Source organism: Vigna unguiculata, chromosome 7, assembly GCF_037176805.1.
Source record: "Vigna unguiculata cultivar grain cowpea cultivar isolate G323 ecotype 2 chromosome 7, ASM3717680v1, whole genome shotgun sequence".
In the NCBI taxonomy this organism is placed as follows: domain Eukaryota; kingdom Viridiplantae; phylum Streptophyta; class Magnoliopsida; order Fabales; family Fabaceae; genus Vigna; species Vigna unguiculata.
In genome coordinates, this window is record NC_140798.1 from 7,861,784 (window position 1) to 8,005,962 (window position 144,179).

The window sequence follows — 144,179 nt, forward strand, 5'->3', positions numbered from 1 at the left end:
AATGACTCTGCAAAAACAAAATTTTCTTATTTGACAATAAATTTCATGATGAATAACATTCAGAAATATATTGGTAGTTACAGTTGTAATCTCATTAATGTTTTAATGATATATGTTTGTTGGAGTTTTATTTCATTAATTTAATATTTAAAATTAATTTAATTAATTGAATACGTGACAAAGATAATAAGCAAAGAAAGTTTATAGTAATTTATATTAGTAAGAATGTTAGGATTAATTGACGAATTAATTCTATTAATGACTCATTTGAAATATTATGATGGACACAACTGTGATTTAATAATATAAAGACTTATTGGTTATTATTATGGGAAGTGATAATAAAATAAAATAAAGATAAAGATAAAATAAAACCAACTTGATGGACGTTGGTATAAAAGGATTTTGGGGTTCTGTCTCTGGCCATAAGGTTATTTTCACGGTAACCCATCAAGAACGTGTGAGAAGAGAAAGAAAGGCAAAGAGATAGATTGAGAAACGGTGGTTGAAGAGCACACAAGATTACAAATTTGAAGAACGCATATTCACAGGATCTCTCATGGATCAAGGTTAGTACTCTATTATGTTTTATGGAGTGAGAATCATAACTCTTAAAGATCCTTAATTATTTTACATGTGGTATCAGAGCAAGATTGTAGGATTTATGATTCTCCTGTTATGTGATCCCTTATGATGTTTTCCCCTAATGTTATAAACCCTAATTAAAGATTTAAGGGTTTAATTGTTTTCTGCTGCGTTCATGTAAATTATAATCGTTTCTCTTTTTGATGGGATAAAGCAGCGTGTTAAAACGTTGTCACTGTTTTTGGATCAAGCTTCTCCATTACGTGCGTATGTCAAAGGAGATTTATCTTTTTCCATGATTTGAATAGTGCATGCGTGGAGTCACATGATATGGTTTTTACGTGAATGCATCAGTTGTTTTTTCTTTTGGAATCAAATATAATAAATGGAATAATGTGTGAACGTGAATGGGTAATGTGTGAATGTGAATGGAATGAACTGCCAATGTGTGCATCGTGCATAAGTTAAGTTGCAATAATATTTATTTTAATTATTTTATTTATATAAATAATATTAATTATTTTATTTATATAAATAATTAATAATTTATTTTAATTTGCAATAATATTTATGTTTGTAATTAAAATTAATGAAGATGCTACATAAAGTTTATAGCAATTAAATGTGTATTTATTTATTTGAAATTAAGTATGATAAATTTTGTTAGTCACCAAAGTGGCCAAAATTTTAAAGTTTATATGATTTCAAATTATTAATGTTTTTTATTTTAATTACCCATAGTATGGATGCTAAATTATGAATAATTAAATTTATGGGTTAATTAAAATTCATTAATTATAAGACATTTAAGGATCGCCCAAAGGTTGATTAATTGTTCTCATAATTAATGAACATGATTGTAGATAATTTTGTATGTGTCACTAGTTTTATTTATATACCCAAAGGTAGTAGGTGATTCTAGTTGATGCATATTTTAATTATCAATAATGTTATAATGTGATTAACATCATTATGTTTATGTTTGTGTATTAGTGGATCTCCCAAAGGAGAACATTAGTATGCATAGAATGATTATTTATATCTGAATCTGTTTTTTTTACGTTTAGTTTTATGACTCAAAGCATTGATGTTAGGCATGTGTTAATTGCAGTCTCTGTTCCGGTATCTTTACACTCGCATGCTTCATCTGTTCCAGTCTTTAATGGGTTGAATTTCCCTGACTGGAGTGAGCAAGTCCAATTTCACTTAGGTGTGTTGGATCTTGATCTAGCTCTTCTAGTTGAAAAGTCGGCTGCTATCACGGATGCTAGTAGCAATGAAGAGAAAGCCCATTACAAAGCTTGGGCAAGATCAAACAGACTTAGCTTAATGTTTATGAGAATGAGCATAGCAAGCAATATAAAGTCAGCTCTTCCCAAAATTGATGACGCAAAAGAATTTATGAAATTTGTGGAAGAGCGCTCCCAAACTGCTGATAAGTCTCTCGTTGGGACACTGATGAGTACGTTGACCACTATGAAGTTTGACGGTTCGCGTACTATGCATGAGCATGTGATCGAGATGACAAATATCGCAGCAAAACTTAAGTCTTTAGGAATGGCAGTGGATGAAGGTTTTCTCGTGCAGTTCATTCTGAACTCATTACCGTATGAGTATGGTCCGTTCCAGATGAACTATAACACCATGAAAGACAAATGAAATGTGCATGAGTTGCACAGTATGCTAGTTCAGGAGGAGACCCGACTGAAGAACTTAGGAAGCCACTCTATTCAGTATGTGAAGAATCAAGGAGCTGTTGGAAAGAAAGTTGCTAAGAAACATGGAAAGGGTAAAGGACCATTGAAGATTGACGAGTCCTCAACCAAAATCCAGAAGAAAAATGACAAAGGTCATTTCTGCGGGAAGTCTGGACATTTCTAGAAGGACTGCATAAAGCGTAAGGCTTGGTTCGAAAAGAAAGGTGAGCATAATGCTTAAGTATGTTTTGAATCAAACTTAACTGAAGTTCCCCATAATACGTGGTGGATTGATTCTGGATGTACGACTCATGTTTCTAATGTGATGCAGGGATTTCTTACAACCCGAACCATAAACTTATGACTTTGCATCACAATGTTGGCACTAAACGTAGTTTAATGGATGAACGATCTGCTTACTTGTGGCATAAACCTTTGGGACATATTTCCAAAGAAAGAATGCAAAGATTAGTAAAGAATGAAATCCTTCCGGATTTAGATTTTACTGATCTGAATGTGTGTGTGGATTGTATTAAAGGCAAACAAACTAAACACACAAAGAAAGGAGTCACGAGAAGTACTCAGCTTCTTGAAATCATACACACCGATATATGTGGTCTGTTTGATATAAATTCTTTCAATAAAGAAAAGTACTTCATCACCTTTATTGATGATTTTTCGCGTTATGGATGTCTATCTACTGCATGAGAAATCTCAGTCAGTAAATGCCTTGGAAGTTTATATAAATGAAGTAGAAAGGTAATTAGACACAAAGGTGAAAATCATAAGGTCTGATAGAGGTGGTGAGTATTATGGAAGATATGATGAAAGTGGACAACACCCTGGTCCGTTCGCTAAGTTCCTTGAGAAACGTGGTATTTGTGCTCAATACACAATGTCAGGCACACCACAACAAAATGGTGTATCAGAAAGGCGTAATCGAACCTTAATGGATATGGTTAGGAGTATGTTAAGTAATTCATGTTTACCTGTATCATTGTGGATGTATGCTTTAAAAACTGCCATGTATTTGTTGAACAGAGTTCCTAGTAAAGCTGTTCAAAAGACTCCTTTTGAGTTATGGACGAATAGGAAACCCAGTTTGAGACACTTGCATGTTTGAGGTTGTTAGGCAGAAGTAAGAATATACAATCCGCAAGAAAAGAAACTGGATGAAAGAACAATTAGTGGATTTTTCATTGGTTATCCAGAAAAATCAAAAGGGTATATGTTTTACTGTCCTACCCATAGTACAAGAATCGTTGAAACTGGAAATGCTCGGTTCATTGAAAATGGTGAAACCAGTGGGAGTGAAGCTTCACGAAATGTGGAGATTAAGGAAGTTAGAGTACAAGTTCCTATAACTAGTACTTCTTTATCAAGAGTAATTGTTCCACATGTTGTAGAAACTCACAACAATCAAGAAGAACAACAAATTAATGATCCCGAGGTTAATAATGAACTGATAGTAGAACAACCACAAGAAATAGTATTAAGAAGATCTCACAGAGATAGAAAGTCTGCTATTTCAAATGACTATGTGGTTTATCTACAAGAGTCAGAAAATGACTTAAGCATTGATAATGATCCAATTTCTTTTTCAGAAGCCATTAATGGTGATAATTCTAATAAGTGGTTAGATGCCATGAAAGATGAGCTTAAATCAATGGCACATAATGACGTATGGGACCTTGTGGAATTGCCAGAAGGATGCAAGAGAGTTGGGTGTAAATGGGTCTTTAAGACTAAGCGTGACTCTCAAGGCAATATTGAACGTTACAAGGCCCGTCTTGTTGCCAAAGGTTTTACTCAGAAGGATGACATTGACTATAAGGAAACATTTTCGCCTGTTTCTAAGAAAGATTCTTTTAGAATTATCATGGCATTAGTAGCTCATTATGATCTTGAGTTGCATCAAATGGATGTTAAAACTGCTTTTCTGAATGGGGATTTAGAAGAGGATGTTTATATGGACCAACCGGTGGGGTTCGCTGAAGAAGGAAAGGAGCACATGGTGTGTAAACTTAAGAGATCGATATATGGACTTAAACAAGCTTCTCGGCAATGGTATCTTAAGTTCAATGATACTATTATGTCCTTTGGATTTAAGGAAAATACCGTTGATCGGTGTATATATCTGAAGGTCGGTGGGAGTAAGTTTATATTTCTGATTCTGTATGTTGATGATATCTTGCTTGCGACTAGTGATCTTGGTCTATTAATTGAGACTAAGGTTTCTCTCTAATAACTTTGAAATGAAAGATATGGGTGAGGCATACTATGTGATAGGAATAGAAATATTCCGTGACAGATCACAAGGACCGTTAGGTTTGTCTCAGAATGCATATATTAATAAAGTTTTAAAGAGATTCAGAATGGATAAATGTTTAGCATCTCCTGTTCCAATACAGAAAGGAGACAAGTTTAGTCTCATGCAATGTCCAAAGAATGATTTGGAACAAAAACAGATGGAAAATATCCCTTATGCATATGTTGTTGGGAGTTTGATGTATGCTCAAACCTGTACGAGGCCAGATATTAGCTTTGCAGTTGGTATGCTTGGTAGATACCAAAGTAATCCAGGTATGGAGCATTGGAAAGCTGCAAAGAAAGTTTTAAGATACTTACAAGGAACAAAGAATCACATGCTTACTTATATAAAATCTGATCACCTTGAGGTGATAGGTTATACAGATTCAGACTTTGCCGGCTGTGTGGATACAAGAAAGTCTACATTTGGTTATGTGTATCTTTTAGCCGGAGGAGCGATTTCATGGAAAAGTGCGAAGCAGTCTGTCATTGCTGCATCCACCATGGAAGTTGAATTTGTGGCATGCTTTGAGGCCACAGTTCAGGCTAATTGGTTGCGGAACTTTATTTCAGGACTTGGAGTAGTCGACAGTATTTCCAAGCCGCTGAAAATTTATTGTGATAATTCCGCAGCAGTCTTCTTTTCTAAAAACGACAAGTATTCTAAAGGTGCTAAACATATGGAGTTGAAATACTTCGCTGTTAAAGAAGAAGTTCAGAAACGTAAAGTGTCAATAGAACATATTAGCACAGATCTTATGATTGCTGACCCTTTAACAAAAGGGTTACCGCCCAAATTGTATGCTGGTCGTGTAAAGAATATGGGCATTATGTCTACTAGTGAATGTTAAATGTTGAATGTTAATGTTTTTTAATGTTTATGTGACACTCTGAGCTCCCTAATGTATGAATTTCTGAAATCTGTGTTTTCTTCTTTATGTTTATGCATGCAAATTATGATGAAGAAAACAAATTATGTTATGTTATTGCTTTGTAAAATGACATTATGTTTGAACCCATTATGGACTTCTCATTTTTTAAGGTCATGTTAAGGAGAAAGGGATGATATAGTAGTACATGGAAGGGATCATGTCGATCAAATGATGTGTGACCGCCATGACTCTTATTATTTCTGTATCTTTAATTATGAATAATGATGGAAGCAATTTATGCAAGGTCTTTTATTGCGCATTATGTTTATGTATTAAATCACATAATGTTATATGAGTCAAGTGGGAGAATATTAGAATTAATTGACGAATTAATTCTATTAGTGACTCATTTGAAATATTATGATGGACCCAACTATGATTTAATAAAAAAATATAAAGACTTATTGGTTATTATTATGGGAAGTGATAATAAAATAAAATAAAGATAAAGATAAAATAAAACCAACTTGATGGACGTTGGTATAAAAGGATTTTGGGGTTCTGTCTCTGGCCATAAGGTTCTTTTCACAGTAACCCATCAAGAACGTGTGAGAAGAGAAAGAAAGGCAAAGAGATAGATTGGGAAACGGTGGTTGAAGAGCACACAAGATTACAAATTTGAAGAACGCATATTCACAGGATCTCTCATGGATCAAGGTTAGTGCTCTATTATGTTTTATGGAGTGAGAATCATAACTCTTAAAGATCCTTAATTAATTTTACAAAAGCATCCTTCCATTGGAAACTGGTCACGTCACCAACATTCAAAATAGGCTTCCTCCGATTCCAAATAAAACTCACAGAATCATAAAAACATGTACCAACTAAAATCACATCCATCCAAAAACACCAAATTCGGACAATTATGAAACAAAATGGTAAGCAGCGAATCTGATAGAGACCAGACTATAAAGATAAAGGGATTAAAACAGGGGATAGAGAGCAAGGCCAGGAGAGGATCGGGCTTACCTGAGAACGGAGGCGGATTGTTCTCATCGACGCCGGAAATGGTAGAGGCAGGCCCGAGCTCCGACGCTTTATAGCGACACCGAGAGGAGAAGCGAACGGGCTAAGGCAAGGGTGACGCGCGGTGGCTTTCGTCGGGAAGTAGCCACTCCGGCAAGGGTTAGGTGGTGCGGAGAAGACGAACCTTGATGGTGGAGTGTATGAAGAGTGAAAATGGAGTGGATCTTGGATCTGTGTTCTGGTACGTTATAAGAAGAGAAAACTGAAAAGGCGTTAGAGTGTAATGATGAGAAGTTATGTATGGTCTCTGATTATGAGTGATGGTGCCCATGTGTTGTGCCCGTGACAAATTTCACAATTGCGGGAAGAAGAAAGAAAAAGTAAAAGAAAGATTGTTCTCCCAAAATTAGCTTATATCTCTTTCTTTTTTATTTTTTTCCCATGTAGCACACTTTTTCCAAAATATTCCCTGGATAGCATACTGTGCACAATATTTACATGCATAGCACAGTTTTATTTTCCGTTGAGAATTCGGTTTCCGGGCAACTGAATTCTAAATTCAATTTTGCAACTTTTTTTTCTTATACCAGTCTGAATTCGGTCCCTAGGGACCCGAATTCTATACTGGTTTTTTTTTTTAAATGATGAAAACATAAAGTTTTTTTAAAATAAATATAATTAATTTCTATTTTTGTTATTAATAAAATAGAAATAATTAAATATATTATTTAATATATAATGTTTTGTTCTTAAGGGAACGAGGTTTGTAGTCCACAAATCAGCCAAGGGTCTTGTACGTCTTCTCGGGGTTGGTCTTCTCTTGTCCAAAGGGGGGGGGCATGAGGACGGCGCAAGAGACCTGCAAAAGACACTCCGATGCCTAAGTCAGCACTGGTGATGTCAAGGTTTCAGAGAATAATTAATGCGTAATGAATGCATGGAATAGTGTGCTATTTATACCTTTTTACCTGTGGGTCCTACCTGGGATGGGCTTTCTGGCCCAATATTCCTTTTCTAGCCATTCTTGGATCCAGTGTAAAAGGGGAGAAGTTACCAAGGGGTCCTTCAAGTGTTGGCGGTCTCCGGTACTCGGCCATGAGATGCGTCGAGGGTGGCTTTCTTTGGAAAGGTACCTTTCGCGTGGTAATCGGCCATCGGGTTTTGGTTTGCTGGCCGTGTGGTTTAATAGGGGGGTGTGGAGTTAGGTGGGGGCCGTGTTCTCCATACGGAGGGGTTCTTGCGTGGTAGGCGGCTATTGTGCTCTCTAGGGGCCGCCTGGTTCTGTGCGAAGGCATCTCTGCGTGGTAGGCGGCCATTGTGCTCTCTGATGGCCGCCTACTTGGGTATGGTTGGGACATCAGCCTCCCAGTCTAGAGGCAAGAAGTGACGTGTAGACTATTTTGCAAATTTCATTTGTGGTCCTTGGCCGTGTATCATGTGAGCATACAAGCCTCCCAGTCTAGAGGCAAGAAGTGACGTGTAGACTATTTTGCAAATTTCATTTGTGGTCCCTGGCCGTGTATCGTGTGAGCATACCAGCCTCCCAGTCTAGAGGCAAGAAGTGACGTGTAGACTAAGTGGCTGCGTTGTTGTGATAATTGGGCTGGTATCTCTTACGAGGTGAGGGGAGTGGTACTGTTTGATCCGACATTTGGTCAGGGGTTAGGTGAGGTGAAAAGACGTGACTGTTGGTTAGCTTGGTTGGTGTCAGAGTTGGCTTTTCGAGGCGATTTTTGGTGGCTGGGCCTTGGGCTTTGAGGGGGTTTGGTGGGAGATGAAGGGTTTTGGCTAAGTGCTTTAAATAGGAGTGGATTCATTTGTCATTTTCGTCGCTCTTAGCTCCTGGTTTCGCTGTGCTTGTTGTGTTTGCTATTATTTGACGGACAATCCTGGTTACGACTTATGTGGTATGTTGTGATATTGTTGTCGGTTCTGTGTTGGGCTAATCTGAAAAATTTTGTTTGGTGCAGGTGTGATGGCTCACCATGCGAAAAAGGTTGGTGGAGAAGTGGACCTATTTGCCAAGATTAGAGACCAGATGGCGAATGCCGCGAAGGGGGAGGGGCAGTCGCAGGCTCCAAACCTCGTTGGCCCGGTTGTGGATACTTACCGACCTCCTGTTGCCAAGAGACCGGCTCCTTCTAAGATGAAGGGGGTTGGGAAGGATCGTAAGAGGCTGAGGGCTCTTGCGAAGACCGGGGGTGTTGGGTCAAGTGGGTCGAGCAACCCTGATCTTGGCGGCTTTGAGAAAGCGAAGATTCAAATGAGGAAGGGTGTGGAGCTCAAGTTGAGTGACGAGGTGGCCGTCGTGGAGGCTGCTGATCCGGGGCTGACTATGCGGGCCATGAGTGAGTATTTGGCGCGTGGTATGGTGATGCCTCATTAAAACCTTCCCAGCCAAAACCCTCCTTAGGGAAAAAATGTCGGGGTAGGAAAGAGTACATCGGATTACGAGTGTGGTTCTGCTAAAATAGAATTTGAGGTGGGAGATGTTCCAAGTGTTGGGAAGCGGCTCTCCGGATAGTTTTTCCAGGCGATAGGCTCCCTTGCCGATCTCTTTAAGTACTCGGAAAGGTCCTTCCCAGTTGGGCGAGAACTTGCCTTCGTGCTTGCGGGCTTTGCTAGCCATCCTCCACACGAGGTCGCCTTTGTGAAAAGAACGCGGTTTCAGCTTGGAGTTGTACCTTCTTGCTGCCCTCAACTTGGTCGCTAAGTCCCGGATTCGTGCCTTTTCCCTTGTCTCGTAAAGGAGATCGAGGTGTGTGGCCATGCAGTCGGCGTTTATCTGCGTGTCGTGGTGTTGTTGTCGGATTGAGGGTTCCCCGATTTCCACTGGTATGACGACGTCTGTTTCGTATACTAGAGTATATGGTGCTTCGTGGGTCGAAGATTGGGGGGTGCACCTATATGCCCACAGTACTTCGAGTAATTCTTCTGGCCATTTGCCTTTGGCTCCATCTAAGCGTTTCTTTAATTGCCCAAGGATGATCTTGTTGGCGGCCTCAGCTTGGCCGTTGGTTTGAGGGTGTTCGATAGAGCTCGTTATGTGGGTAATGTTCATGTTGCGGTAGAAACCAGCGAGGCCCTTGTCTATGAACTGGCGACCATTGTCAGTTATGATTGTGTAGGGGATTCCATAGCGGCAGATGATGTTCTTCCAAACGAAGCGCTGGACTTGGTTGGCCGTGATGGTGGCTAATGGCTCTGCTTCAATCCACTTGGAGAAGTAATCGACCGCGACAAGAAGGAACTTGACTTGGCCCTTCCCTGCTGCAAAAGGGTCGATTATGTCCATCCCCCATTTTGAGAATGGCCATGGTGAGGAGACGTGGTGCAATTCTTCCTGGTGCATGTGTGTTACCGGTCCGTGCTTTTGGCATTGGACGCATTTTTGGACGTACGTGGTGCAGTCTTCTTCCATTGTGGGCCAGTAATATCCGGCGCGTAGTATCCTGACGGCCATGGTTTTGGGTCCTGAGTGGTAGCCGTAGATGCCTTGGTGTATTTCTTGTATGACATAGTCGGCTTTTTCCCTAGTTCTGCACTTGAGTAGGGGCTTGCTGAAGCCTCTTCTGAATAGTTCACCCCCAATTAGGGTGTATCGCGCCGCTTTCTGGATCCATCCTTTTTCCTCGTTTGGCGGGATGACTCCTGCTTCTAAGTATCTGATGAAAGGCTCCATCCAGGTGTTGGTGGTAGTAATGTTTAAGCATTGGTTTTGTTGCTCAATGGAGGGTGTGGTTAGGGTGTGCTGGAGGAGTGACTTGTAACGACCTTTCTTTTTGGTACTAGCGAGCTTTGAGAGAATGTCTGCCCGTGTATTGTCGCTTCGTGGGACGTGTTGAATCTGGAAAGTGTCGAAGTGCTCGGTTTGGGATACTACTATGTGGTAGTATTGTGCGAGGGTGAGATCTTTGATTTGGTACTCACCGTTGAGGTGTCCTACGGTGAATTTTGAGTCTGTTTTGCACAGGAGTTTACGTGCGCCGACGTCTCGTGCTAAATTGAGGCCGGCGATGATGGCCTCGTACTCAGCTTGATTGTTGGATGTTTTGAAGGTGAAACGTAGAGATTGTTTTATGAGGACGTTGCCGGGTTCTTCTAGTACTATTTCGGCGCCGACTCCTAGCGGGTTTGAGGAGCCGTCTACGTGCATGGTCCACCAGGTGTCATAGGGGGCTTGCTCTTGAAGGTCATTGGCGAAGTCTGCCAGGCATTGTGCTCGGATGGGTCCATGCGGTTCGTAGTGGATAGTAAATTCTGACAGTTCGATGGCCCAGGAGGATAGTCGACCAGCTAAATCAGGTTTTTGCAGGATTTTTTGTATGGGATGATCCGTTCTGATGATGATCGTGTGTGATTAGAAGTATGGTCGTAGGCGACGCGCTGCTGTTATGATTGCAAGGGCTACTTTCTCTACCTTTTGATATCGCGTTTCTGGGTCTTGGAGGATGCGGCTTGTAAAGTATACTAGATGTTGGGTGTTGTCCCTTTCTTGGACGAGTGCGGAGCTGATGGCGTTTGTTGACGCAACTATGTACATAACAAGGGGGAGGGAAGGATCGGGTTTGGTCAGGACCGGGGGTATGGTGAGGAGTTGCTTCAGAGTGTTGAAATTTTGTTCGCAGGTGTCGTCCCAGGTAAACTTTGTCGACTTCTTCAGGAGTTGGATCATTGGTTTGGTTTTGTCCGCCAGCTTCGGGAGGAAGCGCGAGATGGCAGTTAGTCTGCCCACTAGTCGCTGCACCTCTTTGACATTCGCGGGGCTTCTCATGTCGATGATGGTTTGACATTTTTCGGGGTTGGCCTCGATTCCTCGCTGCGTGAGCATGAAGCCCAGGAATTTTCCGCCATCTACTCCGAATGTGCATTTTTCAGGGTTGAGTCTAATGTTGTACGTGCGCAGGGCTTTGAAGACTTGCGCTAGGTCCGAGGAGTGTTGTTGGGCGTTGGGGGACTTGACGATGATGTCGTCGACATATACCTCTACCGTCTTGCCCAAGAGTGGCTGGAAGACTCTATCCATCAAGCGTTGGTATGTAGCGCCAGCGTTTTTGAGACCAAAGGACATGACTCTGTAGTAAAGGTTGGCTTCCTCGGTTATGAACGCGGTTTTGATTTTGTCTTCGTCAGCCATGGGTATCTGGTTATAGCCGGAGTAAGCGTCTAAGAAGCTCAGTATGGCGTGTCCTGCGGCCCCATCAACGAGCCTGTCTATGCTAGGTAATGGGTAAGCGTCCCGGGGGCAGGCCTTGTTCAGGTCTGTGTAATCTACACACATGCGCCACTTCCCATTGGGTTTCTTGACTAGCACCACGTTGGCGATCCAGGTTGTGTATTGGGCATCATCGACAAAACCGGCCTGTTTTAGTTTTTCGGCCTCTGCTATAGCTGCTTGTCTTCTACTTTCTCCAAGCTTCCTTTTTTTCTAGGAGATGGGTTTTGCGTTAGGGAAAACAGATAGCCGGTGGGCGGCTATCCTAGGGTGAACGCTGGGGAGATCGGCTGCCGACCAGGCGAAGAGGTCAGCGTTCTGCCTGAGCACTTGCTCTATGTGGTCTAACTCTCCTTCAGGAAGGGAAGTTCCAACCTGGAGGAAGTGGCCTTGTTGTTCGAGTGGGAGTTGCCTTGTTTCGCCCACGGGTTCGAAGCGTGTTTCGGAGTTTATTCTGGGGTCCAAGTCATCGCCGCACAGAGTGGGGTGGGCTTGGGATTGTTCAATGTTGTGGGTTGTCAGGGGTGGGAGTGGGAGTTTCAGGCTTGCCATGTAGCATTCTCTGGCTGCGCGTTGGTCGCCATGTACTGTGATGATGTCGCCTTCCGGGGATGGAAACTTCATCGCAAGGTGCGGGGTGGATACTATGGCACCCAGCGCGTTGATGGATGGACGGCCAAGGAGGATGTTGTAGGACGTGTGGGCGTCGACGACCAAGTAGCGAATGGGAATGGTTTTGGTTTGCCTTCCCTCTCCGAACGTTGTGTGAAGGTCGATGTACCCTTTGGTGGAGACTCTCTCACCTGAGAATCCGTATATGGGCTCATTGTGAGGGGTTAGATCAGCAAGGGGTATTTGCATCTTGTTGAATGTTTTCCAATACAAGATGTCCACGGAGCTCCCTTGATCGATGAGAACCTTCTTTATCGCGAAGTTCTCGACTTCTACAGTTATGACCATGGGGTCGTCTTGGTTGGGGTCGGTACCCTGAAAGTCGGAGTCTGAGAAAGTGATGGGCGGCATTCTTCTTTGCGTTCGGCTGGATACTACGTGTATTTGTTGGACGGCTCTCAGGTGCCTCTTCCTCGATGAGGTGGACCTCCCTCCTCCTGCGAATTCCCCTGATATTGTATTGATCGTTCCTCGTAGGGGGGGTCTGTCATCTGCTCGTTGCGGTTGCGGCTGCGGTGGTTCCCTTTGTTCCGCGTTCTGTGCTCTGGCTGGCTCTCTCTTGGGCTCTCTGCGTTCGACTCTTTGGTCATTGCGTCGCTCGGTCCGCCTGTTATCGTTCCTGTCGTAGCAGGGTCTGGGTGGACCTGCTCCAACTTCTCTTATATAGTGCCTTAGATGTCCGGCTCGGATGAGTTCTTCTATCTTGTCTCGCAGAGTGTCGCATTCGTCGGTGGTGTGGCCATTGTTGCGGTGGTAGTGACAATACTTGCTCAAATCTGCGTTGGGCGGGTTTTGATACTTCCTGGGTGGGGGGAGGAGCTCCGCTTGTAGGACTTCATCGAGTATGCGGGACCGGGGTGCGTTGAGGGGGGCATAGTTCGAGAATTTTGCTGGTCTGCGTTTTGAGGAACGACTATGGTCCCGTGGAATGGGCTCTTTGTTGGTCCTTTTGGTCTCTGTCTGCGCTGGGGCGGGTTGGGCGTTGTTCTGGTAACGTCTCATGTCTTCAACCCTTATAAACATGGTCGCTCTCTTGCGAAGTTCCTGCATACTCAGGGGGGGCGCATTGCCAGCTTGTCGGCGAAAGGTCCCGGCCTGAGAGAGGTCATCATGTACATCAAGATGAGGTTAGGGGTGAGGTCCTTAATCTTCATGGCGATGGCCCCGAACCTATCAATGAAAACTCGTAGGGGTTCTCCTTCTTCTTGCCTGAGGTTCAGGAGGGCGATTGTGGTTAGATCGTGCCGTCTGCTTGTGTCAAACTGGGTGGTGAAGGTAGAGGTGAGCGTGGTGAAGGAGTCGATAGTGTAGGGGGGAGGCTCATGAACCACTCCAGAGCTGACCCCCTGAGGGCTACTGAGAATGATTTGCATAGCACTGCGTCATTAGTGGAGTACAAGCTTACTTGGTTGGTATAAATGGACACAAATTCGTCTGGGTCCGTGGTTCCGTCGTATGTAACTGTTGGTGCCTTCCATTTATGGGGTAAAGGTGTCTCCGTTATCCCGTCCACGAAGGGATGGCGGCGATTTCTTCTGGAGGCGAAGGAGCTGTAGTTGCCGCCCAAGGTTGGAGCGGTGGGCCTGTATTCGCTCTCGTCCTCAGTAGGATGGACGTCGAGTTTTGAATAGGGAGGGGGGTCATTTCTCGACTGAGGAGGGGCCTCCATCCTCGAATGGGGGAGGTTTGGCTCCCCAGCCACTTTGTCTGTCTCAATTCTCCGCCTAAGGCGGGAGTTTTCTTCCCTTAGTGCTTCCATCTCTTCTGCATTTCTCTTCTTGTATTTCGCGAACTCTTGCTGCATCCTGGCCGTGGCAAATTTCATTTGTGGTCCCTGGCCGTGTATCATGTGAGCATACCAGCCAGGCTGATGTCCCAACCATACCCAAGTAGGCGACCATCAGAGAGCACAATGGCCGCCTACCACGCAGAGACGCCTTCGCACAGAACCAAGCGGCCATCAGAGAGCACAATGGCCGCCTACCACGCAAGAACCCCTCCGTATGGAGAACACGGCCCCCACCTAACTCCACACCCCCTATTAAACCACACGGCCAGCAAACCAAAACCCGATGGCCGGTTACCATGCGAAAGGTACCTTTCCAAAGAAAGCCACCCTCGACGCATCTCATGGCCGAGTACCGGAGACCGCCAACACCTGAAGGACCCCTTGGTAACTTCTCCCCTTTTATACTGGATCCAAGAATGGCTAGAAAAGGAATATTGGGCTAGAAAGCCCATCCCAGGTAGGACCCACAGGTAAAAAGGTATAAATAGCACACTATTCCATGCATTCATTACGCATTAATTATTCTCTGAAACCCTGACATCACCAGTGCTGACTTAGGCATCGAAGTGTCTTTTGCAGGTCTCCTGCACCGTCCTCATGCCCCCCCCCCCCCCCCTTTGGACAAGAGAAGACCAACCCCGAGAAGACGTACAAGACCCTTGGCTGATTTGTGGACTACAGACCTCGGTCCCTTAAGAACATGTTTAATGTGGTGTTGTATTATTTATTTTTTAATGTTTATTAAATATTTTAAATTAAAAAATTTGTTTGAAGTACGAATTATTTTTTATTTATATATTTATATTTTGATTTGTTTATAAGAATTTTATTGATAAAATATTTATTTTTACACAAAAATAAATAATGTAAAATTTATTGTTAGAATTTATAGTAGGTATTAAGTTTAAGGAAAATGATATATTAACATCCATTTATTGAGAACTTCACTCACAACTTGATGTTTTATTGTCACTTTCTATTTTTTTTTAATTTTTTTCAATTTTCACGTTGGTTTTCTTTGGAAGCAAGCAAAAAGAGAAAAAACAAAAGGTGGAAATGCAAATTGGAAGGGAAAAAGCAGAAAGTGTGAAAGGATGTGTGAAACCACTGTGCAATATTTTTGGCTACCCATGGCTACATAAGTGCTAACCTATGGTATACATTTTGAACATGTGTGAAAGGATGTACAAAACTTATTTCAATCTTCACTCTCTTCATTATCAGTGGGGAGTATATGTTGGTGAGTCAAGGAATAAAATTTTTGTAATTTAATTAACAACATATGAATTCATTCCCTATGTGCCAACCCGTGACTTAATAAATGGTAACCCAGGTGCAATGTTTTGCACATGAATTTTTTCTTTCTTCAATAACTTCAATAGTGGCACTTTCATGCCTTGAGTTCATATGATAAAGTTAAATCTTCATACTCATATTCCTTCAAGTGAGTCTAGTTTGCCCCTATTTGTTGTTTGGAAAAGGAAAATAAAGGTGTATATATTTCTTCTTCACTACCAGTGTGTAGTATTTTTGGTTACCCATTGCTACATAAGTGCTAACTTGTGGTATACATTTTGAACATGTGTGAAAGGATGTACAAAACTTATTTCAATCTTCACTCTCGTCATTACCAGTGGGGAGTATATGTTGGTGAGTTAAGGAATAAAATTTTTGTAATTTAATTAACAACATATGAATTCATTCCCTATGTGTCAACCCGTGACTTAGTAAATGGTAACCCAAGTGCAATGTTTTGCACATGAACTTCAATAGTGGCACTTTCATGCCTTGAGAAGTGTGACAACTTTGTTCATATTTAGTTTTCTTTTATATGTTTTAACATTGTACTTTAAGATGGTTGAACTTGTTCACTTTATCTAAAGAAGTTGTTGTTCACTATTTAGCAATGAAGCATTTGGAATGATTAAGTTCTTGCATTACTAATATGCAAATTTGTGTTAAACATGGCAAACTCTTACAAACACATAAAGACGACCTAATACATATGTAATACAATATTAAAGTACATATTTGTCCTTTTAATCACCGTAGTGGTGTCTAGTTCCACACCGAGGTCGACGCCTGTTTCTGGTGGGGTTCCTCCTATGCACTTCAGGTCTAGGTTCTTCAACCAGTGAAGATTGTCGTTCATGTTCCTCATCAGGTTCATGATCATCATTTGCAGCAGATGATGATGCTTGTGTGTAAGGATTGTGGACGTAGTAAACTGAGTCTTGTTGTGGCTGATGCAGACCTTCAAAGAAATTTGGACTTTGGGAATATGTATGCAACCACGGTTGTGCAGAAGGTGGAGTTTCATCATAAGTTGCAAACATACTTGGTATGCCTAGTTCTGAGTTTGGTGAAACTGAATTCCTTGTTCCCTCCATACCTTGTGGTGGAGGAGGAGTGTTTAAGTCATGCGTAGTTTGTGGTGGTGGAGGGACATCTGTCGATGTTGATTGACGATGCATTCTAGGATCATTTAACATTTGTGGAACTGACAAATATAAAAATGAGTTTGAAGTATACCATGACATGTACTCCATTGTGTGTTGAAGTGGCCCAAGGGAACAATGGTGTCTTGCATATGATCAAGGAAGAAGGTGGGGTCACGTAACAACAAATTTGGCTAAAGCAATAAATTCTGTCTTGAAGAAGACAAGAAATTTGCCAATTTCATCCATAGTATGCGCCACGTACACCAGGTGCAACACATACTTTACCAAAAGAGGTAGACAAATAACTGCAATGCTTAGTGCTGGTCATGTGTATTCTGAATATGCGACAAACTTCCTACAAGATGCAGACTCCAAGTCCAACACGCACCACGTCCTTGAATTTGATAGAAATACCACAAGATTTAGAGTGGAGGAGATGGTCAATCCTAGAGAGGTTTGTCCGGTAGGAAAATTTGTAGTCAGGTTAGATGAAAGGTGGTGCGATTGTGGAAAGTTTCAAAAACTACATCTACCATGTTCACATGTTATTGCAGCTTGCAAGCATGCACATCACGACTTCAGCATGTACATAAGTCCATATTACAGGTTGGATGTCATCGTCAAAGTATATGGCAATTTATTTGGCGAGTTAAGACATGAAGAATATTGACCACCATACCAAGGGCCACAGGTTTGGCCTCATCCTGCCACAAAAAGGACTGAGAAGGGTCGTCCTAAATCAAGTAGAATTAGGACTGAGATGGACATTAGGGAAGGAAGACAATCAAGAAAGTGTTCCTATTGTAGAACTGAAGGACACACAAGAAATCATTGTCCTAATAACCCTGTACTTTCATGATCTGCATCAAACCACTTAGTTTATGTTGTACTTTGATTTGTTTTCAATAAATATAAACTTCATTCAATTCAATGACACATTTTTTCTTATTATCTTTTATTCTTACTTATTTTACATAAACCAAAAACATATAAAAAATTAATTTCATATACAATAATAAAATCGTTTTAAATTATTTTAATTATTTCCTTCATTTCTAAATTAATTTAGACAAATTTACAATCTTTAAAATATAAAATTTTTAACAATTATCCAAAATTAAAAGAAGCTTATAATTCCAATTTTTGTTAACACATATTAAAAAACAAAATTCATACTTCACAAATTATGAAACAAAATTTAAAATTAAATTGAATTTTATATTTTGAAATTACACATAAAATCACTTACTATACAATACAAATTCATTTTTCTAATTTACAAATTCATAAACACAATAAATTATTCTTTATTTTACTATTTTTTCAAATAACACCTCAAATAACTAATAAAACATTACTAATTCGATTTTTTTAATTTTTTTTTTACTCTTATCTATTTTAAAAAAAATAATTATATCAATTTTAAAATCAACAAATTCAAAAACAAATAAAATTATTTTTTTTCTAATAACTAATAACACATTTATAATTCTATTATTTAAAATAATTTATTTAATTATTTCTATTTTATTGATAAAAAAAATAAAAATTAATTATATTTATTTTAAAAAAACTTTATGTTTCCATCATTTTAAAAAAAAAAAAACCAGTACAAAATTCGGGTCCCTGGGACCGAATTCAGACTGGTATAAGAAAAAAAATTGCAAAATTGAATTTAGAATTCGGTTGCCCGGAAACCGAATTTTCAACGTAAAATAAAACTGTGCTATGAATGTAAATATTATGCACAGTATGCTATCCGGGGAATATTTTGGAAAAAGTGTGCTACATGGTAAAAAAAATCTCCCATTGTTCTCCCTGTTAAATAGTATTGTTTTTTTTTATTGAAGTTAATACTTTATTTAATTTTTATTTTCAGCACGAAAGAATTATAATTTTTAATTTAAAAGTTTAGATTTTTGGATAAATTTTATATAATTTTAGAAAATAAAATACTATTATTATTATTATTAAGTTTATAATACAAATCTACAATTACTACGCAAGAACTATGTTTGATATTTATTTTTTAAGCATTAAATGAAATTCCCTCTGTCAAATAAAGAAAAAATAATTAATATAATTTTATATTATTGTATAATTTAAAAAGTATATAAGCATAAAATAAAATTTTATTAAGCCTTTTAATTATTTATATTATTTATCCAATCATTTATATTTTAGTCGTTATGCAATATTAGGATAAAATGATGTGAATAATTTAAGTAAGTAAACTATATGTGTTATGTAGAAAATAAACTATGTGAATTAAAATTATTTTTATTTAAAGATTTAATTACTTCATAACTATTCATTTTACAATATTTTTTATACGTATTTAATTTATTTTTAAATTATCTTCATTAAAAAAATTAATTACTTTATAATTAATATCTTTAATTTAAGTTTATATTTCATCTTCTTAAAATATAAGCAGGAACATTTTGGTTGTTGATAATATAATTCAATTTAATTTAATTTTTCTCCTTTAAACATCAATTAAATATATCATAACTTTTTTATTAATTTTCACTTGTTCTATCTTAATCAAAACAACATTACCTTTCATTTATTTAATTTTCTCCTTTCTTTCCCCTTTCCTCCCCACTCTAATTCAAACAAGATATTTGGTTAAAAGAATAAAAATAGGTCAAAGAAAAAGTAAAGTGAAATTTCTACTTTTTTTTTTTCTTTTTCTTACAAAAGACTAACAAAATTAAGATGGGAGAGTAAGGACAAACGAATGGTCTAAGGATGTCAAGGGAAGAGAAGATTCATCGGTTAAGATAGAAGCAAAGGCACTGAACTAGCTTGCGAAGACAAAGGCACCTTCAATCAACCATGAAATGTACAACAACAACCAACGAACTAGGGGTTTTGTTGTATGTGAAATAAAGAGGAGAGAGTGGTTTGTTATGAAGTGAACGAAAGAGGGCAACGATGGTGGTAATACTAGGGTTAGAAAAGGAGTGTTTTCAATCTTACAAAATAAGATAGTTTAATGTTATGGGTCGAGTCGGGTTTTTCTATTTTTATTTTTCATATCCATACCTGATCGTTAATATCTATTTAACCCGCTTTTGTTTATCCATTTATACTCGCCTCCATAGAAACTTGACCGTCATCAAAAAAATTTATCGATTTATTCGAGGTCGATTTGGGACATTTTGCTCACCCATAGTTTTTATAAATTAGGTTCTTATCTAATCACATGTGTGAAAGTTATATAATGTAAGGATGGTTTGTTCTCATTTTTGCTAGAATAGTTATGCCAATATTTTACAACCAATATGGGTGAATTGGTTTCTCTAAAAATGTTGTTTGTTCTTTCACTTTAAAACAATTTTTAAAAGATATTTAATCAATTGACATGGTGTATACAAGAATGCATAGTTTTTAACCTTTTCAATTAACAAGATAGTAAAAGATGATGAAAGAAAAGCATAAGACACACCAAATTTTATACTGGTTTGATTCTAATGAATATATATTAAGTCTTTAGCAACCCTAGATAGAAAATCCACTAAAACATCAAGAGTTAGGAGTACAATATCCACCTATATAACACATACACTATAGATATACAAAACATTGAAAAACCCTTCAAGAAATTCAACCAAGGTAATGCTACATGCAAATACCTAATCTTGTCACTAACATAGTGACAAAAATACAGAAAAACAATACCAAAAAGATATGAAACGAATCCACCTGGACATTATGCAGAATTTTACATCACGATCTCAGGCCAAGCAAGGAAAACCTTAGAACCAATTCAGTCTTCTTTTAGTCTCGATGGAAACTTGAAAAACGGTGAAGAACAATGATGAACTCTCCAATAACCCTCTAGTTTATCTTTCTCTAATCGTTGATATAAAAAAAACGTTAATTGAGAATTGATGTAGAGGTTTAATTTGTATGCTAAATAGTTTTTTGACAAAATTAATATATTAGGTTATCTATCTAATCAATTAACCTGATTGTAGTGTTAATGTTTATTTCTAGACTTAATTTAATTGATTAGATTAACAACCTAATCAGTTAATGTGTTTGCAGAATCAGTGATCACTTCCAGAACTTAACATAATTGATTAGATTAATGGTCTAATCAATTAATATGAAAACAAAATTAATGATCACTCTCTAGACTTAGCCTAATTGATTAGATTAACAGCCTAATAAATTAATATGACAATTTTAACATCTTTAGCATCCATTACATTTGGAAATGATCTAGTTCATGTCATACTGTCTCTGCAAGGATTGTAGCTTGACCTTCTTGATCTTTTCATAATTCCCATACACATTCGTCAAAATGTCCCATGTCTCCTTCAATGTAGCGGCCTTGGATATTTTCTGGAAAATGGTCGCTGACACACTAATGCAGATGCACTTTGGCTTTACAATCCAATCGTCTTTTCTCCTTGTAAGCATTTTTCACCTCATCTGTTGCGTCCTTGGAAGGTTCTTGAAACCCTTTCTTTACAATTTCATCCACTTCTTGGAAGCCCAAATCCGTTTCCATTTTTACGCACCAATCATCATTATTCTTTCCATCAAACTTGGTAGATTTCCAGGAACCAATCCTCCAACAACCATGGAAGTAGCTTCACACGCAACAAGCTTCTCCTTGGTGGTTTCTTTCTAATACTAACCACAACACACGGTCCTCCTAAGAACCTGTCGTTCTCGATACCACTGTTAGTCTGGAAAGATTACACAGAGAAAGAGAGAAAGTAGGAATTGAGAAATAGAACAATTTCTCATTATTGACATAAAGGTGTTTTATACAAGAGTGTTAATGTAAACAACTCAGGGACAATTAACTAAATTAAGCTGACCATTGTAAACAATTATACAAAGTAACAAACATAACAAAACAATTGAATTTATACAACACATATAACCCATAGATTAAGCGAGATGAACTCGTTTTGATCCGTAATCAACAAAAAAAATTAAACTTTCAAAACCTGACCCAATTCAAATCCTGTAGTGAGCCAAATTAACTCACATATCTATCTCATTTTAATTTTAACTTCTCTACTCATAAACACTGAATGTTTACTCAAATAGAGAAATAAGCATATTATATATACATCATCACTTTACAAAACCAATACCATCTTACAGTTTATCGTACAATTTTATAGTCTTGATTGGTTGTCTAATACGGAGTTCTTAATGTTTTTAATGTCCTCATGTACTATAATTGCCGCTTTTACTTTTTTACATTTAATATTTTCACCTTGTTAAAGAGTTGAAGTAAATAACACTTTTCTTTTTAACTTTTTAAAACACTTATTAAATTTTAGATTTTGAAATATAATATTCATTAATAAAACCGATAAACTAAATACTAATTGATAAACTGTAAAAACACAACCAAAATACATATTCGTTAATAAAAGCGTGATAAAATAACATTATTAACTTGTTAATCTTATTTTTGTAATGATTTTAACCTTAGAAAAGAGTATTTTATAATTTATAAGGATTATAAACATTTTTTAGAATTTATGAAGATTATATATATTTTAATAGAAGAAGTAAAACTGAGAACAATAATTATTAAATGAATTAAAAATGTTTATTTATTTAGAAATATATTTAACTTTCGTACCAAACTTAAGAATTTGGCCCAAACAAAGATTTGGGTTGGATAAACATGGCCTGTCACCAGTTGATCCAAATTCCCCCCACTCCAGGACTAGTAAAAGTGCGTGTAATGCACTCGCTCTTGGCACTTAACGGGACCGTCACCCGCGTGACGGCAGATACCAGACCCACTCACGGAAGGCACGCTCCGTCAAACCCTCCCACACACACCTTCTCTCAACGCTCCATTCTCTTTCCCTAACGTCCCCGACGACGCCGTAACGTCCTCCCTCACCGTTATGGCCTCTTGCGACGACGACGACGACTTCTCTCTACTCCGTGACGATAACCACCACCTCCACCAACCTTACGCCCCGCACCACCACTTCTCCCCCTCCGCCGTCGCCGTCGCTCCTGTCCCACCCAAATCCGTTGCTGACGACGCCGACGACTATGGAAACCCCTTCGACGACGACGGTGGTAGCGAGAAGCGCAAGGACCGGGAGGAGATCGGCGAGGGAGCCACGTCGTACGGATTCAACAAGAGATCTAAGGCTCCGCAGTCGAGTGCAGGTAGCGCGGAGTACCGGAAGGACAGGGAGGAGTGGAGCGACACGGCCATCGTGTGCCTCCTCGAGGCGTACACGGAGAAGTTCACACAGCTGAATCGGGGAAACCTGAGAGGAAGGGATTGGGAGGAGGTTGCGTTTGTGGTGAGCGAACGGTGCGAGAACCAATCGAAAAGCGTGGAACAGTGTAAGAACAAGGTAGATAACCTAAAAAAGAGGTACAAATTGGAGCGACAAAGAATGAGCAGTGGCTGCATTTCTACCAGTCACTGGCCTTGGTTCAAACAATTGGAGCAGATCGTCGGGAATTCTCTTCCAGCCAAATTCTCAGATGAGGATAAAGCGGTTGTTTCTGCCGGAACTTCGCCCAGACAATCGAAGAGGTATTCTATTCAGCATGCAGCGCAGAAATATTTAATAGTTGTGTCACTGCTTTTGCTAACGAGTATTAGTAGTTCATGTTGATAGTTATTGCCTTATTATATTCACCATAGGATTTGTTTCTTTTTTTTTTGTTTGTTTTCTGATTTGGTTTGGTACTCTAGTGCCCGAATCTGTTTGTTGGCTGCATCATAAATACTTAGTTTAACCGAGATGCTTGAAGACTGGAATATTGTATAGCTTTATGATATTACTTTGCGGTACAACTATGCAGATGTTATAGTTAGTAGAATGTAGAATGCTTGCTTTTACATCAAGTAGTTTTTTTTTTTCATTTTTTTCGTGGACTAGACTTTAGAATTGGTTCTTGTAATAAATATGGGTGTGTTGTTTGAATTGAATCAGAACTTTGGAGGTATTGCTGCATTTTAACAAGTGTTACTGATACGCTTTTAGTTTAGAAATCACATGGAAACTTAAAATGGTCATGGCGTTACTTTAGTTACTGTATTGTGTTATTGTCTCGATGTAGTGTCCGTTGGTAACTCAAGTTTTGTTTGAAGTTATCTTCAGTGTTGTTGCAAATAAGCTAATGCTATCTTCACTCACACACTTCTGAATCAGAAATCATACGGGGATGACATTTCCAATTTATAATGCGGTGGTGTTACTATGATGGGATTTTTTCTGTTGAATCTCATTCAAAATGAATTGTTTTTCCCTTTTCTTTTCATTTTTTTTGTGATAATGACTAGTGAGTGTTGAGCTTTCCCCTGCTTTGTGTTAGATATGGAGTGGCAACACCCAGCACAGGTCAAGCGAATAGCATTAGGTCAAAAGCACTGACAAACCTTAGATGGCGGAGGGTAGTCTTCAAAATTAGTGGAGCAGCTCTCACTGGATCTGATACCTGCAACATGGACCCTAAGGTTTGTGGTTTGGTTACTCTATGTGGGAAGTTTTATAATATTATTTGACTCATGACCTAAGTTCTTTACTGTGTACTAATTCATATCTAGATCTTGTGACAATACTTATACATTTGTTTGTTCAAATTTAAATTAATTATCAGGTGGCTATGTTAGTTTCAAGAGAAGTTGCCATAGCTTCCCGCCTTGGTGTTGAGGTATCAGTTCTCTTCATTGTTCTCTGAAGTCTATCGTTCTGCTACCCTTTCAGTTTAGCTGAAGCAGCTTCTGATATTTCAGGTTGCGATTGTTGTTGGAGGATGTAATTTCTTCTCTGGAGATGCATGGGTAAATGCAACAGGTTTAGAAAGATGTACTGCATACCAAGTTGGGTAAGGTTAATCACCAAATTTTAATGCAAGTTCTATTTGCACCACTGTAATTTTACTAGAGTTCAATACCAAAGAAAATAAATTGAAAATAGATTTAGGTATCTGTGCAACCATCCATATCCTGATAAAAAATAGACAATCCCAACCAAAGAAAATATGTTTGTGAAGTGGTATAGAAAGTACCTTAGGGGTAGAGCTGGAGGAGAAGGCCACATCTGTGAACTGAACTTTGACTTACTAGTATCGGGTATTGGTTGTCAATGTAGGGCACATACCTTACCCAGGTCATAAGGCTACAAATGTTAGAGGACAAATATTTTTGTCATTATAGAAATCTAAATTGGAGATCTGATATTTGAAGATCTGAATGGGGCTAGGTTAGACTCACCATGAGAAATTTTTTATTCAGTTTCTTCTGTGATGATACTTATCATTCTTAACTGTATGTGCCTCTGCCGACTGTATAAACCCATTTCCCCCTTAGAGTTGCACTTCTGACCTTTCACATTTAGTCCCATATTCAAATATGAAGTTTTGATCTGCGATGAATGAATTTATATTGAAATATGCTTAACGATTATTTCTGTTGTAACAGTTTAAGCTTCCAACTTATGTTATTCTTATCTTTGATTTCTCTGTTTCTTTTTATTGAAAAACATGTCTTTTGATGCTTTAACTTTGAGACATTCCATTACGCTCTGGCAAGTATCTTATTGATGCCTTGCACCTGGGTAGTGGCCATCACTTTGTTGCTTAGGTACATACGCTGCCATGAGATATTTTTAATTGTTCTGGTTAATACATTAGCTTTAGAAGTGATTTACTGTTGTTTATACTTTTCTTAAAAATACTGACCTGAATAAGTACGGTTTTCTTGAACTTCAATTTGCCAGCATGATGGCAACAGTGATGAATTCAATATTGCTCCAATCGACTCTAGAGAAGATGGGTGTTCAGACTCGTGTACAAACTTCAATTGCCATGCAGGAGTTTGCTGAACTATACAATAGGCAGCGGGCTATAAGACATCTTGAGAAAGGAAGAGTTATTATATTTGGTGGCATCAGTTTTGGTGCTGGCAATCCACTTTTCTCAACTGACATAGCTGCAGCTCTTCGTGCTTCTGAGAGTATGCTGTTCTCCTTTGTTTTTAAATTAAATGTCTAATTACCTATTTTTCTGCGTTATCTGTAGTTTATGCAGAGGGACAACGCATGCACATTTGTTTTGGGTTTTTGGTTTTGCTATCATCAGCATATATCTCCTTCAACCTTGCAGTTAATGCTGAAGCAGTCCTCAAGGGTACCAATGTAGACGGTGTGTATGACTGCAACTCACGAGATAACAATTTCACTTTTGAGCACATATCCTTCAGAGAGCTGGGGTCAAGAGGAATCACTTCTATGGATGCGTCAGCGCTGAGTTTCTGCAAGGAAAATGCCATTCCTGGTTAGTAAGTTGTTGCATTTGATCTCTTTATGAACATGTTTCAGGTTTTAGTGCCTTTGGTTCTTGCACAGACAATGGGTTCCAAAATTGTACCTGTTGCATACTTAATCTCTACTAGATACTGTCTCTTCAAGAAAAACTGTTGTTCCTTTCGTGGTTTTCCTCCTATAGTTAATATATTTGCTTTTATGTTCAGGTTTATGAATATGCATTGAAGTTTTCTATAAAGTGGTCATTTTATTAACAGATTTTATTTGACAATTTTCTTTGGCCATTTTCTTATACAGTCGTGGTTTTTAATCTACTGGAGCCTGGGAACATCTCTAAAGCTTTATGTGGAGAACAAGTTGGCACACTAATTGATCAAACTGGAGCAGTAAGCTAACAGTTAATTCAGCTTATTCAATTATTGTTAGCCACACTGGCGCCATCAAGTTGAGTGGGATCTTTGCCATGGCTAAGATTTTTTAAGAAGAAAATATCAAATCCAGACAGATTCTGTGGCAAGATTGTAGAAATCGTACTTTGGAACTGTAATCACAAATTCCCTTTCACTAATTTTAGGTGGTGGTTGTAATTTTAATAAGCTTCTGTAAAAAAAAAAAAGAAAAAAAAGAGAGAATGTTTTTGTATATTATTCCTAGGTGAATTGTAGAATAGTAGTAATGAATTAGCAGTAGTCCCCCTTTATAGCCGATGTAAACAGATGCAGAGTAATTCAACTTTATTTATTATTGCAACAGTACTAATAATTTCCCCTTGTGTCAAAAGATGAAAAATAAAGAGAAGAGATATAAACAACTTTTATTTTGGTTCACGGAGCACCTATCCCTTGGGGATAAGCTCTTGAAAGAAGGATGTAGACTGCAAAATTTGAATTCACACGCTTCCTTAGCATGCCCAATAGCTTTATTTAGATAGAGCTATTTCATTTTATAATTAAAATGAGATTTTCAAGAAATAGTTCAAGGCTTTCGTTGCTTGAATACTATATATGATTTCACCATGAAACGTGGAATCTTGAGGTTTGAATTCGCATGTTTAATATTTTTAATTTTTAAGATGTACTCATTCATTATTTGTAAGCTGCAATCTTTATTTCTGGCACGCGGTTCATTCATCACGAGCTTCCTTCGAAACAGTGTGTCGCATGCGTGGCATTTGGCGCAATTTTATTCTCATTGGTTTCCTTAACACGATTCCATGATTTCAGGGTCGCATGAGATTTAATTCATGACAATACCATTCAAGTGTTACAAGATTAATAGTTGCGGATTCACGTTGCTTTCAAAAAATGCTATTGAACTGTACCAATATCCACTGATGCAAACTCCAGACGTACAACATTATACAATTCAACAAGACAATAGTTATTAAGAGCATCGATAATTCAGATTTGTGTCACGTTCAACAATGGAATTCCACAGAACTCACAAATTTTACAAAGAACACTTATAAAACAGCAAAAGGTAATGTGCACTGAGACAGTGCAACCAGAAAGAGGAGCTAATCACTGCAGTGAAAGTAAGTAGCATATGACATTAATCAATCTTGTATATACCGTACAATAAGATTTGAACATCACTCCTAAGCTAGACCATCTTCAGTGGTGGGAATGGAAGGTGAAAGCGAATTGCGCGATTCATCATAGTCCTCCCCAAGAGGCGATTGCTCCACCCTGATCTCCTCAACCATCTTCACAACTTCTTCCATAGTTGGCCTCTTCTCCGGCTGCGCCACCACACAGGCCAACCCCACATGCAGCATGGACACAAGCTCTTCCTCGATGTTCTTGTAGCGCAAAAGCTCCTGGTCAAACACCTCTGCGGTCCACTCTTCCTTCACGACGGAGCGAACCCATTTCGGAAGGTCCACCACCGCCTGTTCCTCTTCCTCCATTCTGGGACGAGCCGGTGAAGGGTACTGCGACGAAGGAGCTCTTCCTGTGAGAACTTCCAACAGCAACACCCCGAAGCTGTACACGTCAGCCTGCTGAGACAACCTCTTGTGCTGTTCCTGTTCGGGGGCCCTGTACCCTCCCAATCGTGCAATGGCGTGAACCGGGTTCAACAGGAGTGATAGCCCGAAGTCCGAGATGCAGGCCACGCCGTTCTTGTCCAGAAGCACGTTCGAAGATTTCACGTTCCCGTGAGGCACTTTGGCTGCACTGTACTCTGCGTGGATCTTCGCAAGACCTCTTGCTGCTCCCAACACCAGGCTTATTCTTGTAGTCCAATCCAATGGAATCCTCCCCGGACCACGGTTCCCTATCATCGGTATCCACAAAAACAAAATTTAAATCACCTTAAACTGTCAAATTTCATTTTCACCTAAATTACACTCGTATAAGTTTCTTTTGCTGCAACGCAGAGGTATCTGAAGTTTGTTTAGCTCAATCACTTTCCGTGATAAATGCAAAGAATAAAGATAAAGGAAGAAAGTGATTTTGCAAGAAGAGTGACTGACCATGAAGAAGAGCATTCAAGCTTCCATTAGAGAGATAGTCATAGACAAGAAGCTTTTCCTCCTTGGCATAGTAATAGGCTTTGAGTCTCACAACATTGGGGTGCTTAAGCTTCCCAATCACATCCATGTACTGCTCAAACTCATGCCTGGGGCAAGGGTTGGCATCCTTCAGCCTCTTCACCGCCACGGTGCACCCATCATCAAGCACCGCCCTATAAACCGTTCCCAAACTACCCTTCCCAAGCATCTCCGCCGAGGCTCGCAGCAGATCCTCCAACTCGAACTCACTCCTCCGATCAAAAAACACAAGCCTACTCCTATCAGTCCCAGTAGTCCCATCACTCTCACCACCACCACTTCCATACACCTTCTTCTCACTCCCATTGTAACTGCTCCCACTCTTCCTCTTCCCATAACTCTCCCCACTCCCCACCAAACTAGACCCTCTCCCCCTCGCGCAACAATGCGCCACGAGAAATGATGTCATCACAAGCAACGCCACACAATTCCCCACAACAATTGCCACAATGGCACCGGGGCTTAAACCCTTATGACGCTCCTTCCCCGGTCGAGCTATTATGCTGGTTTCCGGGAAGGAACTGGGGTTTGAAGGAACTGTCTGGGACGGTTCGTTTTCATTGTTATTCTCATTATCGTTAGGAGGGTTCGTGGTGAAGGAACACACAGGTAACGGCGTTGCACCACATAAACCCTCGTTACCCGAGAAGGCCGTGACACCGAATTTCTTCAGCATGGGGTTTGGTAAACGACCGTAGAAGGCATTGTTTGTCATGTTGACTTCTGTGAGGTTTTGCATGGAGGCAGATAGGTCAGGGATTTCACCGGAGAGAAGGTTGTTCTGGAGTCTCAGTGTGATTAGTTGTGTTAAGTTGGAGAGGAAGTCAACCTTGCCGCGAATGTTGTTGTCGGAGAGGTCGAGGCGGATAAGGGATTTGAGGGAGGATATCTCCGGCTGGATCTCGCCGGAGAAGTCGTTGCCGGCGAGGTAGAGCAGTTGGATGTTGGTGCAGTTGGAGAGGAGCGACGAAACGGTGCCGTTCAAGCGATTGTCGTGGAGGTCAAGGAGGCGTAGGTGGGTGAGGGGAGTGAGAGGGTCGAGGGTGCCGCGGAGGTTGAGGGAAGGCAGGGAGAGGGCGGTGACGCGGCCGTTCGGGGAGCAGAGGACGCCGCGCCAGGCGGCGGCGCAGGCGTCTCCGGCGGTCCAGTTGGAAAGAAGGTAGCCGTGAAGGTCGCTTTGGCGGCGGAAGAGGGTGAGTGCATGAGTATCATTGTGGTGGAGACTGAAGGTGAAAAACGGTAAGAAAAATAAAAAGAGCAGGAAGAAGACATGGTGATGCTTCATCATCATGGGATGAATCCTTGGACGCGGGAAGTGGAAACAAATTGAAACAACGTTAGTGTTTTAAAATTAGAATAAAGATTTTGATGGGACAAAATTTGAAGCATTTTGATGTGGCAATGGTATGATTAGGACAGAGGGAATATATATGATGATTAAAGGTAGGGAATGGTTATGTGAATGATTGCTGTTGTCGATTTCTCTAAAGAAAAAGATGAGACTTTTCTTTTCTCTTCTTTTTCTTTTTCTTGGTCTGTTCTGCAAAAGGGAAAAGAGAGTAATGTGTATGTTTTGTTGTGGTTCTTGATTCTTGAGATCTGAAATCATGGTCCCTGTTGCATCTTTATAGTACCATACAATCAAAGTGGAGGTGGAGTTCTACATATGTTAACACAACAACAAATAATCATTCATGCTATATATGAATGAGAATTTTTGTTTCTTATTTTTATTAATGACTCACTGCTACTTTATTATTACCTTTAGGAGTACAAAAATGATGTACTTTTGCTCTATTATTTTGGTCTAGATGAGCTTGGAGCCCAAACTACCAATTTCTTTCTCTCTTTAATGTAGCAACATTATTCAAGTAACTCAAGTGCTATTCATTCAAGGAATTAAAATTTAGTTTTCAAAGTAAAGTTTAAGGGTTAATTTGAAAAAAAAAATACCATTTAAATAACCATTTGAAAACTTTTATTATTTATTTGTGTGGCATTTGAAAATGATTTATGCTACTTCTATGTTGTATCCGACAGCATTACGTGTCTTCGCTCCTCAAACCCTATATTTCCACTTTGACTTTTAAATGAAGTATACATATGAATGAGGCAATAGCATGCGCAAGATTAATTTATATATAATATGCTAGGTGTGAGCAACTATAGCCATTATGTATATATCTCAATTTGATCTTGGAGGACGTTTGAATTTTGAAAACTCCAATTTTGAAGGACAAATAATGAAAACTAGAGTTTTTTTTTTTTCTTTTTATGGCCGACCAAGAAAGGATTTTTTTTTTCATAATCCATCATCAATGCAATAAACTATTTTTATTGATTTTGATATATTAATAACTTATTATAAATAAAATCATATCACTATAACATAGCCATTAGTTACACTTCTCAATTTTGATGCTACTTTAAGTAAACATGATGGAGCTAATACCATTAATATTTCTTAAGATAGTATGTACATATATGAAAATTATAAACCTTTATACTTTCTAGCACTTAATAAAATATTAATATTTTAATTTTCTACTTGATTCATCTTAATTTATTTTATATTTTAAAATAAAAATATCATTGTATTGATGTTAAATAGGTATAGAGTATGAACTATGTAATGTAAAACCAGTATACATTTACTTGCAATGATGCTTTTGACAATATTCTATTAATCTATTAAGTTTGAATATACTAACTCTTGGTGCCTAGCTACTCTCCTAAATGTCAATTTTTTGGTTATTAGGTACTGTAAAGTAGGTTGACTAAAATATCCCCTTCTCCAACTCTTTTTTTTTTCATTGATTAATATATTCATGTAAAATCAATCTTAAAGATTACCTTTATATCCACACATGATATAATTTTTTTAAACTTGTATGTTATTGGTATTATTGATACCAAGTTCCATGACTCTTTGTTAATAACTAATCTATATCTCCAAAATTTGACTGATTAACTTAAATGAGTCTCTTCTCTGAACCACTTTTTTTCTTTCCACAATGTTGGTATCCAATACATTTTTAGAGTTCAATTTCAGTACTACTCTGACCAGTGACATGTTATTCCACATGATATAATTTAAGTATTAATTTTTTTATTATATATTATGTAGAAATTTGCTGATATCAATATGTTAGTATTTTTTTTTTCATTGATTAATATATATATATATATATATATATATATATATATATATATATCACAACTAAAAATTCTCATATTATATGGGATTTTTGTGCAAATTTATTAAAAAAATTTGTCAGAAAAGACTTTTTTTGCTATTTTTTCTAAGAATCTTAATTGGCAGGTAATTCTTTCGTAGGTAATTATTTCCTACAAAATTATAAAATTTATAAATATTTTTTACAAAATTCGTTGTGAAAAGTGTTTTATACAAATTATTTTATAAATAAATTGGGAGCAATTTCCTACAATATTTTTTTCATAACAAAATTTATAAATTTTTACAAAAAAAATTTAAAAACAAAATTTACATGAAATATGAATTTTTTAATATATATATATATATTTCTGACAAGAGCAACAATTTTGGGTAAGAAATTAAAATGGTGTGCATGCAAAGTTTTAGTGGTTATGGTTCTTGTAGACATCTTTAATTAAATATAATTTTTTTTAAAACATTTTGAAATCCAATGGTCCACAATTTTCTGTGTGATGTTGAGCTGTGGAACACTAAGGCATGGAGTGTGTGAATTTAGTCTATATGTAACTTTTTGTGCTCATATATCTAACCCCCGAATGAAAAATGATTAATTTTAATTTGCAAACTTTTGAGGGTTTGATGAAAAGAGTGTGGTTCATTATTTGATTTCCTTGATGCTCCTCTTTTCTTGGTTGTGGAAGAAAAAAAGTTAAGCACTTTATGTCAAGAGGAAGCAAAGCTTTTTCTAGCACCAACCTGAAATTGAAGTGATTCATTTTAATATTTTAATGCATGTTGGTACAAACACTGAACATGACTTAATTTTAAATAGATAATAGCAATATTTTCATGGCTATTTAATTCAAACAACGGGGCTGTTTAAATCACGCTAAGTCAAACTAATATTTGAATGGCCTCAAAAGAATATTTATAATATTCTATAGTGCTATATTGTGTTTCCAAACGAAGGTTGAATATATGTTATTTTCGAATAAACATCAACATCTTGAAAATAATCACCGACGCCTATAATCTGGTCTTTGAAGAAAAACAGTGAATACATAATCTCTTAAAAATTTAGGGATTGTACTGTTTCTTCTGCTCTCATTACGGTTAATATCTGATAATTAAAGGCACACGAAAGATAACTAATTACAAATCCACAGAATACGTTATATACGAAAATGACAGACAAACTTATCAATTTAAGTTAATTAAACTAAAATTTAATGTAAAATCTTAGAAAATGGTATTTTAGGAGTGATAGTGGTTTAAAATAGAGATGACAAATAAATCTGTCCATGTGGGTATTGTCCGAACCTGTCTCTGTTTTGAGAGAGAATTCTCGATTTTTTCAATTAGGTATGTGGATGAATATGGGGATATACATATTCTCGCCATAATATCCGTCCTCGTTTAAATTATTAAAATATTCACAATTGAAAAATATATTGGAGATGCGAATGAGTTTCATGACAAACCAAATAATTAGAAGAAATAAAAAATATATATATATATATATATATATATATATTCTATTTTTTATTTCTTCTAATTATTTGGTTTGTCATGAAACTCATTCGCATCTTCAATATATTTTTCATCTTATCATAACCTTTATGTAATTATGTCAAAATGATGTATGTCAATTAAAATTTTTTTATGTCTTACATTTGAATATTTCTATTATTTTTTAATATTTTTATTTATTGTATATTTTTCTTTCACATGAAAATGTTTAATACTCTCAATTTAAGTGTTTAATAGTCTAAACCTTTCATTTACTAGGTAATAAAAAAAAAATCTTTACTTATTATTATTCATTTTTATTTCATTTAAAGAATTCTTTTATTTCGCTAAAACAATTTTCATTCTTTCTCAACCATATAGTTTATATGTTGATATTTGAAATGTTTGCTTACATCTCTAAGGTATTTTTTTTATCTTATCACACTCTTAATTATACATTTGCTTTTCTTTGTACGATTTCTTTCAATAGTCTCTCAAATTGTTTATAAGACACACATTTGTTAATTTTTTAATATTTTCATTTGTTGTTTATTTTCATCATGTAGAATACTATTTTGATATATTTTATCTAATTATTTTTTATTTTCTAACTCATTATTAATCATACTTTAATTTTCTTTTTCAGTATAATTGTATAAATAAATTTTATTTACTGCAATATAAAGATTTAATGTAATTGTCATGAATATTTTTTTATCACCATCCAACCTATATTGGAGATAGGGATGAATTTTTTTCTACGGGGATGGGTATGTGATAGCGAAACCCGTCCCGCCCTGTTGCCATCCCTAGTTTAAAATAGTGAGACTCGATTATTTTAATATTAAAAGGTTTTAGTATAAATAGAATTGTTATAAACGATTTTCATTATTTTAAAACACACAATCTCTCTAGAAACCACTTTTCTATAGCTCTCTGACTTCTCTCTAAGAGTTCTGTTTTTCTAGTCGTCTAATTGAAGAACTGAGATCGTAAGATTGATCCTCTCGGTGAGCTCTTCAATTTGGACCAACCAGTTTCTCCATTTGTGTAAGTTAAGTTTTCCCTCTATTTTTTGGTCTTTTTTGCTTTTTGTTGCATGTAAGTCCTCTAATGCTTGCATGTGTCATTTTATTTATCAGTATGAGTCTTTGCTGATTAGTGATCATAATGGTATGTCTTGATCGTTCTTGTGATGTTTCTATGTATAGATATAACATCCTGTGGAGTTAGAGACGTTTGACGTTTGACATTTATAGAGTTGTTTAAGCAAAATACCATGTAAGGGAAGCTAATATCTTGCTATTATATCATTTATGTTTGAAAATGATAAATACTTAGGTTTTATCTGTTGTTTGAGAATAACTATATGCTATAGGTGCAATTGGATGCAATTGGTGTGATAGAATTAATGTTCAATACTTGAATAGTCTTTGTAGAGGTTTTGGAGTTGTATGGATTGGTTGAATAAGTATAATTTTGCTTAAATCAGATTTTGTAGAATTGTTCAGATTTGCTTACTCGCTGGGCGAATGAGTTGATTTGCAGAATTATGTAGAACATTGATCTGCAGAATTATGCAGATTTGCAAACTCATTGGGCGAGTGCCACTCGCTAGGTGAGCATGGGCCAATGGCTGGGCTAATGCTACTCGCTAGGCGAATTTCCAAGTTAGGAATTTCCAGACCTGGGACTAGTGGTTGGGTGAGTGCTACTAGCTGGACGAGTAAGTATGGACCTGAAACTGGCATTCTTGAGTGATTTGAATGATATTTTTTTTTGTGGTTATAGAAGCTTTCTAATTATTATGAATGATGAGTATATGATATGAGATTGTTGATATGAGACTAAGTTGAGATTGGTTGATGCTAACCCAAGGAGGATTAGTAGTGATTGTGGTAGTGTATGCATTGAGGTAGGGATTGTCTTGGCAGTTATCCTGACGCTTTAATAACCATTCAAATTCACAAGTAGAGAGGAATGGGGTATGTGGTGAGAGGAGCAGGAGGTCCTAGCCTAGGGGTTTTTCCTTGACCATAGGTGTTAACAGACTGACCTTGTATGTGGTAGAGTTTTCACTCTTAATATGTCGCTCTTCAGAGCATGAGATGCCACTACAAGTGCATAACTGACTGGATCCGACCTCAATGCATGTATCCAGATTAGTTGAGTTGTAGTCTATAAATATATGTATGTGAATATCTGTTTGTTTGTAGTTGTTATATATATATATATATATATATATATATATATATATATATATATATATATATATATATATATATATATATATATATATATATATATATATATATATATATATATCAATATTATATCTTTGAGAAAATTCTTTAAAAGTCATTAGCTTACCCTTCTTCTGTGTTTCTGTCTTGTGTTGCATGTTTTCCTTTTGCGATGATCACCTATTCGGTGGGAGCAGTGGTGGTTACAGTTTCAGAGGCACCTCTGTATGTTGAGGAGCCATCTTTTAGGTCGGAAGGAGGTCTCTGTGGGAAGCTATTGTAAGTGGTTAGCTTGTGTTTAAAGTTAGAAATGTTTGGTTTGTATAATTGATATATTTATATAGTCTGATCATTTATAAGACTGTATTAATATACTTTATACATTTGTTTATCTGTTTTGAACACTAAGGTGGAACATCCTATTTTATTAGTTTTAAGCTGCTAAAACTGGGATGTTACACTTAAACTCATCATTCAAACCATATAATTATCTTAAACTTAAATTTAAGTTAATTTTGACATCAATTTACTTTTAAACAAAGTTGTGTTGATCAAATTGTTTAAATTCTCTAATTTTACTATACCATACAATATAATTCAACATATATTTATTCACAATAGTGATTAAAGATATAATACAAAATAAATAACATCATCTAGTTCAACAACCCAACAATCATCATATTCTTTCAACATTTTGAGTTAGGGTCAATTGTGCATTTTGAGAAAGAGAAATGGAGAGATTTTTAGGAATGAAACTTCTATTCATAACTTTGTCACGGCTAATATTAGAGAAAAATTCCTTCCAAGTATCATTTGCAATTTGGTCCTCACACCCAACACTATGTTTATTATTGAAAACTGGACTTAATAATGAGAGTTTTTGATGTTATGCAGATAGACATGTATAACACCCTAGAGAAGATTTGGGTATAATATAAATAATAATATTTGGATAATAAAATTTATATAAAGGAATATTTACGTAAGATAATATTTGTTATACATTGATGTTCCAAGTCAACGATATATAACATCTAAAAGATAATATACATAACTATACATATGAATTTACATAAGGAAGAAAAATACTAAAAATATATTTATGAAAGGATAACTAAGCAACTAACTAGTTGTACAAAACTCAAAAGACACTCCATGTCACATTGTATAATTTACTTTTGAACCTATACATTTGAAATATGTAAGACTAACTTAGCGAGTGGTAAAATACCATAAAATAAATGAACTTATGATTAAACACTTCATAAGTTATCTGGAAAGCAATAAAAGTAATCATATCTCAAATATATCTAAGTAACTATCAAGAAATAGTAATGTGTCTTGAATCTAAAAATCTCTTTAACTTTTTTTTTTCAATTAGCAAATATATCTAAGTGCACCGCCATCACAAACAATTCTTCATCAAACACTATTCTTTAGAAAATTTGCTTGATAGTGTGTCTGTCAAGCATAAACTTCATTTGTTTATGTTTATTAGATAAAAAATTTTCTAAATTTTTTGAAAAATATTAAATACAAAGTTCAACCTTCCATTCTTGTATATGTCACCTGTTTTCTATAAAGACTTCATTTGGTAATGATATGTATCTAGTGCTTTATCCAGTCTTCAAAGTCTTCAACTAAGCTACTTCAACAAAGTATATTACACTTCATAATACTTGTTTCACACTTATGAAATTATTAGACACATGAAAACATGTTATTTTGTTATTATCGATACATGAGTGTCTTAGATATGATATTTAGATTAAGACATGTATTTTATCATAAAATCTCGTATATGCCTACAGAGGATGCACCCATTAACAAATCATGAATCTAGCATGATGTCATATCTAATGGTTATATCTTATGTACATCACATTTCAATTTGTCTTACCATATTAAAACACATTATATTTTTATTCTGATAAATGATGTCTTACCTCCTGATTTATTAATTGTTTTATTGTTATAAAGTTTTCATGCAACTACAATCTAGTATACAAAACAAGAAAAATATTGTAATTATTTTAAAGAACAAAAAATATTGTGTTTGGAATGAAAATAAATTCAAAAGTTAAAAACTAACTCTTACGAGATATAGTTCACTGTAAAAAAATCGTGTATTACCAATGACAATTTCCATCTATAAATGATGATATTCGTCGGTAAATAATAATTTCTAACGGATTTTTAACGACCAAAATTTTATCGGTAAACAGCTTGTCTGTAAAATTTACCGACAGATCTTTCGTCCATCGGTAATTACCAATAGACGAAATATTCGTCGGTAAAGTGACTAAGACTATTACCAACAGATATATCTATTGGTAATGTCGTTGGTAAATAGTGAGCAGACTGTAAAGTCTGTTTTGCATGTTTGCTTACCACACACAACAAACCAAACCTGCAAACCATAAATATTCAGAAACAGACCTACCAATAATAAAATTTGATCCATTCTAAACAAATATATATCCAATTCAACTCCAACATTAAAAGTAAACATATATCACAATATTAATTAAACATAATATGTATGTAAACTTAAAGTGAAGTAATATCAAATTCTTATTATTCAATCAAACTAAAAGCTAGTCTTTAATAACTCTGATATATGGTCCTAATAGTCTACATAGTCATCAAAATTAGATTCCTCTCCCAGAGTTTGTGGTGGCTCTGGTAATGGATTAGGTTGGGTTGGGCTGGGTTGGACTACTGTAGGCTGAACTGGGCTGGACTGTGAGGGTTGCTGTTGGGACTATGTTAAGTTGGACTGAGGTTGTTGAAGGGCTTGGTGGTCAGGAGGCAACAATGTCAATACTAGATTGTGTAATGATTGAAATTGACCTTTCAATTCCTCATAAGCTTGATCAAGAGCTTCTAGTCTTTGTCTGAGGTACGTAACGTCCTCAACATTGGAAGTGGAAGAAAATGGTTAGTGCTTGAGGTTACCGCTTCCACCTGTGTTTGCAGCAAGTTGTGCTGCCCTATATATTCTTCCTTTATTATTTCCACCAACAACCTCAACCAAACACTAAGTCCTAACCGTGTCTTCTGTTGTAGGATCAACATTGGGATTTGATGGACCAAGAGAAGAGCCTTGCTTAGATCTGACCTGTGAAATTCTAATTTCAAATTCTTCATGTTAAGTAAAGAACGTATTAGTTAAATATGGTAAAAAATATACTTTTATGGGAAACACATGAAAATGTTTGCTTACATGTGTCCTCCAAGATCTTTCATCAACAAACTCACTAGATCCCTTGTGGAGTTGAGTTTGTTGAAATACCTATGCACATGTCGTCAAAGCTCATGTGCTTGTAAAACAAAATATGGTGTTACTTTTTAAGCAAAAAATTTAAAAGTTCCAAGTTATATCACAATATATGAATTACTTAAGAGATAAGGTTTTTACAGCTTATCGGGTAAAGGTCATACAACTTACTGATGACATTACTAATGGATAATTGGTCTCACCGAATTACCAATGAATACATCCGTCGGTAAATTCAACAATTATATCCGCTGGTAAATCCGTCGATAACAACAAATTTTCGAAGGCTTTTACTCTGTCGGTAAATATCCACTAGTAATGTTAATTTTTTTTGTAGGGGTTGTTGGCTAGGTTGAGTTAGAATTTTATATAAGGAATTATGTTATCCCAAACAATGAATCAAGTTTGCTAGGTTTTTTATAACTATAATCTTTTCATTCATTTCTCATCTCTTTTTCTTAATCCAAAAAACTTTACTTCTTCTCTTTTCCTTCATTTTTTCATTGTCCCACCAACAAATGTTTGAAAAATGTTTAGTGTTCCTACTACGCCCAATAATTTCACATCGCTTAGAAGCCGATGTCTAAGCGATTTAAATACCTCTTCCTCTTTCCACCATCAAAGGCATCTTTTAAGGACAAAACCATGACGAAGTCCACGCTCCAAAGCGAACAATACTTCAGATGTATGGTGATTGACAATAATTTTATCACCAGAGTTGAGATCGGAACATTGGCGTCCACCATGGACCGATAATGGAACCATTAGTCCTTTAAGACCACTTCATTGGGGATGATCCGTCATTCCCCATAGACCTTGATTGGGGGGCATATGTTCCTACCACGCCCAATAGTTTCACATTACTTTAAAGTCGAGGCCTAAGGCGGTTTAAATACTCCTTCCTCTTTCCACCTCCCAAGGTGCCTTTTAAGAACAAAATCGTGATGGAGCACAAGCTCCAAAGCGAATAATACCTTAGATGTATAGTGATTAACGACGATTCTATCATCAAACTTGAGATGGGAACATTGGCACCCACCGTGGGGTGGGGGCTTATGTTCCTATCACGCCTAATAGTCCCACATTGCTTAGAGGTCGAGGTCTAAGGCGATTTAAATACCTTAGAGTATGGTGATTAACATTGATTCTATCATCAAGCTTGATATCAGAACATTGGCGCCCACCGTGGAATGGGGGGCTTATGTTCCTACCGAGCCTAATAATCCCACATCCTTCGACTTAGAAGCCAAGGTCTAACGGTTTAAATAAAATTTAATAAATTAATAATTATTCATAATTTAATTAAATGTTATTTTCAAAATAATTTTATATTAATACTATTTTTTTCACATATTTTCCTTGTGTTAAAATGATATGATAAATCTTCTCAAACCAAAAGGGGAGGGAAGGAGGAATTGGCAATTTAGCTTGATTTGATATTTTTAAAACCAGTTTTTTTAAAAGAAAACTTGTTAACACAATGTAATAGGATGCTCAAATGTTGAATTGTTTATGCCATAACAAAGTAAGGTGAAGGAAAGATAAAATACACAAATACAAGGATTTTTATATTGGTTTGATTCCTTAGAATCTACATCTAATTTACCTTAGTAAACTTAGCTAGAATTTTTTTTTAGTATGTCTCAAAATAATTTAATGATTGACAGAACACCTAGTCAATCTTAACTATAATCAAGAAAAATTCTTATGCAAGGCTACACACACTTGTAGTAGCACAATCACAAACTTAGTGATTTTCATATAACAAATATGAAATTTAACAATAATAACCAGATTGAATACATCTCTTCAATCAGATCTCACACCAACTTGCTAAGCCAAGATCCATTTGATTCACTCTAATATAGAAGAATCTTGAGAAAATCCAATTGTTTCCTTCACTGTACTCCAAGAAAGCTTTCACATAATCTTTTCCAGAATGAGTTACACACCTTGTGAAGTCAGAGAAACCAATTTTTAATAATCAAAGTCCTATTTTGATACATTTAATCAATTCTATTATTAGCATAATAGATTAGCCTTCTAATCTATTAGATTATTTATCTAATGGATTAATTTGACATTTTTGAGATACTTTTAAAAATTTTGCGCCATATTTGTTCATAATGGATATTATGCACAAATTAAGTTGTTTTTAATGAATTTCAGCTTGACCTTATACTAGACTCAATTGGACTTCTATCCTATACTTTGAGAGACATACATGGCATATATACTTTGTCATTTTGGACATCTCAAAAATAAATTTCTACCCAATGTTTTTCTCTAGGATAAGATCTTGGAGGCTTAAAACATTGACTTTACATGCATGAACCTTAAGTTTTTTGTAGGTGTGTGGTAGATGTGTATGAAGTAGAAGTGAACATTGGTCAGGTTGGATTGGATTCAGATTTAATCTGACTAATCCAGTATAATTCGAATTTAATATTTTAAAATTTATATTCAATCATTTAATTTATTAGATTAATTGGATTCTGGTCATAGATTGGTTGAGTTTTACGGATTGCTGATTTATACTAAATTACTTTTTTAATAAAAAAAATTATTTTTCTTCTGAGTAAATAAATAACATGAATATAGTAAAAAAATTAATTAAAAGAAACTACACGTATAATTTTAATAATAATAATTATAATGAACTCTAATTTTATATAACTTAGTACTGATCGTAACAAAATGGTATCATATTAAAAATAAAATTTAAAAGAATCAAAAGAATTATCTAATCAAACTTGATTGTATGCTCAAATTTATTTCGGATTTTTTGAATTGAATCAGATAGGAATTTTTTGAGAGCAGGAAGGAGGATGAAGCTGTAAATTAAGATGTTGATCTGTATTTGAATGTGTTATGCAGTGTAATATAAGTAATAGGTAGGGTGAGTAATGAGACATTGGAAGGTGAAAAAGAAAATGTTTGATGGAGGTGTGCATGTGATAATGCTTCAAAAAGTGATGCTTATGTTTCAGCTTTTCTCTGTTTTAATCACTGCAAAAAAGCAAAACATCAGAGATAGAAGCCGAAATTGGCGCTCCAAACGCATGCACTGCCACTACGGAATCTTTCTTTCAATCGCTTTATCTCATTGGAAAATGGACCAACAACTTTTATTCTAACAACATTCTACTCACATAAAAGATACGTGTGAGATTAATGTAATTATTAATACAATTAAATATATTTTTAATTCTTAAATTTAAATATAAAACTTTACATGTTTTAATTCTTAAATTTAAAAAATATTTAATTAAAGTCTTGACTTTTTTTTAATGTGTCAAACATATTTTATATTAACTGACATTATTTATAACATCTTCTTATTTTAATAGGAAAATTTATATAATATATTAAAAATATTTAATGTAATTAAATTAAAAAAATTATATTTATTTATTTTTTAAATTTAAAGGTTAAAATATATTAAAAGTTTTTACAGAAACGAATTTTAATTTTATATCAAAATTGACTAACAAATACTTAATCTTTGTTAATAAGTTCATGTGTAATTTATTTATCTATTAATTTAAAGTAAATGATCACTTAGGACAACAAAAGTTGATATATTTAATTTTTAGTTTAACATAAAATATTATATCTTTAGTAAAATTGTTTATATTTGATCATTTTGTTTAAATTGTATTAATAATTAAAGTAATTGAATATGTATTTGGTTTTTAGTAATCAGTAAGTATGTCTATTAGAAAACAATTAACGTTAATACATGATTAACGTGAACCTTTCATTTTTTCTTTGTAAACTTAAAATTTATTTAATCACTAATTATTTTTTTTTTGTAAAATTAAAATCCACTAATATACTTAGTAACTTTTTAAGGTTAATTACGTATTAAAGTGATTCCGATATAATAAACATATTTGACAAATACTAAAGATTAAGTACGTGTTGAATTAAGTTAATTATTAACATAGTTTAAACTAGATTAACATAGATTTTATACTAACACTATAATTTTTTTCCTTATTATTGAAAATGAAACATGCCACTTACTCGACAGACTAATATAATTTATTATATATTTTTTCTTATATACACGATCAAAATGTTTTAATAAACATGTTTGAGTTCGTCTAGAATCTATATCGAGAACGAATAAGTTTACTTATAAAATACATCATCAATAAATTATGTTAAACAATAATTAATTATTAAGAAACATTACCCATATGCATAATAATTTAGGCCCATGCATAAGTGTCATGTGAATAGACATTATTTAAGGCCGCGTTCTCTTTAAAAGAAGGATTTGAGCGAGAAGAATAAGATGAATTTGATTAGATTTGAGGGTGATATTTTTATTGTTTTTTTTAAGGAATTTGGAGGTGATGATAGAGTAAAATTTGTGAAAGTTGATAAAAAATTTGATTGATGTGATATATTAAAAAAAGATTTAATAAATTAAAATATAAGATTATCAAATTATCCTTGATGATAAAATTAATATAAAGTGATATTTAAATGAGTTAGAAATATTTTAATAAATTTATTTTTTAATAATAAAGTTAAAAAAATAATCAAAATTAAAAAAATAAAATATATTTGACATAAAAAATTCAATATTTTAATTTTAAACACTAAAAATGAAAAAGATAAAACTATTGGAATCGATTTCAACCACAACAGAATCGATTAAATCTCCTTTCAACCAACAGAATCTGTTCAGGAAAACAAATTTGATTTTCCAAAATCATTATGTACATGGTGGTCGGAGCATTTCATGTATGATAATATGAATATAAAACAAGGTTATTTGGGTAAAATAATCTTGTCCACTCTCAAATCTCTTCAACCCGGGGGATCCCCTGATAGCATTAATCTCCTAATTCCGCGCTTTGCATAGTTTCCAAATTGGTCAATAAGAACATATCTTACATCGCAAATGAGCGCCTGATAATCTTTTTAAATAGTAAATGAAGGCAAAAGAACACAGTCTAAGTAAATAAGGTCTAACACGCATTTTTAAGTCTTAGTTTTACATTTTTAACTAAAAAGGCTTTCTAAAAAGTAAATTTATTTTTTTTTTCTTAAAAAAAACCATTTGGGTAGGCTCTCACCATATTACTTGTACAATTCCCACTCTTATAAAAAAAAAAAAGACGAAGTTCTCCATTTATTTCCAATTTTTCCTTTAAAAACATAATCGTTTAACACAATATTTTCTTAAGAAGTTATTAGAAATTATACAAATTTAATAGTTAGAAAAATAATTAAATAAACTGTGAATCTATACTTTGTTTAATAAGTTTAAACATTAGAAAATAAAATATTTTTGGACAATACTGGTGCCAAGCCTGTGACCAACATTTGTGACTGTGACTTTAGTTCTTCTTTTTATGGTACATTGCAACTTTAGCTGGTAATTTCACATATTTCATGAATTTGTTTTCATAGATATTTATATAGCTTTACAAAATTCATAAAACATTAGTAAAGAAACCATTTTTGTTTTTATAAAATTCGCAATAAAAAATGAAAACTTTTAATAATATAGATACAAAAAGAATGAAACTCTAAAAATATATTTAACGTGATTTTTATTATTTAAAATTGATTAAAGTAATGATTTTTGCAGCTCTATCGTATCTTCTTTCAATTTCTATTAAGTTTAAGTAATAATAGTCAATGCTAAAAAATAATTAAACCTCGTACGTTTTTTCTTGTAAATGATACATATTTGAATAAATGTATGACTATCAAATAATATTCCATAGCAGTGAATTTTACTCTTATAAATAATAAATCAGTGTCAGATCCTGTCTGTATTACTGATATCTTTTTCTTAAAAAGAAAAATTCATTAAAGAAAAATTCCAAGCACACAATTCATTAAAAAGAAAAATTTAAACCATCCAACCGCACAATTTCTAAGTACATGTACAATTAATAAGCCATTAGATGTTTTATCATATTTTATGCACACAAAATTAAATAATTAAAACATTACGGCATAACTCAAACCCAAGTTTTTTACGCAACTCAACACATTCAACCACTTAAGTTACTGTCACACATTTGTTATAATTTTTCGCATTAGTTAATTTATCGATTCGTTTTCTCACATTTATTAAATATATATTTATTTAATTTTTGCGGATATTATCGTGTTAGACTCTTTGTGTATAAAACCCTCTAGTGATAATAAAGTGTTTCCTTTCAATAATGTTCTTATTTGTTGTTGTTGAGAATTCAAAAACCGCTTAGGTGACAGATGGTGACACGATGAGGACACGACCAAGAGAAAGGAGTTTGAAGCACTTAAAGGTCTTGGTTGGGGATGACAAAAATACCTATGCCTCTAGGTATCTGTGGATAAAATCGGCGACGGATAGTTGATACCCGCAGATAACGGGTAGTGAGTATTTTAATACCCATTTATAAATAGACCGAGTGCGGGCAACATACTATTCATACTTGAGAATACCCGTTACCCACAAAAAGTTAAAATTAAATTAAATTTATGTTTTATTAAGTTAAATTTAATTAGATTAAATTAAATTAAAATTTAATTTAATTTATATTTTCTTTTGTGTTTTTATTTAAATTTTATTTTAAAAAATTATAAAATATACTTTTTTAAATATTTGCGGGTATCCATGGGTACCGCGAATATCTTAAAACTCACGGGTGTTTTTTAATGGATACCTGACAAGTAAACAGGTAGGTAGCGGGTGACTTTTTTTGTTACGGGTAAACACTATTTATGCTCGATCCGTTGTCATCCCTAGTCTTAGTGGACTTACAATAAGAGCAAGAACATGACAAGCCAAGGAAGTCTTACAAAAATTGTTGAGACTTACTGAAATAAGTCTTGAATTATTAAAGGTCACATTAATCAATTGCCTCATGATTGAAGAAGAGGTTGTTCGACCTTAATGGGAGGATAACTTATCATATTCAACTTAAGAACATATTACGTTTTCTAAAAGGGTATTCAACATCTTTGAATTATTTGGTTGAATTTCAAATATAAATTGGATTATTACAAGTGTATTGAAAAATGTGGCTAACTGGTGTGGCTCTAGAGGAGAGGGGGTAGGGGTGGGCATGAATAGAGCCTGAAAACAAATTCAACAACTACACGCATAAATATACAATTGTAAACAAATTTACCAATTAAATTAAAAGTGTAATGATAGAGAAAATGCAAGCAACAAATTTATACTAGTTCACCTCTACTTGAGACTACGTCCAGTCTCTTAAGCAACATGCATAAGAAATTCTTCTAATCAATACCTTTGATCAGTAACAAGTTTCTCCCTCTCTAGGTTATACGAGTTTCAACCTCTCTAGGTACACAAATACAAACTTATCTAGGCTACACCGAATATCAACATCTCTAGGTATCATTCTCAATCTTTCCATGATTTCTAGAACTCTCAATTACAATGAACAATCAAATGATCTCTCATGTGGAAGAGTTATAATCACACTTACAAGATACAACTTCACTCATTAAAGAATATTATGATATTCAAGCTCTCAACCTAATTTCTCTAAGTACAAGTGATATGACAATTTCTCATAACTTTTCTCTTTTTCTTTTTGTTTGTGTCTTTCTTGTATGACTTAACATCCATTATATAAATGTTGTTTTAGGTAGCCATTGAGACTTTGATTTGCAACTCTTCATTGCAATCTTCTTGATATGAAATGACTTGATCAATTTCTTCAATTTGATTTTTAGTTTAAATCTTCAATGTCATTCTTCAAGACTTGAATTTTGAATTAATTGGTGCTTTTCAGGAAATCTTCTTTCCTTTTATCATTGAGCTTGAACTTTATTTAATTTATGCTCTCTTTGGTTTCACAATTTGTCCTTTTAAGGAAACTTTATGCAACTTGATTCTGTATTTTAATCGTTAGAGCAATAATACTCTTCAATCCATCAAACAATTCATTCATCAATCACATATATTCCCTTAATGCTTATGTTATTTGATCGTTTGATTTTGAAAATTTTCTTCTTTTAGTGTGCAATTATCATAAGACAAATTTTCTTGAACATTACAATTCATATAATCTAATATCTATTTCAAACATTTAGATTAGTATATCAATCCACATGAATACTAATAGATCAAAACATATATCATACCATCAAAGTGCATTATAAAGGTTTCAACTGTTAAGGTCGTCTGATACCTTGGTTGTCTAATGACTTATGATCATCTAACCCATTGGTCATCTAATACCTTAATCATCTAACACACTAACTTAGGTTATCTAAAGACTAGGGTCTTATAATGCTTTAAACCTAGTGATTACTATTTGCTGAACTCGTTTAATACCTGGACTTGATCCTTAGACTCATCTAATGTTAAGACTTGGCCTTTGCATAAACCAAACTTCTTGCTTTCATTGATACACCTTTGTAAGAATATTAATCATTTTAAGAATATGTAAATAACAATACATATCACATATTTTTATCTTCAAATCATATTGATCAATTTTTTAACCTCATTACATATGTTAGACGTTCTCTCTTAGTCGTCTAATACAACTTTACTTCTAATAAGAGATTTAATCGTTTTGTAAAGTGTTTTGTTATCATCAAAACTTTACTCGTTATCGGGGCTCGTCTAATTCAACTATTAATATATTTTTTGGAGAACTTTGCTAATTATTAATTAGTTTTTTGCAGAGGTTACCTTTTGCCAACTATTGATGGTTATTTGAGTTATTTATCTTGTAAACTTCGTGAATAACAAAGGGTTGTATGTAGTGCCTAAACAAGGCAACGAAAGACAAATTTTCACTAAAAAAAAATAAAACTTAATTTTTTAGTGTTACTTTCTCTTGGGTTCTTTTTGTAGAATTCAAACATATTTATCAAAGGAATTTTTTCCCTTTGTGTGTGTAACCTCTTAGACACATCTTCCATCCTTGAAGTATGTCATCCTCCTCAATTTGTACATATGTTTTTTTCTCCTTTTCATAATCATATAATTATGATTCTTTGCATATGAAATTAAGTTTTGATTGTTTGTAGAACCAAATAAGTTAATTTTAAACAATTTTGATTCTTGCTAAGTTTCACAATTTCTCTTCTTTTCTTATCCTTATTTGTTGTGTCCAAATTTTGATCATATTTATTTTACTTAATATTGTTTCTTTGTTTCAGTTCTAAAATTTACAATTGTTCTACATGTCTTAATTCAAAATCTTGACAAATAGGAAGAATCGTATCATCAAGGGAGAGCTAGTGTTGATTATTTTTTCTCTAGAACAAATATCGCTTAAACCCTATATGAACATTCAAGTCTAAGTTACATTGATCAAGAGATAGATCTGTCATTTAAGTGGGGACAAAGACAATTACATTTTTTATCCTCTTAAGACATATTAGTGAAGCAATAAGATCTCACTCAAGTGATATTGCATTGATGATTAATGCATGTTTCGATATAAATACGATAATATTTTTAATATTGTATCTTTCTCAATTTATTTTTATTTTTAAAATTATAATATACATTATAAATTATAAATAAAAATATAATTTATAATGCATTTATTTTATATATGATTAATATAATTATATATTAAAACTATTTATGGTATAAAAGCAAGTATTTATATATAAAATGTACATGTTAATGTGATATCTATTAGGTCTAATGTGAACTGAATGCACGGTCTAGCTATTCAGCATTAGTGGACCAAGAAGTTAGTTTAAAAGATTTAATCAGAAGAGTGGACCAAAGAGTTAGATTATAATTAAGATATTTCAGCTTTAGTGGACAAGTTAGGATATGGTCATGTTTGTAGCAAGTTACATTATGGTGTTCTGGTATAGTAATAAATGTAAATTAAATGAGATTAATAAAACAAAGAATGAATGCAAATTCCACGTGAATAAGAAAGCTATAGCTATCCCAAATTTGACACTAAGGCAGCAAAAAGTTATTTGTCATTTTCATGTTCACAAAATTATATTTTTTATGAGAAAAAAAATCATTTATTACCTACAAATACATAAATTATAACATAAAATCCTTCCTAAAATGATGCAGTTTAAAAAGATTAAGCTAACAAAAGTTTTTATCAATGGCATTTATTGTTCCGGTTAAGAAGGGTAAAATACTACTAAAGAAAAAAATTATCTTATTTTTTCATTTCTAAAATTTTACCAAGATATGAGAAAATCAAAACTTCATCCCTAGTTTCATATTAAATTAGTTATTACTAATAGTCTTGTTTGGTTTAAGAATCAAAATTAAAAATAATTTAAATATATTTTTTCATTAATTATTTGAGAGATTTTTAGAAGATAAAACCGTAAAAAATCTTTATAAACTTCAAAGCAGATAATATTTTAAATATGATGATTAATGTTATCTGAATATATTTAAGATTAGAATAAATTTATGTTTGTTATGAAAATTTTCAATGTATAATCATTTCAAAACAGATAATAAAATTTTTGGAGAGTTCCAACAAAACCAAACAAAAATTAGGAGGAGAAAATGAAAACACATATATGGAAAGTGCTTGGGGGTACCATATATACCTGAGTGTTTTTCTTGATCCCTCCTAATTAATTGTGCTTATTATTAATCATCAAAATGGAAAAAAGCTATTGGTAACCACTATCACTGAAATTTCCTCTTAAATAACAAAGAAATATGCACATTTTCTGGTATGTATCTAATCTTCATCCCTAAACCTAAAAGTGAAGAAAGTTCATAAATATCCACATGTAGATTGGTCCCAACATCCATGGCTGAGGGTTGCCACTAATCAGGGCCACTTTTCTAATCCCTATTTCATAGTTGCAGAGTTTCCTGCACGTGATTTTCTATTTCTAATTTTTGCTTTTTATATAAAAACTAACGTACATTGCAGAACATTAAACCATTTTTATGCTTCAATTTCCTGCACAATGTGATGAATCATGTTATATTGTATTAATCACATCAATTTCAATATGGTAATCCCAAAAGTTTGGCACTTTTGTTTGTACATAATAAAATTTACCTTATTATAATTAATTGCCCAATGATTTACTAAAAGAAATTGTAATTATTAGAGAAAAACAAAGTGCTTGAATCGTGACACTTCGACTATTATTATAATTTTGAGTAAAAAAGTTGACCCTAACATAATATCATGTTTTATTTATTAATTATCATTGTAATTTTTACTTTTTAATAATAAAACTGTTTAATTAATATTTAAAATTGGAGATGAAATACTCATTGCAGACTAAAATAGGTATGAAATAAAAATTCCAAATCGTTGAGTATAAACCTGAACATACACGAAACACAAATTTCATAAAATGAGAACAAAAACTGAAGATAAAAATAAAGAATAATTTTTCACTTGATGATAACATAATCACACATATGTCTATCTCTGACATCACTGATAAAAAACATGCAGCATTGGTGGCATCACTGCACCAAATATCAAACTTCATTTCATCTAATCTTTAACATCATATTTAAAACTATATTAATACAATATTTTATTAACATAAAAGACTTTTCATATTTACTCCTGAATAAATGTTAAATAGCAAAAGTTCAGCCTTTGAGGTTGTTTATGTGATAGGAAAGGAAATGTGGTAATAGCACTAAGCATGCAGTTTTGCACACAGACACCATTAAAGGCAACCAAATCCTCCTCTTTTTTTTTTTTATCCATAACACCTTCGAGGCATCACAATAAATAAATAACAGAAAAACAAAAACGTTAATGCGGAACTGAGACAAGGACAACACCAAACTGCCATACCAAACCTTTGTCAACACACTTCGGAGTTTCCTTCAGTCGTTTTCCAAAGCACACACTGTGTCTCACTTTCTTCACAACATGGAAAGTAAGACTCTTGCACCACAACGCACCACACATATATATACATAAATATAACATAATATCATAACATTACATAGTCAAAAAACCTCATCGAAACCACAAGATCAAAAAATTGAACATGGCTTCTTGCATGTGGCTGAAGAGTGCCAGTGGTGGTGGCAGTGGGAAGAAGCCGCCGCCGAGGGACGTGCCGCCGGGGCACTTGGCGGTGATGGTGGGAGAAGAAGCAAAGAGAAGGTTTGTGATAAGGGCTGATTACCTTAACCATCCCTTGCTTCAAAAACTTTTAGACCAATATGAAGGTTATGGCTTCAACAAGAGTGGTCCTCTTGCTATACCTTGTGATGAGTACCTTTTCCAAGATATTATTCAGGCCCTTCGAGAGGGATCATCCTCTCCCCATGTGCCCCTCAAGAAGCTCCATTTCAAGGACTCTGTGCCCTTACTTCAGGACAATCATCATGGCAGAGGGAGCAGCAGCAGCAGCAACTAAATGCATTTTCATTAAGTATAGTATTTATATATTGATGTGCTTGTAGCAGTTTACGGGGAACAAGTGTTAACTCTTTCATTTCCTGCATTTGCTCACCTTCACTATTAGTTCTCAATAACCACAACCATGTTATTTATCTTCACAGATGATTTCACAAGTTATTCTCCAATGATTTCCGTATATGCTATGTGAGTTATTTGTATTTATCCAAGATTTCTCCTTGTACTTTCTTCATAGCAGAAAAAATGGATAAGTTGAGTAGCTAAAGCTCGATCATTCTCACAATTCAGAAACAAAAGTTATGACAGGTTCTTGGAAATATCCAACAATGTCTTTGCAGTTATCAAATTTGACCTTACTTTCTCGAAACTAAGACTTTTTTTGCACGTACTTGACACGTTACTATGATGCACGTGTTTATATTTCTCCTTTTTTATACATGATATGTGTGATATTTGATGATGCACGTATACATCCAAATTACGGTTCGATATAGTAGAATTAGTGATAGTCTTTATGCCGAAAAAGGAAAAAGGAAGAAGGAAAACCACCAGCAAATTCCTAAATGATGACAGAAATCATTAATTGATCGACAGTTGACTCAAAGCACGAATTTGGATACTTCAAATCGGCCAAATTATTGTATTATATCCTCACCAGATGTCCAAAACGTCAAGAAAATTACTTCTGAAAGAATCAGCACTCCTTTTGGTCAAGAAAATAATATTTCAGATATTTTTAACCGTCTTGCTGTGAACTTGTGATTCATAATTGTTATTTAATCGAACAATAAATGTATTTTAAGTTGATTGTGACGAGCTAAATGATTAATTGCAATTTTCTAGCACGAGTCAACAAGAATTCAAACCCACCAACAAACCTATAAGAGCCTACAGATAGGTTAGTGTTCATGTGAGCTCATAAACCATTATTCTTGTTCTTGAAAAACAGAAGCATATGGCAACTACACTCTTCAAGCTTTAAAGCCAATAATAGGAAACAAGATTGATGTTAAAGTAATACATAAAATTAATTTACAGCATTTCTTTAATATAAAATAAACATTTTATTTTACTTGATTTTGTCTATATTCAGACAACCATCAATGTGAAATGGGGTTGCAACTTGAGTGTGCTTCTGCCTTCTATCGCTCGGTAAATGAATCCAATAAATGGTTTCTGTCCGAAAGAAAATTGGTTGAGAATATGAAACTTCATTTCTCATAGTCTTAGACTCTTGGATTCCTCTGCAGAGAATCTACCAAAAATATGAAAATTTAGCAAACTCCATGTTTTCTCAACAATGCCACATGACAAACTGCAAAACACTTCCTTAGAGGCTCTTCCACGTTCTTCCAGAAGTGTTGCATTGGTGAAGAGCTCAAGGAGAGCCTTTTCAAGCTCCGGTTTACCAGAAACCTAGAAGAAAACGACCACAGAGAACACTAAGAACATTTTATGCTGAAGAACAATGTTGATTAATTATGAGTTGTCACCTCACCTGAAGAACTGACAAAGGATTTGATCGTTGCATTTCCAGTACCATGTGGGAGAAATGCCCAACGTGACAACCTGAAATAAATTATGAGTTCCAAATACACATAATATGCTGAGATTTGAGAATTGCATTAACATGCACCTGTCAGAACAGCACATCCAGCTGCAGCAGCTTCTGAGATGTTATGGCCAGATAAACCAGGAAGTAATGAACCCCCAATCACAGCTATTGGTGTTAATGTGTACAATTGTCTTAATTCACCTACCATAGAAGATGGATGACAGTGAGTATCATGATGATGTCCCTATTAACCCTAATCATTCTAATCCTAGAAGGTACCCATTTTCTAATAATTAGTAAAGGCCTGTTAAACTCAGCAGCTCTAGAAATTCTCTGGTCTCAATTCTCAGCAAAAGTATATTTTCATGCATGACGCATTTCATGTCAGTCAAGAAAAGAAGTTGTACCCAATGTGTCTACCACATAAATGTTAGTTCCGGGCTTAAACTTCTCACATTGAGACCTCAAAATCACATTTTGTCCTTCTTTCTCCAATTTCTGCACTAAATCAAACAGAAATACCATGAATTTCAGAGATGGTAGAAACGTAAAAGTGCTTAGAATTCAGAATAATTTTTGAATGAGTATCATTTTTGTTGAATGCAAATTACTCTAAAAGGAGATGTATAGACTGATTGTCATTTGATACGAGCACATCCATACGTAAACACAATAATTTTGGTAATTCGTTAACCTATATTTAAGATTCTCTTCACTTCAAAAAAACAAGCCAAGGAAAAAAATTCTAAGAAAACCTCTTGAAAATGAAAGTTACATTTCTCAATGTACGAAAGCCCAAAAACACTAACACGTGTTTGGGCTGGCAGTAGGGACTGGTGCCTTGCAAACTAGTGAACAACGGTTTGAGTTTCTGCCAGGCAGGGGAGTTACTAACATTTAGTATCTGTTAGTAACTGGATCAAAACACCCAAAACTGGGGTGGTAACTTTTCCGCATTATTCTTCAACTGCTTCCTTTCCTATAGTTCTACGAGTCAACTTCCTCCCTTGATTCCTTTATAAATCCTCCTAAAAATCACTCAATTGTTTCCTTCTATAAATCATTGATTGCTGCACACGAAATCTGTTACATTAAGTATTCAATTCCCCTCTGCCATTTCCTAATATACATCTTATTAGGTGGTTTCGTTAACAGTATCAGACTGTCTTGGTTACAAGTTCTTCCTGTGGGAGATAGCCATTGAACCAAAAGAACATGTTTTCAAAGGATATAGGATAAAAGCTTACTCTGGCAATCTCTCTTCCTTGTTGTAGATGCCGAGGGACAATAATAGTCAGTATGTTAGGTTGTTGCTGCATAAGGGCAAAGTGAACACCTAATATTACTGCAGAGAAAGGAATCAAATCTAGACATATTAAAGAAAAGAGTATAAAATTAAGGAGTGTGGCAAACTAATTTCATCTAATTATAAAGTATTCTTGAAACTAATAAGTAGGACAATATGTAAAAGACAAGAAACATACATTCTAGCACTAGAAACTTAAAAAAAAAAAATCAATTGCATGAATCTAATAATCAAACAAAATGAGACAAAAACAATAACATATCATATTTCTTTGAATTGCCAATTTAGGGGAAAAAAAGGAAAATAGAATGTGCTATGTTAGAAAAAAAATATATGTAACTTGGCCAACATTTACAAAACATAAAATGTTAACATCTTTACTGACTGTGCAATAAATCTCAGAACAATTAAACCACCTACATTGTGTCAATTTTCTCATATTATTGGCTTCCCTTTTTTTCATGTTAAGCAAACTAATCAGGTGGCTCCAAGCAACAAACATAAAATGTTTGTTAGAAAAAGACTTTTTCATAACTCAAGGCCAGCATTGTCAAAACATAAAATGTTAACATCTTTACTGAGTAGTGTACACCAAATCTCCGAACAATCAAACCACCTACATTGTGTCAATTGCTTCCCTCCCATTTTTTTTTTATGTTAAGCAAACTAATCAGGTGGATCCAAAGAACAAATAAGTATTTGCAAAATAATGCCAGAGGTATAGAAGATGGAACTGACTTTCTTCTTCTCCCCTATGAATGGAAGAAGCCATCCAAACCTGCTTTTCAGTAAGCTGTACTCTGAGATTTTCTATATTATTTCGGCCTCTTTCGTTGACTCCAAAATCTTCTATTACTGAATGAAAAGAATGATAAGATGAGCTTAGTACAGAGCACTTTATCACTTCGAAAATTCAACATTCCAAGAAGAACCAAGAACAAAAAATTTTCAGTTTCTATAACTACATTTGTAAACATAGCGGCAACAACATGGCTGTGAGCTAAACAGCTACTTTTGTTTTAAAAGAACAGCTACTTTCATTTAGTTTAAATATTAAGTAAATAAAAGAAATGGCATACCATATTTTAAATCACCAGAAAAGTTAATGATATAAGGAGGGGCCTGTAGCAGCTGTAACCGGATACCCTGCTCTGTACTCTATGACATTCAAAATATTCAATGGTGGCATAATAAAAGACTTGAACTACTGAGAAGGTAAAAAGATCCAGGAGATCGTACCAACGGGACAATCAATGAAAACTTTGATAACATCAATGAAATTAATGGTAGAAGCACTGATCCTGACCAATATTTAAAGGACTTCTCAGACATCCGAGCATTTAAAAGCGCCAGTGTTATCTGATGCAAGTAATGTGTTATAACATGTTAGAATCAATATAATCAATTGATATGACGCACGTCCAACACACATAAATGAAGCAGATGTATGAACAAAGAAATTAAATGGCTTACCATTTAAAATTAAAAAGGTCAGCCTCAACTATTGCTAGCTTATGTACTACATTATCTTGTTTCAGTTCAGATGCATGAAGTGAACATTCGACTATCTTTCCCTCCCTTACATGCTCTAAAGATGGATGTAGTTCACAAACTAATGAGAAAGAATGACTTACACCATTTCTAGAAGCATCCATGATAAGATTTGGCCAGAGTTCACTTTCCATTAGCACAATAGCGTTTGGTTTCCAATAATCAAGGAAAGAATGGATGGAAGTAGGGGTATCAACAGGCGAAAACTGCCAAATTTGAAAGTTTCAGCAAACCAAAACAATTGTGTTAAGCGTCATCTAAAATTCAAAAAATGTAGGCCACCCATAACTGAAAAATATGTTAAGCCTCCGTTCAAACTGATAAAGAAATGGTAAGTAAATAACAAGCAAGCTAGAATACAAAAGTCAACCCAGAATTCCATTTCAAGGGTATGTGTGCGTGCTTGATCATTTATCCTGAAGCAAGATATACGGCCCTAAGAGCCTAGAGATCGGTTGAAAACATGATAACAAATTCAGTTTTAAACAACCATTGAAGAAATAAATTGCCTTAAGAAACAAAAACATTTCTCTTTTTCAATTCTTTTCAGAAATAAATTTATTTTGGAAAAGATGCATAGCTATTGCCAATCCGCGTTTTCAAAAATTAAGAAATGACTGCACCATCCTTATGAGTTGTATGCCCACCAATTAACACAAAAACCAGTAATTTCTCATTATAAGAAATAACAGCACGTCATCCTCATAACTACAAGATTTACTGCTGAAAAATGATCAGACTCAGTAAAGGCAACAGTTTTATGCAATAGCTTTCCTGCATGAGCGCATCACGAAAATGACCTAGGCAATAAACCTAATTGAGGAATGCCAATGAGTAATAATACATTTTTTGATACACCAATTTATTGCCTGCTAGTGACAAAAACACAAGAGCCTTCTTATTTAACTAGTGTAGGTAAAGTAAAGGTTATATGTTAAAATAGTATTTTAGGCATTTCTTAACTTATTTTGAGAAAAGATGCAAGCGGATAGAGAAATTACTCAATCAACACACCTGCAAAATTATTTCACTCGGAAGCGACTTGCTTAGTACTTCACTGCGTTAAACCAAAAACGAAAAAATAAGAACAACGTCACAAATGAGTTCAATAGTGTCTGATTCTCTTTTCAGAAAAAGGATTCGGAAAACATATAAACCGTTTGAACTTTGAACTACAGCTTCTAGTGTTCAGAAATTCGGAGCAAGGAATTATAGTGCGAATTTGAGAGTCTTACAAAGCAGACATAGTGGTGATGGTCAAGAGCACGTTCAAATGAGGCATTTTTCGAATGCAGTGTTTGATTACGGGAATGGCGATCATTCCTTCGCCTAAGGAAACGGCATGGAACCAGAGGAGTGGGCCCGGTCGCCGAGGCTGAGAAGGGTGGCCGAGGCGCTCCGGCCACCGGTGAGGGTGTTCTAGGCCGAGAAACCTGCGCCACCGCAGGTGGAGGCGGATTAACGGCGAGACGCCGTAGCTCAGGGCTCTGTATAGCTTGTACACCACCAACCCCTTCTTCATCGTTCAATTCTCTTCCGCGCCACCTTCTGCCACTTCACACCAGAGTGTGAGCCCGCCCAACCACCACCCACCTCCGTATGGGCCTACTGCCCCAATTACAAATAAAGTGGGCCTTCTCTTGTGGGCCGTTCAATCGAAAATGACAACTACACTTTTCTAATATGTCTTTAAAAAAAATAACTGATTTGATGACTGAGAAATTTAATCAATTTAAATTTAATAATTAATTTTTATTCAAATCATAATATTTAGGCTTATTTATAATTTTTGATCCCTATGTTTTTTCAAAATTTGTCATTTTAGTCCTAGACTTTTCTATTCAATTTTGGCCATTTCATTTTGCTAAATGCATAATTTTGGCCCTACTTTTTTTTACGCCACCGTTACACCATACGTTGAATTGGTTGAGAAATAGAAAACTAAATTAATAGATACTTTAATTCATTGAATTGTAAAAAATAATTTTCAAGAATTGTATTATTAATTTTCTTATTATTTTTCTTCAACTGGTTTACTACATTTTTTCCTTCTCGTTTAATATGACACAACTATATTAAAAAATAAACTCATTGATCTCAAATTCGTATGTTAAATGCTTACAAAGACAATTCATTAATAATCTATACTTAAAAAATGAAGCTTCTCAGGAACCGGGCCATGGCAAGCATTCCATGAAAGGAAACATTTAACAAGAAATATTTTTATACATACTATAAGATTACCCAATCAAATTTTAAACTTATGTTAATATGTAAAGTGATAAATGCACTAGGTTGAACAATATGCAACAAAATTAAAGATATCTTCCATGATTTATTGAAGTAAATATTTTATTGTGTGTGAAATCAAGAATTTGTTGCTTTGTGCAATGTAGCGATGTAACATCCTTGTGATGTTATCTTGTTATTATTGACATGCATGAAATAATTTTTTAGAACTTTTACTATGATAATATATGCTTTGTTTTGTTCAAGATATTGGATATATGCTATGATAATATTTGCTTGGTTATGTGTTTAAATAAAATAAAAAACCTTAATTTTCATGGTTTGGATTTTTAGTAAATTTGTATTTGAAGTGATTTTTATTTCAATTTCTGAAAATGTTTTTTTATTGATAGAGATTATCTAAGTAGTTCTTCAATAAAATTCGAGATTTATATGTAGTATGCATCATAAGCGGAACGTTAACCCTTACTTAAATACTCAAAACACCATCAAAATAAGTGATCAAGACTATGTCTCAATTATTTAGCTAGTTTTTGTTCTTTTACGTTCTTTCGATTATTAGTTTGTACCTTAAAATTTGTCACATTGTTTTGCATGAGAAGACTCTCTTACTTATATGAATTAAAATTCACCTGCTCTAATTTTACAATAGATTAATAATATTAAAGCATTCTTTTTACTTAAAAAATTATGGTAATGAATATAAATCATAATTGAAATGGTTTATAAAAATTTATTTTTATTACGATAGTGTGTTAAATATTTATGTATTTATATTTATATCTTTTAATAAAATTAATAAGTAATTATGTTTTTTAAAAAAATATACTTGAATAAAAACAAATGACCGGTCGGTCTAGTTAATAAAAAATATAATGTAATTAATCTTATTTTTAGTTAATAAATTAACTTTTGATTGTAATTACATTATTTTACTTAAACAACAAGTAAAGGCAACAAAAAATTATATCATTCTATAATAAATTGAGTATATTTAAATGATTTTGTTTATTTAATCAGTGGTATAAAAGCTCATGGTTCCTCTTGGTAATCAGCTTAGATCGTTGTGACAACAACATAACATAACTACATTATAATCAAAATAACAATTTAGGTTAGAACTGTCAAAATAAGTTGGAACCCACGACTCAACTCGGCTCACCACGGGTTCGGGTCGGGTTAGGTTGAAATTTTTTTACAAATTTCAATACGGGTTGATTTTTGACCCGGCTCATCCGGGTTGAACCCGTGTCGGGTTGGCTCACCAACCTGCAGATAAAAGGGTTACACAAGTGTTTTTTATTAAGTTGGGTTTTACATTTGGGTCATGTTAGGTTTTTTTTTTAACTAACACATAAATAATTTGTATTTTTTTTTATTTCGGTTTGTATTTGGATTGTATTAAAGTTTATTTAGATTTTAATTAGAATTATAATTTAGTTTTGATTTAAAATAAAATAAAAAAAAATTGTATTTTTTTAATTAAGTGAACCCATGAGCCAACCTGTTTAACCTGCTAACCCGTGGTGGGTCGGGCTGGGTTCGATTTTTTTGGCTCGCTAAAATCACTTATGCGGGTTGGGTTCAAGTCACATTTATGTAATCTCTCCCTTATAAAACTCCTCTCAAAAATAGACTCATATGTGATATCAAAGTCGAAGGTTCGTCTTGGTGATTGGCTTAGACCGTTGTGATAATAATAACAAGACAATAACACCACAACCATAATGACAACTATTTAAGTGAAAGTCACATGTACTTGAAGGAGAATATATTATATGAAATGGACTTACTCTTGAGGGAAAGATTGTTAAAAATAATTCAAGTATGCATCTAAGTCCCACATTGGATAGAAATGACAAATTTAAACACCATATAAGAAAAAAAAAGACTCATAAACCCAGAGCCTTGAGGTATTAGATTAAAAGTGGTGCCAAGTGACCTATTTACTTACTTTGTAATTAATGGAAGCCTATAATAGTTTCATAAAGGAGAATTGGACATAGATGAAGCTTTGAGGAAGACTTATAAATCTTTTGTATTATTCTTATTCATTAGATGACTTATAACAAGATCTTGTTTTTAAGTTTGCTTTAGGTCTCTCACATCCTTCAGCCACTTCTATCAACATGTTAGTTGGATAATGAAAACTACATTCCATGTCACATGAATAAAAAACCCTTACCTAGACATATTTGGATAGATGAGTTAAAATACAAGTATTAGATAAATGTATATTCTAGAAATGCTCTCGTGTATAATATTTGAGGATAAATATTGTAAGGTACACACTATTAAAGGTGTTAAAGAGATGTGGAACATTCTTGCCATCTCCTGTTAACGATCCATTGAAGTCAAGAGAAACAATCTTATTCTCTTGTCTTGCCACTACAACTTGTTTAGTATGAAAGATGGTGAAAACATCATGTTCAATTAGTTTCAAACCGTCCTAAATGAGTTAGACTCATTAGGAAAAAACTAAGAGAGATATCATGATGTTGAAAAAAGCCTTTGAAGTTTTCCTAAAACACGAAGACCACATGTAAGCTACAACTTGATACGCACCATTACATTCTAGATTAATAAAGTACATAAGCATTCTCCTATCAGAATTAGAAAATTTGTCAAATGCGTAACAATTGCTAACTAGGAATTGAACTCGTGACCTTGACTCTAATACCAATTGTAGGATTGAGCACTTACCACTAGGCCAAAAGTTATAGCTATTAGTTAGGGTGCAACTCCTTTTATTTAAGAACGTAACAACCCAAGTGTCATGGTTCGATTATGACTTGACCCACTTAGCCTCCACCACAAAACAATTGATGCCACCTGCAACAATCTCCGCCTTAGAAATTGTGCTACAAGGAATCCCATTCTTGAATTGTGACATGATCCACATGACTTCTGCCATGGGATAATTGTGCAACCTGCAACAATATGACATTATATTCATTTAACATTCCAACCTTTTTTGCATGTAAAGTGATTTGTATGTTCTTTCTTACATGTTGTTGGGCGTTTGTAGCTCTTGCAGCTGTTGAAGGCATCAACAAAATTCAGAGAAATAAATTGTTTGTGTTGTCCATACAACAACTACTGGACTATGACATAATAATTAATCGAGGACACAAAAGTGAACTACCTTTATATTCTTTTGAGTATGTCCTCAATAATTTAGGCATAACAACCCAAAAGAATTATCCTTACATAGGAATAAGGAGAATCTATGATAAATGCAAGGTACATGGCCAAACCTTTTTTTCAAACTTTTCTTCTAATCATAATAACTTGATAAACTTAAGATTTCAAAAAATAAATAAATAAATTGTGTAGACGAAGAAATAATCATGTCTATTGATGACTTTAAGACAATTCATCCGTTTAATGAAAATGCGTTGCTTAAGACGATTGCCAACCGTCCTGTTTGTACATCTATATATACTTTTTCAAAGGTTTGTTAACACTGAATCAAAAATCCTAATGTGATTTAAAAAAAAATTGCAGGGGTGATAAGTTCGAATTCTTTCATATATCTAAATCATTTAATAACAATATTACAATTGTCTAAACAACCAGATGAAATTGACTGCAAGTTAAATTAGACTTAAAGTTATTTTTAAAAAAATATTTCTTTAGAAGAAACTAGTAAATATTCTCAAAGTACACAAAGTTGTGTTACAACAAGACATTCATAAAAAAAAAGTAAAATAATTAGTATGAAGCAATTGTAAAAATTTATGAAGATATCAAAATATTATTGACCCTTTCCTTTGATTAAAGTCACAAGCTTGTAAACACTCAACTTTATTATACTAACGTGATATGAAATTTAAGACTAAAGTGGTAAATAAGACTTTAGGCATAAATTAAAAATTAGAATTTTAAAAATTAAAACATAAATAAATTACTTTAGCAGAAACTTTATAGAATCTTTCATTAATAAAATAAAAATATAAAAAATTTTCAAAACGTATCCACACAAAATAAAAAAAATAAAAAATTATAATATAATATGATACAGATTGGAGATGATATTACCACATCAACATCATTAAATATTAGATTTCCAACCGTGTCTGTTGTGTTGTGTGTCATGCGTTCATCCAAGTCTAAGTTGAGGTACAGTGTAACAGTGGTTTTATTTTGTTTGGTGCGATTCAACTGCGATGATTCAGTATTCGCAAAACATTTGCACATTTGACAATATTGGGTTTTGACCTAACAACGGTAGCTAAATGCAACTCAGAATCAGGTTGATGTGATTCTCTGCTTATTGACACATGAAAAGTGTTATCATACTTCTGGGAAGACGCTACATTAGAAAATGATAACTGTACACAATAGGTAACATTCACATTGGCAATGTTCTGTGGCCTAAAAACATCTATTGTACAACTCATTCTTTTTTAAACGATCACTACTAAAAACTCTAGACCCTGCAGATTCCCGTGCCGCTCTCAAGCGAGCCTCTCCATGAATCCTGCACACATAGTGAAGACCAACAAGGAGTTCAACCATTGCAGCTTCAGCTTTTGCTTGGTCTGCAAAGTAAAGAGTTTGCACAAGCAAAACGTTTGCTTTGCAACCAGATTGCTCCCTCTCGAAATTCCTCTCAGAATACCACTTTATCATGTTATGTGCCAGAGGAGCCAACCATTCCAATATATGTGAAACCACCAAACTCCATTCCACTGCAACACCAGTTTCATGAAAAGAAGCACGCGTGCTCTTTGCATACCACTTAAGCTTACTCCTCAGAGCGCTTCTTATAGTGGCTGGTAACATGTCATACAAATCATCTCTTGTTTCATGATCAATGAGGTGTGGTGCTGATGCCATCTTCTCTATCAGCACAATCACATTTGCGTAATGAAGAGCTAAAGCTGCAAAACCAAGGGTACATTCACCTGCCCTTAACCGATCCTTCATATATAGCTTAAAATAAATTCTTCTTCTGCATCTCAGAGATTTTTTATCCTCAATGTTCTTCACATTACTTGTCATACAAGTCTTTGCCACAGGAGAATTATTTTCAACTGACATGCAACCTATGAATGGCCCAATATTTTTGAACTGCTTGCTTTCTGAATGAAGCACTACTTGATGCTTTTTCTTCTTTCTATTGCTCTTGTTCTTGGTTTTGTTCACTTCAAACCCTTGCTTGCTGTTGCTCTCAAAACGTTGTGAACTGAATCCTCGTGAATCAGTCTTAGAAGAATGCATAAGAGAAGAGAAGGAATGGCTGCGAGTAAGGGATTCATTTTCCTGGTTTTCCATAGGTATAGGACTATGCCCAAAGACAAGGATGATTCTCTCAAGAATTGTGAACAATGATCTTGCCAATAACCGGACCACATAGTCATGACTTCTGTTCCACGGAGACATGTCTCTCAGAGTTTTCACTTGCTGTCGCTGCCACATGACCCTCTTGTGAAACTCAAGCAGTTTCAGTTTCCCCCCATGAAGCTGGCGATTCGCCTTCATTCTCCTGAAAGTTTGTTCTCTCTCAGCTAATACCTCAAGCTCTTGTGACAGTAGTGACATAGCAGCAACAAATCTATCCATTTTCTTCACTTTCCTCTCCATCTTTTTCCATGCATATTCCCACCCAGACCAATGAACATAATGTTGAGCAGGGTTGTGAAGAAAATGTTCATAACCATGATACCCTGGATCCTTGCACCTTTTACTCAACCTGGCCACAGACCAAGCGAGAGACTCAAAGTTATTGAGTATCTCACTCAATGCCAGTTCCATCAAGAAATCTTCATCATCAGACACCAGCATTTTCACCCCAACCGATTTCACTATCCATTCCTTCGTAATCATTATCTCCCTGTTACTCAAAGAATGCCATAAACTAACCACCTTAGACATCAAACCAGCAACCTCAAACGCCAAAATCCCAATCACTTCCTTGCCATCTGATGCACTCTTGCGTGAGACTGGTAACAGACCACTGAGCCATCTCCCATTCACTGCTTCACCCACCATAGTTCTAATTAGCACCCTCAACGGTCAACAGATACCCCTATCCTGTTTAGACTTTATCAAACACAAAAACACTAGTTATCAACTCAAAACCCGTTGAAGACACCAAATTGGCATATAATCACTAAATAACTAGTGACCAACAGCAACAAGTTTTAGTCTTCGAGAAGAAAGTTTCTGATATTTCAAAATTTGAGTTCAAACTCGGTGTAACTCAATCATGTAAGTTAACAAGTGAATTCTGATGAATATACAACTTTCACTACAGTAAAAACAAAGGATTTCCAACGGCTCACAAAACTCAACCAATGATTCAAAACACACGTGAAGAAAGATATTAGAAACATACCCTCAACAAGTCCGAAGCAGCATTGAGTTCAATGAGAAAAAAACTGAACCTCGCCAAGGATAACAGTGGAACATATTCTAAGCTGAAATAACGCAGCTAAAACCATAATGAATGGATGGTAGAGGTACCAGAAAAGGATAAGAAAATGGACAAAGGATAAAGCGAAAGAAAAAGACAATGACATAGAGAAAGAGAGAGAGAGAGAGTGGAAAACCGATCAAACCGAGGTAAGAAAAGAACAAGGGTGTCTGTGTAATTGGGAAACGTGACGTTACTGTGACAATTCAGTGGTTTATTACGTCTGGTAATTGCTTGTTCAAAAGAGTGTCTGTGTGTGATGATGCGGCTTGTGAGCCTTTTGGGGTGTTGGAGTGTAGCGAAGAACTTCGTGAACATTTAGAATTTTGGTTCAACGCGGCTACTAGTTGGAGTGAGTACGTTTTTGTTGTCGTTGTTTCATTGTTCCTGGGACAGAAAGGGAACTTTAAGGAGCATATGCTGCGTTGGATCAATCGTTTGTGATATGCTAAGCCTCGGATTGGGAAACTCTTTTGGATTTAGTGTATATTCAACTTTGCAGAGAATTGGCCACAATGCAATGCCATTAAATAAATTTACTAATATTAGAGTATTAATGATCCAACAGCTACGTTAAGTACTCTAATTGTTTTACCCCTCATATTTTGCAAATTCTTATTTGTTCAAAATGAAAATAACTCCAGATATTTGATTATAAGCAAATGAAGTTTATCATATATGGCTGCAAAATATAACACCTAATTAACAGTAGCAATAAACTGCACACTTGATTTCATAATGGGTGGATTATTGGTGCTATCTTTGTATTATTGAATTAATAAATTTAATAAAGAGATTAGAGTATATATGTTCTTTTTGGAAATTTGTCGGATTGATCCGAGACCGATTTGTATCTGAGTTCTTGATCGTCAAGTAAATTGTGAGTATAATGATAAAGAATAAATATTGAATTAGATTAGTTAATGTGATGGGAGGTATTTATAAACCTTCCTGAATCGTTATGAATCGTTAGAATGACAACAAATAAAATAAATTTAAAATACAATTATATATATATATATATATATATATATATATATATATATATATATATATATATATATATATATATATATATATATATATATATATATATCATACTTATTAAACCATTAAACCATTTTAGTATTTAGACCGGTACGATATCATTATCATTATAATTATAATTATTATAAGTTGTAACGTTTATGGAATATAATATATAATGATATATGAATTTGATAGGTTAATGTCGAATTCGTGAAGACACTAAATTGTATTTCTTAAATATAATGAATAATTAAATTTCATGACATTATTAAACATTATATAAGTTATTAAATCTAATAAACTGTTCGAAAAGTTCCTCTATAAAAAATCTAATAAATATATATATATATATATATATATATATATATATATATATATATATATAGTGACGGATCTTGACCAAAATTTTTGGGGAAGCTAAAATAATATACTTAAAATTTATATATTTAATATTACTGTTACTAATTCAATAAAAATGAATATATAATTTAGTATAGCTATAACTATAAAAGAAATTACATATATCTAAAGATTATCCATCATTTTTTTTATATTCTAGAACTTATAACTACATTTTTCAGCTATTATTTTTCCAATATAAATAACCATATTATCTACAAAATATTTATTTTGCCTTTTATTAATGTGCACATATCGATTTAAAAGTCATCACAAACATTTCATTTCATTGTTATGCGATGAGTAATGATATTGTCCTTTTTTATCTTCACTTTTCTTTTATTAATTTAAAAAAATGAATTTATTCTTTTATTTTTCATCAATATACCTATTTAAAAAACAAATTTAATACTAATTTTTTTATCATAATCTGATCAAACATTAAGAGACATTACTACGAAAAATTATGATAATCAATTACACTTAAAAATTGTCTATAAAAAATCACATAATACATTACTTACTCTTCTATATTCATAAAAAATAAATAATATACAAAATGTCATAAGATAAAAAATAATGCTAAATATTAAACAGCTATTTCATTACCAAGTGAGACAAGAGAAAGTTACCTTCTTTTTTCTTTAAAGATGAAAGAAAAGATTAAAAATGAGGATAAAAATAATGAGTTTCTGTTTAACTTTTTTTTTTTCTTAAGTAATAAAAATAATTAGGTAAAAGTGAGAGATGAGTACAACATATGAAAAACTCATAAGAGATAAAATGAAAATTATCTTAATAATTTCTTTTCTTTATTATATTTAATTTTATATTTTATTATTTATTAACATTAAATATTATACTTTAAAAAAAATACATAACTTAATTTTTATTAAATATTTAATATATTATTATCTAACTTAAAAAGATAAACATCATTTAAAAAATTTAATAATATAAATATAAATTAAAAAATTTTAAACATGTAATTTAAAAAAAATTGAAAGAATAAAAAAAATTGAAAAATATTTGGAGCCGTGCTCCCGCCAACTTCTAAAGAGCTCCGCCACAATAAATATATATATATATATATATATGCATATATATATATGCATATATATATATATATATATGCATATATATATATATATATATATGCATATATATATATATATATATGCGTATATATATATGCATATATATATATGCATATATATATATATATATATATGCATATATATATATATATATATATATATATATATATATATATATATATGCATGCATATATATATATATATATATATATATATACTAGCGTAAACACAGGTGCTATCGCGCATGTGTGTACGTATTTTTTGAATTATATTAATAATTGATGATATTGTAATGTTATTAAGTTAATAAATAAAATAAAACTATATTTATAAAAGATAAAGTGAAATATATGGAGAAAATATGAGAAAAATAATTGTTGATAAGTAAATAATTGTTAAATTTTATAAAAGTAACCATTAATTTTAAAATTTTTAATAAATAATTAAATTGTAAAGGGTAAAGTTAGAATTATGAAATGTGCACACAAAAGAGAGAATTCCCTTTATATATATATATATATATATATATATATATATATATATATATATATATATATATATATATAGACTAGCTGAATATACTAATATTAATATTATTCTATCGAATATGAATATGTTCGAATAGAAAGTTACAAATTGTTTTTTTTTTAGTAATAGTCTTAGTAATGAGATCTATTCGATCAAAAATAGTATTAATATTATTAGTATCTGTAGGAATATTAGGGCTATACGGACTCGAACCGTAGACCTTCTCGGTAAAACAGATCAAACTAATTATTATCTAAATGATTTAAATTGTTTTCAAAACCCAACATGCATTTTTTTTTTTTTTGCATTGAGCTTTTTCATTAACTGATAAAAATATTAGTTAGTCCACCATCTTTTTTTTTTTACAATAAAGAATAAAGAGATGATTCCCTATGCTCTTCTTTTTTATTTGTATAACAATCAAAGAGCACTACCAAAGTGTTTCAAAGAAGGATTATCTTGACGTAGGTCTGCTTCTGGCCTAGATCAACTTAAGTTAAATGGACTCTTTATCCACCTACTAAAATTAAAATAGAAGATAAGAAATGACACTTCATACACCTTAAAGTTCATAAAATAGGAAGAAAAGATAATCTTTTTTAGGTCCCTATACCCTTTACGTTTAGCATTGACGAGAAATGGGTATTCACCTTATCAATATCTCAAATCAATTATGGATTCGATTTTATGGCTAAACCCTTTGTCAGGCTAGTGTTCTCTTGTTTTGTTCCTTAAAATGGAGTAAGACACTGATTTCTTACTATAAGATAAACTTTTTTAATTACAAGATGAACTCCTCTGAAAAAAAGCATTGGCGCTCGTGTAAACGAGGTGCTCTACCTAACTGAGCTACAACCCTTGTGTTTTTTATACATATTTTATCATAGTATGAAGATAATTGCTTGTCAAGATGAATATTACATGATCGAATCCCTTGAACGGGTGTTGGTATTGCTTATCAGTAATTTTACATTTATAATCAATTAATCTGATAGATGGGTACTCTTCTTTTTTTTTTTTTGAGGAGGAGTCCTAAATTATCTACTTAACTCAGTGGTTAGAGTATTGCTTTCATACGGCGGGAGTCATTGGTTCAAATCCAATAGTAGGTAAGGTATAGTTATAACTTATTAGATACCTTTGACTGTGGTATCTAATAAGCTTTTCTACTTACTTTTTTCTTCTGACTGTTTCTTTTTTCTTTTTATTGTTTTCGGATATTGGGACGCATCAATTTCAACTTGTTATGAAATAACATTGATAGCCTCTACTCGTGTTCTAGCTTGTCTAAGAGCTAGATTTGCCTCAATTGTTTGTCTCTTGCCTTCAGCCTTATTCAAATTAGTTTCTGCTATTTCAAGAGTTTGCTGTGCTTCTTGTGGATCAATGTCACTACCCTTTTCTGCATCATTTACTAAAACAGTTATCTCATTATTATTTATTCTAGCAAACCCCCCATCAGAGCCATTGTTAACCATTGGTCTTTAAGACGTATTCTCAAAATACCTATATCGACAGCTAAGGCAATAGGCGCATGATTAGGTAATACTCCAATTTGTCCGCTATTAGTAAGTAAAATGATTTCCTTCACTTCTGAATCCCAAACAATTCGATTGGGGGTCAATACACAAAGATTTAAAGTCATTTCTTCAAATTGCTCTCCGTTTCTAAGTTCGTAGCCTTCGCAGTAGCTTCATTGATATTACCTACCAAATAAAAGGCTTGTTCAGGAAGACCGTCTAATTCTCCAGAAAGAATCAAATTAAACCCTCTAATTGTTTCTACTAGACCAACATATTTTCCAGCCGAACCGGTAAAAACTTCTACTACGAAAAAAGGTTGTGATAAGAAACGCTCAATTTTTCGTGCTCTTGCTACGGTTAAGCGATCTTCTTCGGATAATTCGTCCAAGCCAAGGATAGCTATAATGTCTTGAAGTTCTTTGTAACGTTGTAAAGTTTGTTTAACTCGTTGCGCAGTCTCATAATGTTCTTCACCAACGATTCAAGGTTGGAGCATAGTTGAGGTTGAATCTAAAGGATCTACTGCTGGATAGATACCTTTGGCGGCTAATCCTCTTGATAGTACAGTAGTAACATCTAAATGTGCAAATGTCGTAGCAGGAGCAGGGTCAGTTAAATCGTCGGCAGGTACATAAACTGCTTGAATAGAAGTTATGGACCCTTCTTTGGTAGAAGTGATTCTTTCTTGTAAAGAACCCATTTCAGTACTAAGAGTGGGTTGATAACCCACAGCAGAGGGCATTCGACCCAATAAGGCAGATACTTCAGATCCTGCTTGAACGAAGCGGAAGATATTGTCGATAAATAGAAGTACATCTTGCTCATTGACATCTCGAAAATATTCCGCCATAGTTAGGGCAGTTAAACCAACTCTCATACGAGCTCCGGGTGGTTCATTCATTTGACCATATACTAAAGCTACTTTGGATTCTGCAATATTTTGTTCATTAATTACTCCAGATTCTTTCATTTCCATATAAAGATCATTTCCTTCGCGAGTACGCTCACCTACTCCGCCAAATACAGATACACCTCCATGAGCTTTGGCAATGTTATTGATCAATTCCATAATAAGTACTATTTTACCCACTCCAGCTCCACCGAAAAGTCCTATTTTTCCTCCACGACGATAAGGAGCTAAAAGATCTACTACTTTTATTCCTGTTTCAAAAATAGATAATTTTGTATCTAATTGTATAAAGGTAGGCGCAAATCTATGAATGGGAGATGTTGTACGAGTATCTACAGGACCTAAATTATCAATCGGCTCTCCAAGCACGTTGAAAATTCGTCCTAGAGTTGCTTCGCCTACTAGAACACTTAGGGGAGTTCCTGTGTCAATAACTTCCATTCCTCTCATTAGACCATCTGTAGCACTCATAGCTACAGCCCTAACTCGATTATTTCCTAATAATTGTTGTACTTCACAAGTCACATTAATTTGTTGACCAACAGTATCTCGACCCTTAACTACCAGAGCATTGTAAATATTAGGCATCTTCCCCAGGGGAAAGGCTACATCTAGTACCGAACCAATTATTTGGTCAATATGTCCTAGATTTTTTTTTTCAATCGAAGAAACTTCAGGACCGGAAGTAGGAGGATTTATTCGCATATCAAAAGCCAATTTTTTTTTTCAAAAAAGTTTTTAAATAAAAAAGAAATGTTCAATAAGAAAGCAAGTTGATCGGTTAATTCAAAAAGAAATAAGAAATGGGAGTTAGTACTCCATTTTTTTGGTACTATTCCATCAATCCTCTTTAACTGTTTACTTACTTATTCAAATTCAATTATTGAATTCTTAAGCTTACTGCAGTTATTTTGAAAATTTCAATTGGATAAAATCTTTCGAAAGTCTTTTCTTTTTTTCTATCATTCTAGAAAATATCATTTATATTCTGTATGGAATTCGAACCTGTACCTTAATTTAGAATTCATTTTTTGTATCATTGGCTTTCGTATTTCCTCAGTAGACAATTTTTTAGACTTACCCTCTGTTTCCCTATTTTTTGACCTCTTTTTTTATTTTCCAGGGAGAAAGCTGCCTATTTTTACATCTAGGATTTACATAGACAACATATATCACTGTCAAGATTAAGAATAAATTATTATTATTATTTAGATTAGATCTTTCGATTTCAAAATTCAAAAATAAGATCAAATTGAAAAAAAAAAAGATTGGGTTGCGCCATACATAGAAAAGAGTATACAATAATGATGTATTTGACAAATCAAATACCATCGTTTAATTTAATAATAACATAACGAACCTTTGGGATTAATTGATAATAGTAGTTGATTTTTGTAAAAGATTTCATTAACTCCTAAGTCATATCGAGTAGACCTTATTGTTTCAAGAATTCTTAATTCAAGAGTTGTAGGGAGGGATTTATGTCACCACAAACAGAGACTAAAGCAAGTGTTGGGTTCAAAGCTGGTGTTAAAGATTATAAATTGAATTATTATACTCCTGAGTATGAAACCAAAGATATTGATATCTTGGCAGCATTTCGAGTAACTCCTCAACCTGGAGTTCCACCTGAAGAAGCAGGTGCTATCACATCAAACCTGTTGCTGGGGAAGAAAATCAATATATTGCTTACGTAGCTTATCCTTTAGACCTTTTTGAAGAAGGTTCTGTTACTAACATGTTTACTTCTATTGTCGGTAATGTATTTGGGTTCAAGACACTGCGTGCTCTACGTCTGGAGGATTTGCGAATCCCAACCGCTTATATTAAAACTTTCCAAGGTCCGCCTCACGGCATCCAAGTTGAGAGAGATAAATTGAACAAGTATGGTCGTCCCCTATTAGGATGTACTATTAAACCTAAATTGGGGTTATCCGCTAAGAATTATGGTAGAGTTGTTTATGAATGTCTTCGTGGGGGACTTGATTTTACCAAAGATGATGAAAATGTGAATTCCCAACCATTTATGCGTTGGAGAGACCGTTTCTTATTTTGTGCTGAAGCGATTTTTAAATCACAGGCTGAAACAGGTGAAATCAAAGGGCATTACTTGAATGCAACTGCGGGTACATGCGAAGAAATGATGAAAAGAGCTGTATTTGCCAGAGAATTAGGCGTTCCTATCGTAATGCATGATTATTTAACAGGGGGATTCACTGCAAATACTAGCTTGGCTCATTATTGCCGAGAGAATGGTCTACTTCTTCATATACATCGTGCAATGCATGCAGTTATCGACATACAAAAGAATCATGGTATGCACTTTCGTGTATTAGCTAAAGCATTACGTTTGTCTGGTGGAGATCATGTTCACTCCGGTACCGTAGTAGGTAAACTTGAAGGGGAAAGAGATATCACTTTAGGTTTTGTTGACTTACTGCGTGATGATTTTGTTGAAAAAGATCGAAGTCGTGGTATTTATTTCACTCAGGATTGGGTTTCTCTACCAGGTGTTCTGCCTGTTGCTTCGGAAGGTATTCACATTTGGCATATGTCTGCTCTGACCGAAATCTTTGGAGATGATTCTGTACTTCAATTTGGCGGAGGAACTTTAGGACACCCTTGGGGAAATGCACCAGGTGCTGTAGCTAATCGAGTAGCTCTTGAAGCCTGTGTGAAGACTCGAAATGAAGGACGTGATCTTGCTCGTGAAGGTAATGAAATTATCCGTGTATATATATATATATATATATATATATATATATATATATATATATATATATATATATATATATATATATATATATATATATATATATATATATATATATATATATATATATATATATATATATATATATATATATATATATATATATATATATATATATATATATATATATATATATATATATATATATATATATATATATATATATATATATACACACGAGTTTCCGTATGGATTTTCGCTTGTTGAACATGCTTTAATATTTTTTTAATCTTCAATTTGCTTCGTTACTTCAAATTTTAAATTGTTATTTTTTTTGTTCCTTTTAATTTAAAAATAAATTTGTTTTAAACTATGCGTTCATACACCTTATACCTAGACATTGTCAAAACTATTAATTTGAAAGACAAAAAAAGTGTTTTTAAGTATTTGATGATAAAATACTGAAGTAAAATATCATATAAACAACTTATAATTATTAATCATAAAAGTAAAATATTTAATATCATATTGAATTAAAATAATTATTTCTCGAATTACAAAGACTATAAATAATACTTTCTGAATTGGAAATCATAAACAAACTTATCCTGTAACATCCCGTTTTCATAGTTTTTAAACTATTAAACAAAACATTTAAGTTTTAATAGTTCAGAAGCAATGATGACGTAGGCCAGTATAATATAATACAGTCATCCTCAAAATAACCATACATACCGCCTACACTAAACAAAGGGTTACAAAACACCCTAAGCATCTACTATAGGAACATGTAACTACTACTGCTGGAAAAACGTCCTATAAACCCATTCAACGCCTGTCTAGGAAGGGTGTATCTTTGCCTGCATTTTTATCTGCTCACGCCATTCAATAAGGACGATCATAGCAAAAGTAGGAGACACATAGAACACAATAGAAACTAGAAGGGTAAGCTAACTTGAACAAAGAGCAAATCATGCAATTTTCATACTAAGACAGAAAACAGAATTTTATTACACAATCGATTAAATCATCAGATTAATCCTGACCACAACACCACACATCATTCTAGACTCGATATCCGGATTATGTAAGTGGCATTGGAGCTCTTGGTGACTTGCACTTGAGATGGTTCCTAAACTCTGCAGAGTTTTAGGCACAAGAGGTATTCACCCAACCACTCTCAAGGTAAATCCCATCACCTCTATGATGGATCGGAATCATAGACCAGGACCTCCTGCTACTCCCCCCGACGTAATCCATCATACTCTACTTGAGTCTTAATGGTTACTAGGAGCGTCAGGATGCCACCAATTTGAGTCTTCATGCCCTTACATTCATTAAAACCACACTCCTTAGGATTCCCCTTGAAACCCTATCTCCAACATGTTCTTAATCATACCAATTTCACACTCAATTCCATCACATTGACTATCATGCATAAGAATTACATACAGAACCAGCCATTATCAGATTCATGCAAGTAGTACAACATCAATTAGTCAAAAACAATGAAAGGAACAAACTTCTGCAGGGAATCTCGCTTAGGCTAGAGAGTCTCGCCTAAGCTAGATAGGTTGTCTCGCTTAGGCGGGCTACTCTCGCTTGGGCGAGACCCCTTACAGTGGCAAAAATAAAATCCTAGGCGAACTCTCGCTCAGGCCAAACTGGCTCGCCTAGACGAGAAGTTATCTCGCTCAGGCGACTCCAACTCGCCTAGGCGAGATTTCGTGCAGTAGCAGAGGTGATCCTCTGGTATTTTCGCTCAGGCGAGAGCTGCTCGCCTAGGCAAAAATACCAGGATTCCTCATCTGTTCTACACATGCATCCTCGCCCAGAATCATCCCATACTCAAAAATCACACACAAACAGGTCCAAGCACCAATTAAACACAGAACAAACAATTCTACCACTCAAGAACACATCTCCTACGAAAATTGAGCTAAAAGTCAGCTTCCCTTACCTAGTTAATGGAGAACGCCTTGGATGAGAGCAACGTAGAGAGGAAGGGCAGAATTCTTTTAATTTAACCTAGCAATTCCATCATTCCGACATGGATGAGGGAGGAACACTCAGTTAGACTCAGAATAGAAGCAAGATTTCTTGATGAAATCTGGAATTGGACCTCAAAACGAAATTGGAGCTTACCTGGAGGAAGAAAGGCTAGAGATGGAGGTAGCTTGAGGATTTGTCGAGGTCACTTCTCTAGCATCTGATTCAGAAGCAGAAGAAATTTGGTTAAGTGTGAAGGTAGCAGTGTAGGGGATGATGGTGAAGTAGAGAGAGTGGAGAGTTCAGTGTTGGAATGAGGGGAAGAAAGAGACTGAAATAAAAGGGTTATCACATATCCTAAATTTAAAAGAAAAAAAAACTCATTTAAAATTATTAAAAATCTACTAATCAAAAAAGATTTGATTAAAGCGGGCATCTCCCCGGTGATTGATCTTTGTTATAACTCCTCTTTAAGGGATGATATCTCTTTAAGGGTAGCACAACTTCAAGATATGAAGAAAGAGATGAAGACCAAAAAAATTTTCTTTTTCTTTTTCTTGTTTTATCCTTTTCGCTTTGATATTCATAACAAACTAAATTATAAAGTATGAATTCTATTTCATCGATTCTTTACACTATAATTGGTACTATTTGTGAATGAAGATTATATATCCTTGTTATAATCAATCATAATGAACTTTCAAAGAAGTTTGAAACCCCATTATATTTGCTTGTTATATGTTTGAATGGGTTTATGTGAAAACTTGATATGTTGAAACTATTTTAAAAATAGTAATCATCGACATTGACACGTGTTACGATACTGACGTGACATGTAGATATATTTTTTTTAATTAAAAAAATTAAAAAAATTAAAAATACCAGTAACTAACACGTGGTGTGTACTGTTCATAGACGTTAAATAGCAAAAAGAACCAACTTAAAAAAAATGACGAAAATTATGATCTAATTGAATAAAAACAAAAATAAGGACCAAATTAAAAAAAAAAACAACAAAAACAAAGATCAAAAGACTCCCAATTGCTCCTGATGACCATGTTTAAGTATTATTTCAACAAGTCACTTTAGACTTAACTAAGTATTCTTTTGACAAGTCACTCCTAGCATATAGACACACAAGGTTTGAGTGATAAACAAATTATGATTTTAGCTCACTAAAAAGGTAGCATCTTTTGACGTATACAATGGATGGTTAGGCTTTTTGCTTTATATATCTAGTTAGTTTCTTTAGCTTAGTAGACTTATTTCATCTGTTCTTTCTCAATTTTATTTTTTATGAGACTTGCTTTAACTCATGAATACACTTTAGATAACACATATAAATAATCATAGTTTATACTTGATGTGTCCTAGATAGTTTCTGATCATTATATAGTCTAGTAATGACTTAATCTAGTTTGATCATATAATCTTTGTATGAGGGTGTTCTCTTTTTCTTTGGCTAAATTGAGACTTAAATATTTGAATCATTATAACTTATATTTTCATTTTATTAGGGTTTTTAGCATTATTAATATCTAATGTGGTTTTTAGTATTTGGTTCTAACTAGGAATAGTTGAATATACTTAGTCTTATGATTTACTTAGGAATTTTAATCATGGTATTTTCTATATAAGGAGCGTAAAGCCTCATTGTAAAATCACTTTTGAATATTGAATAAAATTTTTCCTTTGTGAGTAATATTTGAAAGTTCTTTACTCTTGCTTTGGTTCTTATCTTGAGAATTTTTTTCAAGTGGGAAATATTCTTGTACTTATCCTTTGGGATTCATCATAAAGGTGGTGTGTTATAACCATTTTCTAATCCTTTGTCCATTTTCAATTTCATTTTTTTTTTAATTTCTTGTTTCCTTATTGTTTTTCTTGCTTTTCACACTAGTCCCTACATGGATTATGCTTTCATAACAATTTCAAGTGCTTCCATGGAGTTTTCTTTTTTCACACCTTATTTAGTTGATCATAATCATTCAAATCTTCCAAGGTTCACATATTCTTGATATATTTTGCTTTCACATGCCTGCAAATATCTTTAAATTGAGAAGTGTTAAACAAGGAAAAAAATTCAACAGAGTCGGAATTTTAAAACCATTAACAATTTCTAAAGGTTAAAAATGGTTAAGACGTTATATAACCCTCTTATAAGAAAATTCAACATATGATAAACTATCTTCCCTTGTCCTAAGTTTTTTTCTTAATTATAACTCCATAATTAGTAAAACAGATTTATTTACCACCTTAGTTTGGTCATCTATTTGAGAATGATAGGTTGTTGAAAAAAACTATTTAGTTCCAATATTACCCGCCCCACCCTCCACGTCCAACAAAACCAACTACGAAATTTAGAATCTCAATCACTTACAATACTCTAGGCAATTAATGCAATCTTACCATATCCTTGAAACATGAGTTAGCAATGTGACATGTATTATTTACTTTCTTGTAAGGTATAAAATGATTCAACTCTGAAAATCTATAATAACCATAAAAAGTGAACCCCTTCCCCTTTTGGATTAAGGTGAACCTAAAACAAATTTCATAGACATGTCAATCGAAGGATGTTCTAGAACATAATGGAGTAGAACCATTAAACTATCTCTTAGAAAATAAATTTTTGATGATAACAAATATAAACGAATATTTTATTGTTTCATGTGATGAGCCCTATATATGAGTTCTATGAATTTGTAGCATCACCAAACCTTTTAATGGTCATCTTGTTCAAGCAAGATGACCTAATAGTTTGATTAATCTTTAGTAATAAATGCTTGCATTGAAAATTTGTAATGAAAAAATATTATTTCTACATGAAAAGACTTTATTATAAGTGAACATGAATATGGCTTTGATTGAATATTATTATTGCATATACTTATGCAACATTACCTTATTTGTACATGAAGCCTAACAAAAGAAGTGCAACCTTCTTCCTAGGTTTAGACATAAATCTAAGACAAAATGAAGCCAAATCATACAAGAGGATTTATGATCACGTTATCAAGTTGCAGATTACACCAAAAAAACAATCCTATTCTTTAAGTCTATACTTTTTTTAACCAAGGATTTAAAGAGCTCAACTAGAAACCTATAAAAAAAGGCATAAAAGAGAAATAAAGTCATAAGCTTGAGTGTGAATTGTTCATTGTGAGAAGTACAAAACCTTTGTATTCTTCATTCTATGAAGTTACCCACACCTTGTGAGAATTCTCACTATATGATTTCTCGGACGACCATGATCGTTATCCTTTATTATGTGTTTGGAAGTCAGGTGATGTGTTCCTTAGAACAAAGTTATAGGATTTACCAACTCAAGAAGGACTTGAGAAACCAAACTCTAAAGATGGCTCAAGGAAGCTTGTGGCATTGACCAAAATTCAATAAGAATAAGTCACAATAGAAATTACGAAATAGGTTATGGTAAGAAAAAGGAAGAGAAAAAACCACCTTTAGAATGAATTCCGAAAATAATTGCAATGGTGATTTGTCACTTGAAAAAGCTCTTTAAGATAAAAATCAATGAACAAGATTTTCATACTCTCATGACACTCAAATATGCTCATAAATCTATTTGTATTCAATATTCAAGTGTTAATTGTACAATGAATAAATTGTCAGTTATAGGTTGGAGTTTGGATACTCTTTATAAATTGAAATAGAAGAAAAGTAAAGTATTCAAGTTCCTTTTCAAGTGCTTGGACATTCACCCTTGATGGAGTCATTTAAGAAAGTTACAACCATCACATGTTCTTGAAACTGACACATTGAGGTAGTTAGGTGAATGCATGTGTTTAAAACTTTAAAATGATTTAATTAATATTTGCGTGTGTGGAAAATAGGAAAAATACAAGAAGAGAGATTTAAATTGTGTTTTAATTACTTTTTAAATATTTTCATTAATATCTTCTGATGATGAATACTTAAAGAATAGTTTTTTTTGATAGGTGATCAATTAGTAGCTTTTATGTACAATAAAGGGTAAAAAACACAACTCTTTAACTTAACTAATTTACCTGTTTAAAGCATTTTAGACATGTATTCTCACAATAACTCTTCTTCCCAAGTTAGTGCAAATAATAATAAAATACAATGCAAACAAACAAGGAGAAGAAGAAATACCCAAGATATTTTTATACTGGTTCGTCTGAAAACCCAAACTACAATCAATTTTCAATCAATTGATTGAATTTCACTAAGTAGAATAACATTGTCAAGTACAAAACAAGTATTTTCTTAGGATCGTAGGCACTCATATCTCTTGAGTATTGTTTAGAATCATAGTCACTCTTTGTCAATCTCTTGAATATATTTTATGATCGCAGTCACTCTTGGTTGATCGTGTATGAGGGTTGTTTCGACTTGTAGCCACTTCTAGTTGACCTCGTTTAGGTATTCTTTAAGCTTGCAACTACTCATGGCTGATCCTATTTAGGTATTATTTCAACGGGCTACTTCTGGTTTAAACAAGTATTGTTTTAGAAAGTCTCTTTTGACTTATGAAGTATTATTCCAATAAGTCACTCCTGACTTAATTAAGTATTCTTTCAATAAGTTACTTTTGGCTTAACCAAATATTCTTATAACAACAAATACTCTAATATAATAACTGAGTATTCTTTCCCTAACAATCACTCATAAATAACATAAAAAGATTATATGAGTCGTGATCAGTAGATCATAGGGTTGTTCACTAAAGAGAAATATTGTCTTTTGACATATACAAGATTTGTACATTATCATTTAGGGTCTTTTCACTTTGATGGATTTTTTGTGCAAGGAGATGGGAGAGCGAGGGAACATTGGGTTCATTTTCTCTTATTGAAAGAAATTGGCGAGGATGGATATGCAGGATCCCACCATTCACTTATCCACGCTCCAAGGAGAAGATTGTGGATTTTTATTTTACATAATTACCCTCTATGTTGGGATATTTTATGGTGGAGGAATTAATTAGGAGAGAAAAAGAGAAAGGGTTATAGAGAGAGGAATAACTTAACATATATTTCTAACATTATTTTTTTTTCATATAAAAATTACTCACTTACACCAAAAATTTTCTTTTAAAATTATAATAATTTATAATAATAATAATAATAATAAAAATAATAATAATAATAATTTTATTATTAATGATATTAATATTAATAATAATATTTCAATTTTAACTATAAGGACAAATTTGTAATCTTACATTTAATCTATTAAAATTTATTTTTTATCTATCACATCATTCAAATTACTCACAAATCCTCAACCAAACTTTACCTCTAAATCTACTCACTTTTACCCTCAAATTCCTTTAAAAAAACAACACACAATTCACCCTCTAATCCACTACAACTCTTCCTTTCCCTCTGTCCCAGATTCATCTTCTAAAGTGAACAAAGTCTTAGTTTACTAATTGAACATGAACAGTATTCTCTATGAAGTTGATGACATTATGGATAAGACCTTCTTAAGAATTGTAGATTAGGCTTAGAGCTAGAATATAACTTTTGTATTTATATGTAATTTTTTGTTTTCGCCCTTTCCTGAAATTGTTTTTTTTATTTGTTTGTACTGGGTTTTATTGGGCTTTGCATGTGCTTATGTTTTTTGGTAATTAAAGACTTTCTAGACTATAGTTTTTAAGAGGCTTGTTGAATGGGTCTTAATAGTGTATGAACCCTCGAGTACAATGATCCTTAGTATGTATGCTTTTTCTAGACTCATGTACACAAAATTTGTTCATTATGAATTTTGAACCATTTTCTTAAAGTGAAAAATATCACCAAGTTCTCATTAGAGCTCTTGGTCCTTATCTTCGAGTTTCCAATTTAAAGTAACGGATCTTCCTTTATTCATCAATTTCTCTTGATTTTGACACTAGTCAAGGTATATAGAGTCGTTTCATCTTTAATCCCTTCCACATTTTCATTTTTATCAATCACTAGGTGGAATTTGTTAAAAACGACTCTACATAAGATTAGTTTTTCATCAATAGTGTGACATCATGATGAGTTTTTTTTTTTAATTGTTGTTTTCCAAGCAACATATGACTAACCTCCATACATCGATAGGAACTACATCATAAAGTAATTTGTCTTCATACTTCCTAATGGAGAATACAATCTCTAATTTATTATCCTCCTTCAACTCACATTCCTTGCTCACTTAAAGATTGTAGATAGTTTATATGATCATGGATGAGGTTTAGTGTTTAAGTTCATTTTGATCACCAATTTGGTGTTAACCATATTTGTGTAGCCCTCTCTATATATATTAGATTTTTTTTTTGAATTTTTTAAATTATATGTAGTATATATTGAGAATTGATGAAAATTAAATTACTTATTTATTCTTTTTTTATAAAGCACAACATTTAATATTTATAAATAATAAAACATAAAATTAAATATAATGAAGAATAAAAATATTTATTAAAATATTTTTTTATTTTCTTTCTTATTGTTTGTTGAGTTTCCTACAAATTGTACTCATCTCCAACTCTCACCTATTTTCTTTTTGTTGTTGAAGAAAAAAAGAAGTTAGACACAAACTAACTATATTTGCTCTCATTTCTTATATGTTCTCTTCCCTTCTTGAACAAAAAAAGTTAACTCTCTCTTGTCTTACTTGATAGTGAAAGATTAGTTTAATAGTTAGTGTTTTTTATCTTATGAGCCTTTGTATATTCATTTTTTTAATGAATATAGAAGAGAAAGTAATGTACTATGTGTTTTTTCTAACCAATTTTTAATTTTGATTAGATTATTAAAGATTTTTCGTTTAGTAATTATGTCTATGAATTTTTTATTATATTATGATAAATTATTTTTTAACCTTATTTTTTTAAAAAAGAAAAAATAGGTATATTGATTAATAATAAAAAGAATATATTATTTTTTAAAAGTGATAAATGAAAATTCACCGTAAATATGAATTTCTTGTCGACAATGTGATTATTTACATTAAAAAATAAATAGTTGATAGTTGTAATTTAATTATTGATGAATTCTGATTCAAATTATGAACAATAAACACACCATTCCTCTAATAAAACACCTAAAATGAAATCTGTTCTCTCTTTCTCATTTATTTGTTAAAAAAAATAATTTTTGAAAAAAAACACTTAAATATCTTTAAATTAATTTAACATTATAAATATATGCAAACAATTACGAACGTTTAATCTAATACATGATGTCACAATCAATCAAACATAAAAAAGTAGTAAGACTTACGTCAAAGAACTGTACTCTATTTTGAGTTTTAATGATCTAACAATTTTTTTCTTCTTAATGTTGTTGAATCACTTTCATATCATCCTACTTTTTAGTGTTAATTTTAAGATACATGAGGAATGGAAGATAAATAAGTTTGAGATACAAAAGGTGTAAAGTCATATAACAAGTGACCGAAAATAGAATATTACGTATTCTCTGTTATTTAGAAAAGAAAAAAGTGAAAGAATAGAAAAACATTATGAAATCTACTATTGTTTATAATCTATTGAATTTTGAACAGAAACGAGGAAAAAGCGGGCTATGTCACTTAAAAACTAAAATAACCTTATGTAAATTGAATTCCTATGGTTTATATCAGTGTTAAGGAAGGTATCAGAAATTGTTTTTTTCTTTTTTGTATGTAGTTTTTGGATCCATGGTAATGTGAAAAACTCTTAGAAGTTTCCCCAATGAGCAAAACTTAAAAATTACAAATAATCTTTATCGAAACAATCCCAACATAATAAATAGCCTAAGAAGTCTTTGAGATCCTCTCAAGAAGAAAAGAAGAAAAACTTGTAAGAGTTCAACAGAAACTGTAATGAAAAAATAATGAGGCCTCAATAATCCTTTCTAATTTCTGACAACTGTACATAATGTCATATATAACCTAGTAGTTGTCACGACAAAGTTCCATGTTAGTTTTCATTCAGTTGTTACCATGTCAGCCTCTGCATCACCTGAAAACAAAACAAGAAGGTTATACAATGTGATGAAAGATTATTGACCTGAATGTGATGAAAGATTATAAGACAAAACAGCACCATAACCTTCTATTCATCAGGCAAAGATATGTTGATGTCTGGGGATGTCCTCTGGTCTGAATATTCCTCAGAACCATTCCAAGTAGCAGCATCAAGTGTAGCATCTAGGTTCTGTTTGTCACTTGAAACACTCACAGATTCTCTCTGGGTTTGATCTGGTATCTGAGACATGGGCATCAAAAAGTTTTCACCTTCAGCATTTGCTTGTGAGATAGGTCTAGCAAATGTCACAGTTTCTGGAACAGCTGAAGTAGGGGACACCACTGTCTGTTGTTCACGTTGGTATTTCTTCTTTTGGCTCTTGTGCGCATTTTGCGTGAAGCTTCCTACTACAATCTGCAACCATTACAAAAAAATTCCAATACAAACATGTGAATAAGTCATAAAATAATGAACAACTCTTCAGAGTGACCAAAATGTAGAAGCCTCATCACAGTGGTTGGTTATGCTAGTTACAATTTCAATCTCATTACAGTGGTTACAGTTCATAACAGTCAGAACAAACCAGTTTAGGATCATTTTGGTGTGTGTGTAGAATAAAAACTGAGGTTAAAACTTGAGATTCAGTTCTTGTAGAGTACTACTACATTTGAGTATTTGACATACAAAAGTATTCTTCAAAAGCATGTGAAATGTTCTAGAAAGAAGTAAAGAAAATAGCATACTTGGATGGGACCAGCAGCTGTTAAAAGTCCAGCAACACCACCTCCGATCACTCGACCATCAGGGCCAGCAAGTGAGACACTCAATCCACCAGTTCGACTTTTCATGCCACTGTTGTCAGCAACAGTGAATGATCCAGACAAAGATAAAATCTCAAATCGACCCTGAAAGTAAATGCTGGACTCAATTATTGAACAATTTCCAAAAACAAATAAGCATGGTTGCATGCATGCCAAAATGGTTATGCTCACAACAAGAGAAAATGCAAAACAGCAGAAAATGACAGGTCCTAGGTGACATTGACCTCAGACAGACTACCACGTTAATGTGTTGATGTTTAAATATCTGGTTTAAAGATGTGCATTTGCAGATTAATAATGCATCACATAAATGATTCACATCATCATCGTGTACTAAATCTATGCATTTCTCGGTTGCACGACAAGGAAGGCTCAACATGAAGTCTATAACATTCTAGTTGTCACTTATCATCATATTGCAATACTCAAGACCATAGCAACACTAGTTCAGTAGCTTATCATAGTACTTTTGTTAGAAAATTATGACTTAGTTCAGATATACTTTTCAAAAAGTACCCACAGAAGAAAACAAGGTAAAATAAATCACAAAATTTTCTTGAGAGAACCCTCTCATTTCCCTTCTTCATAAAAAAAAACTGATATAAATACACTGATCTTAACTCTAACGATATATTTATTCATTTGACCACCTATTTTTTACCATATAAGTCAGTGTTTGTATAAGTTTAGCCAATCTAGGCTTATATCACCCCAATAACTGAAATTCAGCTTGCAGATTAAGATAGCAAACAAAATTATGACTTGGATATTAGTTGAAATGTTTCACTAGATTTAAAATGATTACAACACTTTACGAAAGAAGACACAGCTAGAAGCGTGTGTCTATCTTCTCTAGCTACTGGATTATGTCTCTTATATGCTTTATTTTAGCATCTTAATAATTAACTTATTTCCCATTTCCAGTGTTAGATCTGACACGGGAACTGATGAAATGAAAGGATAAACCAATTCTTTAGCATACACCCAACACACCAATTTTGAGCATATATCCAATACACAAGGCAGATAACTTGTCCAACCCCACAAACAAGAAGAGACAAACAGAGATCACCTGACATAAATGCACCCAATGCTGCCCTATATGGCATCAATATTCTATATTGGCAGAACACATAAATAAGCTACCCCGTGAAATTATTTCAGATATGAATCAAATTCAATCAAAGAAAGCTTGGTATCATGGAATTGGAAAAACACTCAAAACCTTTGCAGGAAAAGAAAATTAGATAAAATAATTTTTAGTATAAAAAACATTTAGATCTAAGAGACCATGCCTCGTAAGTCAATATGCCACCAGAAGAACCAGGTTGGCGTATGGTGACATTTGAGATAGCTCCATTGGCAGAGAGAATACAAATTCCTCTTGGACCCTTCTGAGCAAATGACAAGATCTTTCCAGCAACATCCTGCAAAGTAGTAAAGTAACAAGATCCTTATCCAAATCGCCAAACCAAAAAGGATCTGTCAAAATTGCTCAACAAAACTAGAGCCAAATGATGCATCATTACATAAATCTGCAAAAAGACAACAACGCACACTGGCTTCTGCATTACCTCTCCAGTGTAAACAGTCACCACATGCGGTATGAAATCACCAGCAGCTGTGTTTGCAAACACCTCACCTTCAAGAATCACGGACACAAAACCAATCCACACATTAGCCGTATGTGGTATAATAATTTTCATCTCCAAAACTAGAAGCCAGGTGAATGAACCCAGAAAAGAACAGTTTTTTTGGGTACCAGAAAACAATAATCTTGCTCAAGGCAGATAAAACTCTCTTTCGTATTGACAAACTCGAATTCAAGACAAGTAATCATACTGAAAGAGGCTGGAACCAGTGGATCCAGTCGTTAAGCGGTAAAAGAACATTTTTTTCTAGCCATGGAAATCAAATGAATGTACACACCAACCTTAGATTACTAACCACAAAAAGGAAAGTTCACATTTTTGTGACAGATTCACGGTCCCTTAGACGTTACCAGAAAGAAACAAATAAAAAGAAAACTCGTCGTTTGCATCAATCAAGGGACCCTTTAACGAATTAGGCTCAAATCTCGATCCCAACCCAAAGAACCCAGAACAAAAGAAAAACAAAAATAAAGAATGAAATCCGGGACAAAACCCAAGACAGTGGAGCTACAACAACCATGGACAAAAGGGTAAGATTAATTGAGATTCATGATTTAGGTATGCCGGTAAGAAAATGAAGGTAGGGAAAAGAAAAAAAGGTTGAGCTAGGAACAGGGATTTTTTGGTTGGCGGGTAAGTCAACTTGGGGACGACATAGTACAATGAGTGAGGTCAGCACTCAGCAGCAGCAACATCACAACACCTGAGAGAAACAAAACAACGTTGTACCGTACCACTACTCACCAAAAGAAGAAAAGAGTTGGTAGTTGCCAAAAGCTGTGTGTTTGCCACGGCCCCTTTTGTTAGAGAACTCAGAAGGTGTGGACAAAGTGAAACCCGGTGGAGCTGGTGTCGGGGTTGCACTCACCCTCAGGTTCCCATCTGCATCATACTTTCTCGGCCTCCCTCTCTTCTTCTTCCCAAACAAGTCAAAACTCCCTTGCCCCCCAGTGCTCCCCGGTGTTGTTGCTACCAATGTTGTTGTCGTCGTTGCAGCTGGCACTGCAGGAACCATCGTTGTTGGTGTTGACGCTGGTGCTGGCGCTGGCGCAGGTGCTGCTGCTGTTGTTCCTTCGCTGTTTCCCACGTTCATGTTCATGTTAACATTCATGTTCATTGGCTGAGACACCCCAGACGGTGGTGGAGCTGACCCTGCAGAAATGGTGCTGTTGCTGAGTGCTGCTTCCATGAGGGTGTTCGTATTTCCAGAAATGGAAGCAGAAAAAGTATGGAGTTTGAACAAGGAAGAGTCTGCAAATGGCGCCAGAAGTAGAAGGAACAGAGAGGGTGTAGGCTTTTTCTCTTTTTAATCTTTAGAGGTAGAAATTGTGAATACTTGAATACAACTCAACTCAGTTACTCTCTCTCTCTTTCTCTCTCTTCTCTCTGTCTCTGTGCTTTGGCATTAATGGAGGAGAATGAGGCTGAGATGGGAAACTGCTATTTTCTTGTCGGGACTCCACTCTGCATTATAATATTTTAATTTGCATAAAGTTAGGTTTAAATATTAAAATGTGCCAAGGCTCTTGTAATCTATGAGGATAATCACCACATATAAATGTCTTATACCCAAAATGCCCCCCTTAACCGCCCTAAGGACTTTTAGGTCCAGTTTTTTTTTCATAATTAAAATTTATTTCTCATTTTTCATGTTTATTACACATTTAATACTATTTTCTTGCTTTCCTTCAATGTTACGGTTACATGCGTAAAAAAGAACAAAAGGCGAAAAAGAAATATATATTAAAATCCGTAAAAGAGAAAAAGACGATAAAACAAATTAGGTATTCAGAGTTTACTTGTTATCGATGGTTTTTCAAAAAATGTGAATACAGTTAAGTGTAATTCCTTTATCAATAATTAAACATTGAACGTTGAATTATATATTTTCTTTTAATATTACGTGTAAAACACGTGAAAGAAAAAAAAAGGATTAATAAGTTTGAAAAGTAAAAAAGGAGCGATATAAGAGACTCAACAAGGTATCCTTCATTATTAAAATAATAATGTAAAATCCTTGAAGATTTACACATTTCGACAGAAACTAGAGAAGAAATAGCTTTTAGAACTAAACATTTTAAATATTAAAGTTGATAATCTCTTTTTAATATTAATTATGCATTTAATGTTTTCTTACTTTACTTTAACGTTAATTGTGAAACGCGTGAAAAGAGGGAAACAAAAATAAGATGCTACAAAAAAAAAATTTGAAACCGTAAAAGGAGGACGATGAATAAAGAAGTGACAACAAAGTTATTCATTTATCTTCTCATTTAGGGTTTTTTAGGAATATATACTTAAATTATATGACGTTTAGTATTAATTAGATATTATTGAACGCTAAATTTTTAGAAGTTTGTGCGAAATCCGTAAAAGAGAAAAGGAAAAATAAATTTAAAGAGTAAAAGGGAAAGATAAATAAGAACAAATATGTAAAAGTAAAGCATGTGTTTTATTTCATTATTTATTTAGATTCCTCTAAAAATTAAAGCATAGAAAATTAATGTAAAGCCAATAAGATTTATTTACAGCTTGTCATCATGTTTTGGCATAAATGAAGTCGAAACGGTTCCTATGATTAATGATGTAAAATACAAAGTTTGGAAAAAAAAAGCTTTTTAATATTAGTTATACATTTAATATTTTATTACTTTTCTTTGACGTTATCCGTGAAAAGAGGAAGACAATTGAAGAAGCAACGACAAAAATAAAATCCGTTAAATGAGAAATATGAATAAAAAGTGACAAAAAAAAAAGTTATTCATTTATCTTGTAATCTAGGGTCTTTTTAAAAAGTAAACAATTTAAAACATACTAACTTAAATTTTATTTTATTTTTATATTTGTTAGACACCAAATTACTCTTCTTCAATATTTTTGCAAAATACATGAAAAATAAAGACAAGGAAGAGAAAAAAAAAAAGGATCGACGGGTAAAAATAAATTACCTCTTTCCCACTTAAAGTTTTCTGAAAGATTAAAGGCCAACAAATAAAATCCACTAATATTTACAACTTCTCATTTTTTTTTTTACATAAACAATAAAAGAACACAAAAATATATGATTAAACATTTAACATACTAAAGTTAATTTATTTTTTTATATTAATTATACCCGTAATATTTTATTTATTTTCTCTAAAATTACTTGTGAAAAAAAGAAAAATGAAAAAGATAAAAAAATTGAAACTTGTGAAAGAAGATAATTAATGGAATGGAAAAAATAGCTATATGTTTATGTTCGAGCTTGAATTTTAATAAAAGATAAACTTTAAATAAATTTAAAATAAAGGTTTAAACATAGTTAAAGATATTTTTAGTACAAATTTTATTTATTAAAATTTAATTCTTTCTAAACTTTTCTTTTAGATTAAAATATAAGTAAGAAGTTTTTGCTGACAAAATATAATCCAAAAGAGATAGCGATTTAAGGATTAGAAGTTGAAAATGTTTTTTATAAAAGTGAGTATTTAGTTCCTACTAATATTTTAAATTCCTTCTTCTCTTATTTTTATGAAATTCTTATGATTGGAAGACGATGTTTTGTTAGATAAAAAATCAAGGGTCCTAGTTATACTATATGTAATTTTGATTAAGTGCGTTTACAACAAAAGTATTAAAGACATGAAAACATTTTAGTATTAAAACTCAAATAGATGCAAGTTCTTCATTTAAAGACAAAATATGCTACAACACACCTTGCACTTCTATTTTTGTGTGATAAGTTCACACGTAAGATGGCTCATAAGTTTGTGTCTTTAGTATATCATAATATTTTCCTAACTTATAAATGCATATATTATGTTTTATAGAGAATGTTTCTTAAGTCTGACAACCAAAAGGATCTCATAATAAATGTCAATATTAGAAGATCTCATGAAGAGTTTGTGAAAGTTATTTTTTGTCAACAACTTCTTATAAAGGATATACTATCACATATGTATAGTCCATTAACCTTGTACAATCTTGAATTTTCTCAAGAAGAGTTAAAAGACATTTGACCTAGTGATAAGATATGTTGAGTATCATGATCTTTCTTCAAGTAGAAGTTTGCATTAAATATTTCATGAAAAACGCTTAATGTAACTCTAAATGTCTACAATGACAGACATATTTTAGGAACAAAGAACTTCTTCCTCCTAGTGTCTCAACAACTAGAGAAGGATTAAGAACATATATCTCCAAACTTTTTTTTATAAATAAGAGTAACATTTGATGAACCAATAATTTTGCATGAAAACATTTTTGCACAAATAATCCTATGAATGGTTTAAGTAAATGTCTTGTAAATCTAGCTTGTTCATAAAACACTATAGGGTTTTAGCAAACTTAAAGAGTGAAACTCATTGTATTCGTCTTAGGATGTTATACTTCTTTGAGGGAGCAACCTTATAATTGTTTGATCACATCTTCTTATGTCTAGGATTTTTAGCTAGGAGTGGTTGTGTTCCAAACACTACTTGATTATTTAGTCATAAAAGGTTGAGTTCCAAACAATACTCATTTGTTTAGTTAAGAGTGATTGATATAGGAATTTAAGTTTGTCAAAGTACAATTGAGTTTCTAGAAATATATAAAGGAAGTTTAGGTAGTAAACAAACTATAAAAAGGTGAAGAGAGTTTATTTTAGTATCTAATTTGAATAGTTGTTTAGATGTGAAAAATGTGATTGTTGAAATGATATAGGCGTTAGAATTGGAGTGTATGCATTTTAATATAATTGTTGAAATAATGTAAAGTTGTCATGGGATCATTAGATATTTGAAAACAAATAAAATACACAATTACAGATAACTAAATTGTGTATTTGAAACTTTTCAAATATCAATGTTTGATAAAAGCAATCAAAAAAAGTTTTAACTAGATAAATGCATTATTAAGAAGTTTTGGTAAATATAGCTTTTGATGAAGATTGCCAAACACAATTTCAAGTTAATAGACATATTATTAAAAAAAAAAATTTAAAACTTTTGCCTTATTAAAAGTCTCCTTCTTTGGTTATTTGCAAATCAATAATATGCAATTCAAAGAGGTATTTACACTGGTTATTTTTGTATTGGTTTGTCCAAAAACTTATACTACATCTAACTCTTGATAAACACAAACAAGTTCAAGTGGCAAACTAATGATGCAAGATACAAGATAAGTATTATTTGGACAACAACCACTTTTTTAAATATTTTGTGTTATTTGAATCACAACCACTCTTGGCTAAACATTGTGTATTCTTTGGATACACAACCACTCTAGCTAAATACTAAGTATTCTTTAGACAATAATCGTTGTTAGCTAAACACTGAAAATTCTCTAGACTTGTTGTCACTTGTGGTTAAGCAATTTGTTTATACAAAGGGTATAATTTAAATGATCACTTGGTTTTGCTTACTAAAAGAGAATGAATACAAATGAACTTCACTCTTATTGATTGTTATAAAATGCAATAATATTCTTTCTCATAAACTTAGGGCTTAAGTATTAACTTAAGATTACAAGAGTGTTAATAATGTTATCATTGATGTCATCCTTTATCTTTCTTCTTCAAGAAATTTTCTATATATAAATATTGAAAGAAAAAAGTCATTGTAAATCTTTTTGGAGTCGTTGTGAGGTTGTGAGAAGCTTTTCTTCTTCATCTATTGTATGCCCACATTCAAGCTTGAATATGCATTAAATTTTTTTCAAGCAAGCATTAAATGCATATATTTTCTTTAAGCAATTCTCTAATACACCACATGACTTATCAAACCTAGGTAAGACAACTTTCTCTCAAGCTCTAGAAAAGTGTAGGATCTAACAAGGCTTATGGTCTTCAAAAAACTAACACACTGCCTTTTTACAAAAGTTGTTTGTGTGGAGTAGCTTTAGGCTAGTTCTTGAAAATATATTTTGTGTTGATACATCTTTGCCAGATACTCTTGTAAAAAAAATATGTGAAAATTCTCTACATAAATAAATTGAGCACTTATTAGTATTTACCATAAAATACTTCAGACTATATGTATCTATCATTTGTCCAAGTGAAAGCTTATCATATGAAAACATATAAGCAAGATGTTAAGCATTTATTTAGCCAAAAGAAACACTTACATGTATCAAAATCTAATACTTTATAAAATCACGTTTTTATACTTTGTTGGAAAGCATTTAATCAAAATCAAATATGATTTACTAAACTTTCTCTTACAACATAGTGTGCAGATAATTGTAAGCATAATTGGTATTTTGGGAAAGACATTAAAGGTGGTATATATGATGAAACTAGCATGAGTTCAATAAATAAATAAATAAATAAATATATATATATATAGGTAAAAAAGATGAATTTAGGTTAGTAAAAATCTATAATGATAATTTAGTTCTAAAAATAAATTCTCTATAAGAGTAAAGTAACATTTTCCTAAGAATTCTTTTAGTGGTGTCCGTGCTTTTAAAGAAATCAATGTTAATAGGTAATTAAAGTCAACTAATCTTCACAAACTAAAATTAAGGTGAATTGCAAACTTTAGGCCAGATATTTTTGTAATTTTTATTGATGTTCACTAAAGTGACGAGGACACCACTTAAGCAAACTTCTAAGTGGTGGTATTTAATATTATGATAGAGCATTACCACTAAAGTTAATTGGTCACTCAGGTAATAAAATTACACACTCAAGGCATGATTAATAGTTTGAGCGTGAGAAATGTCATATTGATTTTATTTCCTTCATGAGTTTAAGTGGTCAAACACTCATTTGTATGTTTAAGTAAGACAAAGGTCAAATCAATTCATCATCATCCAAATATCGTTCAAGCATCAATATAACACTTAATTGACATATCATATTGCTTAAGCATAGGTTTATATTTTCTTTTATATATATATATATATATATATATATATATATATATATATATATATTATCTCATACTTTGAATTGTGATCACATGAAATTGTGTTTAACCTTATTGTATTATGATATAACTATTATGGTCATACTTTATATATGAAATACAAAAAAAATAAATCTAAGAATCACCCATGTGTAGAAACATAGTGATGATTTATTTGTAAAAAGTAATGTGTTGTTATTATGATATTTTTGTTAACCTAATTTATTATTTATGATTTATGTATGTATAATTTATAACACTTTGATACAACACCAACAATATTGTATGGCTAAACATGGACATTACAATCTACATCTTTATATCTAATAAATACTTATATACTCGTAATCGTATTTGTTAATAAATAAAAGAATATTAATCTAACAATATTACACAAGTTCACTCTTACATAAAGGATGTAATTGCAATTTTCTATTATGCACATTTACTAGTTTGCTCAAGGGTTAATTATGTTTTTAGTTCCTAAACTTACATGAAAAATTGTAATTCGTTCATCTTTCCAACTTTAATACATTTTGTTCATCAAACTTTAGAAATGAATGGATATAGTCCTTTTAACCTAATAATGTTATTTTTTTGGGACTTGATAAACGATTTTTCAAATTGACATTTGAGTTGGAAGGTGTCAAAACAGTGTAAATAACTCAAGCATCATCCTAAAACGTGTTTGACACGTCAAAAAAATTTACGGTAGTTGAGTTAGGAGGACTATATCCATTCATTTTTAAAGTTTGGGGACCAAAATGTATCAAAGTTTGACATAAGAACGAATTTCAATTTCGCATCCAAGTTTAGAGACTAAAAACATATTTACCTCTTTGTTCAAAATCTTTCATGAAAACTTCATGCACAAATGTATTTCATTTAATATACTTAGGTTTATATTTTGGCGCATTTGTTTAATTACGACCAAACTTTTATGTATTTATTGAAATAACGTATGATATGTGAATTTTTATTAATTTATTATTTTTAAAATATTAATTTATAAACTAAGAATATTTTAATACATATTTGACAATAATTATGTATAGATATAATATCTTACTTTAATACAAATTACGTTACCTTTACAAAAAATGATAAAATTTTGCTTTTATATTACATAAACAACATTAAGATTGAAGTATTCAATTACAACATAAAAACATTCAAACCTAACATTAATAAAACTACAGCGCACTTAAGACAAAAAAATACCTATTATGAAAAAATTAAGTAATCACATAGATGGAAAAAAACTAAATCAATGCAACACTAGTAGGAAACTAAACTCTAACAATCAAATTCCTCAACATATTAAGAGATTTATAATTAACTAGCCTGCTAATAAAAGACCTTTAAAACTCATTATTGCTTTTTCAAAAACCATTTTTGGAAGATTTAGTATTAATTTTCTTTAGCCTACCCCGACCAGGTTTCCTTGTAGCTTAAACTACTTCATCATCCTCCTTGGAATTAGAATATTTCTTCTCATCAAGCATATTAGCACATTTAAAGGCTATTTTCAATTCCTCCACAAATGAGCTTTTCGATTCCTCTACAAATGAGCTTCCTTAGACGTAAAAAAATTAGGAACTAGCTCAGAACTATAATGAGCTAAATCTAAGTGTTGTAAACCTTGCAAACTATAGAGAGTGCACCATAATAGATTGAACCATAGGCTCTAGCACAGGATCTCCCACAGGATCCACTACAGAGTCCACCATAGGAACATAGAATCCACCATAAGCATAAGCTTCACCACAAGCTCTACCACATGGTCCACAATACACTCCACAATAAGCTCCATAAAAGACTCCTCAGGTTTTAAAACTGAACATAGAGAGGTTTCATTCCCATCTTGGGGGCACCAAACACCTTAGGACAATAAATTGTATTTTTACACCAACTATTTTCTCCCCATGAGAATTTACCTTTGCATCTTGTTGTAATCGTCTACAATTAGATAGATCATGACCAGTCATTTTACAATTTGAGCAAAAAATAGTCAATTTATCGTACTCCACATCAACAATAAAGGAAAATCTTAGCATTTTCAACAAAATTTGATTAGACAAATCAAATAACAAATGAACATCAACCAATAACATGCAAAGAAACATTAAGACTTATTCTTAGTGTAATCATCTAAAGATAAGGGTGTTCCAATGCCACATGCAATTGAGAAAATCACCTTTGATTGCCAATATTCTAGACGAAAATCATGTATGTGCACCCAACATTGGGTTTTTGGGAGCTTCGTAGAAGTTGGAACAAAATCTTTATTCCAAATAAAAACACAAAGAATCTTGGGTGACAAATTTCAAACTACAATCGCCAAGACCCTTCTTAAATCCTCAAGTGAAGAAAAATAAAAATTCATAGAACCCTTTGGCAAGAGGAATTGCTTTCCATTAACCCAAATGTTTCCATACCACATCAAGTTTCTTACAAAGATCTAAATGTGTGGGAGGTTTATCCCTTTTTGTTAACCAAATACGCCTATACAAATGTTTTTTGCACTCCTCTATACTAGCAAGATAAAATTCTTCAGTAATTTCCACCGAGATCATATCTCCTTTTATACAAGGAGAAGGTAATTATGATAAAGAAATATCATAAAACATTATTAAGAACTTGGGAAAATGTACATTTTTGTGACCAAACATTTGAAGAAGATTGTGATAAAAGAGGTTGTCCCTGATCCTGATCTTGTAAGCAACTCCAAGGGATATAAAATCCCGAAGAAAAAGAAGCCATAACTATATGTCATCCCTTAACAAACCAAAACTAGAAAACTAACCTTGCAGCCACGTAATTTTGCAAGAAACCTAGATGATGCCAAAGTGTGCACCTGGTCGACACATGAAAAGTTGAAACCACAACTACTAGCCACGTACCTATACCTGGCCCACTCGTGAAGTTGAACACCAATCACAACCGTCAATCTACACCTCCACCAAAACTTGAATGTCCTACATGGTGTGGTCCCCATGCTTTTATTTATTTTTTTAATTTTAATAAAATCTTTATATTTTGATAATATTGTCTAACATGAACTTATTTGGACATTAACACCAATCAAATAAACCCTTGAATAATTCAAAAAATACATGGTAATCATATTTAATTTTAAATTTAAATTATTATATATAATATAAAATGCGGTGACATATAGATGAATTTTTAATATATTTTAAAATCATTAAGTTTTTTATTTAGTTTACGTATACATTATTTAATAGTTATACAACTTGAAAAATAAAAAGATATTTTATAGTGAATTGTATTAGATTTTTAAATTTTAATTTATTTCTATTACAAAATTTAATTTTCTATGTTTTTTTATAGAGATAACTATATTATAAAGAATATTAGATAAGTATGGTCGGTTTTTTAACCATTTTTCTGCAACAATTTTTTTTCATATTTTGCCGCACCTTATTTAAAAAATAAGAAAATATTTGTCTTTTAATTTAAGCTTCAATAAAATAAGTTAATAAGAATAAATAATAACACAAATATATATAAAGTGGTAATTCATAAAAAGAATATGTAAAATTAAACAATTTACATAAATTAAAGAAACTAAAGAAACAAATAACTAAATCCACAAAAATGTACAAAAACTATAATACCCTAAGAAAACATGACAAAACATATTATACAAGATAATATATATATATATATATATATATATATATATATATATATATATATATATATATATATATATATATATATATATATATATACTATCTTGTATAATATGTTTTGTCATGTTTTCTTAGGGTATTATAGTTTTTGTACATTTTTGTGGATTTAGTTATTTGTTTTCTTTCAGTTTCTTAGGGTATTATAAGGTAAGTTAGGTTATAACATAACGACATATGCAAGAGTAAGTAATCAAATTTTAACATATAAAAGTGATATAAAAGGAACAATTTCATTAACAATCCATAAGTAATTTAGTTTTAAGTAACACAAACATACAACAATATATAGATCATATATGGATCTAATATATCAAGAATATTCAACAAGTAAAATAGTGTAATTTTGAAAAAAGTAATCTAAATTGATCCAAAAAATTTGGTTTTCATCGATTATCAATTTTTTTGCATCAATTTTTGGCTAATTTTTTTGAATCGTTTCATTTTTGAACATCCTTAGAAGGATAATACTAGTGGCTTGTGAAATCGTTTTATTGTCTTATTTTTTCAATTTACAAAATGTGTTCCATGTTTCTCAACTAAAAAAATATGTGTCAAACCAAAGCATGAACTAGAATCTAATGAGAAAGAAAACTTATCTTTTCGAAGCTAAACCTATAAGGATTGAAGATCATGATATAATAGTTGCATACTACAAACATCAATATGGTTAAGGTATTATGGGATCTAACACTACTAGAATTTTTCATACTTTATGGGACTTTTCTTGCAAATTTGTTAAAATATTTTGCAAGAAAAGACTTTTTTTTACCATTTTTTCAAAGAGTTTTACTTGGCATGTAATTCATATTTCCTACAAAATTATAAAATTTACAAGTATTTCCAACAAATTTTATGTGAAAAGTGTTTTGTATATAATATTTTGCAAAAAAAAAAAAAGAAATAGTAACAATTACTTGCAAATTATTTTTCATAACAAAATTTGTAAGTATTTCCTATAAAAAAAATTAAAAACAAAAATTGGCAACAAATATGTGTTTTTTAAGTAGTGTAAGACTCTATACTTTAGAAGAAAAAAAATGAGAGATGCATATTCTTACCTATTTTCTTGTAAGTGAAATTTCAAGAATGAATTTTTGCATTATTGGTAGAATATAAAACCTGACTTTTTATATTTGCTCTAAATGGTTTTAAATATAATATAAATTAAAATTCTACAATGTTTTTAATATGTATATTAGAATTTTAATTATTCACTTTTATTTATAAAATCTTACTATCTCTATGAATTTTTATTTTTCTTAAAATTCCCTCTGTCGTTCCTCTAAGATTTTGAGATATTTTCTTGGATAATAAGACGCAGTTCAAAGGATACAAGAAATTATAACAATTTGAATTAAGCATATTGTGATTTAGAGTACACTTTTCTTTTCCTCGAATCTATGTTTCTTTTTTGTTCTTTGGCTTGATGGATGGATTTTCAACATCCATTTGATATATATATATATATATATATATATATATATATATATATATATATATATATATATTAAATAGATTGATTTACGTTACTTTAGGATTATAATGACATGTTCTGAATCAAGATTTTAGGGGGTAAGTTAAGACTTCCCTAAATTGTTTTTACTATATTTTTGTATGGAAATAAAATATCAAAGGTAAACGGAATAACGAGAATGTAGGAGGGGACCGTTTTGATATCCAATTTGAAAATTAGTATTGATGTCACACTTAAAAAAAGAAAGATGAGAATATGAGTGATAAGTTTTGAGGTTAATCATCACAGGCAGTGACACTACTAAAGAAACACATATTTCCTGTCAATTTTCTTTTGAAATTTTTTTCTTAGGAAATACTTACAAATTTTGTTATGAATAATGGTTTGCAAGAATTTGTTACCAATTTTTTTACAAAATATTTTATACAAAACGCTTTTTTCTAGAAAATTGTGTAAGAAATACTTGCAAATTTTATAATTTTGTGAGAAATAATTACCTATGAAGGAATTAATTTGTAAAAAAAAAAAATCCATGAAATATATAAAATTTATTACAATTAAAAAAAATTACTTAGATAATTTTGTTTGTGTAAAAAAAAATAGGAATGGTCTGAGGAGATCCTCAGTGACCATAGGTTACCCCGATATATATCAATTAAGTCTGACCCTCTATATTCCACATCAATTTTCTAATAGGTGTTATTTAATATTCATTAATGTTGCATTAATCCCATTATATCATTATTTCCTAGATTTAATTAAAACATAAAAATTACAAAAAAAATCAAAAAACCTCTCAAGATAATGTCATTTTCTCCTTTAATGCATTCAACCTGGAATGTCATGAGTACACTTCTTATAAGAGAAACAAAATATGAGAATCAAACATCAATCTTTTATCAGTTTTCCAATTCAAAACTAGAATCCATACATGAATTATTAATTGATAGAGAATTATGAGTTCTTTGCAACATTAGATCAAAAGTTCTTTCTCACATTATTGAATGAACAAAACAACAATATCTGCATAAAAACATCTTTTCATTATTATGTTTTTCTTCCTCTTTGTTGGTCACATACTTTTTTTTTATTCCTTATTTTTACTTTTTTTATATATTTTTTATTGGATTCCTTTTTTCTTTCAACCCCTTTTCTTCAATTCTCTTTTCTCTCATCTCATTCACTCTGGTGAAAATCAATTCCTCAAGTAACATTTAGTTGATGAGTTTTTGTGAAAATGTTATGATATTTTATACGGTTGACATTTATATTCATTCAAGATTTTTATATATTAGTATATATATATATATATATATATATATATATATATATATATATATATATATATATATATATATATATATATATACGTATTCAAGGGTTTTATAATAATATATGTGATATGTTTTAAGATAATGTATGGAGAAATATGATAAAATAGGTTATATTTTGTGATATATTTGTCTTTATTACAACTATCAAATGATGAGAAATTGTAAAAAAAGTATTTTTGTGATATTTAAAATTTAATATAGTATAGTATTTTTGCGTATAGTAATAATTAAATTTTTGATATATTAAGAAATCTTTGATTATAGGTTATATTATGCAAATTAAAAAATTATGATTAATATTTATATTCTATTTCATTATTCTTTGATTGTATTATAAACATGAGAGACTATATGAGAAGAATTATTTCTAGTAAATATGTTTACTTATTATATTTATATATTTTTTAAATTTTTTTTCATTTATGAAGACAAATTTCTTTCATAAGACCCACATTAAACTTTTTTTTTCATCTCTGTTATATTTTTCCTGTTTTATACATAACAAAATAACTTTATTTTTGTTCTCAAATGTAGTTATTTTGCTAAACAAAATATCAATAAAATAGTGATTTAATATAATACGATTAGAATTTCAAAACTTAAATTTATTTAATTATCTTTAAATTTTTATTATAATTGCCAATGAAGTAGTGGAAGAGATTAGGAGGAAAAGGAAGAAGGCGGTAATAATAAAAGTGGATTATGAAAAAAACTTATGATTTAGTGAGTTGAGAATTGATATATTACATAATGGGTAGATTACATGATGATTAGGATTTTGTGTGAAATGGTTTGGATGGACCAAAGCATGCGTGGAATCATTTACAATATTGATATATTATAAAAGTGTGATGAGAACATAAATAGGTAAATTTCTGAGGCGTGTTGAAAATATTGTCTTTAAGAATTTATCTGCGGTGTATGTGCAAAGTCCTCTAGAATACAACAAGAATATCTCGGATATATTCCGAGGATAACAAAAACTAGCAAGATAAATACTTTTTAAAATATGAATAACCCAAGATAATAGAAGAAAGATATAGAGGAAGAACAGAGCACAAGAAAACCAAGAGAGAAAGAGATGTGAGTTAGTGTGTGTTTTTTGGAGAGCAGCAAACCACACTTTTATAGGTGTGAATGAGGGATACAGATGGGTTAAAATCTCATGGCTCATGATGCAAATCTTGTAATAGTTCAACACCGATCATATTATTGTAAATACTAAATCGAAATTGCTCTAGCTATAATGGCCAAAATGCAACTGCATATTTTGCACTAAACAGATTTTACAACAATCCCCCACATATTGCAAAATATGAGAAATAGAAGAAAAGAAGAAAACCATGGGTCTTTTATAAGATGCAAAGCTTTAGAGCTAGTATAGCAAGCTATATGAACCAATCTTAGATTAAGAAACTTAACATACAATGTAGTTGTTATAGCAAGCTATATGAACCAAAAACATTTGATGTGTATTAGATGCTTATCAATCACAGTACACCCCCACAATTCTTGTTGTTATCGCTGTGTTGCGCTACTAGGCCATGCGCGTGCCCGATATTCATAAGTGCTCTAGAGATCATGCTAATATCTCATACAAGCGGCCCCACTTGACACTCATATAGGTGATTTCATCAAGTGTATGCTGCAAATCATACACCACCCATAAGGGATGTGAAAATCATTAAAACTTTGTTTAAGCTAAAAGTCTTACACCTCGGAGAATTTCAATTACAAAGTTTAACCTCTCAATAATGCAGTCTTAGCACTTTCACACACACCTTAGGAATGGACATAATTGATTGATTTAAAAATCAATTTAGTACTATTAGAACTAACAAGTGACTTATTTTTACCCATATAAACCTTATTCATGGGATCTCCAATCACAAAGGTTGTGTTACCATCACTTGTTTGTTTCAAGTGGCTTAAGTCTCATTCCCCTCGATCTTTCTATATTTCTTCTCAAGCAAGGGTTTTGTTAGAGGATTCACAAAATTTCATTCTGACTTCACCCAATCAATGGGAATTGTTCCACTCTTTAGCTATAGATATTAGCAATTGACAATCACAATGTCTTTTCATTCCTAGTAGAATGTTAGCTAAGAAGTTCATCAACTACCCAGCTTCACTACTAGTCATTTCAAGAGCAACAACTCATATTTCATTGTTGATCTAACAATCATTGTTTGCTTAGCTGATCTCCACGTAGTCACACTACCCCCAAGTATGAAACTTAACCATTAATGGATTTTGTCTTATCTAAATCAGAGAGTTAGTTAGCATCATTGTACCCTTTTGGTACAATGAGAAATCCACTATATTCAATGACCCAATTCATTAAATCTCTTAAGTATCTAATAAGTCTTTGAAAGTGCATCTCAATATTCATAATTAGCATATTAAGTGTATCTTCTCAGTCCACCTACTGCATAAGCAATATGTGGTATAAGAAGGTTCATCAAAAGTAGTAAGCTCCCAATTATCTGGGCATACTGAAGTTGAGAAAAATAATTCTCCTCTATTTTTCAAAATTAGTATCATAAGGGATATTCACTCGTTTATAATTTCTAAACTTCCTAAAAAGTTCTCAAGAATACTTTTGGGATAATAATACTATCACCCTTCCTTATGATTCTATCTTCTAAATTCACATTGGCTCCACCTATAACCAACTTATTTGAAAGTTAGATTCTAGAAATAACTTAATTTTAGAAACTATCTCATTGCATAACATGTCATCCACATATATAATGACATATTTTCTATTTCCAGATTTAAAATACTATCAATATCATTAGGTGAAAAGCCATCACAAATAATTATTTCATTTTTCTTTGAAAATGGGGTTAGATTTACTCATGAGGATTTATCTGCAATATATATGCAAAGCCCCCCCCCCCCAAATACAACAGGAACATCTCGGATATATCCCGAGGATAATAAAAACTAGCAAGATAAATACTTTTTAAAATATGAATAACCCAGGATAACAGAAGAAAGATATAGAGGAAGAACATAACACAAGAAACCCAAGAGAGAAAGAAATGTTAGTTAGTGTGTGTTTTTAGAGAGTAGTAGACCACCTTTTTATAGGTGTGAATGAGGGATAGAGATGGGTTAAAATCTCATGGCTCATGATGAAAATCTTGTAACAGTTCAACAATGGTCATATTATTGTAAATACCAAATCGAAACTACACTAGCTATAATGGCCAAAATGCAACTACATATCTTACAATAAACAAATTTTACAACACGATATTGATAAATGATAGCCTAACAAAGGAATTCCAACCAAGAAGAGGCTTTAGATAAGGGGATCCAATGATACCATTTATATTCTTAATAGTAGTAAAGGGGTTGGTAGGATTGGTGAGATAGGCAACAAAGAAACAAATGTATGAAGGAGGAAGAATGGGTAAGAAGGAATCATTGGTTAACCTACTATAGTTTGTTGATGACACACTATTTGTTTGTGAATCCAACATGGAAAATATCATAGTCATGAAAACCTTCTTGAGATGCTTTGAAATTGTAACATCCCTGTTAGATACTACTTATTAAAAAAAAAATTAAGAAAAGAACATCAAACTTTTATTATTCCCAAACGCGGGAAAATTCATAAATTATTCAAGCGCTAAAGATCAATTAAAGCTATATAAAAAGAAATATAGTCTTATTACAATTTCCAAAATCAAATAAAGATAACAGAAAACATAAATATGTTCCTAGCTCGAATCCCAAGCTAGCCCCTCTCTCCGTCTTAAGTGTTAGCAGCATCACTTGTATCATCAACTGCTCTCGTGTAAATAATTACACAATCATCGTCATGCACAAATAGAAAGGGTGAGCTTAATAATAAAAGGAAACACAACAATTAAATAATATATATACACCCAGTTATATTATTATAGTTAGACCTTGGCCAAGTCCTTAATAGCCCAAGGCTTTTCAACCTTCAATTCACACAACACAGTTAGCCATGGACTTAGGATTTATGATGCTCACACAAACCTGCCCACTCGTGGTCCTGCCTCTACGATCCTCCTCGCTCGTAGTCCTACTCTACGAACTTACCCGTCCGTAGTCCAACACATGTGACCCACCAGCTACATACCTCCCCGCACGTAGCATCTCTCAAATGTGAGCACGGAACATACGAATCTACCTCGCTCGTATCCCCACATGAGAGTATCAGAGTATGAACCTCCTCGCTCATACCATCACATGTTAACCACCATCCATGAACCTACCCGCCCATGGTACAACATCTCATGATCCATGTCCGCATCAAGGCGTACAAACAACACACACAAACTGCACTATATTCGCTTGGGCTAGAAGCCATAGCTTGAACGACCAGGCCTATCTCGCTTAAGCTAAACCTTCTCGCCTGAGTGAGCATGCTACAATGGCTCACTACGAAGCCTCGCTTAGGCGAGCTCTTCTCGCCTGGGCGAGATCGCCCTTCGCCTAAAACCAAGACTCTCGCCTAGGCGGCGAGTTAAGCAAAAACACAATTCAAGCATGAGTTCTCGCTAAGCGAGAACCTCTCGCCTGAGCGAGATGCTCAAACCAAAGCCTCACAACCCTCGATTTCTCGCTTAGGCGATATGCACTCGCCTGAACGAGATAACATGTCGCCCAAGACCTGGGCACTCCGCCTGAGCGAGTGGCTCGAGCAAAATTAGGGTCAAGACTCTGCTACTTTCGCCTAGGCGAGCCTTGCTTGCTTGGGCGAGAATATCAGATGTCTTCCCTGTTCTCACATGCAAATACAGGAAAAACCATGCCAAATCATGTTTCAAACATTACCAAGCAATTCCAGAACATCAGTATTGATTATGAACGTGTTTTCAACCCAATTTCATCATCACAATTTGAGATTGCTTAACAACAGCCATATCATGCAAATACCCTAATTTATTCATACCCAAACATATAATAGGCTTTTCCCACACTGTCAGAACCACAATACTCACATCATATTTACACAGGTACGAAAATTTCATGTCAATCAAGCATAAAATTATGAGACAAGAGCTCTCAAACATACACATAACCACAGACACTAAAATAGCTCCCCTTACCTAAAATTCCTTGCTCTGATTGGTCCTCTAACCTTAGCTTTGTGCTACCCAAGGCCCTCCTTTGCTCTCCCACGAGAATGTAGCTCTTCTCTCAACCCAAATTCACTTTTCTCTTTTGAATTTCGTCCCCTCTCAACACTTTAGGTTTTTCAGTCTCCAAAACCCTCCTAATTGCCTTATTTTTGCCCCTTTTATATGACCTTAATATGGGTAATGGTAAAAAAAAACGATATGGGTAATGGTAAAAAAACGAAAAAAGGGCTTTTTAATTATCTATAATTGCCTTTCATAGCTCATTATGGGTTGTTTTTCCCATTCCCGTGGCTGCCCAATGTCTCTAGGGTCTACCCACCCTTTCACATTCAGACTACAATTATATTAGCAAAAATAAAGAAGTCAATTTCATTCTCAGCAAGATTTGAACACACAACCCCTCAATCACAAAGCAAATACTCAACCAATTCAACCAATACATGATTTGTGATAATCCTTATAATTTTAGGATTACATTATCACTACTCCCATTCAATATATAACATAAAAAAATGCACCATTTACATACATACAATTGGCATACTCAATTAAGTACTACTCTCAACCATTTGAGCTAATATTATTCCACGTCACAAACATTTGTATTAAAAACCATAAAGGCTCCTATTAACCGCATTTATTAAATAATTATTTAATTAATTATTTAAATTTCTCGGGTCTTACAGAAATGGTGTTAGGGTTAAGGCTCAACTTCTACAAGACGAAGATAGGAGGATAGGGTATAGAGAAGGAAGTAATGAAAACTTTCTCCATGACCCTAAATTTTAGTTATATGAAAATTTATTTCAAGTACCTAGGAATCCCTATAGGAGACAACCTAATGAAGCAACAATTTTGGCAGGAATTGCTGGATAAAGTCAATAACAAGTTGTCTAGATGGAAAGGCAAATTATTGTCTTTTACTGGCAGGGTATGCCTAATAACGTTTGTTCTTTCTGCCTTACCACTATTATATTTATCCCTCTTCAAAATTCCAAAAATTGTTTGTAAAATGTTGACAAAAATACAAAGAAACCTCTTGTGGGGTTGGGAATTAGAGGATAGGAAGATATCCTGGACTAAATGAGAAACTTTGTGCAATTCAAAGGATGAAGGATGGCTTGGCATAAGAGATATAGAAACGCTTAATTGTGCCCTATTAACAAAATGGAAATGGAGACTAGGGACGAATATGCAAGGATTGTGGTTGGAAGTATTAGAATTCAAGTATGGATCAAGGAGGAACCTATATACTAATATAAAAGTGAAGGAATAATTGTGGTGGTGGAGCGACTTGCGCACAATGTGTGGTGAAGGGCACAAAGATAATTGGTTTGATAATAATGTAGGTTGGATCGTGGGAAAATAAAATAAAATTTTTGGAGGATAAATGGGTGGGAGATATACCACTAAGCCACATGTTTCCTAGGTTGTAAGTTATCTCAAATTAGAAGGACAAAACAATAAAGGAGCTTGGGGAATGGAATGAGACTAGTTGGGAATGACATATAGTATGGAGGAGAGGAAGATTGGTTTAGGAAGCAGACAAAAAAGCAATAACTCAATCATACTATATCATATAAATCTTTTAAAAGAGAAATAAACAACACACATGCTTGGAAAAATGCAGAGGAAGGTATGTTTTTGGTCAAATAAGCCTATACCATTTTGCAAAACAACCTAAATGGGGAAAACACTAGTATGTTTAATTCTTATTGGAGTGTGAAGGCTCTTCCAAATGCTTAATACTTCGGATGGAGAGTACTAATGGATAAGATCCCAACAAAAAAGAATTTAGAAAAAGAAAAGTACACTTAGGTAGTAAACTATGTGAGTTATGCAAAGAAAAGGATGAGAACATATCTCCGTTATTTTTTTGTTGTAAAATAACCAGAAGAGTGTGGGAGTTGTGCGACGAGTGTGGGAGTTGTGCGACAAGTGTGTGAGAGCTATATTTGTGCATCATAACCAAGCTAAATTGCATTTCACGCAATTTTATCTAATGGATTTGAATGAGAAACAAAACAGAATTGGGAAAGGAATGTGGATAGCAGGTATTTGGACAATCTAAAATCATAGGAACAATGTTATCTTTAGGCAAGAAAAGGCAGATGCAGAAGAAATATTTTGTAAGACACAGTTGAATGCATGGTCATGGATGAAACATAAATTAAACAATGTAATAGTGACTTACACTAACTAGTATCTCTCCCTTGTCCAAAGCTTAAAATCAATGTAAATTTGTCAATAAGTTGGAGACATTATGATAGAAGGTCTTCATTGGTTATGGAATCAAATACACCAAAAATCTTGCCTTGTTTGGATATGTCAAGTTTTATGCAGGACTATACTATCAACAATTGCAAGCAATATAGCAGCCACAAAGGAAACAACTAGTGCAAGGATTCATGGCTATATGAAGGAATTCGCATAAGAGACCAACTTGTAAGGACAATCAACATGAACTATGATAAACATGGGCACTGAAGTTGATTTCAAGGAATGTATAAGGTAACCATGTGACCAAGCTAAAGGTTGGCTAGGAAAAGTTGCAAAGGTAGGGAGAAACAAAAAGAAATTGTGGTTGTTAATTATTGTATCTTAGATTGCTTCAATATTCATTGATTAAGAATACTTGTTATATCTATCAAATTCATGTATGAAAGGGGATAGAGCATGAATTTAGATCATATATACATAGACTCTATATGTACATTTATATCATACAAATATGAGTACATAAGTGTTGTATAAGGATTAGAGCACTCCAAATGTTATAATATTTAAAAATAAAATGACATCCCATAACAATTTTTAAAAAAAATAAAAACATCGCAGAGTGAAATTTCCACTTCATTTTATTCATCATAATACAAAAGAAAGTTGAATGTGAATTGATGACATCTTTTGGGTACAATTTGATAAACTTTTCTTTTTGGTAATGAAATGATGAAATAATTACCTATATTGTGAAGGCACGTCCAATAGAAATTATGATCACGAAACCTCGAAATGCAATACCTTCACTTTTTAGTTCCAATTTTTCAAAAACTCTTATCTGTGATATTTTCACATACATAATTCTTTTATTTCAGAACATCAGTACTTAGTTCTATTGTTTTTAAATATATATTTTTATTTTAGTGTAACTGAACCTAGATATAACTATCAAATATGCTATTAAGAAGTAATTTAATTCATTAAAATATATCTACAAAATTAATTATCTAACCGAAATTGCAGAAGTTTTTAAATTAAAGAAAAGCTAAAATTTCAGAAAAAGTAATTACTTGAACGTAAAATTGATGCATATGTTGATGCCACTTCACACAGTTACTATTAAAAGAAAAAGTGGTGTCCCTAAGATAAACCAAAATTTAAAAAAATTAAGTAAAATCAGTATCACTTCAGTTTTGAATGTTATTTTGTTAAATTTAATTGTATTTTTAAAAAACAATAGAAAATTTTAAAATGGAAATTATGACTGTTTTGTTTTCATTGAAGTGTGGGAAATTTAAAGGGCATTATAGTAATTTAAGGTGCATGCAGCTGTCTTTGATTAAAAAAATAAAAAAACAGTAATTGTGAGGGGTTTTCAAAGTTTGGGGAATTCTTGGAGACGAAACCTGCAGATATTAAAAAAATGCAGTCAAACTGCTGCTGTTCTGTTAAAGCCATAAATAAATGCCTTTTTAGTTAATTTTATCTGACCAAAATAAAAAGTCTGTGCCCTATTTTGCGTTTCCCAACTTGCATTACTTTGAAATCCAATCTTTTAATCACATCTTCTCTCCATAATAATAATAATTTCAGATGTTTATAGATGTTCATTTATGGGGAAATTTTAAATTTTAATTTTATGAGAAATTTCATTTAAGATTTTGGATTTTATGAGAATTGTTTTTTATAATTGAGTATTTTACCTAAAATTTTAAATTTAAATTATAAAAATGAAAAAGAATATATTTTTCTATATCAAAAAATAATAATTAAATAAGATATTAATGAGAATATAAGTTTTATAAAAATTAAACATTTTAAAAATATTTTAATAAAATAAATTAATTAAGACCTGATATAAAATATTATAAAATTTGATTTTTAACATCTCAAATTTTTGCATTTTATATTATATAAATGGGTTGTTTCTTTTGGTCTGCATATTTAATATTTTTTATTTTATTTTTAATTATATTTTAAAATTAAAAATTATGATAATATATAAAGAGAATCGTTTCATTTTTATTCTATTCTTAGTTATGTTCTAGATACATTTTATTTTTTATATAATCACCATTATTAATATTTTTTTAAAGGTCTTTTTTTCACTAATATATAATAATATTGATGGAAGTTTTGATGTATATAGACTATAAGACTATGTCTCATTAATAATAAATTTTAATGATCAAAAGTTATTAATCACTATAATGATCAATTTAAACATTAATTTACAACATAAAAATTTATTGGTTAATAAAATAGTCAATGTTATGAATCAAAAATTATAATTGATCACGAAATTGACTACTAATTAATTAAAAACTAATTTCTTTAACATAAACCTTGGTAGCTAATGTTCAATCACCAATTTCTTTTGGTAGCTAAATTTTATAAATCAATTTAGAGACTAATTATAATTTTTTATTCATAACATTGACCATTTTAGTAACCAATAATTCTTTTTTATAGATTGGTATATAAATTGGTCATTATAGTAACTAACAACTATTGTCACTAAAATTGGTTGTTAATGAGACATTTTTTTGCAGTGATAATATTCTATATAATATAAATTTTATTATTATTATTATTCAATATCTTCTAAATAAAATGATGGGTTAAATATGTTTTTGGTCCTTAAGTTTAAGTGAAAATAAAATTAATCACTCCTTAAAACTTTGGCCCAAGCTAGTCCCTCAGTTTTACAATTGTATAGATTTAATATTTTTAACTAAATTTGTTTGTTAAGTTTAGTTAACATTCTAAATGTTTCATAATAGCTAAGAAACACGTTTGAAACGTCAATTAAACTTAACAAAATTTAGTTAAAAAGATTAAATCTACATATTTCTAAATAAAAAAAATAAATTAGTCAAAAATTTTGGAGATGGACTAATTCTAATTTTTAATGAAAGTGAAAGAAGCAAAATATATTTAACCCATATTGGTTTAATAAATGTGTATTTACATTTAGGTTTAGTGCATTTGTTGTTAAGAAACAATAAATAAATTAATGTTAGGTGTAAGTATTTAGAATATATATATATATATATATATATATATATATATATATATATATATATATAAAATTTTGAATTATAAATAGAAATATGTTTAATCGAGTTTTATTACATAAAAGTTATAATTTTTTAAAACTATTTTTTTTTATCGTTTCTCTTCTCTTTTTTTTTTTAACAAATCATTCAAACCAATCTTATAAATTTTTAGTGGATGAGTTGAACTTTCTGCCTCTCGTCCTCTTTCACAATTTTAAGACTAAACTAACCTAATAACTCTACTGAAGAGTTAAAGTATTTGTGACTTTATTCTTAGACCATTAATGTATGGGAAATGAAACATCAGTTTCATAATATATATCAATAATTGGGTGTTTAGTTTCAAATTATTAATAAAAAAATTAGTTTAATTAGAATTAAACTTAAATTTCTCAAATAAAGGATAGGTTTTAAGCGTAGTGTCCGAGGAAAGAAATCGTAACCAGGAGAAGATATTTCATTAAAAGGAGTGAATCAAATTGTTTATTTGAGTTTGATCATTGAAAAAACTGATTCATAGTTTAGACTTGTAATAACACAGTTGAAAACATCAAATATGTATTGTGACTTTGATCTTCCCTCATTTCTGATTTTTTATTATAATATTCTTTTTTACAGTTTTGGTTTTCATAATTTTAAAATTTTGTAAGTTTGTTCTACTTTTCATTTGTTTTGAGTTTTATTCGTTTATGATACGAATTGATAACATTAATAATAATAATGACAAGCGTGTAACATGCCACTATATTTACTTTGCCAGATCTCGTGGCTTACGCTTTTTCATGGTGTGACAATGGTGGAGGATGAAGCCTTAAATATAACAGAAATCATTTTACTATTTTAAATTAAAAAAAATCTAAAATATAATTAAAATATTAATATTTTTAATTATCAAATAAAAGTCTTTTATGTGAATATTCTAAATACAAATCGGATTCCCATGCGTCTCAGTTTCTACACTTCTATTGTGTTTGTTTTTATCTTATTATGTATTATTCACAGAATAAAATAAAATACTAAATAACCAATTGTTAACTTACAATAAAACCAGGAAAATATAAAAAAAAAAAATGTATACATAAGCTATAAACTAAAATGTAACACTGTTGCTTTATCCAGTATGAATATACAGTGGTAAAATATAAATTTAAAATATACTGTTTATTTATAATATTAAAAAGTAAAATCAAATAGAATCGAAAGAGGTATTGTTTATATACATTAATGTAGACACTGTAGTAATGGTGTAAATTTAAAAAAAAAAAGAAAAGAAAAAGAATTCAGATAAATCCATTTTTAGGTCTGAAAAAGCAAACAGAGAAATAAAAGCTGTCGGTAAGACCGTTGACGCCCTGACACCACACGCAATCCATTACAATCAATTTAATTAATAACCAAATCATGACAAAAATTATTAATTAAAGCCTAACCAATACCATTTTTCCCTTTTACACGTTAGCTTCTTTTATTTTTATTTTATTTTTTCAAACAACAGTAGTCTTTCTATATAGGTAAACTAAAGTAATTTAGAATATTTAATAGAAAAACCATATATATATATATTTTTTCAAAAGAACACATTAAACTAATTAGTCCATATATTTTTACAAGTGAGAGATTAAATAAAAATTATAATATTAGAAATTAAAATAGATTTAAATGAAAAATTATTTTCACTTAATCATAATGAAACGTAAAATGGATTAGTTGTACTTTCTAAATTTGATCTATTCTTCTATAGAAGGAATTCGTCATTCATTTGTTAATAAATTCGGAGAAAATTATGTTTTGAATATATTATCTCATTCCACTAAAGAGCCAACGGTAGGCTTGCTTTGTCATTTAAGAAAAAATAAAGAAACGCACACACACACAAATATATATATATATATATATATATATATATATATATATATATATATATATATTATATAATAATAAGTTTTTTTAAAAAAATAAATAAATTGTATATCTATTTAACGTATGATGAACGAATGTAGAGGAAGAATGCAAATAATGTAAGTTTACATATTTAGAATTGATTTTATTTTGTGCTTAAGGTTAAGCTAAAACGAATTATTATAGTGTAAATGAAAAATAAATAAGAATGAAGGTGTGAGCTTATAAAACAGTGGAGGTGTCTACATAAAAATTAGGTTAAGATATTTTGTTTGTCTGTTTGTATTTGTTTGAAAATCTCAGATAGATTTTCATATTTTGATTGGTTTCAATTGAATCCAAACTTTTTAGAAATGTGTAACAATTAGGTAAATATGTGTTATATTTGTAATTCTTTAAATTATTTATTTAATTTTAAAAAAAATTAATTTTTTTTAATTTCTTTTGTGATATGTTAAGTCAGCATTGTGTTATATGTTAAGTTATTCTCTAAACCTCAATTTCATCTGATATTTATTATTTTGATTTAATTCAGTTTTTTTCTTTTTCTAAATCGAGTAATTTTGTCTCTCTCCAAATCGAGACCAAATTTGACTTTTATATAAAGGTTAAAATATATTTTTGTTAAAATTAATATTTTTAAAAATATTAAGTTTATTTAAATTTATATTAAAATTTATTTAAATTTTGTTTTAAGATTTTAAATATAGTTATTTTATATTATTGTAAAATTCTTTTAAATTTTACATTTGAATTTATAAAATTATTATTTTTAAACCAACTCGAACATTTCTATAAAAAATATTAAATTATTGATATATAATGTTATACAAATATTTGAAATATAAATCTATACATTTATATAAATTTATATACAATTATTTGAAATATAAATTCAAATAAAAAATAATATTAAAGTTTGATGTAATAAAATATCAACATAAATACATTTAAAATTTTAAAACAAATTTTAAATAAAGTTTAATGTAAAATATAAATTTAAATAAATTCAAATTTTTTAAAAATATTTAATAAAAATATTAATGTCACATTTATATAAGAATTAAACGTGATCTCAATTTGGAGAGAAATGAAATTGATCAATATAAAAAAATGGATTGAATTGATTCAAAATAAAAACTACCAGGACCAAACAAAATTAAAAATAAAAAAAATTATAAAATCACAAACTAACACGTAACATATTTTAACACTTTTAATATGATACTAATGAAGATAACTGTTGCACATTTTCATTTTAAAAAATAGAGATTTAATTTGAGACTATCAAATATGAAAACCTAATTGAAAATTCGATAAATATACTACCAATGAAGTATTGTAACTTAAAAATTAAAATTTATTTAAATTAAATAATTTTTAATATTTTGTCTAAGGGAACTTAAGATGGATTAATGGTAATTTTCATGTTTCATTCCTTTGATTTGTCCAATAAACGGTTTGACCATTCATAATTAATTTCGATGAAAAATTTTAATCTATTCTTTCAAATAACAAACTTGTTCGTTGATTTATTTTTTAATTTTTTTTAAATACAATTTACACGAACCTTGAACCAAAATTTTAGAATGTAAAAATTATATTTTTTTATATATAAATAACTTTTTTAATTAAATAAAAAATATTCATTTTTCTACTTAAACAATTTTCATACCTTGATTTACATATTCACTCTCTAACTTTTAATTTTTAATGCATTGAATTCAAGCAAAAGGGTATTCTAATTTCTATTTCAATTCAATCTGCAAGAGAATATTCTAATTTATTCCAAATCAAAGTTATTCAATTAATTCATTATTACTAGTGGAACTCGCAATATAGGTTATAATACATTCATAAAATTTTACACATCTTACCCTATGTCGAGGAAAACACAAAATTTTTAAATTTCATAATTTAGCATTATTTTAATTTGAAAAAAATAGAATTAAGTTCATACCAATTTGACAAAAGAATCCCTAAAATCATTATTAGGATTTATATTAATTTGAAAATAATCTAATCTGAAAAAATATCATAATAGGATAATCATACATCTAAAATACATAAATCATAATAAATACTAACCTCTAATCTTAATTCAAGAGATATTGTAATAATGCGTTCTTCTTTCTTTTTATTTTCCAATTTCTGATTTTTCAATATATCTCTTCACATCCTTTTTTATATTATCTTAATCATATACCACAAACGAACGCCGAACTTAATATAAATAATATAATAATATATAATTTAAATTAATATATATATATATATATATATATATATATATATATAAATAGTTTTTTTAGCCGTAACTACCCCTGTGTCATAACTGATTTCTGCTCCGCCAGTGGATTGAATCTCTTAATTAGTTTATCATTATTTTAATTAAATGATTGAATATATATATATATATATATATATATATTAAATTACTCAATTACAGTCAACTTAAAACTTAATGTGTAAATACTCATCGACTAACTTACAATTTTATTATTTATTTACATGATCAAAACAACAGAATATAATATAATAGTTCATTAATTTTTTTATTTTAATATCTTATAACTATATGAAAAATAATAAAATATAAACAAGCTAGTCGAGTGGGGTGAGGAGAAAACTGAGGTTTTCAAATATATTACCCCTTTCAACCAAATTGGTGTTGAGCTAGTGGAACATTTGTTTTATCATTTCTAAATTTAGTATATCATAATACAACTTTCAGGATTTAATTATTATTTTTTATGTATATATATATTTGTATATATAGTTCATTATAATTTTAAATTTATACGGCAGGTTTATTTGTATCGTATATATAAATGAGAGGAAGAGTGCAATTAACATAAGTTTAAATGTCTAAAATTGGTTTTGTTTTAGGCTTAATTAAGGTTAAGCTAAAAGGAAGCATTATAGTAGAATTGAAAATAATTATAAATAAAGGTGTGAACTTATAAAATTATGGGTGCCTACATAAATTATAAATAGACAAAATTTTCTAAGATAGAATTATAATTTCATTGTCTAAATCAAATTTTCTTCTTTTTCCTCCACCTTTCTTCATCTACCCAAAATGAAAGTCTAAATATTTTCTCCACTTTCTTAGTTGATTCTCAAGAGCACAATCTAGTTAAGAGATTATTAACCAAAGGGCAATAGTTATGTAATTTTTATTAAATGTTTGTCCTAACAAAGTATAATATATAAAAATGCTTCATTTGAAAGATGAGCAACTATGGAAAGGAGTAAATAATGTAAAAGGCAATTGCTTTTCTAACATACAATACATTACAACTTTTCATTTTGTTTGATAATTGAAATATCTAACAAATAATATTTGCACATAAACTTTAATCTTGTGGTTGGATGAGAGATTTCAACTATTCCAAAAACTTGAAATACCTAATAATTGAATTACTTGCAATTGAGTTCTCTTCAATTATTAGATAATTAATTTGGATTAAGTAATTGAAATATCTTAGATATCAATTTTCTTGTTTGGATAAAACAATTTAATTTCTATTTTATGGTAAACTCAACTCTACCTTTAAGTCTAACTTAACTTACCTTGACCTTCAATTAGGTACGACTCATCTTGAATTTTGGTTCAAGTCAATTCGAGCTAATTCGACACTAGCCGGTTCGTCTTAGGCCAATTTGAATCGATTCAACCTCGACACAATTTGAATCGATTTGACCTTAGTTGGTTCAAATTGATTCGGTCTGAATTGACTTCACTCAACCTTCAACCATGGTAGATTGGTTTAAACCTTATGTCTAGGCCAACTCAACTCGGCTTTTAACCTAGGGCAACCTGGCACGAACTTCGACCAAAGTTGACTCAGCTCAAAACCATATGGTCTAGATCTTCAACCCTGCCAACTCGAGACAAACTTTGGCCCAGACCGACTTGGCTCGACCTTGACACATGCGACTAAGCTCAACCTTCGACCTGGACCGACTCGGTTTAGACCCATCTTGTCTCAACCTCCAGCCAAGGCCAACTCGACTCGACATTTGGCCAAGGTCGATCCAACTCGACCTTCGACTCGACTCGACTCAACTCAACTTAGAGCCATCTCATCTCGACCTTCGACCGGAGCTGGCTCGACTCGTGTGGGCTCGACTCGATCTTTGGCCTGAATTGAGTCATCTCGACCTTCTCTGTCTAACTCGACTCAACTTTTTTTATCTGTGTACTTTTTGTCCTAAGCAATGAGTAATTCCACAACCTGGAGAATTTCAATTTCCTTATCTTTTAAGTGAATTTCAAATTATACTATTTTAGTTATTTAAAATACCTTCTTAAAAATTTTCAATTTCGATTTCCTTTACTTTCCTCATCCAAACATGTCATTTTCCTTTGAAGAACTTAAAATTCTCCAAATAAATGAATCATTCTCTTAAATTGCCTCATCCAAATACATCATAAGGTTATATTGTGTAACATTCCATTTTTAACAATGAAATTAACTAGTAAGCATCTCAACATCATCACATGTATACACATACATACATGTGTGTGCGTGCGCACATATATATTTAGACATTTTCTTTTAATTTTTTTTCTTAATAAACCACACATAGCTTTAATAAAGGGAAATAAATAAAACATAAACATTTTAAAATTTTCTATCTCTTGAGCCTATTTCTAATGAGATGGTTCTCCCGTGACATCATCTACTTTCGTGTAACATATAATCATTACAATTGATAAATGACATACAAACACAAAAATATGATAAGTTAACATTTTAAAACAAACTTATATGCATGCTTTTGTTGAAGTTGTATACATATTTTGAAGGAATAAATTCATACATTTCAACCAAATCTCATTTATAGTGGATTTAATCTCAATTCACTCATTAAGCACTTATAAAAAATAAAGTATTTATCTCTCAACCAAAAGGCTACTAACATCATACATAATAGGCACTTGACTTTACTTTGCACTTATCCTACCACCTTTACTAAGTTGTCACCACAACAAAGCTACATAATAGGAACTCAATCTACTTATATGACAAGGTAAATATTTATGACCTACTAGACACAATGTTTTTTCACACCATATACCATGTCATAGAAACTTCCTTCAACTTTCACCATTTAAAATTTTTCTCTATGTGAGACCAATACCAGTAAGGTCGGCATAATCTCCTTTAGAATATCAAATTTAATACATAACCTAAACATCTCAACATAGTATTCACTCCTTGGGAATAAATATGTTCAAACACACCACATGTCATATCACAACCATACCATCATAGATTTCCACTCTTGGCTAATTTTGAATATTATTTTTAGTGCAACCACTCATGGCTAAGACAAAGTATAATTTATAACTCAACCACTAATGACTAAACCATTGAGTATTATTTGGATCCCAATCACTCCTGGCTAAATTGACTCTTATTTGAAATCCAACAACTCTTGGTTAAACCAATGAGTATTTTCTAGAACTACTAGCTTAACCATTGAGTTTTTTTGGAACTCATCCACTCCTTGCTAAATTGAGAGGTTTACAATGAAAGTGATATAAAATATCGTAAGATTTCTTTCTAGAAATAGAAGTTACATCTTACAAAGAGTTCAAAGGATATACTTTTCTAGATAACTATGAATATAAACAATGTTTTTCCTCATTGTACAAAATCTTATTAGATGAAGAACATAAACATAATGCTTGCATATGTTAAGTGAAGTACACAACAAACAAGACTTATGTGTGTTCAACCACACAACTTGTTTGTTGGGTTAAATTAGACTCTTTGTGTCTTACATTATCTAATACATAAAAAAATATGTTTTGCACTTAGTTGATTAAACATTCAACCTAAACAAAACAAATAGTTTGTTGGACTTGGATATAAGACATACAAAGCATAAGGGTACATTAGTATTTAATAAAAAACCATATTAAGAATGTAAATATTTCAACTATTAAATTTAACATCAAAATATGAAATATTGTAATCCTCTGTAATTATCCATCAAGAATATATTCACAAGTCTACCAATAACATTTCCAACTCCAACCAAGGAGCCTAAAAATTTATAGAATTTTCAATTAAACTTATGACTCAATGACTTTCAGGAAACACATATTGAACATGTCCACTAAAGCTAACTCCTAAATCCATATTTGAACCCATGCACTCACAAGATATTTCACAAGCAATAAGGATAGTTCCATTACATGTGCACAACCAAAAATCATGTGAAACCTCTGTCAACTTCTCACAAGTAAAATCCTCATCAAAGCCATTAGAAAGTTTGGGAAATATGAATGCTCTTTCATTATAATGACTTCAATACTCAATTTACACTAGCTATACTTTTTCCTATCAATTATCATCTAAGTAATTACCATTCTCATTAATCTCGTCATCAATACACATGTTTATTCAATAAACATTAATATAATCACATTTCATTAAAAAAATTATTTTTCACTAGTTATTAAATTCAAGTATTATAGAAAAATATTCAAAATATATACCTAAAGCTTTTACATTATATTGCAACTATAAATTTTGAAATAATTTAAATAATATAAGTAAATAACAAAATTTTATCTTTTCCTTTCTTTTAGATTTTTGTGAAGAAAAATTTGGTTAGTTCACACAAATTTTCTCATACCCTATTTTGTTGAGTGATATAAAATTTGCTAAGCGAAATTCATACAACAAAACTCATTTTTTGTCACTGTCTCAAAATTTTTGTTGATTAAATTATGCAAAAGAATTGCATTTTTTTTTATAGAATCCCAAACTCCACCAACACTTGAACTTTGCAATCTAACTATGTCAACAAGTCACAAACCATCTAGATATCAAATTCAGCTATCAATTATCATATAAAAACACATATAGTTCCATTTGACCGTCTCAACCCCACTAATTATATCCATTTCATATATAATTACTTAGTCCTTAAACTTAATCAAATTATTTTTAAAACATTCAAATTTCAATTTCTTAAGTGTACTTTAATTCCATTCTTACTTAACACACTTCAACATGCATAATAAAACCAAATATTAATTTCATATTTTTCACAAACTTCAAACATCATATATCAACACACGATCTGCTCCTAATTCAATAAAATCCAAATTTCACTATTGAAGTTTCTAACTTCACCATTCTTATCTAATTTCAGAAAGACCAAAGTATATACAAAGTAAGTTTATATATAGGATTTCAACATATTAGTGCATACACTACAAAAAAATTATCATTTAGTGAAGGTTTATTTGTGGAGGTTATAAAAACCCTCCCCAAATTAATATTATTTAAGATAGTTCCTTTGAATCGTCTAAACGCTAAAATGATTGGGACTTTAACTGTTTTTAAAAGAGGTTTAAAACCTCCACAAATTATTTTACACTTTTGATTTCCCTTTTACATTTTTCAACATTTCCCTCCAAGGATTTTACACTCTTTGCCTACTCCAGTGTTTCCCAAATTCCCAAACCCTTCATTCATTTTCCTTTTCGATTGAACTCCATCTCGTCATCAAATTAAGGTTCAGTTCTCGTCATCAATCGTTGGTGTTCATTCAAATCGTCTCCATCATCGGTCGTTGTCCTATGCTCGTCGTCTTCGTCGCCCTGTGCTCGTCGGCGGTGGCCTTCAAGATACGAAGTCTGTGAGTTGGATTGCCATCTCTTTTTCTTCCAAACATTATTTTTACAAATTCACAGTGCTCGTCGTTCTTCACGGTATTTGTTCATCACCTCCTTTTTTTTAGCCTGCCATGGATCGTGACGATGGCGTCGAAAGTAGCGGGTTGGCGTAGGGTGACCTCGAGGGCGTTGCTGCTGTCGTGAGTGATGATGATGGGGGGTTTGGGCTTGTTCTTGGATTTTGTGAGTCTTCTGCGAGGTTTCATCAATTGTTATCACATACCTTTCATGAAATAAACTTTCTCCCAGTATCATTTATTTGTTTTTAAAATTTTGCTTAGGTTGGGGAATCCTACGAAACTTGGGGAATAAATGCTCTCATTATTTTGAATATGCAGGTTTAGATCCCTTTGGTGGTCTATGGTCAGATGGTATCCAAGAGTTGGTTGTCTTCTTATGGTATTTTAAATCCCTTTGGTGTAGCATTCTTCAAAATGAACCAAAAGTGATTGACCCTTGTTTACACTTATACGTTGTTTGGAAATTGTTATGATGCTAGCTATCTTACTAGTTTATGAACACACATTACTAATTGAGTTTATTTGAACAATGCATCGTGGAGGAGGTTCATGGCCCAACTCAAGCTAGATCCAGGAAACGTTGCTTTATACCTGGGTAAGTACAACCTTCTTTATATTCCAGTGGGTTTTATATGAGTGGAATTGAGGCAAATCGAAAGAGCTTGCTATCATTGTGAGTGGAAAATAAACTTGTCTTTTGGAAGCGACGTGCATCTATTAAAATAGTTTATTAACTTGTAATAGGATTGATGCAAGTTTGATAAAATAGTTTATTAACTTTATATATAGGAATATACACATGAAAAGTACACACGCGAGCACTGCCTGTATGATTAGACATTGCTTCTTCATGGCATTATTATTAGTATTGTTGATTTTGGTGGCTGGGTGCTTTATTTATATCTTGAACGATATCTATTATTTCCAACAGACTATTTAATTACTCTTAGCACCATTGGGAAATCAATCATCAATTTTATTAACACATGAATAATAATCTTTATCTTTAACTTGTGTATTATGTTTTAATCTTATGTTTAAAAATGATAGTATTTGAAATTCCTGTTTCTAAGTAATTGCCAATAATTATCATTTTGCTTAAGAGATTGAGAAAGTTATCTAGATCATGTGATTAGGTGTTGGTTTGTGACATATTTCTGGAGATTTACAAGTCACTAGGATGTGTTTAAGTAAAGCTGATACATAAGTTTGCTGAAGTTTGAGTGAGTTATTGCAACTTTTGTAATTGCTCTAGACTTTATTTTATTGTTTACTCCAACTGCAGCCTCCTTGTTGATCATGAAGTATTCTTTTTTTATACTTGGCTTCACAAAATGGAATTTTTCTTCTTCAGGTGTTGCAGAAAGATGTCGACAAACACCTTGAAAGTGGATCAAGAAGTAGTGAGAAGTTGAAGTCAATTGGCAATATATGAGATGGAAAACATTCGAAGACTAGCACATTTTAGAGAGTTCAAAGACTATAATAAGATTTGTCTCTTAAATATTCTTTTTCAACATTAAGTATTTTTTATATTTATATTGTAATTTCTAATGAATGTACTTTATCTTAAATGATCAATAAAATTAATTTTGATTCATTTTTGTGTAATTTATAAATTTATATATATTTTTTATTTTTTATTATAAAAAATAATTAAATTAAGAAATTATAAATGCAAGTGGATAATTATAAAACAGTTGCAAATAAAGGAGGTTTTAAACCTCCACAAAATAATAGTTACCAATAGAGGAGGTTAAAACCCTTCACAAAAAAATCTCTACAATATAACTTGGATATCAGGAGTCAACAAAAACCTCTACAAGTAGGTTGTGGCAACTCTAACTGTGGAGGTTTAGAAAACCCCCGCAAATTGATTTGCGGAGGGTAAAAACTTCCGCAAATTGAAATAAAAATCTCCACTAATTATCAATTTTTTTGTAATGATATGCTTCCAATTATTAAAAATTGAACATTAACCTCTATCCTATCATAAATATAACAATCCAATTTAGTATAATTTGATAAATTCTTTCTTCCCTTAACTTCACTCCTAAATAATCCAACAGGTTAACAAATTATTAAAAACATACACAAGTAGAGATAAATACATTTAACCCAAATCTTACATGCAAACACAAGACTTCGTGCTTGCAAACATTAATAGAAAGAAACGTGAGTTATAGGAAAACATAAAACTTATTTAAAAAAAAAAATAGATAAGGTCGTTCTAAACTTTGCTGTCTCCTAACATGTGCCTTTTGAATGGAGAAAATATTAGAAAATGCTTTAGTATTTTAAAGAAAATGTAAATAAAATATGAAGGAAAAAAGTTTAAAGAGATTGTTCAATTCGTAAAAGAATTTACTAAATATATAAAATTATAGTTTATATCCTAGATATAATTATTTAATGTTTTAACTTTTGCTATATTTTAAGATCATTGTTACTAAACATAAAAATTTGTTCCTAGGTGTTAAATGCAAGTGGGTAGATTTTGATCCTAAGTTAGATGTTCTCTATTAGAAAGGTTTCATATGTATCTTCTAAAATTAGTTGAGAAACAAGTTTAGTTATAATACATTCAATTCTTAGAAGTCTTAAACGAAGTTGTGAATGTGATTGATAAATAGATTTATAATTATATGTAATAAGACACATAATGGACACATTGATAAAAAAAGTAATATAATATAAAAAATAATTGGATTGATTTTATGTCTTAATGAAATTACATATTTATTTGTTTTATATAATTATAATTATGATGGTCATACTTATTATAGTAAACATGATGCTATAGTTACATGAGCCATAGAAGAAGTATCATAAGATACTTATGTTAGTTATATTTTAATGTTAAATATTTTGTTTATTTAACGTTTTTGAAAGAGTATTTTATAATTAATTATTATTACTTAACATTTTTGAAAGAGTATTTCATTATTAATTATTATATGTTTAGTTTATCATGCATGTTTATGTTACGAGTAGAAAAATAAGTTTTTTAACAACTAAATTTTGATAACTTTCTTTAATAATTTGAGGTTGCATCTTCTAATAACTTTTTATTTTTTTTATTTTTTTATTTTTTTATATTTGAAAACTACTTAGAAGATGTCACTTCAGGTTATAAGAGAAAGTTGTCAAGATTTAGTTATCAAAATATCATTGTCCTTAAGAGGATACATTATGCATGGTAGTGCTTCAAGGAATTTCTCCACCGAAAATTAGTCTTCTAATATAATAATTTTCATTTAAAGGATACATTATGCATGGTAGTGCTTCAAGGAATTTCTCCACCGAAAATTAGTCTTCTGATATAATAATTTTCATTTAAAGGATTGACTATTTCTATATAGAGTTTTTCCATGCATTAAAACTAAAAATCAAATATCTACCTCTATATTTCATTTTTTTAGGTTAAATTACTCTTTTAGTCCCTCTATTTGTCATGAAATTTCATTTTGGTCCTCAAGTTTTTCGTTGTCTTAATTTGGTCCTCATTTTCTTAAAAATGACTCAATTTGGTCCTCACCGTTAACTTTGACCAGACGGTGTTAAGTCAACACCACGTGTCAATTTATGGTTTTTTTGAATTTTTTTAAAATTTTTTTAATTTTTTTTTGACACGTGTCACTTCACAGTTGTGCCACGTGTCAAAGTGACTCAATTTGGTCCCTATATTTGTTTTTAGTTTCAATTTAGTCCCATTTTTTGTAAAAATGAAGCAATATTGTCCTCCTTAGGTTGAGACTCAATTTAATCTTTGTATACAACTTATGATGATATTTTTAATAAAATTGACGTTTTTATTAAATATTTGTAGAAATATTTTTAAATAAATGTTTTTTAGTTTTATTATTAAACAAAGTGAAACCCCAAACTTAATTTCAAAAGTTAACAATTTTGTCAACATATATAAAGACATCAAATGTATCATATTATACAAACTTAGTAAAAATTAAAAATCAAATTACTTGTCACACATAAGTTTAGGAACTAAATTTCAAGTTCAAAACAAAATCAAAGTCTAATGTTTTGTGTAGAATTTAAAGTTAATTTAAAATATTTATAGAAATATTTAATAAAAACATTGATTTCAGTAAGAATATCATCATAAAATTTATAAAAAAAGTAAATTTAGTAACAATTTAAGGAAAGACAATATTGCTTCATTTTTACAAAAATTGAGACTAAATTGAAACTAAAAATAAATATAGGGACCAAATTGAGTCACTTTGACAGGTGGCACAAATGTGAAGTGACACGTGTCAAAAATAAAAAATTAAAAAAATTAAAAAAAAATTAAAAAAAATTAAAAAAATTAAAAAACCAGAAATTAACACGTGGCGTTAACTTTAACACCGTTTGGTCAAAGTTAACGGTGAGGACCAAATTGAGTTTATTTTAAGAAAATGAGAACCAAATTGAGTCATTTTTAAGAAAATGAGGACCAAATTGAGACAACAAAAAACTTGAGGACCATAATAAAATTTCATGACAAATAAAGGGACCAAAAGAATAATTTAACTTTTTTTTATTAACTAACCATTTGACACCATATTGAAAATGAAGCCTATTTTATATATATATATATATATATATATATATATATATATATATATATATATATATATATATATATATATATATATATATAATGAACAGTGAGGAGTTAATTGGTGACGGGCTTCGCCATATTTGTATACTATGGGCATTTGATAGAGGTTTAAAGGAAAATGGTTTAATTTATGTTTAAACTGCAGTTGAATTAAATTTTATTAATTCTCACATGTTGTAAGATTTTCATTATTAGCTAGTCTATTGGGTATATATATATATATATATATATATATATATATATATATATATATATATATATATATATATATATATATATATATATATAATCATTGCTATTTGCTATAGAATAGAAGAGTTTCATGTGGCTGAATGATGAGAGTTTTGGGATTTGATGCAAGTTCCATGAGAAATTGATTGTGTGATTTATTTATTTGCTGTCCAATATAATTTTGTTGTAAATTTTCAATGGTTGTTGGATGTGGGGTTCAAGGTAATCATTAGCCAGTAGATTAAGTCCCAAGCCCTTTTGCCTTAAATAATTCTTGTACTTTTCAACTACAAAAACATGTTTTAATTAAGCTCAATTTATAGCTAAAATTTATTTAAACAGCTATCTTAATTACGTCTAACAGTCTGCAATTAGTGTCATTTAATTTTAAAATAAATGAGTCTCAAAACTTAATATTTTGTTTTCCAAATCAACACTTGTCTGTTAGAGAAAAGTTTATACTGTCCAACAGCAATTAAACATGTTTTCCAAATCAAGCTAAATGACGAATCACAAAAGCTTAAACTTGAAGCAATGAACACATAATTTTGCATAGATTTTCTGACCCTCACTGAAAAGAACCTATAGTGTTGACCACTCTAGAAAACCCATTGCTTCTTCCATATAAAAAGAACACAACAAGCATATAATTCCTGCAACACTTTTGTGCTATGATATCTGCATATTCCTTGTTATGAATGTTCAGTGAAGGCATTACATATTAGGTGGTTTTTTGCACAACTTGTGTCTATGTTTGGTCTGCATTCTGACAACATAGGAAACATGATACTACATTAAAGCAGTGAAGAGGCATAGGCTACATGTCCCTCACTCACTCACTTTCTGTTTCTGAAACATAGACTACTCCAAACTTGGTTGGTTCTTCCGTTTATTTCCCTTCAAATTCTCAAAATCATTCTTCACTCTTCTTTCTTACCATTGCCAAATTAGCTCCTACGTTCATTCCCGAGTAAACAAAAGGTACTGTCATAAGAACCCTCTAAACCCTTCTCTTATCTAAGCCTATAACACCAAACCTATTTCTGAAAAAATTCATCTTCTCCCTTTTAGCCTCGTCAATCACCTCATTTTCTATTATAACATTTTGTAGTAGGCTTCTTCTAGCAAAGAATGTACTTTGTATGTTGTTTATAACTCCTACACAACACCTTTTTCATCTTGTTTGCTAATAGTTTAGTCACAACTTTGAATATGCAGCCCAAGAAGGAGATAGGTGAAAGCACCTCCTCCCACGTATAGAAGACTGAAAAAAAAAATTATTAAACTTCCAAGTTTAAAAAAAAAAAAAAAACTCAGATTGCTCCTCTTCTAAGAAAGATTCCATGGAGAAGCGCTAAGAGAAGATTATTGCCATGTTAAGACCTTAAGAACAAGAAGAAATATAAGTAATTCAAATTCTCATTCAGCAAAAGATGAGTGTTATATAGACCAAGGAGTCTTTTATAGATGACTAGCCCCTTGGCATTTCATGGCACAAAAGATGTAAAATGTAGTTTCTGTACTCGTGTCTTAAATATTTGAATATGAAGAAAAGATATATCAACTGGTGTATATCAATGTAATCATATTTTTAATGAAAACATGAATATGAGTGGTTTAAAAATAGTGATACTCGATTACTTTAATATTGAAAGATTTAGTGTAAATAATTTTGTTATAAATGAGTTTCATTATTTTTAAATCATACTATCTCTCTAGAAATATTTTTTTTCTAGAGTTCTCTGACTTCTCTCTAGTAGTTCTCCCTATCTGTTTATATGTTTAAAGATTGAAGACCGTTAGAGTGACCCTCTTGGCGAACTCCTTCTTTATGTCCGATGAGTTTCTCTTTCTGAGTAAGTTGAATTTTGACTCTTTTCCCCCTTAGTCAAATCCATTTTGGTTTGCATGTGACCTTCTCTTGGTTGCATGTTTGGTTTTAATCTTCTAAATGAGTCTCTATTGATCAGTGATCATAATGGTATGACCTGATCATTCTTGTGATGTTTCTATGTGTAGATGAAGCATCTTGTAGAGTTAAAGGAGTTGCGATGATTTAGAATTTTTTAAAAGGTAAGAGAAACTAATTTGTAGTGATTACATGTTTGAACTGCATGAATTGACTAAATGTGTTGTTGAGATTATGAATGTATGATAAGTTGTGTTGATGTATGGTATTAGCTATTGAATTGAGATATAAATCTTAAATTTTGTGCTAATCTAGTATGTTGAATTTGGGTATTGTGATGTATGACATTGGAATAGTGATAATATGCCTAAGTTGAGTGATTTCAACATGATTTATATGTAATTGTGACTTGTATGAAACATGAATTTGGTCTTTGGTATGGCTGAAACTATCAAGTTGTAGTGTCAAATTGCAGTATTTTTGTTGTCTATGTTATGCAGACTCGTTGGGTGGACAAACAACTCGTTGAACAAGTGCAAAAATCAATTTTGGTAGAGAGGTTTTCTTGTTGGATGAGTTGAGATTTCTTGTTTGATTCATCTCGGGAAAATTAGGATTCCTGCTTCGTTAACCATCAGATCGAGCTGAAATTTTGGCAGCAAGTCCTAGACATATGATTCTTTGTTTTTATCATTGAGATCTTTGATTTGATGTCTATAGTTAGAAAAGTCAATCTCTTACGAATGCTCCATTTTTTAGCTTTCTCTTATGTGCATAACTTTTCTACTTTATATGTTGGTGGGCTTTTATGTACCTACTTGTGGTTTTGATTTGATCTTGACATAAAAGAGTGTCTTTTGTGTGGAATGTTTCATGATTTTTTATGTTTTGGTTATCACATTGGATAATGGGTTGAATGATGTATACAACTATGTAAATGAATGTAGATGATATGAACTTTTAGAATATGATGAGGTATGAAATGTTAAGGATGTAGCTAATTCCACAAAGGAAATCCTTTTGTTATATGCTTCTTAGTATATACATTGATGTATGGATTCAAGAAGGAGGTATCTTAACACTCTAATAACCATTCACACTCATATAGAGTAGAATGAGTTATGTGGTGAAAGTAGTAAGAGGTCCTAGTCTAAGGGTTTTACATTGGCCAAAGATGGGGAAATGACTAACCTTGTGTGTGGTAGGGTAAAACTCATTAACAATGGCTCTGTAGTGAAGTAAAGGCAACCACAAATGCACGTCTCTAATGAATCTGATATCAATGTATGTATCTGGATAATTAAGTCTACAAGAGTCTTTGATTATACAATTTATATCAATGTGATTGCTTGGAGTGCATTGTGGACTGTATGGTCAGTCAGTCAGTTAGTCACCGGTTGGTTGAGATCACTTCCAAGAAGATTTCCCTAATGGAGGTTGCAACATGACTCATCTTTTGTCATTCACTGGTTATTCTCATTGTTGCACAGTGCAGATGTAAAGCGTATCACATTATTCGATCATCAGTCGGCTGAGACTACTTCAAAGAAGATTTGCATTTATGCAATCAATAGTTAGCATGTGTCGATTGGGTCCCCTCAAGTAGTGCAAGCAATTTGACTGGCCACATGATTCCACCCTAGGTCCACTTATGAAGATATGTGTAACGTCGATTAGAGACCATTCGATTTTCCCTTTCATTTTTGGCAGTTGGATTACCCATAGGATTCGACCCTAGGGATTAGTTATGCAAAATGAGTGTGACGTTGTCCGATAAGCCTGAATGAACGATATCTGAGTAAATAAAGAGCTTTGTAATTGTAAACAGGTTAATAATCGGGTTTAAAAAGCAATTAGGTCATGATTAGGCCAATCTTAATCATAGGCCCAAATAGAAAACTATAAATACAAGTTAAAGGTATATTTGTTGGAACTTTTATTTCGTATTTATTAAAACATTTATTATTATAGTCGATCAAATCATCGATGACTTAAATCAAAGTCTCTTTATTTATATTTTAATATTAAAATGAGATATTGCAATTACCACACATGTACATAAACATATATGAATATTATTTAAAATAGCTTAAGAGTAAGATTGGATAAAATATTTCATATTATTAAGCTTCAAAATTTAAATACAAATTTCTTCTTTAATATTTCCGTACATATTTTCTAAAGACTAAATTTCTAAAAAAAAAACACAATATAAGATAATTAATCTAAAAATATTATCCAAACAAAGTCAAAGTCGAAACAATACACTATCTTAAAAAAAATATCAGAGTGCATTTCAAATATTAAATAATAGAAAGTCTCATCACAATCTTATTATATTATACATTTATTTAACTTCTATATCATTATCACAAATGGGCCAATAACATAATTTAACTATAATATATAACAAGTATATCTAAGGGTAGGGCATGGCCCCATGGACCAAATGTATTACAAAACTATATAAGGTGCACTTCTCATAACACTACCATTCAACCTTTATTTCCATAAATAAGCTTCTTAATTTATAGTGGTCGAAAAGAAAAAAAAAATTTGAATTTGTGCAATCAAGTAAGAAGGAAAAAAAAAAGAAAAAAAAAAAAGAAATGTTCCTTCCATTGTAGTGTATCTTTTTCTTTACCCAAGCACGCGTGTGGAAAACGAAACTCTTTTAACCACAAACCATTTTTTAAAAATAAGGGAAAAGCAGTTCTTGAAAGTGAGATTCCCAAGTAATAATCATGTGGGAGCTATCAAGTTTCAAACTTTCAAGGCTTGCTTTTTTTTTTTATTATTCGTAATTATTTAATTTATTTCGTGATTTTATAATCTTTGCTTTCATAGAAGATATCAAAGTGGGTTACCAAAAATTATTTTGAAAATCTACACCTTTCTTCAATTCATCCCCATCGGTGCCTTCAACGGAAGGGTAACTTAAACACATGAATATGGAAAAAAAAAAAAATGGGGAAATTAAAAATGACAACCTTGTCGTGACTTAATATTGATAAGCGTGAATATTATGGGACCACACGTTAGAGATAAATGTAACTTAGTTTATAAATCAAGAATAAATACATATAAAGCTGAAAAAGTTACAGCAAGTCCATGTGGATTTTTTCTGCTGCGTCTTCCTTATAAGTTAATTATACCCTAATTAAACCTAACCTAATTAATAATCATAGCTTCTTTTAAACCTTTATATTAAATATTATTATAAATCTTGACATTTAAGTTAAATTCACACTTCAATATTCATCCATCATATATCATCATATTAGAATATATATAAACGAATACAAAAATACGATAAAATCAAATTAAACTAATGTGAGAAAACATTCAAAAAAGATTAAAAAAATTTATATTTTTCAAATATGAGACTAGATATTTATAAATAGTCCAATAATAATTTGATTCTGTCTAATACAATAGATTCAATAAATAATACATTTTATTGAAATATATTTTTAAATGACCTTGATATTATATTAAATAACAAATTTTTAATCCAACTAAATCTATAAAATCAACTTAAAAAGATGAGATTTACAATCATCTATATTATAATTTAATCTTTTTTATCGTCATAGTAGAATCTTCAGCAAAAATAAAAAATGATAATTGAAATATTTATTCCATTAATAAAAAAGGTAATCAGAGTCATAATAAAGTAACTTAAAAATAAAATTTACAAGTTGACCATATTGAACATTTGACTTGTTAGGCCCACCAACTTAATTTTCATGTATATAGAATAACATCTTACACATTGATGGGTTTTATAATTAGAATTTAAAGGTCACAAAAATGAAAAAAATAGAAATTTTAGAAGTATCATAGATGAAGATTGGACAATAGATAGTACACACACTTAATGGAAATATTTTGTGGTTAAAGCTGTCATCAAAACTTGAAAACGACTCACGCTCTTCTATCTCAAATCTCCTTTTTTTTTTTTTTTCTGGTAAGTGTTCACTTTTGATGATGAAAGTGTAATAATGAATTTTTTATTTAATTCTTAAACATGTAAAAAGTATAAAGTTGAACCTAAATTTTATTCTGGACAAAAATTATTTTTAGTTAGATTTTGCTTATCTTTCGGTCGAGTTAGATTTGTGTCAAACGTAATCTTAAGAAATTGTTATATTATGTTTATGTACTAAAATAAATATATGTGAAAAATAGGACTAATTTTTCATTATGATGTAAAGCTTGAAAACTATTTTGTATGATATTTTGGCAACTCTCATTTTATCTATTTATCTTACAATTGTTTTACTTAATCTTTTTTTGGATAATTTAATTCATATTTTTATTAAAAATATTTTATTATTAAATAGAGTTGTGAACTTGCGTTGAAAAAAAAAGTATGAGGTTATGTTCTTCCTTTATTTATTTATTTAGGAGGAATAAAAATGAAATAATAGCTTCTTCTACAAAGGTGCAAAGCTATTTTTGGTGTCAGTGTCGAAGACATAAATATTAGGTACAAAATCACATTTAATAACTCATAAGGCCTGGTTGTTTGTATTTAAACAGTGTTTTATGAGCACTTTTCAAAGATATATAAAGTTTATGATATCTACATAATTTTAAGAGAAAATCTAAGAAAGGGAAGCTTCACCATTTTAAAGAAAATAAAAATTAATTTTTCAAAGAAAACTTTTCAAAATAATAACCTAAAAGTACATAGTTTTACTCTTGTTTAATACATTATTTTGAAAAGAAACCCATTTTCATGGAAATACATAATATTTTCGTAATTTTATTATATTTTACTCTTATCTAATGTGTGAAAAAAACATGTTAAGACATGTATAGTTTATTATAATTACTAATTTTAAGATGGTATACGCATTTTTCATTTAGATTAAAATATTATAATATGTAATGAGTTTATGATTGCAAAAGAAAAAATATAAATAAAATTATTTATTTATATTTTAAAACAAGTTTTATAAAATAGTTTTAAAATAATAGTAATGACATAATCAAGTTTTTATTAATATTTTGTTATATGTTCATATATTGGGATTAATGTTTTATGAAAAATAGTAATTCAAAACAAGAAATATTATCATATAATTGAATTGAATTGATTTAAAATATTCTTCTAATTCCTAATTTTAATTTGATTTTCTATCTTCCATGTTCTCTAATTCTAAAGAAATGTTCGATCAGAATAACGTTCGACAGTTTTTGAAAATGAGATAACTAAAATTATTTAAAATCAGAATGATTTATTTTTTAAAGTCAGGTTACATAAAAATACCTATTCAAAGATTACATACGGCTTTAAATTGTTCTACTAATTATTATGTCTTTATTTTATAATATTCAATTTGTTTTTTTAATATTATTTGTACTTAGAAGTAGGTTCTCTCACTCTCCAATATATTCGTTTTACATGATTAAATGGGAGTACTAAAAGTGAAAACAGGAAGTACAATACAATACTAAAAAGGGGTAAAATATTATTTTAAAAAAATTACTTTATTAACAACCATTATAAAACTTTTTCTAGAAGCAATTAATCAGAAGATTTGACATTCTTTCAAAAAAGTTATATGTACCATTGACAAGTTTTACAAGTTTTACAAGGAATTCCGTTGAAAAGTTTTACAAGTTTAAAAAGTTTAAGAACTTGATTGATCATAAAAATTTATAAGAACTCGATTGCAAGTTTTCAAATCTACGAAAGACTTAAAATTTAATTAACCCTAATAGTTGTTTACTAAAGAGAATACCGAAAACAATTTATCAAAAATAATATTGAGAAGATTTAATTAATTATAAATCATGATAATCAATTATATTGTTTTTTTATTGTATCTGAAAATACAATTTGAACAATTTAATTGATTATTACACTATTATAATATAAAATATTTTGTTTCCAAAAAATTATCATTAAATTAAGATATACCTGATTTCAATATTTGTTTGAGGCCTAAAATTGTGTTGTGCCTTCATGATCGAGTATAAAGCTTAGAGTTTGGGTTGCATTTGAAGCTCTAGATTGTTGCGTACCTGGGCTACTAATATTTCAACTATGACTTTTGCTTCCTAGACCCCTTAATTGTAACATGCACCCCCATTATAAAAAGAAAAAGCCAGAAATACCCTTGAGTCATCTCTTAACTCCTATCCTAATTCTTCCCTATTCATATTTAATGCCGCTGCAATTAGTAGTGTGCTTCACAGTACTTCCATTATTCTAGAATATTCAATCGGGAAATAAAGTGTTTTTTTTTTTTAATAAATACTTCCCGAAATGTATATTTTAAAAACTTCTACTTTGAGAGGAAAAAGTTATTTTAATACATAGTGCACTCATTTGATACCTTTATTTTTATTCTTCCATTTTAAAATCTATGAAGAGGTGCAGAAAGCAAAAGCCTTAACCATTGGGCCTGTTTGTCCAAATTGGCCAGCCCGTGATCATTCTGGCTTCATCATCCTTCAATTATTAAGCTTCTTTGTTTAGGCTCACTCACATAGCCTCAATTAAGATTTTTATATCAAACAACAAATTGATATTAGTAAACCATAATAATAAGATAAGTTCAAACATCAAATTGAGTAATTGGAACAGAAAAACATTAAAAAATAAGCATAAATGATCATGAAAAGGAGATTTAGTAAAAGAACAAACTAAATCATTTAAAAAAGGTTTAAATTTATTTAGATAAAAGTAGTTAGAAAATGTGATAAGAAAAAAATGTTAAATTTCTCTTCTGGCATCTTCAATTTATTTGGATTTCTTTATTTTAAATTTTTGATCGTAAATTTTAAAAAATTGTCCATGGTGTCCTTGTGTTCGAATTTATTAGTGTTGTGTGATTTTAGATGGAAGAATAACATTCAACAATTTTAAGAAATAAGAGAATCAATTTGGAAATTGAGTAGTAACTAAATACATAAGATTAATTAGTTGCCAAACATATCTCCTGGTTAAAACACAAAAAGATAAAATTAAACATTTTAAAAAAGAAGAGTCCAATTTAAATAAAAGTAGTGAAAACCCTAACCTATTATATACAAAATGTAAACTAGTGGTGCTAAAACCAACCTTGGGTGCTCAACTATAAAGTTCCTTTCTTAGAGAGATAAGCTTCTTATCTTGGTGCTCTATCCCTCCATATATACTTTGACTAAGCTTCCCTTCAAGACTCCACACTTCTTTTCATGCTTAGTTGTGAAAGTTACATTTTAAATATTCACAAATCTTCTTTCAATGCTCAATGTCTTAATCAACAACTGAACCACTTCTTCTGTTCCTACAAAACTATTGCATTTTTATCAAAAAATATTAAATTCATAAGTAACTAATTCTCATTAACACATTCTATATTTTTAAGTTTCACGGTTTGATTTACTTAAAAATATATCAATTTCATACAATTTAAGTATCAAAATCATATGTTAAATTAAATAATCTACACACTTATCATCACCTTAAAGGTCATGCATACAACTTATCATATAACTTATACAGCATAAATGTGCTCTAATCAAATCTATATAATCAAATACTTATAAATAATCACAGCACATAAGCAATATAGATTAATATGAATAAACATTTATGAGAAAAGGTTATGATTACATGGTGGAATTTATTTATGCATCATAAACATTACATTGATGTTAGTAATGACGGTTAGTGGTGAGAAGAAAGACGAAGACATGGTGACAACCTAAGTATTGAAGTGTGGAAGTTGCGTGGAACAAACAAGGAAGGTGCAGTGTCAACTCTAACACTAACCTCACGCACTTCACATTCATATTTCTCATCAAAAAACACATTTTTGCCACTCTGTTCCCCACCAAATTCGGTGGGTCTCTGTCAAATTCAAACCTTCTCACTTTTTTCTTTCCAACGTTTTCTAAACTTTTAACCTGGATTCATGTGTGGTTGTTTGGAACTTCAATCAAATTAACTAAAACCGAAAGGAAAAATTTTCAAAATTATCAGTAATTATTGTTGGCTAAATTAATCTGAAAGGTCTGATATATTTCACAGATTTCAATCAGATTCTGATTTTTATTGTTTGGGTCCTTAAATTTGTATTTGTTTTAAAAACTGTGATTACCGATATCAGTTATGCAAGTTACTTGTGAGTGTGAGTTGAAAGAGGGAAAGTATAGATGGAAGCTACCTAAATATATTATCTTAAAATATTTTGAGTATCTTAGATGATCTCTAGAATTGTTTTATATTTTAACTTTTTTCTTATTTAATTAGGATATTTACAGTTATATAGAGATATGTTATTAGAATCGGATATATTAAAATGAGACATATTATGTTATGTATTTAGTATCATTAGTTATATAAATGGAGTAGGATGTGTTATCTATAGAGATAGTTTTCAATATTGTTAAAGAATATTGAAGCTGAGGGGATAATAAAGAATTTGTTTGAATGTGAAATGTGGTGGTTTTTCATAAATCCTGGAAAGTTGGGGATCATATAACTAAATACTCTATGTTGATGATTATCTATATATGTGGAAATATATGATAAAGTATGATATTGTTACAGTTAAATAAATTCACTTAAGGCTTAAATAAAGTAGGACACTTGTGGAGTACTGTAATCATTTTACAAAAGTACATGATTCTTTTACATAAAAGGTGCAGAAGATGTAGTATCGTCAATCACAAAACAAACAACTCCCTACAAAATATATATATATATATATATATATATATATATATATATACATATATATATATGCACATAAAAATAGTCCACATGGGATCAAGATATAAACAAACTTATAAATTTGGATATGTTCTATCTAATCATTCCTAGAGAGATACATCTTTAAATCAACTTGGTAAGACACAAAGTGCATTAGAACAGAACCGGAAAGTATATCCAAAAAACCTAAAGATTTGCACCAATCCTAACCAAAAGAAGAAGGTACTAATGTTAACCAATTGATTAAGCTTCCCTCCAAGAAGGTGGATAAAGTTCTACTATGATCTTTGCATTGCTCTTGTACCTAACCTTCCTTCCACTTATGCATCTTTTGACCTCTTCGACTTAGTTACTCAATTTTGGCTTTGTTCCTCACCCTTTCCTTCCTTTAGATACGTGAAACACTTCTAACAAACAAGGATTGCTAGTTCACAAAGATTTTAAGCACATATAAGGGCACACACCCCTATCACTATATGATAATTTAACCTTATGAATCTTATGTTTGATCCAGATCCAAGTATTCACTTAGGCTAAGCCAAAAATTTCTTCCGGATTTACCCTATGTTGCCTAAAGATTATCCCATTTCTAGGTTTCCAAACCTCCCCAATAATTGTTAACCACGTACCCCTCCAAATAAGATTTTGCATACTATTAAGATTGGGAAGATTGAACTACTGAAAATTGGCTATAGGTTGATTATGATGCACCTTAGTTACTTCAATCCATCTATTGCACATATTCCATACTTTATGAGATACTTTGCACAAAAATAATAGGTGAGCCACACTTTCCTCCTAATATAAGCATAGCTCACACAATTTATTTTATAAGTGTATCCCTCTCATAGGTAGTTTGTCCTTTGTTAGTAATTTGTCCAACAACACTCTTTACCCTAATAGATGTGCCTTCGGGATTACCTTGGTGTTCCATAGCATTTTAAATACACTTACCCCCACCCCTTCTAGGTTTCCTTGCAATATATTGTATGCATACTTTACTATAAAGATGCCTTTATCATCTTCCTTCCAAGTCCACGTGTCCAGGCTTCCTTAAAATATTTTCTTATTATAGACTCAAGAAGTTGTTAAATTCCACTTCTAAGTATCCCCATCCCAACTTCCAAACTCCCTAATTATTCGGTCTTTACTATTAGAAATCATATAGAGCCTAGGAAACCTACAATTGAGTGGTTCACCCCCTATCTATCTTCCCAAAACTTTACTTTGTTGCCTACTTCTACACTCCATTCCACATGCTTATCCAACCATGTGCCTTGCTTAACACTCCCGCATATAACACATAAATCTTTCCACCATCATGAATCTTTCTTAGATATTTTATGTTGACTCAAGTTCCTCTAGGATCCATACTTTAACTCCAGTACCTCTTTCTAGACACCTTGATCCTTCGTTCGTAGTCTCCATTTCCATTTGGCTAATAAGGCTAATTTAAACTTTTCAACGTTCTTATGCCTAGTCCCCCTTTCTCCTTAGTTTTGCATATGTTGTCCCATCTAACCCAAGTTATCCTTATCCTTTGAGCCCCAACCTCAAATAAAATTTCTCTATATCTTTTTTTTTCTTTTTCAGAACACACTTTTTGGTGCTTTGAAGAAGGATAGGTAATAAAGTGGTAACGATGATAGTACTGATCTTGTAAGGCATACTCATCCAACATAAGATAACAATTTTCCTTTCCACCTAGATAGCTTGTTATTGACTTTAGATATCATGACTTGCCAGAATTATTTTTTCCTTGGATTACCCCCTATTGGCATACCTATGTACTCAAAAGGAATATCCACGTTCTCGCAATTTAATATAGTAGACACTTTTTGCATGAATTCCTTATTTAGACCCACTCCACTAACCTTAGTTTTAGAGAAGTTCACCTTAAGTCCTAACACCAATTCAAAGCTTTTTAAGATAACTTTTATTACCTTTATATTTTGAACATGAGCATCAGAAAAAAAGAGGATATCATCTGTGAATTGTAATAACCTCACTTTTATTTTGTTTTTACCCACCATTACACCAACATATAGGTTTCTCTTAATCACTTGTCTGACCAACCCTGCTAGACCCTCTACTACTACGAGGAATAGGAATGGAGCCAAAGGGTCCCCTTATCTCAAACCCCTTGTTGGGGAGCCATTGACCAGGATAGACACTGAAGATGATTCCATGTATTGTTTTATCCTTCCAACCCATTGAGTACAATATGGAATAGGAAACATGACAAATTAATAAGGTATGAAAGATACTATGCTTCTCAAGACCAAAATTAAAACTTACATGTAAATAAAAAAAAAACTTATCTCGAAGTATATTTGCGAAAATAGACGTCATAGATTAAACAAAAAGTGTGACAAAATTGATATCTATTGAGTAACTTTTACGCTAAGTAGGAGTTTTAGGACATTTTAATTTTGAAATATTAATTGTCATTTAACATTATAAATAAATAAGACATCGTGAACACTTTGAAAGATAATAGTATGTTCATAAAACATTCATTTCTATAAAAAATGCCTTGATGTTATATCTATCAACGAGATCAGTTGTCTTGAAATCTCTTCGAACTTTTATTCCTTTTCTCTCTACTTAAGGTTCTCTCTTTCTTTTAAATTTTCTTTAGTCTCTTCCTTCATTACTACTCATTTCTATCAACTATATTACATAAAGTTCTAATCATAAAAGTTTAATTTTACGTAAAACTTTTCATTATAAAATGTGTTTGCTATCTATATTTTTAATTCGAGATCAAATTATTTACATTAATATGAGTGTAATATATAGAATATGCAAATAATTTTTGTTGTATATATTATTTTGAGGACTTTATGCCTTTGATTGTGCAATATATAGAATATACAAATATTAACGTATATGTGTGTGTACTTTATGATATTACTGACTTGTACATGTATAGTAAATCAGAACATTATAATGATAAGACCTTAGTATAAAGGTTTTCATTCTTTTATTTATTCTTTTCTTTTCTTTTTTCTTTCTTCCTCTTACTTCATTTTTCTCTCATTCTCTCAACACCCTTTCCTCCGACACTTGTCTTTGTTTATTAAGTCATTTCTCATGTTTTCCATCAATAGATCTTACCAACTAGAAGGTAGTTGAATACAAAACATTTTATTTGATCATCGGTTCATTAAGAGTAAATTCTTTTTCTATAACTTTTCCTTATCCTTATTCTTTTAGTTCTATTTGTGACTTTCTCATAATTTCATCTGTTATTACTTGAGAAATTTTATTAACTCAACTATTATATTTTCTTACGAGTGTTTTAGTGATGTTCTCTTAGGTTCCTAGAGGTTTGATGTTTTTGTGCTCTTTTGTCTATTGCTCGAGACATAAACATCCTCCAAGGGAGCCGATTAAATTATATTTATTTATTTATGTATTAAATTTGATTTGTTGAAACACAAATTACTTAGTATCGATGTTGATTTTTCATTGAAAGTAAAAGTAAACTTAGTGGAGTTATGATATAGAATATTTCATATATAATTGATTGTGAGTATAAATAAACCATTTTTAGTTTGATTTCAAGTAGAAGTTAACATGTCAAGCATGTTGTTTTGAGTATTTAAAATAAGATTGGAATTAGTAAAAATTAATTGTTGAATCTATTTTGGTTTGCTACAAATTTTAGTTGTCTACATTTTTTTTTCCAAGCAAAACATTGTGGCTTTATTAAGAGAGATGTTGAAGTATTTCTCTTTCATTTGTGGTTTATTTGCAACAAGAGGTCACTAAAGCACAAAATTTTTTCCTTGTTTAGATAAAAGAAGCTGATTAAGTGAGTGACATGCGAGTAGGGTCACTTGAAGGCTCGGGTAGGTAAAGTTCTTGCTTTAAGCCTCCAAAAAATGGTCTTCAATTTTTTTTAATACTAATATACCTTTATTAGATTAATTTTAAAATTATGTTTTGGAATAAAATTCAATTCAATTATTATAGGTGACTATTAATTTTTATTCGTATTAAAAATTATATTTAATGAGTTAACAACTAAGCATAATTTTGTTTAAGAAAAAAAGAGTAATTAGTTATCTTTATTCTCTTACTAATCAATTTTGATTTCTATTTCTTTCTCTCTATGTGACTTTTCATGTATTGGTTGTACTCCTTGATTCCTTGCTTTCTTCTTGAACATTACTTTAGTAGTTCATAGTTGTTCACAAATTATTCTTAAGTTTGTTTTAGACCTCCCTAACCCTTGAATTGCCTCATCATGCGAGTAATTTGCAATATATATTTTAGTTCAAATAATTTGTGTGAAATGTGTGTGTGTGTGTATATATATATATATATATATATATATATATATATATATATATATATATATATATATATATATATATATATATATATATATATATATATATATATATATGTTTGTATGTGTTTGTGTGTATGTGTGTGTAACGTCCCATTTAATTATTAAACGAAATTAAAAGACACGTCACACAAAATTGTAATATGGAGTAGTCTGGGGGTCCTAAACACAACCCCTGCAACCTGGGCACACCACGATGCCAACAGGAAACGAGAAACCAATCTAACAAAGAGAGTAGAGTAGTAATGCATAAAGCGATACATGGGCCATAGCCCTAAAGAAATCAGGAATAAGATAAATCCAGCCCAAAAGTCTAAGCAGCGGAATCACCATTTCCTTGCTGACCACGAGAACCTCGCCCATTTGCTCCCATCAATCAAATTGATGATCATCGCAAGAAAGAAGAACCACATACAAGACAACCATACAACAAACAGGGTAAGCTAGAGCCAACAATATTTTCATCATAGAGTCAAATATACTTTCACCATCCAATATCCTTACAACAACCAAGCATGTTATGACTCTTCAATCAATACACTACGACTCGACTCACTCATCCGGATACGTATAACTTGGTCGGATTCAGCGGATGCCCGCACTTGTGGTGGATACCTCTGCTCACCCTCGAGCTATGTGTTACAAGTGTTATGATGGATCAATTTTCCCTCACCACAAGGTTGGCCCTTAATGAATTTCGGGCCTCCTGCTACTCTCACCACAGGGGTCAGTCCGCTCTAGGTGAGACTAACTGACCCCTTAGAGTGTCAGGATGCAACCTTACCTTGAATCCTTACCTAGTTATACCGATGGGGCACCACCACGGACACCTACTACCAGGGGCCATGGAATTACGTCCCGACCACTGAAACGCGACCCTGAAAGTCTCACCTAGAGACCCCAAGGAATTATGCACTGACGCAGACAAAATACGATCATACAGTCAAATAATATTCACCATGCGAGGGTACATTCATTATGTCAACCTTTAAAGTCGTTACCTTTCACATTTCCAGGTCCAACCCATTCCAACTCATCATAGCCTATTCATGTACATAGAGTCCCACTCATTTCATTTTCATGCCACTTCAATAATACCAATCTCATTTAGTTCACATGCTAAAACTCATACCAAACCCATCATTTAAATTTCATGAATCATGCTACGCATACATCATGTTCCATTATATACCTGTCCCACATCATAACATTCATACCCAACCAAAACAGATCATCCAAAAATAAACAAACATCTCAACACAGCACTGTCTCGCCCAACACCTCGCTCAGGCTGAGGGGTTTCGCTCAAGCGAGACGTGCTCGCTCAGGCGAGCTCCCCCTTCGCCTAGGCGAGGGCTTGAGAAAAGGATAGGAAACAACACGGGATCTCGGTTAAGCGAGACCCCTCTCGCCTGGGCGAGTTGTTTGCTCGCTCAAAACACACTTTGGTCGCCTGGGCGACCACTCGCGCAGAAAACCCTGGACGAACCTCTACACATCTCGCCTGAGCGAGGCAAGCTCGCTTGGGCGAGACTATCAGTGTCCGCCACTGTTCGCACCTGCACAACGCATACACATGCCCAACAGAGATTTCCAGCCAGTCCAAACACCCATAGTAGTACACAAGCTCAATAGAACAATGAACAACAATGATACAACCCCAATCACACCATACAAAGCAGTTCTAGCTTCCCTTACCTGGAAAACAAGCTAGTAGTTGGATCCCTAAGCACAAACAGTGAACGCAACGACGTCTAGAGCATATTAGTGAGCTGGAAAACAGTGTAACTAGATTAAAACGAGTTCGCCCTGATTGACCCTAGTTGGAACCACGGAGAGGGAGCTAGATGGAACTAAGGTAAGAGTTAGAACAGACTTACGTGAAGTGGAGTTCGGGTCGGAGTTCCCTTGGGGGTTGGCGGCTAACCCTAGCAGAGCTTTGGAAAGGAAATGAGGCAGCGTTAGGTTCAGATTGTCAAGTGAGGCTGAAAAGGGGAACCCTCACAGCTTTAGGGCCTCTGCACTCTATAGGCCAGCCTTTAGGCTCAACGGATCAAGGCCAGCCCTTAGACATTAGGGCAGAAAAGGAAGCAGATTTTTAATGGTCTTACAGTGTGTGTTTAATGATGTAATAATTAATCTATTTGGGCTAGCATTTGAATAATTGTATAATAAAACATTAAATTATGTTATGTTCATTTGTGTTGATTTGAGATTACATACTTCACATGATATCTTGAAGAAGTTTGTAATTTTTAGTACTAAATACATGAACCAATTATTGGAAGGAGATACCCTTGTTTCACTAATGCTTTAAATTATTAAGATATCAGATGATGAGTACTTCACGGAGAATTCTTGAATCGCTATTACGTATACTTTATTGTTTCATTGAGCATGTGTGATGGCCCAAACTATGTCTATTTTTCAATCAATCCATTGTTTCACTAAGCATATTGATGTTGAAAGACATAATACAAGTCTTATTTTCAGCTCATAATCACTATTGGCTAGTTTGTATAGTATTATTTCACTTAGTAGTCACTCCTCGTTAACCCGTATGAGTATTATTTTAGAATATAGTTACTTCCAACGACGAATCTTAGAAGGTTGTTAGGGGGCCATGGTCCCTTCCAAAATTTTTAATTTTTTTTAAAAAAATATTTGTTTTTATTTTTTAGATTGATTTTTATTTTTTATAGAATATAATATTTAATGTTAATAAATAATAAAATATAAATAAAATATAAAATAATAATAAAATTTTTTGAGATATTTTTTTTGTTCTCTATCATCTTAAGTTTCTCACATATTATATTCATTTACTACTCTTGCATATCTTTTAAAAAAAAAAGAAATAAAAAGTTAGACATAAATTTATTCTCCCCGCACTCACTTTTGTCAGTAAAATATTAGTTTGATTTTCAGTTTTTTTTTCTTATGAGTTTTTTGTATATTTATTTTTTGATGAAGAAAGAGAAGTTATGTACTATATTTTTTTCATAACCATTTTTTAAATATGACTTGATTAACATAAATTTTGTTTTAGTAATTATGTCTCTCAATATTTGATTAGATTTTGATAAATTATTTTTTAATTTTTTAAAAATAGGTATATCGAGGAAGAATAAAATAATAAATTTATTTTTTTAGGTGATTAAAAGGAGAGATACCCGTGGAGATGAAAATAATGCAAATGTACTTCTTTAGCTAATTTCATGGATGATACTAAGGATTCAATTGTTGAATTAGATAACATTTTCTTAAGATTCAATGAATTATAGGTGGGAAGTTTCATATTAATTCTTTGGAATTATAAGCGGAAAGTTCCATATAAATTTTTTGGAACTTATTCTCAAATATGAGAATATTTAGAGAAAGAGATGAAATTAGAAAAACTTATTTAAGATGGGTCTCATATCAAATAGAACTTCAAAACTATTATTTTTATAAAGAAAAACATACAAGGAGATTTCAGTACTAAATTATATATATTTTGTTATATTAGTGACAATGATTAAATATATAAAATCTGAGTATATTATTTTGGTTCCTTAAAATCTTTTTATCAAGATCCGTCGTTGGTTACTTCTAGTTAATCGGTCAAGTATTCTCTAACATTTATCAATCTCTAGCTAAAAAATGAGTGTTGTTCAACACACAACAACCCTTAACTAAGACAACAATAAAGTGATTAAAATACCACGAGGTTACTTACTAAAAAAGAGTAATATCTTTCAACATTTGCAAGATTTAAGCTCTCTTATAAGACAATAGTGCTCTTATAAAGCTAATAGATCATAAAAAATATATTTTCACAATGTTTAGTACATGGAAATGAAAATCTCTTTCAATTTTTTTCCTCCTCGTAAAAGAAAATATTTCTGTCTGTGTGTGTGTTTATAATAAGGTGTTGGAACTATATTAGATACACACTCCTAGGTGTGTGTGTGTGTTATTATTTTAATTAGTTATAATAAGGTGTTGGAACTATATTAGATACACGTAGATGCCCACAAGCCAAAAGTTGCTCCAAATTTTATGTACGTTAATAAATATTTCTTTCAACAGTAAGAATAAAGTTTGAATGGGAATCTCGTATAAATTATGCAAATCTTTTACTGAAAAGAAGTACATTTATTAAGAACATAATAAAAATAAAAGTAATATTATAGTGATTTTAATATGATTTTTCGTACAAAAAAATGTTTAGTTTTAACTAATTATACTTGTGCCTATTAATTATTAACGTGATCTAATTTATATAGGCATCCTAGTTTATTATGTATATGGGCACAGATCAATTTTTTATGTTGTCTATTGAAAAACACACTATAAGAACGATTAATATTTATTTCAGTAATTTTTACTATTTAAAAGAAATTCATCTAAAATTATTGATTAAGATGTTAGAAGTGGGTTTTAAGTCTAACTCAACCCCACAAAACCGGCTTGTGAGGTGAAGGTGAGGTTTGTACCTCACTTATATATTGTGAATTGGCCTTATCTCTAGTCGATGTGGGACTTCCAACACACCTCCTCACGCCGAGGTATAGTGGAATGTCCAAGAAAGTTCGCTAGGATAGGCTTTAACTTGGCTCTGATACCATGTTAGAATGGGCTTTAAGCCTAACTCAACCCCACAAAATCGGCTTGTAAAGTGAGGTTTGCACATCACTTATATATTATGAATTGCCCTTATCTCTAGTCGATATGGGAATTCCAACACAAAAGATATCTTATATCAAATTTACAACGGTAACGATTCAATTAGGAAAGATGAATGTGTTTACCCTTCAAAACTCAATTTACTCGAGGATGGGTGTTTTAAGTGAAAAGTAAATTATCTTATTTCTTTAATAAAATTAATTTCTACTAAAGAAAAAATATGATAATCAACAAAAACTAATAGATGTCTGGATTTAAACAAATTCTTATTGCATTAACATTAATGTAAAACTTTAAATTAATATAGATATATGGGTTTAAAGAAATAATTACTACATTATCATTAAAAAATATATTTGAACATATTTTTTGAACTTACTTTTGACATGGATAAGGCGACACAACAGTTACCTTTTGTAAATTCATTTAATAAAAAATGTTTTTAACGCTTGCTCATGCAACAATTTTTGGAGGCAAAATTGAAAAAGCAAATCATTTAACCATTGTGTTTCACAAAGAGTTCACAGAAAGAAGAGATATGCGAGAACCCATAGAGTTCGAGGGGAGAGAAGAGCGGGGGGTTCATTATCGTCTATCACGTCGACGATGGATTGTGAGTTTCCTTTTGTTTTGTGGCACACATAAACCATAACCCATGCATGGTTTGTTTCCATGATGGTGTTTTTTTTCACCCCTTTTGAATCTTTGTGAAAACCCACATCAGATCTAGAGTAAAAAAAAAGTTTATGGGTAGCTCTCTTTCCCCTTTAGTCTATCAAAACATGATTTTTCTTATTTGGTTGTTGTTGTGGTGTAGTTTACAGTGTTGAATTTGCTTTGGGGCTCACGAGTATCCATCGACGGAGATATTCGAGGGGAACCAAGCTGGTGTGAAGTTTTAACTTTCAGAAAAAAAAAAATAGGAAAAACCAAATCTACATAATAAGTGGGGCACGATGAACAAATAAGTGGAGAGTTGCATATTATTTTCTATACAATTTCTAATTCTACAGTTTGTCCTTAAAATACCGAGTGAAATTGGAACTGTTCAGATGATAATCCATGTCATTTGGATATAACCACTTCTGACTAAAATACTTTTATAAACAAGGTTGTCATCTATAAAATCACAAGGTTTTACTCAATAAAAGAGATTAACATCCTAAGACAAATACAATATTGAAAATGGTTTTCTAGTTAGCTTTGAATACAAATAGTATTTCTTCCTCACACACAGAAGGCTTGAGATTGCAAGGAAGCATTAAGAACAAATTTTGTAAGTGTGGTCAAATTTTCTTCTTCACATAGATCTTCTTTGTATAGAGTTAAGAAGAAAAGAGTTATTATAAGTCCCTTTGAAATTGTTGAGAGGTTCATAGGTATATAATCTTCTTCGTGTATTATTTGACCATATCCAAGCATGTGTATTCATTAAATGTTCTCCATGAAACACTAAATATAAATTCATGCAGCTTCTTTACTCAATTTCTCTTGTACACAACCTTACTTATCATGC

At 31.8% G+C, this 144,179-nt stretch overlaps 6 protein-coding genes and 1 long non-coding RNA gene across 11 annotated transcripts; 3 read left to right on the forward strand and 4 right to left on the reverse strand.

The window, feature by feature from the left end:
• The first annotated feature begins 22,347 nt into the window (after positions 1 to 22,347).
• Positions 22,348 to 26,656, forward strand: LOC114191776 (aspartate/glutamate/uridylate kinase family protein). The gene is made up of 7 exons (XM_028081162.2): positions 22,348 to 23,157; positions 23,943 to 24,084; positions 24,228 to 24,281; positions 24,364 to 24,455; positions 25,349 to 25,584; positions 25,734 to 25,904; positions 26,192 to 26,656. Exons 1-7 carry the CDS (start codon positions 22,505 to 22,507, stop codon positions 26,287 to 26,289), a joined length of 1,446 nt encoding a protein of 481 aa, XP_027936963.1. The 5' UTR covers positions 22,348 to 22,504; the 3' UTR covers positions 26,290 to 26,656.
• A 618-nt stretch (positions 26,657 to 27,274) lies between these two features.
• On the reverse strand, positions 27,275 to 29,893 carry LOC114191684 (leucine-rich repeat receptor-like protein kinase PXC1). Its single transcript, XM_028081029.2, has 2 exons — positions 28,371 to 29,893; positions 27,275 to 28,171 (listed from the first exon to the last, which is right to left on the reverse strand). The coding sequence occupies exons 1-2, from the start codon at positions 29,737 to 29,739 to the stop codon at positions 27,492 to 27,494; spliced, it is 2,049 nt and encodes a 682-aa protein (XP_027936830.2). The 5' UTR covers positions 29,740 to 29,893; the 3' UTR covers positions 27,275 to 27,491.
• A 20,679-nt stretch (positions 29,894 to 50,572) lies between these two features.
• Positions 50,573 to 51,244, forward strand: LOC114192818 (auxin-induced protein 15A-like). The gene has a single exon (XM_028082638.2). It carries the CDS (start codon positions 50,641 to 50,643, stop codon positions 51,013 to 51,015), a length of 375 nt encoding a protein of 124 aa, XP_027938439.2. The 5' UTR covers positions 50,573 to 50,640; the 3' UTR covers positions 51,016 to 51,244.
• Positions 51,245 to 51,971: 727 nt separating this feature from the next.
• Positions 51,972 to 57,024, reverse strand: KDTA (KDO transferase A). Of its 2 annotated transcripts, none has more exons than XM_028079668.2 (11): positions 56,665 to 57,024; positions 56,444 to 56,486; positions 55,513 to 55,635; positions 55,118 to 55,237; positions 54,958 to 55,036; positions 54,657 to 54,733; positions 53,820 to 53,885; positions 52,980 to 53,070; positions 52,654 to 52,773; positions 52,516 to 52,586; positions 51,972 to 52,433 (listed from the first exon to the last, which is right to left on the reverse strand). In XM_028079668.2, the coding sequence occupies exons 1-11, from the start codon at positions 56,949 to 56,951 to the stop codon at positions 52,236 to 52,238; spliced, it is 1,275 nt and encodes a 424-aa protein (XP_027935469.1). In that variant the 5' UTR covers positions 56,952 to 57,024; the 3' UTR covers positions 51,972 to 52,235. The 2 variants fall into 2 exon arrangements, with proteins under 2 accessions (XP_027935469.1, XP_027935468.1); XM_028079667.2 differs by having other exon boundaries at positions 53,820 to 53,917; positions 54,617 to 54,733.
• A 4,946-nt stretch (positions 57,025 to 61,970) lies between these two features.
• Positions 61,971 to 64,404, reverse strand: LOC114190918 (protein PSK SIMULATOR 1-like). Of its 2 annotated transcripts, none has more exons than XM_085675758.1 (2): positions 64,023 to 64,404; positions 61,971 to 63,718 (listed from the first exon to the last, which is right to left on the reverse strand). In XM_085675758.1, exon 2 carries the CDS (start codon positions 63,674 to 63,676, stop codon positions 62,057 to 62,059), a length of 1,620 nt encoding a protein of 539 aa, XP_085531884.1. In that variant the 5' UTR covers positions 63,677 to 63,718; positions 64,023 to 64,404; the 3' UTR covers positions 61,971 to 62,056. The 2 variants fall into 2 exon arrangements, with proteins under 2 accessions (XP_085531884.1, XP_027935797.1); XM_028079996.2 differs by having other exon boundaries at positions 61,971 to 63,727; positions 64,023 to 64,403.
• A 17,544-nt stretch (positions 64,405 to 81,948) lies between these two features.
• Positions 81,949 to 86,141, reverse strand: LOC114189729 (AT-hook motif nuclear-localized protein 7-like). The gene is made up of 6 exons (XM_028078389.2): positions 85,472 to 86,141; positions 84,650 to 84,717; positions 84,371 to 84,502; positions 82,998 to 83,159; positions 82,339 to 82,668; positions 81,949 to 82,248 (listed from the first exon to the last, which is right to left on the reverse strand). The coding sequence occupies exons 1-5, from the start codon at positions 85,914 to 85,916 to the stop codon at positions 82,342 to 82,344; spliced, it is 1,134 nt and encodes a 377-aa protein (XP_027934190.1). The 5' UTR covers positions 85,917 to 86,141; the 3' UTR covers positions 81,949 to 82,248; positions 82,339 to 82,341.
• Positions 86,142 to 117,812: 31,671 nt separating this feature from the next.
• LOC114190489 (uncharacterized) lies at positions 117,813 to 119,755 on the forward strand. Of its 3 annotated transcripts, none has more exons than XR_003605814.2 (4): positions 117,813 to 118,098; positions 118,201 to 118,318; positions 118,474 to 118,750; positions 119,510 to 119,755. It is a non-coding gene; the product is annotated as an uncharacterized LOC114190489 (long non-coding RNA). The 3 variants fall into 3 exon arrangements; XR_003605813.2 differs by having other exon boundaries at positions 117,814 to 118,094; XR_003605812.2 differs by having other exon boundaries at positions 117,818 to 118,318.
• Positions 119,756 to 144,179: the final 24,424 nt, after the last annotated feature.

Bases quoted from the DNA above. Each gene is read 5' to 3' on its own strand.
- LOC114191684 (XM_028081029.2), bottom strand. From the start codon at position 29,739: ATGATGATGAAGCATCACCATGTCTTCTTCCTGCTCTTTTTATTTTTC. The intron at 28,172-28,370 runs GTCAGTCACTCT...TACCGATGATAG, and splicing joins CTTGAATGCTCTTCTTCATG to GGAACCGTGGTCCGGGGAGG.
- LOC114190918 (XM_085675758.1), bottom strand. From the start codon at position 63,676: ATGGTGGGTGAAGCAGTGAATGGGAGATGGCTCAGTGGTCTGTTACCA.
- LOC114192818 (XM_028082638.2), top strand. From the start codon at position 50,641: ATGGCTTCTTGCATGTGGCTGAAGAGTGCCAGTGGTGGTGGCAGTGGG.
- KDTA (XM_028079667.2), bottom strand. From the start codon at position 56,951: ATGAAGAAGGGGTTGGTGGTGTACAAGCTATACAGAGCCCTGAGCTAC. The intron at 54,734-54,957 runs GTATGCCATTTC...CTTTTCATTCAG, and splicing joins TTCTGGTGATTTAAAATATG to TAATAGAAGATTTTGGAGTC. The intron at 52,587-52,653 runs GTGCATGTTAAT...AATTTATTTCAG, and splicing joins TGGATGTGCTGTTCTGACAG to GTTGTCACGTTGGGCATTTC.
- LOC114189729 (XM_028078389.2), bottom strand. From the start codon at position 85,916: ATGGAAGCAGCACTCAGCAACAGCACCATTTCTGCAGGGTCAGCTCCA. The intron at 83,160-84,370 runs GCATGGTCTCTT...ATTTACTTTCAG, and splicing joins GTGGCATATTGACTTACGAG to GGTCGATTTGAGATTTTATC. The intron at 82,669-82,997 runs GTATGCTATTTT...TAATGGTTGCAG, and splicing joins CAGCTGCTGGTCCCATCCAA to ATTGTAGTAGGAAGCTTCAC.
- LOC114191776 (XM_028081162.2), top strand. From the start codon at position 22,505: ATGGCCTCTTGCGACGACGACGACGACTTCTCTCTACTCCGTGACGAT. The intron at 23,158-23,942 runs GTATTCTATTCA...GCTTTGTGTTAG, and splicing joins TCGCCCAGACAATCGAAGAG to ATATGGAGTGGCAACACCCA. The intron at 25,585-25,733 runs GTATGCTGTTCT...TCAACCTTGCAG, and splicing joins AGCTCTTCGTGCTTCTGAGA to TTAATGCTGAAGCAGTCCTC.